Source organism: Polypterus senegalus, chromosome 3 (assembly GCF_016835505.1).
Source record: "Polypterus senegalus isolate Bchr_013 chromosome 3, ASM1683550v1, whole genome shotgun sequence".
In the NCBI taxonomy this organism is placed as follows: Eukaryota; Metazoa; Chordata; class Cladistia; order Polypteriformes; family Polypteridae; genus Polypterus; species Polypterus senegalus.
The window spans coordinates 240,227,584-240,359,829 of record NC_053156.1 but is presented as its reverse complement, the minus strand read 5'-3'; the positions used below and the strand labels follow the sequence as shown (position 1 = coordinate 240,359,829).

Genomic DNA, 132,246 nt, shown 5'->3' with positions numbered 1-132,246 from the left:
GTACCACATGCTACCAGGACAGGCTCCAGTCCCCCATTGATCCTGAGTTGGGTTAAACATTTTTGAGAATATATCAAATACTGATACTTCACAGCTCCAGAGTTCCGGGCTCAAATCTCTGACCACCACACCTATGTGATCTTGTTGGCATTAATTTTTTTGTGAATGTAACTCCAAAGGTCATGCAAAAAGACAATTTCCTCTTGGGGATTAATACAGTGTACCAAATAGCACCCTCCACTCTTTTAGGAAGGCTTTTGAACTGTGTCTATGACAATTTGTGCCCGTTCAGCAAAAATGGCATTTATGGTGTTGGACAAGAAGTCTTGGATTGCAGTCGGTGTTCCAGTTCATCCCAAAGGTGTTCAGTAGGGTTGAGGTCAGGAGTCTGTGTAGGCCACTTGAGTTTCTCCTTACCAAACTTATCAAACCAAGTCTTTATGTATTGGCTTTGGGCACAGGGGAATAGTCATGCAGGAACAGAAAACTGCGAGTGAGCATGTGTATGAGTGTGCCCTGCAGTGGGCTGCCATCCTTGCCAAGGTTGGTGCTTCCAGGATTAGCTCTGGCTACACGACTTAACTTGGATTAGGTGGTAACAGTAAGTATGCGGGTGATGATTTCATTATACAGCAGTAATGCCAATTTGGATAGATATTTGTATTTCAGAATTGCAGATTTACATTGTGTAGCATTTGGTATTTTGATTGTTTGATATAACTTATCCATCCATCCATTGTCTAACCCGCTGAATCCGAATACAGGGTCACGGGGGTCTGCTGGAGCCAATCCCAGCCAACACAGGGCACAAGGCAGGAACCAATCCTGGGCAGGGTGCCAACCCACCGCAGGACACACACAAACACACCCACACACCAAGCACACACTAGGGCCAATTTAGAATCACCAATCCACCTAACCTGCATGTCTTTGGATTGTGGGAGGAAACCGGAGCGCCCAGAGGAAACCCACGCAGACACGGGAGAACATGCAAACTCCACGCAGGGGGGACCTGGGAAGCGAACCCGGGTCTCCTAACTGCGAGGCAGCAGCACTACCACTGCGCCACCGTGCCGCCCTTGATATAACTTAGTTATTCTTTATTATTCTATTTGTTTTCCTTAAATAAATTTAAAATGCTTAGGTTCTCCACAACATAATACTCCTTAAGAGTAGCATTGATAGAATTTCAGTGTTAAAAGATTTCTTTTTGTGATTCTTGTTTGTGTGTGTGTGTAGTTATTGTAGTTTTCTTCAAATATTTCTGTGTTGCTTGAACTTCTATAAAAAATTAAACTTTCCTAAGGTGTGTAGACTTCTTAGCAGCTGTACAAGACCAAGGAGACACCCACGTAACACCTGCCTGCGTCAAATAGATGGTCACTTCCAGAGGGTGGGACTGGACCGCATGACTGCCTAGAGGGTTGCCACCTGGGATCCCAAACTGTTTCATCGTATGGTGGGAGAAGCAATGTGCCGTACCAATGCATGCTGCCCAACCTGACCTATGGGGCAAATGATGTTCTATCTATCTATCTATCTGAAAAATAATATCTACACAAAATCTACACCAGGGGTTCCCAACTCTGGTCCTGGAGGGCCCCAGTGGCTTCAGGTTTTCATTCTAACCCATCTTTTAATTAGTGCAATATTTTTGCTGCTAATTAACTTCTTTTGAATTAATTTTAATTGACTTGTTTTTTAAAATTTGTTCCCCTGAATTTCTTCATTGTTCCTCTGAATTGTTTAATGTATTTCCTTAAATGACACCCAAACAGAAATCAAATGAAAGCGAGTAAGCCAACAGAAGACCAACTAAGTCAGGGCCTCAAACTCCAACCAATTTCACTCCAACCAGTTGCTTAATTAGGCGCTGATTCTTGCTGTATTTTAAACCTGTTCTTTAATTCCATGGCTTGTTGATGCTCTCATTGAAAACATAAATGTCAACAAAACAACTACAGTATGTAAGTAGTACTGAGCACTAGGCAGGGTGGCAGTCTATTTCAGGGCATACTCACACCGGGCCAAATTAAAGTCAACAGGTAACTCAACACTGAAGTCTTTAGGATGAGTGTAGCCCACATGGACACAGAGAAAACATGCCACCCCTAGCCCACATGGTGTCTAGGTTGTAATTTGAACATTGTCTCCTGCTTCAGTGAGCCACATGCACTAATGCCAGACAACAAGTTAAAGCCATTAAGGCAAGCAGACTGACCTAGTATTGTGTGTAGCCATGAGGGTGTTGGTACATCTCAGTAAAGAGCAGAGGCTGTTAAAAATCACAAAAGAAGGGATGCCAATTAAAAATATAGTACACATAGTGTATGTTTCTCTTCAGTAGTGATATGAACATCAAGAGCCTCAGAAACAGACCTAAAAGGAAAGTTTGTGAAAATTGAATTCACAAGTAAATTGCTACCTGTTAGTAAACTCAAGATGGATTACTATAAAAAATTTGTTTCAATTTTATGTGGATTTATTAGTTTTATTAATAACAAATGTTAAAATATTTTACATTAGCTGGAGACAATCCAAATCACACCATGTGTAAGCCCAGAATCCTGTCCTATCTTGGACTTCAACCCTGAAACTGCTCTGGCATTATTTCTTCAAATCCTTGTGTTACAATATACGGGATGAATTCCCAGATCTTTTACTTGTTTGTTTTCTTGTCTTACTATATATCTATACGTATATATAAAATTCTTTTCGCATTTGAAACGGAAATTACATATGACCACGCGAAATGGAAATTACGTATGACCACAAAATTTTTTCATATTATAATACAGGAACTAATCACTTTGTTTGTGGACGCCATTTTTATATTGTCTTTATGAATTGTTATTATTTGTGTGAGAGTTACTTTACTGATATTGAAATGAAGTAAACACAAACATACCGATCTATCCCATAGAAGTGCACACCACGTCACCCTCTCCCAGCCCTCCTTTCTGGACTCCAGCACTTAGCCGTTCGCCACCAGGCGCATTCTGACAGAGAAGTTTTATTTATTCGTCCACGTGACTGTTGCGGAAACTGCCACATTATAATATTTTTTTAAATTGGCAGTACTTGATAGTAGAAGAGATGAGGAAAACAGCTTTGCGTCTTTCTACTTTTCAACTGCGCCGAGCTGTAAACAATGTGAAGACAAGACCGCCTTCGGCAGCGACGGGTCCTGAGAACAAAGTGGACACTCGGAGGCGCGGAATGTCGAGCTGCTCAGCCGGGTCGAGACCTTTCTTCTTGCACTGTTTGTGAAACTTCGAATGTCCCGTCGGCCCCTGGGAGAGTGGAAATCATTGTGAATGAGTGTGATCCGCGCCATCGAAGCAAAACTCTCTTTGTAAATTGCGCTTCACAACTACTTACTGTCCCTTATGGTGAGTTCAGGTCACTAAAACCCTGCAACATTCAAGGTTGCTTTTGTGATAAATTCTTTTAAAAAGATGGAAGGTTTACATCTAAGAAGATGTACCGACCTCTCTTGTTAAGTTTTGGACTTGGAAATTGTTTGGACCTTCTGCCCGTTAAGCATGGAAGGGCAGCGTCCACATTTCTCAGAATAATTTTTCTTTCAGGCACGTAGTGCAAGGTTGTCAGGCAGAAATTTGCAGGATCGCATAGAAAATGTGATTTCTATACCACAGCGGTCGTGTAGCACCTTTCACAAGGGATCTGCTACCGAGAGATGATCCAAATACATTTGAGCTGCTGTTAGTGCTACGTACCTGTTGTGTTATAGCGCCTTTAAAATGTACTTTACCCGAAAGCACTCCAGTACTGCTCAATGTATCTTTACTTCTTACATGTTAATGTTTTACTGTTTAATAATTTATGTACATTTTATTTTTTTCCCTTTTGCTGGTTTGCTGGTCATGTTTTGGTTCATTTTGTATCTCATTATTGTTTGGCTGCTAATTAAGGAACAAGAATCAATTGAGGGGTCTGAGTCTTCAAGAGCAAGTCAATTAAAATTAATTCAAAAGAAATTAATTATTAGCAAAAACAGGTCATTAATTAAGGAAAGGGATAGAATGAAAACCTGCAGCCACTGTGGCCCTCCAGGACTAGAGTTTGAGATCACTATCTTTATGTAAATTACCTTTAATTTGAAGCATTTCTTCAGCTATCAAATAAAACTTTGTTTTTTTTTTACTACAGTTAACATTTCTAAAGTTTACATTCATACTCTGCATGCATGAAACAGAAAGGTGTGTAAACCAAGCAAGTCTAGTTTTATTCATGTAGTCAAGTGCAGCCTTGACAGTATTATTCCTTGTTGGTTTTTGTCCTGGTCTTCTAAAGTAACAAGGGAACTGTATTTTTTTCAAAGGCCATTTATTGTTCAGCCAGAATAATTTGTTGCCTATTGAATGCATAATTTAAAGATACATTTATTATTAATTCCCATCTTAGTTATTCATTGTGCATCTCTTTTGTGTGAATGAATGACCTATTGCTGGGAATGGTGTTTGCTGCAATTTCTTTGTCAATCTTCTTTGTTTGCTCTAACAAGAATCAGACTGCATTTGTTTATCACATAGTTTGGAATTAAAAAATGAATCATTCGTGACTTATTTTTAAGTCATTTCAGAGGGGAGCAGCTGCTATTTTTTAACTTTCAATTTAATTTTACTTTAATACAAAGTATCAAATGAGAAATATGGTATTTTTTTGGTTGTTCCATTCAGTACAAGACAAATAAGAGCACACGTTTAAAAATAATTTAGCAGATATTTACATGTGACCCTGAACTGTATTTAGCAGGTTTGGAAATGTATCGATAGATGCACAAATACAAAACACAAAAATGTATTCATTTGAAAATTGAATAAGAACACTTGACTGGAGCTGGTCTAGTATGACTTCTTTCTGATCTCTGTTTCAACATTATCATGTTTTCATGCATTCCAATTACAATTTTTACATTTTAAGGGACTTGCATTGGATTAAAACACCAAGGCTGTTGGTGCAGTTCCTGCCTGTAGCTGAATTTGTAATCTCAAGCAAGTCAAATAATCTATGTGAAAAAGACTGTATTGATTTAAAGCATCTTGAACTTGCAAATTATCTTAGACAGAGGTGTCATCCAAATTTCAAATAATATATAATTTGGAAGAAACATTGAATATAACTAAAAAAATCTATTCTCACATTTACACTTCTGACAGAGAGAAAGCAGAGTTAAGAGCCGTCAGAAAACAATACTTCCATGCTATTACACATTAATTTATCCATTTTTAGTTTTGATTAATTTACTCATACTTTCCGGAAGACACTTACTTCATTCTATTCTTAGCTAACTTAAAATCTAAAATCCTAGAAAAAAAAAATCAGAAGAAAAAAATTGCTGTTGTTCAAACAAATAAACAAATAAAGATGCAAACTTTCCTTCCTGTGCACATGAATCACAATGCAAAAATGGATTGCTGTTTTGTTGAGAAGATCATCCATTTACCATCATATGCTCTTTCTCTCTTCTTTATTCTTTTATACTTACAGTTTTTTCTTCATGCCATCCTATTCAAGTAGCCTCCTTGTGAAGGTGTTTCAGGTCTCCACAGTGGTGGTCAGGTCAGACACCACTTTCAATGGTCTATGTTAATAGATGTGTCAGATGCTATGGCCACTGTTGGAGACTAAATGTGTAGGGTCAACAACTAAGAAGCCAACTCCTCTGAGATAAAGGTGACTATACTTGGTGAGCTCTATTTAACAATTATGTCTGAACCAATATAAAATATAGATAGATAGATAGATAGATAGATAGATAGATAGATAGATAGATAGATAGATAGATAGATAGATAGATACTTTATTAATCCCAACGGGAAATTCACATAATCCAGCAGCAGTATACTAATACAAAGAAACAATATTAAATTAAATAGTAATAAAAATGAAAAAAATAAAAATAAAATTAATGTTAGCATTTACTCCCCCAAGTGGAATTGAAGAGTCACATAGTGTGGGGGAGGAACGATCTCCTCAGTCTGTCAGTGGAGCAGGACAGTGACAAAAGTCTGTCACTGAAGCTACTCCTCTGTCTGGAGATGACACTGTTCAGTGGATGCAGTGGATTATTCATGATTGACAGGAGTTTGCTTAGTGCCCGTCGCTCTGCCACAGATGTTAAACTGTCCAACTTTACTCCTACAATACAGCCTGCCTTCTTAACAAGTTTGTCCAGGCGTGAGGCGTCTTTCATCTTTATGCTGCCACCCCAGCACACCACTGCGTGGAAGAGGGCACTCGCCACAACCGTCTGGTAGAACATCTGCAGCATCTTACTGCAGATGTTGATGGATGCTAACCTTCTCTGAAAGTATAGTCTGCTCTGACCTTTCTTACATAGAGCATCAGTATTGGCAGTCCAGTCCAATTTGTCATCCAGCTGCACTCCCAGATATTTATAGGTCTGCACCCTCTGCACACAGTCACCTCTGATGATCACAGGGTCCATGAGGGGCCTAGGCCTCCTAAAATCCACCACCAGCTCCTTGGTCTTGCTGGTGTTAAGGTGTTAAGTGGTTTGAGTCGCACCATTTAACAAAGTCTTTGATTAACTTCCTGTACTCCTCCTCCTGCCCACTCCTGATACAGCCCACAATAGCAGTGTCATCAGCGAACTTTTGCACGTGGCAGGACTCCGAGTCATATTGGAAGTCTGATGTATACAGTATAGATTGAACAGGACCGGAGAAAGTACAGTCCCTTGCGGCGCCCCTGTATTGCTGAACACAATGTCAGACCTGCAGTTCCCAAGACACATATATTGTGGTCTGTCTGTAAGATAGTCCACAATCCATGCCACCAGGTGTGAGTCTACTCCCATCTCAGTCAGCTTGTCTCTAAGGAGCAGAGGTTGGATGGTGTTGAAGGCGCTAGAGAAGTCCAAAAACATCATTCTTACAGCACCACTGCCTCTGTCCAGGTGGGAGAGGGATCGGTGTAGCATATAGATGATGGCATCCTCCGCTTCCACCTTCTCCTGGTATGCGAACTGCAGAGTGTCGAGGGCGTGGCGGACCTGTGGCCTCAGGTGGTGAAGCAACAGCCGTATATAGTGCTCCGAATTGACACCCTTACAATGATCAGTATACAATTTCATTTCAATCTGGATCCTAAGTTTTTCCTTAGGCCTCCTGCATTATGCTGGTCTGGCCTACAGGAGCAAAATAATTTCTATATATTTGACTTTTTGAATTTGAGACATAGTAAAACAACATACTAAAACAAAGTCTATAGCAAATGCCACCTACAAAGTGTGACCTGCTGCACTTCACCACCATAATTAGGATGGAGTAAAAGTGAAAAAGAAGGCCAACACCCTCATCATCAATCATCTCTGACTCCTCCCACCCTTTAACAAGAATCCCCGTGATTACACTTAGTAACCAAGAAAACAAATGAAACTGATTAAAGTCTAAACAGCAATAACATAAAATGAATACGAAACGTATAACAATATACTTAGACAATGAACATCCACCAGCTACCCCATAGATCTATACAAATATAGATTACCATGAATCTTGGTACTGTGACAGTTTACATATAATCCACAGAAGGTCCAGAGTAAAAAAAAATCTTTATTTTAAATTTAACAGTAATAGGAAGGAAATGTATACAGGTCAGCAAAGCTGGTGGGTATGTCTGCCATCGACACTATCCCCAAAATATAAAACTGATTCAGTCTCACTGGATTTACTGGGAAGCTTATGAAGCAATACCTCTCCAGCTGCTTACTAAAAATATCAAATTTGATGGCAACCTCTTCCAGTGTGATACACCAGTGATCTACCATCTTTTTGTTGCTTATGAGAAGCTGCCACTCAGTACACCTGCCATTATGTTATATGACTATTATTGAAGTTTACTTTTGTGGTTGTTTCTTTTTCTCTTTATCTCTTTTTGCTTGTGTTTTTCAATTCCATTTAAATGGCCTTTGGTGGTGCCAAAACAAAAGTCCATAGCCACTGCTAACACTGGGAATGATCACTCTCAAGGGCCGTCATTAGGCTCTGACACATTGTTCTGAGTGTTCCAGACACTTTTTCAAATGTCATCAGGATGACAAAACAAAACAATGGCACAGGTAATAAGGTAAAAAAACAAATGAATGCACTATGTAGCTGTGCTACAAGACATCATAACACTGTCCTAGACGTACAAAATAGTACTGGGTTGGATATTGCTGAGTGTTATCTTTAAGAAGGTTACTATTGCTTCTTTTCTACTGTGACATTTTTTGTCTCTTACAACTTAGGGGTCACTTCATACAGCATAGAAGAATTGCAGACGCTTACTCACTGTTAACACCTAGTAAAGTAGCCATCATTGTGTCATTTAATACTGTCACACAAATTAGTGAGGGCATGTGAAAAGACCATTTTCCCTTGGGGATTAATACAGTGCACCAAATAAAAGATAAAATAAAAAATATTTGTGATTGGTTCCTTGCATTTGATGATTTCAGCTAGTATTCTGCATGTAATGCATATGCCATTACATGAGAGTTAATTATCATAAAACAAGATGGTAACCTCACTCTGACTTTTAATTTGTTCATGTCATGACACATTATAAAAATGACCAGAAGACTGAGGTCAGTTTTCGACCCTGACTTAGTTAAGTCTCTGCCTTTCAGTAACTGAATCCATGGCATGCTGTGTACAAGCTATTGGATTTCCTTGGGTGGTGTATTTATTTTTATGTGCTCTCTAATGCAGGTGGCTTTTCAAATAAATTACTTTGCAGTTAACGAATAGTTTTATGTTTCATGGGAGTGCTTTAAAAGTCAAATGAATGGTCAAATACTTGACACGTATTTAATCTTCAACATTTTCTGTGTAGGAAATTTAACTTGTCCATCATTATGAGCCTAACAAAGAAATGTAATTCAAAGATGTACTAGTCATTACTTTAGCCTGACAGACATTTTGCTAATCTCAGAAATAGCTAAGTAAACTGAAAGCATTAAGATACTCTCCATGTTAAAATTAAATGAAATCTAACAATTCTTTCATGACATAATTAAAAAGAAAACAGTCAAATGATTCACTTCTTTTCAATGCGACATATAATATTTGAACCAGTCTGAAATGCAATATCAAAGCTTATTTTAGTTTAATTCATGTTAATTCAGATCAAACACCTATAAATATATATATATATATATATTGTGGAGGACTGCCAACTTCCCATGCCGGTCCGCACCCCCAGGCCGCCAGGAGGAGCTCTCCCGACAGCAGGATCATGCCCCGAGGTCCAGCAGGGTCTTATGGACTTTGTAGTGTTTATACACAGCCCTGCTGGATACCTTGGGGACCACCAGGAGTCACTGTGGGGGGGCTTATGGGCCCTGTGGGGCCGTATGACCCGGGAGTACGCCACGGTCACGTGACGGGAAGAAATGTCGTGCTCCCGGGTTGAATAAAAGGACTGATTGCCCTGACCCGGAAGGAATTAGGAACTATGGATTGATGGGACAGAAACACCTCCGGGTCAGGGGCTATAAAAGGACGGTGCCTCAGTCCAGACACTGAGCTGTGCTGGGTGGGAGAGGAGCAAAGTGTCTGGGCGAGGAGGAGTAGTTTATATTGTTTGTAGTGATTTAAATATATGAGTAGTGTGGGAGGTGCTTGGTGCACTGAAGAAAACAATAAAAGGTCTTGGACTTTTACCTGGTGTCTGGAGTCATACCTGAGGGTTCAGGGGAGCACTAGCGTAGTCGGCAGGATTCTCTGGCCGTCTGTTGGCAGGGGACCTGCATTAAAAATAAATTTTGTGTGGGCAGACAACCCTCGGTGGATTCCCCATCTTTTTACGGAGGTGCAAACACCACCCGCTACTGAGAAAGCTGCAACTGTGAGCGTCAGTCCAATCCGGAGAACGATGGGCAAGAAGACCGGGAAAAAGAAGGTCAGTCCCAGCGGGCTGCAGGGCCTGACGGACGGCGAGAGGACCTGGACCTACCTGACCGGGAGTGAGGAAGACAGAGCGCTAATTCGGGCCGAACAAGCCCGGGTAGCGAAGAACTCGGGACATGGACAGCTGTCGAGCGCTTCGGATCCCCTAGACAGTCCGGCGGTGCCGCTATCCGCTACGAAGGCATCTGGAGGTAAAACGCCCGACGTTTCAAATTGGTTTTTGTCCTGTTTTGCAGACGTCCGGCGGGAGAATCGCAGCGGCGTCTCAGATGACGGCCTCATGCTTCGGCAAAATGGCCGTGGCTCCCAGAAGGCAAGTCGCGACGCAAGACGGCTAGAGACAGCCGCGAACGAGGACAACAGACTGGGCACCCGCGGTGCATGCCGGATAGTGAAGGTAACCCGGAGTCCTCCGACGAGGCCGGTCGTCTCCTTACGGGTCCGTGCCTCCTGGAAGGGAGGGGAAGGCGAGCGAAGCGCCGCCGAAACAAGCTGCAACCGTCAAGGATGGACGGGTTGTGGCTGAAGGGTCTGCAGTCGCGAAGGAAAAGGCAGATCTCAGCCGGCTTGTAGTAGCCAGCCGTCCCCCTGTGGACTTTGTAGTGTTTATACAGAGCCCTGCTGGATACCTTGGGGACCACCAGGAGTCGCTGTGGGGGGGCTTATGGGCCCTGTGAGGCCGTATGACCCAGGAGTACGTCACGATCACGTGACGGGAAGAAATGTCGTGCTTCCGGGTTGAATAAAAGGACTGATTTCCCTGACCCGGAAGGAATTAGGAACTATGGATAGATGGGACAGAAACACCTCCGGGTCAGGGGCTATAAAAAGAGCTGTGCTGGGTGGGAGGGGAGCAAAGTGTCTGGGCGAGGAGGAGTAGTTTATAGTGTTGTTTGTAGTGATTTAAATATATGAGTAGTGTGGGAGGTGCTTGGTGCACTGAAGAAAACAATAAAAGGTCTTGGACTTTTACCTGGTGTCTGGAGTCATACCTGAGGGTTCAAGGGAGCACTAGCGCCCCCTACTGCCACAATATATACAGTATATATATATATATATATATATATATATATGTGTGTGTGTGTGTGTGTGTGTATTGTGGCATACGGCCCTTTCAGTATATGTTCAGGGGGAGCAGCCATGAACTATTCAATATCTTCCCCTGGATGCTGGATGGCAACCCCCCTGGGTTCGAGCGGTGGCTCAGTCTCCCGCAGGGCTCAATGTGAGTTGGAGTTTGGAGCCGACAGGGGGTGCTGCATCTGGGACTCCTGAGTCCTTATGGGCAGTGTTTTCACCGCACATGGAAGTGCAGCCAGAACTCGGCAATCAAGCACCTGGAACACTTCCGGATGAACTATAAAAGGGGCCAGCAGCCACCACTCCGGGAGCCAGAGTCAGGAGGAGGAGGACGAGGTTGTCTTGGGGGAGTGGTGGAGGAAGAGGAGTGTGGTGTGTTTTATTTTGATTTATTTGGTGTTTTGGGACTGTGTTAGGGCTGAGGGACACGGGGAAGACGTGGACCTCAGCTGAAGAAAATAAAATCTTCGGTTGACTTTAACGTGCCTCTATAGCACCTTTTACAATATATATATTATATTTAATTCAGTGTCTGTATGGAGCACATTGTTTTTCTTTCCATAACCATGCTTCAACTGTGCCAACATTATATAAAGTCAAATGACAAATCAGCACTAAGCGGTGGGGCAAAGGGCTTCAATGGTAAGGACAAGACGTATTCCAAACAATACTGTGTTTTGGTGCATCCCACAGACGATGTGATTTAACGAAACAGTGAGAGGTGTAATTCTGATCTTGCTGAAAAAATTTACTTTCAGGTTAAGTAGTCTAATGATCTGTGGTGGGCTGGTGCCCTACCCAGTGTTTGTTTCCTGTCTTGTGCCCCGTGTTTGGATTTTGGGATTGGCTCCAGCATACCTCTGTGACCCTGTAGTTAGGATATAGCAGGTTGGAAAATGGATGGATGGATAGTCTAATTATGATTGTTGTTGATTACCTAACTGCTTATTTAACTGCATTTCCAGTGATGAAGCTCATGTGAGAAGTGTTCTTCTGGAGGATGGAAGGAGTTTGCATGTTTTAAGTAAAACATTGAAACATGCCAGTTATTCTAAGAATTCAAATTGCTCGTCCTGTGTGGTGTCTTTGGGTGTCTTCCATCCTAGTCTCATTATATTTTTTACCTGTTTTAGATTGTGACAAAGGCACAGTGAGCCAGAATTTTACACTTGGAAGGGATTGGGGGGTTACTGAAACTCTAATTCTGTTGTAAGCTTTTATTTTGAAAAGACTGCCAGGGATGAGATGAACACAGGAAGAAGTTTTATGTTGATGGAACCTTATCATCCTGAGGAAGAAAAAAAAACTGGAAAAGAAAGAAGAGAGAGGAGATCCTCCATCTTGGGGAAGATAGGCCCGGAAAGTAGGCTGCTGGGACTAGTCATGAGGATTACAAAGGACTACAAAGTATTACAACGTGGTTGTGGGTTTCTAAGTGGAATGGAGAAGCTTCCAAATAACTAATATTAAACTTACTGGATGTTCCCTGAAAAACAACCAGCATTGGATGGAATTAAGAAGGTCCACAAGGAATGGGTTAGATAGTCCTATTTTGTAATGAAAATGGAGACTATTCCCTTGGTCGGTGGAAAAGCAGAAAATAAGACTCATTTTGCTTGATTTTATTTAAAACTTGTACTTCTGTAACCATAGATATGTATGTTCCAGTGTTTGTAGTTATTGATGCACTCATTCTAGAATTCTAAATATATTTTGGTTGTTTCACACCATAAATTAAAGGGGTATAGTTTTTTTAATTCAACCTTGGTGTGTTAGTAACTCAACTTGGGGATAGTTGATTGCTACATGATCACGTAGCTCTAGCCACTGGTTAAGAACATACTATACACTTGTGACTGTAATGCCTCTTATCCCTACTGTTGATGCCCCTTGGCCCTCTCTTGACGCTAATTGGTCATTTTTTTTTCTTTTTGGCAAGATTACTGCTCGGTCATGGAAACAAAAACGATACGCTACATTGCTAGCCATATTAAAAGCAGTTAATCATTTTACTGATATCTGAAATGCATGACATGAATATGCATTATATTTTAGTGTATTTTACATGTTGGATTGCATTTTGTTTTTGTACAGATAGTCTTCTGCAGTCCTGAAGGCTTCATGTTACAAAGAAGAACATTGAGAAAATTATGCAACTGCTACAAAAGTCAACATAAGAACATGAATAATTTTTCAGAATGGAGGAAGCCATCCTTCTAGTTTGGTTAGCTAATTCCTCGGGTATCACAAAATCTCATCTAGCTGTTTCCTTTATAAGCTATAAGGGCTTTCACTGCTGAACATGACTGTATAGTTTGTTCCTATTTTACCATGATCCTTTGAATAAAGAAGTGTTTCCCACCTTTCCATAAAAAGAAGAAGAAAATCTTTTTCTGTTTGGGTGCCTCTTAGATTTAGCCATTTTGTTTCTGCTGCTTCATTCAATCAAAATGATCTCATCAGTGACCGGTTGCAAAAGTGGGGAGGTATGTGATAGTAAGGGAGTATATATGTCTTTATTAGACATTTTTGTGTGCAAGTAAAAGTTACATTGGTTTATTTTTGACTGGTTAATAGCAATAACACCATACACACCAGATTTGTATATTCTTACATTTTAGCAAGTCTTAATAGACTCATCAATGTCTACAACAAGGAACTGTACAGACATCAAAAAGAAGGCTAATAATATTGCTGGGTTATGTTAAGCATGGTGCACTGCATATGTCAAAAAAGCCACGTTTAAGGCATAAAACCTCAACTAGAATATTGTTTGCTTTTTTGGTCATAATATTACAGAAAATATATAGCAATACAAAACACAATTGCAGGTAGAAGGATTCCTAGACTTCAGAGAGTAATATCACATCATCATGTCAATTCTAGTGTACATCTTACTATTCAAACTTTCCAGTTTGGAGGTAATTCTTCTTTTGGTGATTAATCCAAACCCCTTGCCAGTACCTTTTTGTTGGACCAACAACAAGCTTTTTACCACCACCTGAACTCTATATTCTTAAACAAATGATTTCCTGTATGATGTAGGCACTGTGTCACTTGTGGTCCCTGGCCACTTTCAAGCATTGCATTTCTATTACACAACAGGAGCTGCACCCTTTATGCAAAATATGTGACATGCAAAGAAGAGTGATGTGATGTGAATTGAGATGTGTTCAGGAGTTTACGGGGGACTTTGATGCAGTGCATGGCACAACACATCAGGGAAGCGGCTATAAAGAGCGATGCTAAGTGCGCATTCTGGATTTCATGGGGTACATATTATTTTGGTATTTTGGTACAGTTCATGGAGTGGTGCACTTACTTCACCAATTACTCATCAAACTAGTCCAAACTACTAATAGATTTGTAAGATGGCACCAGTGCTTGTGGTCAACCAATCCCCACAATAGTTCCTGGTTACATACCCTGGAGTAGGAGATAAAAAATGTACTAAGAACTACATAGCAGGGACTACAAAAATGCCCCTTCTCCTGTAGTGGGAATGCTACAAAACCTTCTAAAACTTCCATGGTTTCTGAAAAAAGTTTCTACAGCGGAAAAACACCTAATGAACATTTGCAAGTCAATTCAGAATCACCATCGTCCTTACACACACCTCTTCTAATGCTTTGCCATATATATATATATATATATATATATATATATATATATATATATATATATGTATATACAGTGGTGTGAAAAACTATTTGCCCCTTCCTGATTTCTTATTCTTTTGCATGTTTGTCACACAAAATGTTTCTGATCATCAAACACATTTAACCATTAGTCAAATATAACACAAGTAAACACAAAATGCAGTTTTTAAATGATGGTTTTTATTATTTAGGGAGAAAAAATCCAAACCTACATGGCCCTGTGTGAAAAAGTAATTGCCCCCTTGTTAAAAAATAACCTAACTGTGGTGTATCACACCTGAGTTCAATTTCCGTAGCCACCCCAGGCCTGATTACTGCCACGCCTGTTTCAATCAAGAAATCACTTAATGGTTAAATGTGTTTGATGATCAGAAACATTTTGTGTGACAAACATGCAAAAGAATAAGAAATCAGGAAGGGGGCAAATAGTTTTTCACACCACTGTATATATGTGCAATTCTTGAACTAAAGCAACATTTCAAGAGACATTATTAATGCTACCACTTCTTTCCCAATGTTTGCACATTCCCACTTTTTATTACAAAAGAGTTCTCGAGATCAAACAAAATCCATATTAGACAACAGCTAATTACCCCCAAAAAAGGAGAGAATCATTGTATTTGCTACCTTCAGATCAGAAAGTTTAAACAGATTAATAGCATTTGTGTTTGAAACTAAGATGTATAAACCTCACTATTGGAGAAGTGAAGAAAATTAACCTCAAATAATAGCTACTTTCATATTAGGTGGAACAGAAGGTTTGCACATGAATGTGTGACTTAAAACTTTCCAGGAGCTGTGCAACACTATTGAGACTGAATGCACCAAAAAGGTGTTTCTTGTAAACTGTTGAAACCATGCTTCAAAGAATTCAGGCTGTTTTATAGTCAAAATGGCACCTTACCCAGAACCAAATAGGTGTAGATAATATGGTGGTCATGGAGTGTGCCATGGATGTAATCACTACAGGAACATACAAGTATGTATGTAGCAGTGGTGATAGCAGAAGGTGGACATTCATGTGCAATATGCCGTACCCCAATAATGAATTTTAATGGTAAAGCTACCAGAAATTTCTTATTCCTTTATAGGTAAGATGAAGCTCAGGACATCAGGAACAAATGAGGCCACTAAAGGAAGCTGCACTAGGAAGATGGCTGCAGGGCTTCAAGAGCTCAATTCTCAAACACATATTGTGATTTTCGGCAGAATACATCCAATACATCCATTTCTACAGGCTAATTGAATTTGGAATTGGAAGTTTGACTGGATAAGGGTTCCACTGGTGGAAGGAACTGAGGAGAATAGACTGTAATAAAAGATACATGAGGAGTGTAAGTATTGCTTAGTGATGGTAGAAGAGTAGGAGTGTACCAGTTACCAGAAGGTCCAGTTATTGACGTGTCTGACAAAAAATGGTCCCTATTGTACCACTGAATACACTTTTCATATTTAAAATGTATTCTGTGCTCAGGAAAGAAATGTGAATTAACAAGTGCTCCGGTAGATGACAAGATCCATCCATCCATCCATCCATCCTCTTCTGCTTATCCGAGATCGGGTCACGTGGGCAGCAGCTTGAGCAGAGATACCCATACTTCCCTCTCCCCAGCCACTTCTTCTAGCTCTTCTGGGGGAATCCGAGGCGTTCCCAGGCAAGCTGAGAGATAAAGTCCCTCCAGCGTGTCCTGGGTTTTCCCCAGGGCCTCCTCCCGATTAGATGTGCCCGGAACACCTTACCAGGGAGACGTCCAGGAGGCATCCAGATCAGATGCCTGAGCCACTTCATCTGACTCCTCTCGATTCGAGGAGGAGCGGCTCTACTCTGAGCCCCTCCCGGATGACTGAGCTTCTGAGCTCACCAGTAATCTTTAAGCGAAAGCCCGGACACCCTACGGAGAAAACTCATTTCAGCCGCTTGTATTCGCGATCTCATTCTTTCGGTCACCAGCCATAGCTCATGACCATAGGTGAGGGTTAGGAATGTAGATCAACTGGTAAATTAAGAGCTTTGCCTTGCTGTTCAGCTCCTTTTCCACCACGACAGAACGATGCAGAGCCCGCATCACTGTGGACGCCGCATCGATCTGCCTGTCGATCTCACGCTCCATTGTTCCCTCACTCATGAACAAGACCCCGAGATACTTGAACTCCTCCACTTGGGGCAGGATCTCGCTCCCAACCCTGAGAGGGCACTCCACCCTTTTCCAGCTGAGGACCATGGTCTCGGATTTGGAGGTGCTGATTCCCATTCCAGCCGCTTCACACTCAGCTGCGAACCGATCCAGAAAGAGTTGAAGATCACGGCCTGATGAAGCAAACAGAACAACATGCAAAAAGCAGTGACCCAATTCTGAGTCCATCAAACTGGACCCCCTCAACACCTTGGCTGTGCCTAGGAATTCTGTCCATAAAAGTTATGAACAGAATTGGTGACAAAGGGCAGCCCTGGCGGATTCCAACTCTCACTGGAAACGGGTTCAACTTACTGCCAGCAATTTGGACCAAGCTCTGACACTGATCGTACAGGGACGGAACAGCCCTTATCAGGGTGTTCGGTACCCCATACTCTCGGAGTACCCCCCACAAGATTCCCTGAGGGACACTGTTGAATGCCTTTTCCAAGTCCTCAAAACACAAGACCGGTTGGGCAAACTCCCATGCACCCTCCAGGACCCTGCTAAGGGTGTAGAGTTGGTCCACTGTTCCGCGACCCGGACGAAAACCACACTGTTCCTCCTGAATCCAAGGTTCGACTATCTGACAGACCCTCCTCTCCAGGACCCCCAAATAGACTATTCCAGGGAGGCTGAGGAGTGTGATCCGTCTGTAGTTGGAACACACCCTCCGGTCCCTCTTCTTAAAGAGGGGGGCCACCACCCCGGTCTGCCAATCCAGAGGCACTGTCCCTGATGTCCATGCGATGTTGCAGAGGCGTGTCAATCAAGACAGTCCTACAACATCCAGAGCCTTGAGGAACTCTGGGCGTATCTCATCCACCCCTGGGGTTCCTGCCACCAAGGAGTTTTTTGGCCACCTCAGGGAGCCCACCTCCGAGTCCCCAGGTTCTGCTTCCTCATTGGAAGGCATGTTAGTGGGATTCAGGAGATCTTCAAAGTACTCCCTCCTCCGACCCACAACGTCCCGAGTCGAGGTCAGCAGCGGACCATCCCCACCATATACAGTGTTGACACTGTACTGATTCTCCCTCCTGAGATGCCGGATGGTGGACCAGAATCTCCTCAAAGCCGTCTGAAAGTTGTTCTCCATGGCATTCCCAAACTCCTCCCATGCCCAAGTTTTTGCCTCAGCAACCATCGAAGCGGCATTCTGCTTGGCCTGCTGGTACCTATCAGCTACCTTCAGAGTCCCACAGGATAAAAGGGCCCTATAGGACTCTTTCTTCAGCTAGACAGCATCCCTCACCGCTGGTTTTTACTAACGGGTTCGGGTTATGCCGCCTTGACAGGTACCGACCACCTTACAGCCACAGCTCTGGTCAGCCGCCTCAACAATAGAGGCATGGAACATGGCCCATTCAGACTCAATGTCCCCCACCTCCCTTGGGATATGGTCAAAGTTCTGCCGGAGGTGGGAGTTGAAGCTACTTCTGACAGGGGACTCTGTCAGACATTCCCAGCAGACCCTCACAACACGTTTGGGCCTATGAGGCCTGACCGGCATCCTCCCCCACCATCGAAGCCTACTCACCACCAGGTGGTGATCACTTGACAGCTCCGCCCCTCTCTTCACCCGAGTGTCCAAGACATGTGGCTGCAGGTCTGACAACACGACCACAAAGTCGATCATCGAACTGAGGCCTAGGGTGTCCTGGTGCCAAGTGCACATATGAACACCCCTATGCTTGAACATGGTGTTCGTTATGGACAATCCATGACGAGCACAGAAGTCCAATAACAAAACACCGCTTGGGTTCAGATCGGGGGGGGTATTCCTCCCAATCACACCCTTCCAAGTCTCACTGTCATTGCCCACATGAGCATTGAATTCTCCCAATAGAACGAGGGAGTCTCCAGAAGGTATGCCTTCTACCACCCCCTCCAGGGACTCCAAAAAGGATGGGTACTCCAAACTGCTATTCGATGCATAGCAATAAGTATGCCCACACCCACTCAGCACCTCTCACCGGGGGCAACTCCAGAGTGGTAGAGAGTCTATCCCCTCTCAAGGAGATTGGTTCCAGAGTCCAAGCTGTGCGTTGAGGTGAGCCTGACTATATCTAGCCGGAACCTCTCAGCTTCGCGCACCAGTTCAGGCCCCTTCCCCTTCATAGAAGTGACATTCCACGTCCCAAGAGCCAGCTTCTGTAGCCAAGAATTGGACTGCCAAGGTCCCCGCATTCGGCCACCACCCAACTCACACTGCACCCACCTCTTTGCGTTTCTAAAATCATTCAAACTTGCCTGGTATATAATAATTTTACATCTGTTCTTGAGTTGGTGAGATGTTCATGTGAAGGGAACATGATATTGTGAGTCTACTGTCTACTGTATAAAAAGTCCTCCATCTGTCAGTTTGTGCTTCAAGTATTGCAGGACACTTTTTTAATGCTTCACTTGTTAGATAGTGTTGTTCAAATCTCAGCCCAATTCCTGTGTGGAGCTTATATGTTCTCTCCAAGATTGCATCGGTTAACCCATCAGTACTCAAACTACACAGCTTCCAAAGTCACATTAAGTGGTCACTCTAACTCACATTAATGAGATATGAGGTGCACATGTGTCTGTGTGTGCCCTGAAATGGATTGGCTCCCCATCCAGGATGGTTTTAGCCTTGAATTCAGTGCTGCCTGGATAGGCTACTGACCCCCATAACCATGAACTGGTTTAAAGGAGTTCAATAATAAATACTGTAGATGGATGGTTGGAAAATAACAAAGATCACGAAGATCACACTTAAACATTTCAAATGTTTACCATGACACAGCTGTTCACTGAGCTGTTGAATTTCAAAGTAGAATTCCAGCACTGCAAATGATTTGTAATAGTTAAGATGCAGTGTGCCTTTTTTTCTTTCTTTCTTGAAATCTGTTCTTCAGTCAATAGGACTTAATCCATTAAAATGGAGCTGATGAAAATGTTGATATGTTGATATCTTCCACATGTCATTTTTTACAATAATAAAATACTGTAAAAGTTAATCACCAAAAATAATATATCATTTATATGTATATACACAGTATATATACATACTGTATATATATATATATATATATATGTGTGTGTGTGTGTTTGTGTGTATGTCAGTAAACAATGATGGAATGGTTTTAGTTAGAATCACAACTGCACTACAAATATTAAACCATTTATTTGGCCAAATGCTATGTCCTTACCATAAACAGAATGTTAAAAACTATTAAGCATATTGTATTTAACATATAATATCAACAGCATACCTCAACGGAATTAATGAATAGTAGAGATAAAAATAAAAGCATTATTAATTTATCAGATATTCTGACTGCAGAATGGAATTATTTAGAAGGTGAGGAGCGCAGATATCCCCAGAGCCGCATCCTGCTAATGCCACCGTCTGGTGCCATGGTGATTTTCACATGAGTAACAGCTTCAGTCAGCTGTATTGAGCTTCCTGTGAAAAAGTGCTGATGATGTGGTTTCAGCTGCAAGAAAAAAAGGTCACACAATATGCATGAGGTAATTTGATTATGAGAAACACAGTAGGATCATCTCATATGGTGCATAATGTAAGCAGAGATGGTACAGAGCATCTGTCTCAATATATTTAAAGCAAAAAAAAAAAATGAAATTTTAATTGCTTTTTTCCACAGGAAGCTTATGTGAGAAGTACATTCTCACCTCCGATAACACTACTTTGTGCCAGCAAGTGAGACAGTGTGGCGGCATGTATAAAAGCAAACTGCTGCTAGATTCTGCTTTTCACTGCCTTCGTTGTATCATATCCTCTCTATCACTATCCCCTCTAGGGAATCTGATGATAACAGAAACAAAGTCTTCCATCAGAGAGAGAAATTCTAGCCGATTTATAACTAAATTTGGCTTATTATTTAGTGACTAAGAGCTTCTTTGTAATGCAAAAATAAGCAGACATTATGGGTCATAGACACCAGAGATGACTTCTGAGCATTTGTTTTCTACTATTAAAGGGTGCAAGCAGCATGTGTGAATTCAAACTTTTACTCCTTCAACGTGAAAAGGTAAATATCCGAAATTACACTGCAAGGTGAGAGGGAGTAAGTTTCACATATTCATAATGCTAGCTAGAAAGCTGGAAAAATACTGTTTTTCCATTAATGCAGGTGAGGGAAAAGACAGCGGTCTTTACTGAACAGATGTCTGCATTGACATGTTCTGTGTTTGCAGCACAAGCAGTCTTTTCAAATCATGAATATCCTTCAGGCTACAAGGAAACAAAGTTGTTTACACAGCCTCAAACTAAGAAAGTGAATTTGGCCATCTGGTAGTTTGAAATTTGCTTGATGTTTATGTCATAAAATCCAGGAAATCATAGAAATTATAAATAAGAAATGTATATATTGTATATACTGTACATATAACCTGGTGTGTTGGAGGTTGATTTTAAACAGACCAAATATTTCAGATTAATCAAATCTGGTCCCAACTGAAGTTGAAATATTCCATCTTCTGCCATACACCAGGTCTCAAGCATTCATTTTACTCAACTCTACTGTACCTTTTGTGTTACTAGCAGAGGTTTCCAATCAGTCACATCATCACTTTCCCACTTTCTAGTCATTTCTTCCACTGATGTCATTGAGCAAGCATCAATTTTACAGGAGTCTGGGAAGTTACCTAAAATAGATATTCCTGGTAAGAAAGGATGATTCAGTATGGCATAATGTAGAAAGAGCCATTAGGCACGGGGCATTTAAGGATAAAATAATGAAGTAAAATACAATATTAACATCCTTTTGTCCATGGAATCTAGAATGTAAGAGCTTAAGGTGTTTACAAATGAAAGTGCACTGTTCAGTTGATATAGCTCTTTTTAGGTAGCTCATCTAGATGCTATATACAGGAACCCCATTTGAATTTTGTAACTCAGACAATCTGTTACAGAGACCCACAAATGCAGGGCTTGTCTTCTTAATCTCCTGTACCTAAAATCTACTGAGCCAATATCCTATTATCCATGTCCATCTCTCTCAACATGTAATACAATGATGATATATTGCTCACTGCAGTGTTGGTGTCTCAGTGTAGTAAGAAAATTGAATCAAATCCAGGTCCCCATCGCTGTCTGCAGAATTTTCACATTTCCCTAAGTTTGTATGGACTTTGTTCAAATTCTTTTGGTCTTGTTAAACAGTTTGAAAGAACCTCTTTTATGACACCCAAAGGGTATTCTCCATAGCTTTACCAAATTCTTCTCGAATACATTAAAACATTGGAACAATTTAGAAGAGAACAAGTCATTCAGCCCAACAAAGCTCACCAGTCCTATCCACTTAATATTTCCCAAATAACATCAAGTCTTAAAAGTTCTGCTTGGACAAGTAATGCCTTCTAACCTATGGCTACCTCCTTGGCTTGTTTGTATATCTCAGTCAAATCCAGAATGTGTTCACAATGCATTGATGGCCCCAATCTTCAACTTGACATTTTCTGATATACACCAGCAGGGCCTAGAACCACCACCATGACAAGCCATGACCACCTATTGGCTACATATCATTGAATTTGCCTCTATTACTGTGGTTTTGAATACAGCCAATTCCAATGACCACTCCTAGGATGCCACACTACCAAACACATTCCATGATATCCTTTAGCTGGTTAGATTCTGCCATGTCTGTACAGGAGCAAATCAGTCCATCAGTTAGATCCAACACACTACAAAGCAGTGGTCAATTCATGTTTAGGGTCTCCCTTTACCAGAACTAACAGCCTTAGATCAGATGACACAAATACAAAATTAATCATTAATATTTGGTCTAGTACCAGGCATATTTGAAAATAACATTGGTTTTGAACACAGGAATTTAACAACTCATCACCCAGATTTAGGTCAAGCAGGCCATTCCTCCAGGTTACACTCCAAGTTTGTCTGCTATTTCTTACTTGAGTGTTTAAGGCTTCCATTGGGGCTACAGAAACAGAAGATGATGTTCTTCTTAGCACCAATCACAGAACCTCTAAAGCAGGTTGGATACTGTGAAGAACTGTCAGAAAACTATATGCAAGTTTTCTCTCTGCACCTTTAAATCATACTGAGACAACGTTTCCTTCATGTGTTCAAATTCCAGCTGTTACGCACTTATCCATGGGTCTCAGCTGTCTGGGACCTCTCCTATGGGAAAATTCCAGAATAGGAGACCACCTTAGACTGAGGAGGGGTTATGAGCTAACATGAGTATGGCTACACATTTCCAAGATCTTTCAACTTGCTACATGATCACTGTCCCCTTTCTAGCTAGAGAAGCTATGTTCATCTTCTTATTTTTCATAATATAATAAGGATACCTTATATTTATATAGTTTCATTCTCATCAAAAGAGCCAGTTTACACTCCCAAGATCTAGTATGCCTAAATCAACTCTAACCATACCTGGATAGCTTCACACCTAAGTCCCAGCCTTTGCTGGACTACTTGGGTCACTCAGTTACAAGGTGCAAGATGGCGAGCACCAGGCTTTCTGTACAAAACCATTCAAAGCTCCTTTCAACCTTCTCTTTTCTGTTTTGTTTTGCTCGTAATCAAGGGCAGTACCTTTAAAGTGTGTGGTGTCTATCTGAATCTCAGTTATCACACCAATGTGTCCCAGTTTAAAAACAGCCCATTCACTTCCAGGCACCTGTAATATTCCATTTTCATCAACCTGTAAAACAAAGAAACAAAATCATGTCGTGTATTGTATAAAACATTTATTAAGAGTCAACGGCCTGATTTGATGCTTTCCAACTTTTATCAGAACAAAGCTAAAGGCAAAAGCTCTCCAGATATTGATATTGTAACAGGTCATCTCATTTGTTGAATATTAAACCTCAGTATAATATTGCATTGCTTTATTGCAATTACTGCCAGAGTCTAATCAGATAAATATGTAAATCTTTACTGTGCATAACCGCAGGTTTATTGCATATAAACCTGAAAAAAATATTAATGTGCCTCACTTGCAATGATTCTTCCTCTCTGTACTTTAAAACAGATGGTTTTCCAAACCTCCATCCCACTCCATAATTGAAAGGAGCTGAAGCCTTTCCCAGCAGTGCAGGGCACAAAGTAGATGCAAAACCACTTCATTAAAAGAATCCAGTAACTCCACATTTATTTATTCACATAGAGCTAACGTAGACTTTACCATTAGCATAATCTGCATATGTTTGGATGTGGGAAAAATTCAAGCATAGGACAAAACATCAGGAAAATATGTACAGAAACCATTAGAAAGTCCAATAGCACAACTCAAGGGAGGTTATACTAAAGCTATACAACACATTTGTGAAGCTTTCTCTCCACATTGCATAAAAAGATACAGCAACACTAGAAAAAAGCCAAAGAGAATTGCCTAGGATGCTCTGAGGTCTGTGAAGTATGAGTTATGAGGAAAGAGGAGATGAAACTTCAGCAGATGAAAATTAAATGTTGGCATGACTTAAGTGTATAAAAGTATGAAAACAATAAGTACAGTGGACCCTAGCTGCCACTTTAGAGCTCGTATTTTTCAGCAAGAACACATGGACACATGTATTCGGCTCAAGCATCGCTATGCTCGGAGCAAGGCGCTACTCGAATGAGCACCACATGTGCTCGTGCGCCATGCTCGAGTCTCCGCTCCGCATGTTTCGCAGGTTGGAGACAGCCAGTCAAGGGGCAGGTAAGTACTGCCCTCACTGTAATGCCAGTAGCCATGTCAGGTGCTGGCATTACAGTGATTGGCTGGCCAGAACACGTCATCGGGTGCTATATATGCAGGCACTGTCATATAATGTTTTAGAGCGTCATTTTTCCTGTAATATTGATTTTTTTGGGGGGTTTTGGGTGTGTTTTTGTCAGTCTGTAAAAGTGGCGTACAACTCGGACAAACTGGTTCACAGGAGCGACTTGGGACTCCAAGATGCATCCAGACATCGTCCCCATGCTGTTCCCGGTCCATTTGGGTGGTGTTTCTGTCACTTTCTGACCTTTTCCAATGGACCAGGCACCCTCCCCTCTTCAGAGCAGAGGGTGCCTGGTTGTCTCCCATTGACTTACATTATACTCGGGTGCTCGGTAAAGCACACGAACATCGTGATGTGTTCGGACCGAACACCCGAACACTATAGTGCTCGCTCATCACTAATGGACACAGACAAAAACAAATTTTGCACAAATGTTAGAAAGTTCTTTTTCACACAGTGTGGTAGAGTGTAGGATCCTTAAAACTCAACTCAGTTTTGTTTTGGAGTAATAATGTCTATAGGATTGGCAGGCTTGTTGGGCTAAAAGACAAGTTCTTGTGAAAATTGTTCTAATGTTGTCGTTTAACTTCAGTGCAGAGAGAGCACCAGGCCTGGATTCAAACCTAGAACTCCAGAACTTTCAGACAGCAGCACTAAGTACTGAATGATCATGCTGTACAAGTTCTAAAACTGTATATAAGAAAAAACAAAAAGCAGAATTATACCGAATTATCAAATAAACATACAATATATTATCAGTGTCACAGCTGGGGTGGTACAATATAATGCACAATCTTACTTAGTTCATAATGTGAAAGCTGGAGATAGAGCTAAAGGGGAGTTTTTGACTGAAATTGAAGACTCTTTTGTGCAGAAACTATTCAAATGACGAGTGGACTTTGGTTTGAGGGATCTGTAATGCAGTACATTACTAGTGGTGATTACTTAAAAAGGTGGTTTAAATAAATTGCTTGACCATTTCCTGTATTGTGTATAGGATTACAGTCAATTCTTCAGTTATCCAACAAAGTTGGACAGATGCCATGCCAAGATGGTGTCTTCAATTAACTTTAATGTAACAGAATCATAGGAATTGCAATTATTAGAATTGTGTAAAAAGACACAGGAAACAGAACATACCATACCTTTTGTGATGTATGGAAAAGAATCTACAAACAATGAAATCAATAAGAAATGGAAACACTTTTATAAAGGAACAGGCAAAGAAAACACATTTTCCAGGCAGATAACTTGCTAAAACTGATCACTAAAACCACAAAATGTTCTCCAAAATTCTTAACTCTAAAATACTCAGGGTTTGGTCTTTGTGACCATCAATAACAAGGCCGCATCCATGCCTAAATACAAAACAACTGGGCCTGCAGACAACAAGAAAGCATCCTCAAGAAGCAATCATCAATAGAACAAAATATTAGACATTTTCAAAGACAAAACAAATGTAATAAGACATGGATCACAACAATACTCTTTTATGTTATGTCATTTTGTGTCCATGTACTAGAATTTGTATTTTAACAGCATTTAAACAAAAGGGACAAACAAAAGCTACTTTAGCAAGAGCATTAAAAGAAATAATATATACTTGTGCAGTAAAATGAAACTTGCATAGATGTCTTAACAGAAAATGAGTCTTTAATTGAAATGCTAATTATTAAAAAAACCACAATCTGTTAAGAAAAGGAGCTCAGTTCCCATGTTTCTATTGTATTGTGTAGGCATATTTGTGGTTCCAAACCGTAAAAATAAAACCATTCATTACAGAACTGAATAAATAAAAAGTTATTTTGCATGGAAATATTTGTAAAAATTCTCATTACTGTTAAAACAGAAGGACGATCCAGTCTCCTTGCAGTCTCCCATCCATCCCCCATATTGATGGCTGTTCCTGCTCCTGTAATGATGAAACAAATAGTAGTTGAACATTTTTAATTTGGTCATTATGGATCATTAACATTAATTAGATTCCAGGGTATCACTCTTCATTAATGTGTTATAAAACACAAATAACGTTTGCAATTGTTAATTAAGAATAATTTGAGAAATGTATTGAATCATTTACCTTATTAAAGTCTGCCTTTTTTCAATGCATATAAATTTACCTTCTTAAATAAAATGCACTTTTTTCTTCACCTTACTGTATTCCAGAAATGTGTAAAGTATTACCAGAATACTGGGAATATACATATACCAGTAATGGTGCACTGTGCGATAACGTGCAGTGAATACACTTGACTTGAGCATTCCTAGTTTTCCTACTCTTTCTCTGTATGTTTAGCATTCATTTGCTCAGAAGTTGATGCGCTTGCTGCTTCCTGAGCAGCTCTTTTTTTCTCCACCCTAGCGGCCCGCTTCTTCTCTTCTTTCGTCTGCATCTTTTCACTTTAAAACTGATTAAGTCAGTGTTTGTGTTGCAATTATTTAGTACTGTACGTGTTCTTTAATTTTTTTTACTTAAGCTGCCACTTAAATCATTCTTGAGGCAGATTGAAGACTTAAGATATGAAGAGGAAGGAGAAGTGACGGCGAAGGTGGTAGGGATGAGAACAGCGCCTGTATGCATGCACCGCTCGGTCTCCCTGCTGATCACTGCCGAGAGTTGATTCTACAATAAAATAAAATATCCTGTATTTTTCCAGCTTAATCAGTACCTCTGATTCTCTCTTTCCTGATTTGATCAAGATTTGCTACTCCACACACCCATCTCATCCAGTTTTGCTTCATGCACCTTTTTTACTGCAATCTGATCCATAAAACAATGCTGTTCTGACCACCTTTTTACATAATTTAATCTTACACTTATTTTTTGGTCACATAACATTCCCGATGTAATTTTTTCTGTTTTTATTTACATAAATAATATACATGGGGTACCCACAAATAACCGGAATTGAAAAAAAAAGATTTAATAATCTTTACTTACTGAAACTTTAGTCTCCTTCAAAATAATCTCCATTTGAATGAATACACTTGTCCCAATGGTTTTCCTACTGATGGAAACATTTTTGGAATTGCCGAAGAGGAACATTGTCCATTGCCTGCAGTGATTACACAGTACAAAAACACTTTCCTATGAGTTCTTTTTTCATATTCGAGAAGAAGAAAAAGTCGCAGGGAGCAAAATCAGATGAGTAAGTAAGGTGGCAAGAACACACAAGTCAATTCAGAAATCTATTCAATAGTCCAACGACGATCTTCGTGAATTGCATTATAAACTTTTTCAAGATTTTCATCTTTCCTAATTGTGGAATGTCGGTCAGGTCTTGATTGGTCTTCAAGTGACACATCCCCTTGTTTGAAATGCGAAAACCACTCGTAGACTTGTGTTTTACTTAGAGCTTTAAAAGCAGTTTCGAGCATCACTACAGTTTCAGCAGCTGTTTTCTCTAAGAGAAAACAAAATTTAATGCAGACTCTCTCTTCTTCATGATCACCTATCACAAAAATCGCAGAACACGTTTAATAATCACCAAGAAAAAACAACACGGAATGGCATACGAACAATACAGAGCAACGCCACTTGGCAGAATACTGTAAGTATGCTACACCCAGCGGCAAAATTCACAACTACATCTAGATTGCGTGCCAGGTACCGATTCTGGTCATTTTTGGGTACCCCTCGTATATTCATATACATAAGTTCTAAGCAGATCTTTGAAATCAAAATAGTTCAGTGGCAATATTTAAAGAAATAAACTTTTCTTAAAACATTCAAGTTAACTCAAAAGATTTCTGCATTTGAGGAACTGACTGTTTCCTTTTGACTTAAGGTAACAAAATCATTCATCATAAAGTGTTTTCAGTTCAAAACTAATAAAATGTAAACTACAAAGAAAGAAAGAAATCAAATTTATAATAAAATCACAACCACTCATTTACCTATCATATTACGAGGATGCCCAAAGTGAGCATCGCTGAAGCCAATGCAAACACCTCCATTTACGAGAGCTACCAAATCTACCTTCTGGGTGGGAGACACTTCAGACCAGTCTTTCTGTCCAATACCATACACCTTTAAACGTGCAATTCCACCATCTGGAAAAAAGTAATCAATATGTATTAGCTGACCTACGATTTATGCTAAGTGTTCCGTGCTTTGTTCCTCCATTTAATTTGTAAAGGTTTTCTGAATTTATATTGTAAATTACAATAATTACTTAAGTAAAACAACCAGCCAAGGTGGTAGACTTAGATTTTTTGTCTTGGTTTAATTAGGTTTGTATTATGAAATCCTAATTTGTGTAATTAATTCATTAATTAGTTAATTAATCTCCTGTTTTAATAATCAATATTATTCTGATATTCTTATTGTACACAATCAATATTTTTTCATAGATAATACCAATGTTTATTTCATACTTTTCATTACAAATGTCTAAACTAGACTGAGCCCCTTTCCATTTGTCATGTGCACTTTTCTGTTTAATTCAGTCGATTTCAGAGTTCAGGGGAAAACGCTTTATGAACCCTGCAAAGGACTAGATAAATCAACAGGACTAATGCTTTAACATTGCTCTATTTCATGGCTTCCAATTTGTTCCAGAGTTTGTGTAAATAAGTGCTTCATGGTTTCCCAAATCCACTTCCTCACTTCTCAGGGGGGTATTCCAGAAAGCAGGTTATGTGACATACCCGGGTAAGTTTAAGGGTAAGTTAGTGGATAACCTCAACTTTCGGTTCCAAAAACGGAGGTAACTTTCTGGGTATGTATGTAACCATAGCAGCTTACTCTCTGAAGATAACCTGCCACCGAGCAGGTTATGTTCCAGGGTAAGTTTGTTTCAGAAGGTTACTGAGCATGGCGTGCCCTTTTGATGACGATCCTGTGGACGTGGAAGCACAAATTATCCGAGGTTTTTTCCGCCGGAGAGAGTAATAAGACCGCGTATTGATGTCTTTTCATTTCCAAATGATTTTTTAAAAGAGCGTTATCGGTTTTCAAAAGAATCGTTAATTTACTTGACCCATCTCTTGGCACCGCATATTGCACATGTCACAAACCGCGGGTCTGCGCTTAGCACAGAAAACATTCTGTGCATAGCACTTCGGTTTTTGCCTCAGGGCATTTTTTGTGTGGGCGATGCAGAGCATGTTGGAATGGCAACTGTGTGTAGAGCCGTTCGCACAGTATGTCTGGCACTGAAACACTTCTGACACACGTTTGTACAGTTCCCTGGCCATAAACCTCTGCGTGGCAGGTTTGTCCTTTGTAGTAAAATTCATGACGCATATTTAATATGTAGTCATACTATTTATATCTATAGATGTATTCATCCTGCACACACACTTGATACTTCCCTATATGACTTTCTATTTCAGGGTTTCCAAATGTAATTGGGTGCATTGGCGGCACCCACATTCCTATTAAAGCTCCTTCAATGAATGAGGGAGACTATGTTAATAGGAAATCTCTTCATAGTATCAATGTGCAGGTAAGAACTGGATTTTGTGTTCAATAAAGTTCAATAAAGTCAGCCTGCATAAAAACATTAAGCATGTTGAAGAAGCCTTTAAGTGACAGAGATAGTAATTTATTAAGTCATATAATGAAAACAAATCATAGTGGTAAACTTACATTTCACCATGCTACTTGTGGTGCATGGTGTGTGTGACGAAGTGCCCCCTGGAATGCCAGCAACCACTGTTCGCCCTTTATTAAGGGACAGAGCCAGCTCCTCAGATGGGGTGAGGGGAGGTGGTGGTGGGCCCCCGCCAGTTAGACGGGCTTCAGCTTGCTTTCTATTAGCTACATGACAGACAGAATATACTAAATCGTGTTTAATCAATAGTTCAGTGATCGTGTAATCAACTATTACCTTTTTGCAGTATGTTTTTATGTTTCATTTTGACTTGGCTCAAAGTTATTCTGCATCCAGACGGATTACACCTTATTAAATAAGAAACCATATATTCCTAGTCAATACACATTGTTATTTTAACCTAAAGAAATGAATGGCAGGAAAAGTGAATGCATTCAAAGTGATTTAACAGTGAAAAGGGTGCGGAAGGGGTGTTTCATTATTTTACAGTATAATAAAAGGGAGGCGATGTCAATTTTGCAATTTAATACACTCACGCATTTACTCTGTCCGTTATTTTTTGCCAAGCCAACTCTCTTTCTTTAGCCGATGCAGCCGTATTACTTTTTTTCATTATGATAGGCTTGAATTCTTCAAACGCCTGCATTAACACCTCCAACTCCACCTCTGTGAAATATGCCGCTCGCTTTTTTTCTCCTTGATCTTCCGTTTTGACTCGTGAAATCGGCGATCCATTGAAAACGTCTTTATGTATGCACGGTGCACGCGCATTAACTCTGGGTAACCAGTAGGAGGTTGATTGAACTTACTCTTCTCAGGTGTTTTGGAACCGACATACTCATGGTATGCGGGTTTGGGGTAAATCAACCCAGAGGTTATGATTTACCAAATGGTAAGTTAACCAAGCTTTCTGGAATACCCCCCAGGTAACTCCTATATTTGTCAGTTTCATCGAGCTTTTCTGTTGTTACCTCTAAAATTACATGGTAAATCTTTGATATCAGTCTATTGTTAATGCTCATTTAAAAACTTCACATACTCTTACTCTTGAAATTCTTAATATCTTGCAAATTTTGGTCTGTTTACTCCAATCTTTCCCATGAACCATTTTTCCAACTTCAATGTCTTTCTTAAGAGGCACCTCCTGTTTTCTAATTGAGTGGTAATTTCATGCCTGTTTGGCATCTCTTATCTCTAAAACTTGTACTTTGTTTACTTGTTTTCTTACATGCATTTCATTCTTCCACCAATAAGTTATCAATTCAAGCATTTATTTCAAGTCACATATTTTTCTTCTTCTAACACTTTTCCCACTTTCACGTGGAGTCACTATACTGGACCAGGATCCTCCATCTCCTTTACATAGCATTTGCTACTGTTTTTTAGACAGACCAATGTTTAGTAGGCACCTTCTATTTCTTAATAAATGTTTAAGATCTTTATTCAATTTATATTCTGGTATGCTAAACATGCATCTCTTGGATATATTGATTTCATTTATTTTTTGATGTATGAATGAGGTACTGGAGCTCTTAAATGGCTACCACACATAAGGGTTAAGGCAGAATATCACAATATAATAGGTTCCTTGTATATTATAAAAGTACATTAAAAAAAAAATTCATACATACAAAAGAAACTTTCACATATAAATATTTATCATCCTCTGAATCAATATGGTGTTTTATAACATGAAAGGAAGTATTACAAAGGTGACCTGACATTATATCCTGTTCTTTTAATTGAAACTATTGCTGAAGAAAATTAGAATTTGTCATTGCAGATCAATAAACTTTGTACACAATATAAAATCTTTTTAAATGACCATGAATAAGGAACTTTATAGTTCTTTGCTAGTTACTCTTTGGGTATGTAAAGACCTTTTACGGCGAGGGGACTCAACTACGGTCCTGGAGGTCCACAGTGGCTGCAGGTTTTCAAACCAAGTTTCATAATTACAAGCCAAGCCTCAAAGATAATGAAAGTTGGTAATTAATTATATGATTTGTTAGTGCTTTTATTCTTCAAATACAAAAATTGTATGTTTTTTGTTTTCCGGGAATATTATCCATATATTTTGTTCCTTTCCTTTTCTCTCTTTTATTTCAAAACATTTTATTGACACAGATATTTCATGATGGATGTACACAGGTTTAAATGAAAACATGATAGCTGAATAGCTGGTAGTTCCTTTGTCATTTGTACCTCATTACTAACTTTGGATGGTTAAGAAAACAGGAAACAATTAATATATTAATTCAGCAGCATACAACTATGGTGGACAATTAAGGGTTCTGAATTGAAATAAGCAAGTTAACTAAACCTAAGTGCCCAAAAATATTTCTTTATTGGTAAATAAATGGGTCCTAATTAAGAAACTGGTTAAAGTGAAATCTTTCAGATACTGTGGACCTTCGTGAGTGTAACTGAGTACCCCTGTTTTTGGATATAGCTCGACGTGCATGTGAACCCTCAGAGCCTGTACACCAGTGGTCTCAAACTCCAGTCTTGGAGGGCCACAGTGGCTGCAGGTTTTCATTCTAATCTTTTTCTTAATTAGTGACCTGTTTCTACTGCTAATTAACTTTTTTTGAATTAATTTTAATTGACTTGTTTTTTCAGATTTGTTCCCCTGAATTTCTTCATCATTCCTCTGAATTGCTTCATTTCTTTCCTTAAATGGCACCCAAACAGAAATGAAACGTGAAGTGAGTGAGCCAACAGAAGACCAACTGAGTCAGGGTCTCAAACTCCAACCAATTTCACTCCAACCAGTTGCTTGATTAGGAGCTGATTCTTGTTATTAATTAAACCCGTTCTTTAATTCCATAGCTTGTTGCTGCCCTCATTGTGAAATGGCATACATTTCCAAAACTATTGATTTTCTCTTTTCTGAGAGAGCTATTAAAATGTTTTGTGGACCTGAGCAGATCAGCATTCCTGAGACCTTCACCTTTCTTTATTTTCAGATATTGTATGATGGACACAGTTTGCTGGTCGTGTTTTGGCTCATTTTGTATCTCATTATTGTTTGACTGCTAATTAAGGAAAAAGAAACAATTGAGGGGTCTGAGTCTTCAAGAACAAGTCAATTAAAATTAATTCAAAAGAAATTAATTAGCAGCAAAAACAGTTCACTAATTAAGAAAAGGGTTAGAATGAAAACCTGTAGCCACTGCGGCCCTCCAGGACTGGAGTTTGAGACAGTGACGATTTCAATAAAAGATTCAAGTGAATTAAAAAACTGTATAACGTACTTATAACTTTACAGAAAGCCCTGCAAATGTATAAAATCTGGCCTTGTCTTTTATGTACATCTTAAATTAGCATAATTTAATTCAAATATAAGCATATTGTTCTGGTACTGTAGCAAATATTATATATGCAATGTTTGTCTATTATTTATTGGCTGAAACTAAACTATTTCTCAACAAACAACAGTTTCTTCATATACATAAAAATTTTAATATTAACACTAAGAGTACTACTTTAATAAAAGTGTTATAAACACTGTAATAAAACAGGTATTTATGATTTTTTTCTTAGATAAAATTAAAAACATAAATGGAGTGTTGTCAAAAAGTATTTTCTCCTTTCATGATTGCCCTTACTATTGCAACTTTTTCACATTGATTGTCTTCAGATCTTCAACAAAAGTCTAATGTTTGATAAATAATAGTGTTTTCAATAAAAGTGGAGAGCAGGAAGGGAGCAAATACTTTCACTGCATGGCATTATACAAATAACCTTAAACAGACACACATATGAAGATTAGATTAATAATAAAAGACTGCCTCTTATTGCTTTGTTGTATTTTTTGTCTGCTGTCTTATCACGATTACCATCATTTATAAGCCAGTCATTCAGTTTTCTTATGTGTCAAATCGCAGGCAAACGTCATGTCACATTCGAAGACTTTTAGAGCAATTCTCTGTTAATTGTCCTCATCTACATAATCTTGCAGAGTTGAAGGATGTTGTCAGCAGGCTCATATGAAGGTCAGTCGTGTACCCAGCAACTCACTCCAGTCAGTCCACAAGCAGGTTTGGTTTTGTCTTTAGTGCTGGGGACAGGCTCTGTGTGCATGAGTGCTGACAAGCAATGAATGCACATCCGGACAACAAATGAAAAAGACAAGTGTTTTGGATCTCACAAATAAAAGTCTGATGTCTCATGTTTAATGTGTTTTTAAAGTTAAACTCTCTGTGTGAAATGTGTCAAATAAAATAAAGTCAGATAAAGTCAAAAGAAAAATCGTACTACTAGGAAACAAATCCCCCTTTGGATGTCATGCAGCTGGTCACATTCTGCACTATTACTTTTAAGTCATTTTAAGTATATTTGCTTGAAATAAAAACTGATTCATAGTATAACTTTAATGACAAAGGTTAAAAATGCCATAGTCCCATTTTGTTTTAGCATATGCCATGCACTTACCAGGGTAAATGTTAAGTCTAATGTGGGTCCATCTCTGTGTACAGCTCACAGGAAAGTAATTATGACATGTGTCAGTATATCCTGGTTTAACTTTTGAAAATGATACTAACTCAACCCAGGATTCAGAGCACATCTGTGAGTAAAGGAATACATAAAAAGAGATTATGCAATGCCTGAATGTATTCTTTGTTATTGACTGATTATTTAAACGTTCAAGTATACTACGTTACACAGTACAGAAGTTCTGACGTTTGTACTGCAAGATCCTGAATGTAAGACCCTACTTCACTTCAGTATTATATACAGTAACAGGAATGCAATAGGCCCACTGAAGATCATCCTCTTCCAGAACTCAAATATATTCTATGACCTTGTGACTCACAGCCTTTTTGGGGCCAAAAACAATTGTAGACCAGAAGTGGTAGTCACTGTCAGGTTAATCCATTATAATGGTGTAGTAGAATGTCCTGTAGTAACTGTTCCATACTTCATTAGTAAGTCCAAATCTAAATTTATCCAAAATATGGTTCAAATATACATGCAGGAAGGAGAGAAAGTATCTATCTATCTATCTATCTATCTATCTATCTATCTATCTATCTATCTATCTAACTAAATAAATAAATAAGTTAAATGAGTATTATTACCCATCTTATCTTTGCTGTCTGAGTGGCAGGCTTTTGTTCTTTAACCCTAACCTTCCTCCTATTCCCCTTTACTATGTGTTGCCTTCCAAAATATCTAATAACAAGGTTTCTACTCTTTCTCTCAGTTGTCTTTTTAGTCTCTTCAATGGTGTCTGGTTACTGTAGCTCCCAAATATGTTACTCACAGGCTACTTCAGAAGTGCACTAAGCTTTATAGTCTATTTTTTAAATTGTGAAATGCCCCTTGTGTCACTCTTCAGAAATAGATTATTTTGTGTCTTTAAGACTCATAATAATGAGGTGGTCTCCTTGGCGTTGTTGGTAAACACTAAGAGGGATTCTGAGAGAAAAAGACCAGGGGCTTCATGTATAAATTGTGCGCACGCACAAAAATGTTGCATAAGCCTGTTTCCACACTCAAATCGCGATGTATAAAAATTAAACTTGCCGTAAAGCCACGCACATTTTCACGCTAGCTAAAACCCTGGTGTACACAAGTTCTCCGCTCACTTTTGTAAACAGGAGGCACCCAGCGTCAAAGCAGTGCTACTGTTCCAGTGTGGTTTCCCTTTCTTTTTTAGATCCACATCCCTGATGCAGCTTTATAAATACACTGAAATTAACCGTATATTGTTTACTAGTTTAATGCATCTGATTGTAATTAACTTGTAACAATATAATGGTCCACAGAATGGTCAAACTATTCTAAATACCATAGCTGCTTTAGTGTTGTTACTCTCACTGCACCTTCTTCTTCTTCTTTCAGCTGCTCCTGTTAGGGGTTGCCTCAGCGGATCATCTTTTTCCATATTACTCTCACTGCACCACTCGGAATATTTATATCACTGTATCTGAGTGGTGAATCACAGTTCTACAGCAGCTGATTGGAAAGAGAATTATCGGTATATAGCATCTAGCACACGCTGCCTCAGCCATGCTGTCTATTGAACTGCTCTCATATAGCAAACGCTTCAAAGCCTCTCCTGTATGGACCTCGCGGTTCAGAAACAGTTTCATCTATAAACGCACTCAATCAGTCCATCAAGTGCTCCTTGTAGAACCGTTTGTACTTATTAGTACAATCACCTCACTGTAAACTTGCAATACAGTTATAATATTGCACAACCTGAGCCACTGTATAAAGCGCGTATTTACATATGATGACGATATCATTTTTAAGATGAAATGCAGCAAAATATGTTTATTATATTATACAGATAAAACTTTAACTTCATTTAAATAATCTATATTGTTAATAATTAAACATGTGAGGACACTGTGTCGCAGCACTAGCAAGGAGCTGGTGCTCCATTCACGGATTGTTCCTGCCTCGCACTGTATTCTTGCTGGGGCTGGAGCGACACTGGAAGGATAGAATAATTAAACAATGTTCCTTAAAAGTTTTGAAGAATCGTTATTCTAAGCTTACAGGTGGCTTAACGTCTATTACAGAGCTGATTGTGTGGCGATTGGGTATTTGGAGAAAGAAAGTAAGTACAGGAATTGGGGGTTAGTATGTTTGAAAGAGACAGTAGTGTTGCAATAAATTATTTCATTGAATGTCGCGCACAGCGCAGCAAGCATCTTGTGTGAGTCATGAACAATCACTGCGCCACCGTGTTCCTATGTTTAATAACATGCTTTAACTCCTATCATCATGAAAATGATATCAAGTATACATCTCAGTATTTTACTTATTCAGAGAACTGTAATATCATGAATGTAATGGATTCTGTGTCCTGTCGGAGGAACAGAAAGCCCGTTTAAGAAGCACGTAGTGATTCACACACATTGAGCACACATTTGATCTTTAAGATCAAATACAAAACAAAGCATTTAATGTGCTACTTTAGTTACGATGGGATTTGAGAAACTAGTAAATTAAACGATTTTAAGATGAAGTTTATGATGTTCTACTTTAATGACAAAATAAACTACGTGATTAAAGTTGAAATTTCAAGATTAACGTTGAGATTTTGTGCTTTTTTCCTACTGTGTGCCTATTTTTTTTTTCTCTGTACCCTAATAAGCTTTCATATGACACTCAGACGGTGGGCTATAATTCGCCTTTTCACAGCGACTTTGATATCTGACAACTTCTTTTTTATTTCGGGCACTGTGTGACTTTGTGAACTTGAGCTTTCGAGTTTCTCCGACACTCTATATTACTCGATCAACTTCCTTTTCTTGTTTATACCACTGTTTAAACCAACAAATAGTACGTTTTTCCTTGCCTCCGCTTGGTATTCTCTGAAATTCTTCTATTTTCCCCCGTGCTTTTGTCATTGCCTTTTCACAGAACGCTGAGCTTAAGGGCTATTTATATTGATTTGCATATTCAAAGAGGCGTAATTCTGGGAGGCGTTTGGGGAGTGGCAGCACACGCATGCACGTGAGTTACTTTTCACGCTGACTGGGATTTATGGAGCGGAAGAACGTGGAAGTTGGTGAACGCACAGATTTATGCATCTGGATTTTTTTGTGCGTATGGACATATCCGCTTTTGTCCTTACGCCATGTTTTAGTGTGAGTTCTATGCACAGCATTATGCATGAGGCCCCAGGAAATGAACTAGGAATGAAAGGTGAAGCCAAATAGGACAAAGAATTTCAATAATGCCAAAAAAGACCAAAATATTGAGCATCAAAACAGAAATATTTCATAATGTTTTAGTATTTTTGTAAATTTTTCTCTCTGCCTCTTGTGAATACATTTTTTCCAGACTCTTAAAATATTTTCTGAGTTTTTTTACAACAGTGATTCACTTTGTAATACTGATTGTCGTCTAACTATTAGACATTAGCTAGTGAAACTTTTTGCGACACCAATTTTTTGTGTCTGCTGCTATTTTGGTGCACCATTACTATGATGCGATGTTCCATTGACAGGGAGTGTGTCCCAGAAATCACACAGGGTGACGTCTTAGATGTGATGGTACTTAAGATGGTATCCCTCAGAAATCACTGACCAAGTTGGTGGGTACTAAAACAAAGCAAGTGTTGCTTTGATTTAGTCCTTAAGAACAACTTGTGCCTGTGTTCTTCTGACTTTGTTTCTTGTTTCACATTAGGTTTAGTTGCATGATAATTAGTTTTTCTGGTACTGTCCCCTGCTTGGGTTTTGGTCTTTTTTCCCTTTGCAGTATACACTTTTCACCTTGTTACATAACAACATAGTGATTCAGAGATCAAAATGGAAGTCAAGCAAAAATTAAGAAGTAGAGGCCCATAGCAAAACAATTGAAGATTTCTCTCTAGCTGATTTTAGAAATTTTTGAAAATTTAGAATACTGACTCTGAGGCATGTACCTCTGAGGCATGTACATCTTAAATAGAGTCACATGTTGCAATGCTGGTTGTCCTGCAGTTGATGAATGGATGTAGAAACTGTAAACAATATGGTGACACTACATATATTGTATGGTACCAATATATGTAACAACAAAACAGCTCAAAAGCAAGGGTGATGACGGTAAAAAAACCTAAAATGCCACCACAATGACATCATCGTCATAATAAAAGAATTAGTATTTTTTTAGTATTAAAAGAGTCCCATGATTCACTTACAGTATATTATCTTAGTTCTACTGCTTACTCTTAGTTGTTAATAAATATATTTTCATGTATAAAATGGTGTACTATAAAGGATTAACCTTCAGTCTTGGGTAAAGTAACTCCACTTTACACACAAAATTCACTGGAAAGAAACATTGACTAGAATGAAGCAGTGACAGATAATAGAAGATTGAACAGTAATTATATAAAAAGGCACAGGGGAAGCTGCAATGTCCTGTGATAAGCCGAACCCCATTCAATATGTGGCCTGGGTCTGCTCCAATTATTACTTGCATAGTCTTTTATTTTCTCATGGCCCTCATTAGATTGAAGTTGATACAGAAAATTCAGACTTAGGTGATTGACATTTTAATTTTCAAGGAAAAGGACGGCAATGAGTCACAACTACAGTGTCAACTAATAAAGCGCACTGGATGTGTACATTAAGCAATACTGCAAGCTTGTCATTTTTCTGTTGCTCTGAAATGTAATAGTACCTTTGAATTGTTTCACCTAACAATCAGATTTCACATAATCCTCTCATAGGTGTATCTTTGCCATTTTCATTCATTGAGTAGCTGGTGTTGCTACCTAAGTGAAATGTAATTTAGTTCAGTTCAATTTATTCTTAAAAAATGCATTATAACATATAAGCCCCCTACTGTATTGCACTAATTATAAAAATAGTACAGTTAAAACACAAAAAGACATAAATCTAAAACATAAACATTATTGGGAAAACAGCAATGAGAAAACACAATGCAACATATTCAGATTTATGTATTGTTATACACACAAACCTATGGAGTGTCTCACAGGCATTATTTTGGGGAAACACCGGATAAGAGAGAGGTTTCTGTTTCCCCTAGAATGGAGGAGAAGGCGCTGGAAGATGAGTTACATCACTTCTGGGTCTGACACTGCTAGCCCTGTCTCATCCGGTCACTATGCTACTTAAATCTACACCTTACCAGAAATCCTTGTTCAGTTGTGGACCTGGACCTGCTCTTGAAGAGGATGAAGCTCTACCTCTAAATGGCAAATTTTCAGCTCAGGGAAGCCAGGAATAATAACAGAGGATGTTGTTTCTTTAATTCTTTATTTTCATTTTCTATTTTCAACCTGACATTATCAGGGTGTCCTTTGGAGCCCCAAACCTTTATGTCATGTTTTTGCATTTCTATACTATATAAAATATATACTCTGGAAGAAATCCACATCAGCCATTCTGTTCTATGAATCACAGTGCAGACCAAGAGGTCCAACATTAATGTAATATATTAAGTAATATAGTATATTTTATGTATTTTCATAAGACTCAGATGAATATACCTCTTTACTCAAAATTTTCAAATGCTGATGTACTCATCCACAAATTGTGATATATTCTGTAATTTACATTATATCACCATAATGATCTTCAAAGAGCTTAAATGCTGTCTTTCCTAACTATCTATCTATCTATCTATCTATCTATCTATCTATCTATCTATCTATCTATCTACTCACTTTGCTCCTCCACCTCATGGTGTAAGGGCTGGGGGGATAGGAGAATCCCAAAGAAAAGGCAGAGGACCTCTTGATGCATCAGAGTATATTCTCCTTGTTGTTAGGAGAGGAGCAAAAGCCAGAAACAGAAGAAGAGATTCCAGGATGAACTTTGGAAGACCAAGTGACTGCCCAGTCACTTCCAGTCACGTGGCTTGGAGAATGTTTTTAAAATTGATGGTCAAAAGCCCACATATCATTTCAGTCCCTACAAAGACATGCAAATGAACTTATTCTATTTGATGGACTCCAGCCCAACTAAAGAACTGATAGACCATTTTTTGTATACCTAGTATAGAGCTAGAGAGCACTGCAGAGGCCTTGAAAAGATACTTATAAAATGAAAAACTGTGATATTTGTTTTAACAAGTCTTTTCTATTTATTCTAAACCATAGAATGACTGTGGCACGAGTTCCTTGACTGGCCATCTAAGTGTCCCCTATACACACACACATATGATTTTATTGAAAGACTATATTACTATGTATCACAGCACTCTGCATTTCATAAAGGGAAATAATGAATTCAATTTAATGGCCTGGCTGTATAGGCCTACAGTTTATCATGGCTTCCTTATTCTATAGAGTGTTCTAATGCATTTATTCCACTATCTACTTTTATTCCTTTCAATGTGTACTATGGTATGTCAGTAGCTTGAACAAATGCATTTGAACTTCTCATTTGAGATAAAATCAGAGGTTCATTGGCATAAACTTATACTAACCCCACGCAGAAGAGTGTCTATCCTGGCACTATCAGTATGAATTGTTACCTATGCTCATTGCCACTATGATGTCATATTTTGAATTATAATGCTTGAGATGTTTTGTAATAGTGCTATTTGAAACTGTGCATATTAGAAATATTGCAATGTAATAAAAGGGATTGGATCAGTAACTAAACAGCCTCCTTGAAAAGGACATGTTTTTTTTAGTATTTCCTTTATACCGACAAATATTTCATTACAAAAATAAGAAAATACATGTAAAATTAAGTAATGTCAGGGTATTGAATTGTGGCGTGTGAAGCTTGCTTAGATTCTTACTGAAAAGCAAGTGCACATGAAAGTAAATTATGTGAAGGTGGTAAATTGAAAGGTCTCTGGTACCTTTTTGATGCACTGGTATTCTTCCTCTGACGCTGCAGTTCCCATTTTATCTCCTCTCAGATGCAGTTCTTTGATTACATCTAGGGGACATGAAATGGGTCACAGACAATGTGAACATAACACTGTGTTTCAAATCATGTCTTATTTAGTTTTGATATTCCTGTTGTGACTTGAATATATGTTCAAGTGGTGTTGCTTATAAAGCTGCTCTGTCTTACTTACCCTGCTGCAGGCACACAGCCTGAATAGAGATATGAGGAGCATAGTTTCCTGTAAAAAATGAAGTGTCAACATCAAAGCCATGTATGACTCCTGGCACTCCCAGCTTTATTATGCACCAGTCGTGACCTGTGTGACACAGACCAAGAAACTGAAATCAGCCCCATTGTTCAGAATTATAGCATTAGGTAAATAATGTGACTTCCCTTTGCATGTAAGACATGATGGATAATCATTATTCTAATAAAGCACACATCCTGTAATAAGTCCAGGAAGCCATGCACTAATCACAAAAATAGTTAATGTAAAATGACATTAAGCAAAATTTTGAGACATCAACAAGAGTTGAATGACACTTTATGTCAGTAGTGCATCTATTTGTCATTTACAGCTTAGAAACACATCCTTAACCAAGGCATTTGTTCTTAGTACAACTTGCAAAGCATCGATAAAGTGGTTATTTATCTCTTTACGCAATGCAGGTTAGGAAGTGCTGATTTAGCACTATTAAAAACATATCAATACAAGAAATGTATTTGGACTTAATAAATATTAAGGATTCACAGGCTTCATACTGCAGTATAGACTGATGAGAGACATATTACGTCCCACTTCTGCCACTTCTGACCATTCTAAAATAAAAGTTATTTTAGTGCATGGCATACAGGTATTCATGGATTACCTGAACAATGTTTAGCATCTTTTATTGGTCCATTTATCCTTATTAAAAATACTTAAAACTTTACAGATTTTCATTTGAATTACTTTATAATATGGCAGTTATGGATCACTTGTGCACTTTTCCACAGTATTCATCCATCCATCCATTTTCCAACCCGCTGAATACGAACACAGGGTCACGGGGGTCTGCTGGAGCCAATCCCAGCCAACACAGGGCACAAGGCAGGAACTAATCCCGGGCAGGGTGAAAACCCACCGCAGCAGTATTCATTTGGAAGTAAAGATTTTAATGGAGTTTTTAATTTATATATAGAAATAAGACTATGATGGTGAAAGACTAAGTTCGGAGCTTGAATAATGCAAATGCCTTATCAAAACATTTATCTTTCAATCTCACATGCAAAATAAAAACCTAGTAACTGATATTTTTTTCAAAATTGAGTTTTTTAGTTTTGGGAGTTACTAGGTCTTTCCTGATGTTATAAGATAGTGGTGATAGCCAAATATGTCTTCATTCCGGTCATAGCATGATGGAGGAAGCTAGTATGTACACAGTATTTTACATACTGCAAGACAAAAACCTAGCAACTCCACTGACCAATGAGGAAAGACCACCTACCAATGAAAATGTCATATCATGATCACATGATTAAAATGCTGTAACTGCATGATTTAAATGGCAGGTGTTGTTGATTCATGAAAAAAAAATAATGTCGTGTACATGAAGCTCAGGAAAAATGAAATCTAGAGATCATCAATTATAAAGGCAACATCATTTTCTAAATTTGCCAAAAACCTGAAAGATGTGACACACTAGGTTTTTCCATAGTTTTTGAGAAATGTCAAAATCCTTTCCAACTTCATTAAAAGCAGTTTACCAAACTTATCTCATCTTTCACCCATATCTATCGCTGCAGTAATACTAGTTACTATGGATGAAGAATTAGGCAGCATCTCTAGACTGTATCTAGAAAAAAACAAGTAACGTACCCCTTAATCATCTTAAGGAATGATGGAAAAGGGATCTTTCATTTAAAGTGTCAAAAAGGAATTGAACTCAGCCATTTCCAAAACAGACCGTAGTTCAATATATTCAACACTCCATATTTTAACTAACAATCATTAATCAATCACATATGTTGTCTACAATTCTATAAAATGTAGCCAAGGTGAGACACAACTTTTTACTGAAGCCATCAAGGCATGACTAGACATCACTAAGAAACATGTCTTACACTTAAACTAATTTGGGTAAAGATTTTTTGTATACTTCTTTAGAAGCCATGGGTTTAAAACCACTTTTAACACCTTAATAGCAATATTTTGAGTAATACCAGATGGGATAAGCATGTGCTAAAGAAATAAGTTGTAATGTCAAATACAACACTACTTGTACACAGAATTACATTACTCAACTTGAATAATCCCAATCCACTTTCCGAAAACAATATTCTATATTATCTCAAATTGGGAAAAAAAGCTCATTCTATTCAGAATTTTTTAAGAACTTAGCAAGAGCATATTAATATAATTTTAATGAAACCATGCCAGGCCAGTGCTGAATCTTTTTTATATTTTATGTACTATTTTATCATATACAAAAAAGCTATTTGAGGCAAGGGCCTCTCTACTCATAAAGCTCTCTTTCTCAGGTAGGGTTTGAGAGCTGAGTTTCTTATAGTTCTTATTGTACTTGTTATTTTATTTTCCTTAGCTTGATTGTGTTGTGTTTTGTTATTATATACTGTTATATACAAAAAAAGAAGTGACTTGTCTATAGCTATTAAGAATGAAATTAAGACTGTGTAAAATATTAATAAAAAATGTGATGCCAAGTGGGTAACGTGTAAGCTGTCTGTAACTAGAGTTACAAAGACAAATACTAATACTAAGTCTAATATTTATTTATTAAAAATGAACCACACACATTGCAGAAAGAAAGAAATAGCAACTCCACTGGTGTTTTACAAGTCTTATTAAGACCAGATAAAGCCTTTATTAAGACGTTATCACATAGCATTAAGTAACTAAAAAATGCACCGTAAGCTAAAGTGTTACTAAAACCTTTAACAGACAAACAATTTAACAGTAGACTGTGTCAAATAACATTGATAAAATGAAATACAATGAACTAGCAGAGCAGGGCCTTTGCATTAATCTAAAATCATTGATCTGTATTGGTTTCTGTTCATATTATGTAACCCCTCATGAAACATCTTTAATATGTGATGTGGCAGACAGCCAGGGACCTTGCCCCACCGGGACGCCTGGATCAGGGAAGGACCAGGGGAGGATGCAGTATCTTCCCTGGACGCAAGAGGGCAGCCCCTATGATTTTCATCAAGGACCACGGATACGGAGCTTGGAAGCTCAACCCTGTGGATGGTTTCTGAGCCCAGGAGGACAGCAGTTCCACCACATCAGGATGTGCTGCCACTCCAGGAACTGTGTACGCCAGAAGACCATCATCAAGCACCTGGAGCATATCCAGGGCATGATAAAATGGGCCGCCTCACTCCCTTCGAGGAGCCGGAGTCGGGAGGAGGAAAACAGAGCGTGCAAGGGAGGAGTGGCTGAGAAAAGGAAAAAGGACTGAGTAATTGTGTGAGTTGGCGGAACCACTGCAAATAATAGTGTAAATAAACAGCATGTGTTTTGGACCCTGGTGTCGCGTCTGTCTGTGGCCGGGCTAGCTGTTACAGTGGTTATAAAACTAGAAAGCATTCTCAAGTTTAGTTTGAGCATGTCTCCCTTCAGATAGTCTGTTGGAAGGCTGTTTCACTCTCAACTTTTAAAATAGGCTTACACCATGCAACCTTTAACTTGTATTCACCCATTTATTTACAGTATAGTTTAATGCTGTTGACTCACTGTTCCTTCCCAACCAAGTCTATGTGGAGTTTATTACACCAGCTTTCTTTTCACATTTCAAAGATTTTTGTGTTAGTGTTGAAGGCGTGATGGTTTCACATGTGACTGACAGGACTGAGCAAAAGAAATGACCGGCAGAGTTCGCAGAAGACACCAGAGAGCACACATACAGTATCTGTCTGCTTCATCTGTAGATGCAGGATCTGTGGAAGATCTGCACAACAACCCTGCTTAATCCGCGTACCTGCCCACTGTGGACCACTTCCATTTCCCAAACGTTGGAATAGACAGCTGCATCAGCTGGGTATAATGGGGGATAACGACGGACTGCAGCTGATTTACAACTGTACTGTGCTTTTGACAGTCTTGTTTCAACATACCAGTTCTATTAACTCGGGTATTGTTAGCTTGGGACCCCTTCTGTTGTTAAATTTCTTTTTTATAGTTTTCTTAATTGGTGACTTCATATTTGTCCCAATTGTAGAGAATGAGGGAATGTGAAGTAGGGAGCTTTAAAATGTACTAATACCCTGTCCAAGGTTCGTTCCTGCTTGCACCTAATGCTCTAACAATAGGCTCCAGCTGTTCTCTGTGGCCTTTCTTAACGAAATTAATTGTAAATTATATTATTTAATATATTAATTAGATTATTTGATACACAGAACCCTTTTGCCTGCTGTATTTCCCAAAATGGCTTCCTTCCCAGTTTATCTTTACTGCTAGATCTTTTCTTTAAGATATTAAAAGAATTTTTATTTATACAGTGCTTAGTGGATTTTTTGGAAATTACTTTAATTCATTACTCACTGCACAAGATAAAGCAAATAAAATTAAGATTGTTGTAATTCATTGGTTAATGCACCAGACATGATAAATGCCAGATTAACATTGTTTCAAACTTCACTTCCCTTTCTTTGCAATTTTAAAGACTTTTCACAGAAAATAATGAACATAAAGCATAAACAGAGAGGAATCCTCTTTTTTTATAGCTCCAGCTTTTTCCATTCAATGCGGCCTTCAGCACCAGTTACAGGATCTCCGACAGGTCATTTACTGCAATTGATGTCTCAATATTCTCCTAAAACTTGTTTTTCACACTCAAGCAGAGAAAGTTTTTACAAAAAAAGAGAAAGAAGTTCTGGGCAAAGTCAGCGTCCTTGGTTTGTTTCTTGCACCCAATCGTTGTCTACATGGAGTTTGCACATTCTCTCACCAAATCTGCATGACTTTTTCTCCAGATATTCTGGTTAACCCTACAGATCTGCATATAAAGTTATTTGGCAAGAGTAATTTGTAAATGTGTGTGTCTGCGTGTGAGCAGGTCCTGTGATAGACTGGTGCCTTGTCCAGGGCTGTTTAGGCTCTGGCACATGTGACAATATATGGGATTAACTGGGATTGAGTTGAGTCGGAACACATGCTTCATAATTAGATGGAAAGTCAATGATATATGAAGAGGAGTGCTTACAATATGTTTACTTTTTGTAGTCTCAGAAGACCGTCCATGCCTGATTTTTGAAAACAGAATGAAGAGATCTCTCTTTTAAACTCATTGTAATTGTCATTATAGTTTAATGAAATGGGGAACACATTGGTCTTTCATGTTTTTTTGGAATTAATAGACTAGTATGCTTGGACAGATTTGTTATTCAGCACTTGGACATTTGTATTTAGGGCACTCCATTAGGTGGCACTCTATCTGTGCCTCACACTCGAACTGGCACTCCTCTGTTTGCTGCGTGTTCGAGAAACAGTTTTATTAATCATTTTTCTACATAAAAAAGTCCAAGACTGGACTGCTGAAATCCACTTGTTTTAGTTGACTATATTTGACTGTTACACGTAAGTATTATTCACTCAGTACTAGACATAAGTAAACAAAGAGAATTTTTCACCAACCTGGAATCCTTTTTCTTCGGGTCTCCCATCCATCCATCCATTTACCAAATTCTGTGAAAGCATGTGTTTTAAACTCCACTGGTTCCCTCTATTTAAAAAAAGAAGTGAGTTGAAGAAGACAGCACAGTGGTGTTGTGATTAACCATTGTGGAACATAACCTGAACACAGACAGACAGACCACACAAGTGCAAACACACACAGGTTTTATTTCTTTTCTTTTCCAGCACACAGTGCACAGATCACCTAAAAATTGCTCAGTCCCTTCTTTCTCTCTCTTTCCTCTCTTCTTCTCTCTTCTCTGCCGCCTCTACTCCTTTCCTCACAAGCTTTGTCCTCCACCTCCCGACTCCTACTCTCAGAATGGAGTGAGGCGGCCTCTTTTATACTGCACCCAGAAGTGCTCCAGGTGCTTTCAGATTGGGTTCCAGCAGCACTCCCGGTTGTGGCAAAAGAGCTGCATGGGCACCCGGAAGAACTTCAGGAGCCCCCGGACCTTCTTCTGCAAGCACTTCCGAGTGCAGCAGAAGTGCTGTCATCCAGAGGTCCACAAACATCCCGGCGCCCCCTGACGATGACCACGGGCCGCATCAGGGCTGAGCTTCCATGCTCCAAGCCTGTAGTCACAACGTAATCCAGGGGGTGCCCTCTCATGTTCCGGGGGAGGTATTGTCCCCAATATGCCATCTCCCCCAGTCCTTCTGTCATAGAAGCATCCTGGTTGTCTGCCACACCATATTTAATTATATTTCAGACATTCTGCTTGATTTTATTGTCCATAGTTGGATGTTTGGGGACCCAGAAGTTAGTTGTTTTACCTCACAGCTTTAGAAGACAGGGTTTGAGTTCCAGCTATGTGAAATTTGTGTGCTGTTTCTAAGTTATCGGTTACCTCGAATGGTTTTCCATCCATCCATTATCTAACCCACTATATCCTAACACAGGGTCACGGGGTTCTGCTGGAGCCAATCCCAGCCACCACTCATATCCTATACACACTAAAACCTAACATTTGGGACGTGGAAGCAAGCTGGAGTGAACAGAGAACACAGACAAATTATGCAAATTCATCACTGATAATGAATGGTCTAGAATTTTATACCAAATCTTGAGAGCTTTGAGAGCAAATGCACTAACCACTGTGCTATTCTTTTATTTCAATACGACTGTATTTCTTACAAAGGTGTCTGTTAAATTTAATATTAAAGTAACTATGAAGACATTTTGATAAACTGTTTACAAAAACTGTAAACAATAGTTTATCTGATGTTCCTTTGGTTCAGATGTGAAGAGACATTTTGACACAACCAGTAACACTGCAGGCCAACCCAACTGGAAAGATACCATTTGGACCCATCAAACACAAATAGATAGACAGTGTCACTCACGCGTGTGAGAGAGCTTAAAGATTTTGGTGATGTTAATTACCCACCAGACAAGTGCTTAGCATTGTAAGCTAACACCTCCTCTTCTTCTGTCTCTGCAGAAAGGAAGATTGAAAGCCACTCCACAACTGATATCACTTTTGTGTCCGTCCACTCTTGACCCTCCTCTTTCTGACTTTTGACCTCATAACCCAGAAATCAGCCATCTTGAATTCAGTTCTGTGATGAACTTGTGTCTGCATAGACATACCTGCAATTACTGAGTGTATTTTTCCTGCTCTAAACCTTCCAATTTTATAGGGTCACCAAGGTGGTGGCCCAACTCTTTATCGTTGTTTGTGTCCTGTTTTACAAAAGATAGGATGAACTGAATCTACAGTACTTTATTTACAGGCATTCAAAGAATTCTTTCATATTATACTATGTAATTTAGACATTTGTTCCAGTCAGATTCTATTCCAATTAGTTCATGACATGGGAATGGGAAATAAGTACTGTACTGATGTCACAGAACCTGTTTTAATGAATTTATATCCTGAGAACATATGGATGCTGTAGGGTTAGACATTACAGAAATAGTTTACAGCTTGAGAAGGGAAAGAGTGAACAGGTATTTAAAAGTTCAAACACTTTGATCAGAGTTATTTGTCATCAGGACAAGATAGTCAATCAAATGTGTGCAATGTCACATGTCCCCAAACCCTACATGTGCATTTTAACATAAATATAGCTTGCCAAATGATCAAACTAAGAGAAGAAAAAACACAGACAGAAGGACGAGATAACAAGTGATGCCAGAGATCAAGGGACATGAGACTTCTGATTTGGACATTAGAAAATGTAACCAATGAGTAATACTGATTGCTAAATCACAAAGCCGCCCAACACAACATCTTCCCCTTGACACTTCTTATTTTCAGTAAGTTTCCTAAGACTGTTTGTACAGGTATCTGTTTTATTCTCTATTTTCTTCGATTTCGTATTGTTATACAATAATGAATACCACACTGCTTTTATATTTTCTATACTTTGCCTTTTATCTAGAGCAGCGTTTCCCAAACTATGTCCTGGGGCACCCCATGGCTGCAGGTTTTTGTTCCAACCAGATTCCTAATCAGTGACAACACCTGATAACACTGAGCTCGTTTAATTAGCTGTTTTTTTTCTTTTATTCGACATTCAGAAAAGCACAGCAGCATGATTTTTGCATTAATTAGACATTTATAAATATTTCTGCTTTTGCTATTGATTTAAATGCTTAACTCTCTTTTGTTGATTTCATTATATTTTGCCCTTTCTCTGTGCAGTTTTCCCCTTCATTGTATTTTATTAATGACAATTTAAAACAAGCAGATCAGACACCCAAGCAAACAACACTGAATAATCAAAGGCAGCAACTACTTTAGAGTCAGACCCACTAATTAGTAAATAATGGATTAATTAAACAATTAGAACACCTTGAAAACTAGGATGAAAATCAAGATGAAAATACTGTTAAAATGAAAAAATACATTATTCCTATATAACTGCTTGGTACATTTTAATATATTTTTTTTTTTTAGCCAACTTAGTTTTCTAATTTCTACATTGTTCCCTAAACACAGAACTTGGTATTGGGAAATATCAGTTCACTTAATTAGCCCAGGAGCTCAATTAAAAAAAGAAGCTGGTTGGAACAAAAACCTGCAGCCACAGGGGTCCTCAGGACAGAGTTTGGGAAACACTGGACTAGAGTGATTGAAATAATTAAATTGTACTAAAAGTGAATTAAATTGCTACACTCTTATTCACAGGATTTCTCAAGGTTATTGAAGTTGCTCTGCAATAATTACAACCACAGTGAAAGCAAGACATACCGATGGTTAGTAAGTGGGACCTAGCATTTCTGTATGTCGTGATGACACCCACATATTTGTTTAAGCTATTGATAGTGAATCCCTACATAGAGAATCTTGTGCAGAATATTGTGGAGTGACTGGAAATTAGCATCACTCAAGTCTTCGTTCTGGATAGGATCGCTATGTGTATGTGTGAGTATTTTTGTGAGTGTTAGTCTTCAAGGATTCCTGGTGTCACAAACTTCATGATAATGTACTTACAGATTCCACATCATTTGAGCTAAGTGTTGTGAAAATACTGAAGTCACCATGTTATCAATTATTAGAAGATCCAACACTGAACTCTATCACTTCATTAAAATAATATGAAAGAAAGAACTCTTCTACAGCAAAAAAAACAGAATAAAGTTTTTTCCATTTCTGTTTAGGTAGAAATTTGCACATGCTTTCAGGAAAAACATTGAAAAAAAAAATATATATATATACTGCTCAAAAGATTTAAAGGAACACTTTTTAATCAGAGTATAGCATAAAGTCAATGAAACTTATGGGATATTAATCTGGTCAGTTAAGTAGCAGATGGGGTTGTTAATCAGTTTCAGCTGCTGTGGTGTTAATGAAATTAACAACAGATGCACTAGAGGGGCAACAATGAGATGACCCCCAAAACAGGAATGGTTTAACAGGTGGAGGCCACTGACATTTTTCCCTCCTCATCTTTTCTGACTGTTTCTTCACTAGTTTTGCATTTGGCTACAGTCAGTGTCACTACTGGTAGCATGAGGCGATACCTGGACCCTACAGAGGTTGCACAGGTAGTCCAACTTCTCCAGGATGGCACATCAATACGTGTCATTGCCAGAAGGTTTGCTGTGTCTCCCTGCACAGTCTCAAGGGCATGGAGGAGATTCTAGGAGACAAGCAGTTACTCTAGGAGAGCTGGAGAGGGCCATAGAAGGTCCATAACCCATCAGCAGGACCAGTATCTGCTCCTTTGGGCAAGGAGGAACAGGATGAGCACTGCCAGAGCCCTACAAAATGACCTCCAGCAGGCCACTGGTGTGAATGTCTCTGACCAAACAACCAGAAAGACTTCATGAGGGTGACCCAAGGGCCCCATGTCCTCTAATGGGCCCTGAGCTCACTGCCCAGCAGCATGCAGCTCGATTGGCATTCGCCATAGAATACCAGAATTGGCAGATGCACCACTGGTGCCCTGTGCTTTTTACAGATGAGAGCAGGTTCACCCTGAGCACGTGACAGAAGTGAAAGGGTCTGGAGAAGCCATGGAGAACATTATGCTGCCTGTAACATCATTCAGCATGAGCAGTTTGGTGGTGGGTTAATGATTGTCTGGGGAGGCATATCCATGGAGGGTCACACAGACCGCTACAGGCTTGACAAAGGCACCTTGGCTGCCATTAGGTATCAGGATGAAATCCTTGGACCCATTGTCAGACCCTATGCTGGTACAGTGGCTCCTGGTGCACGACAATTCCTGGCCTCATGTGGTGAGAGTATGCAGGCAGTTCCTGGAGGATGAAGGAATTGATACCATTGACTGGCCACCACACTTTCCTGACCTAAATCCAATAGAACACCTCTGGGACATTATGTTTTGGTCCATTCAATGCCACCAGGTTGCACCTCAAACTGTCCAGGAGCTCAGTGATGCCCTGGTCCAGATCTGGGAGGAGATCCCCCACAACACCATCTGTCATCTCATTAGAAGCATGCACTGATGTTGTCAGGCATGTATACAAGAACACAGGGGCCATACAAAGTGCTGCATACAATTTTGAGTTGCTGCAATTAAATTTTGGCAAAATGGACTAGCCTGCCACATAATTTTTTCACTCTGATTTTTGGGGAGTCTTTGAATTCAGGGCTCTGTAGGTTGATCATTTTCATTTCCATCAAACGATGTGGCATCCTTTCGTTCCTAACACATTACCCAGTCTATATCAGTATAGATATCCAGGAGGATTTCTTTTTCCCATTGAGATCTGATGTGTTTTCAAAGTGTTCCTTTAAATTTTTTGAGCAGTTTATATATACAGTATATATATATATTAGGGGGCTTTGCCCTCTGATCGCTACTCTCGCCAACCCCCATTTTAGTTTTTCCAGATACACACTTTAAAGATTTTTTTTTCTTTGAATTGTTGCTATTTCATTAGTTTCACTTTTATTTCAGAACTTCTGTAAAAACAATATTTGGAATCTTTCGAGTCCCAATGTGTTGAATCTTTTAAATGAGGTCAGTGAGACATGTGTTTAATGACTTTGTACCATAATTCAAGATAGGTTTCTCTGTTTGGAATTTCAGCACAGACAAAGCGATCATAAGCAGTTAATCCTTTTTTTTGCAAAGTAACCAATAAATGCATGTGAGGTAAACTCCGTTTTTCAAAATTCTCTTGACTTAAACTTCAAAGCCTTAAAATATTTACATACTTCTGGCATATCACCTATGTCCATATATTCGATCTCTATTCGCCTCTTCGTTATTTCTCAGAGTAATAATTTCTTTCTTTGTGCTAATGCAATGTTTACTTTCTTTGTTTTGACTGTCGTTTTTTTCTGCATTCATATTCTGTATCTTGCTCTGCATGTGTTTCGCACCTACATTTTTTTTGAGTCGTTGGAATTCCAGTTTTCATTTCTGTAACCTGTTCTGCACGTGTTTGGCCCCCTTGTTTTTTAACCTCTTTATGATGTTTTACTTTGTTTTCTACTCTATCTTTTATTTCTAACCTTGCTTTATCCTGTTTTTGTTTCAATGACACCTGGTCCTGGGTGATTTTTTTCCCTTTTTCGAGTAATAATTTCTGTTTGTTTGCGCTACTGCGATCTTTACTTTCTTTTTTTATACTTTCTAATTTTCTTACTTTCATATTCTTTAAATTTCTCCACAAGTGTATCACGCCAGCATTTTTTTTTTGAGCCTTTCGAATTCCACTGCTTTCATAATCTATAACCTGCTCTGCATGTGTATAGCACCAACGTCCGGATTGGACGTGCTTTTTTTCAATTCCATTTGTTCCGTGCTGATAATTACTTTCCTTATTTTCTGAATTTGCACCTAGATTATTCTTTTTCTTTTTTGTCTCTCCAATGCTTTTGAGTCTCATTTTGCCACGTTGCTTTCTCCTTCGCTTAGTCATCTACGTTTCATTTATAACATATCGTCCTTATACGCTTTATATACGCTGAGAGCCCTGGATATGTGTGTGCTCAAAGCCAAAACATGACTGAGTGTGTTGCTGGCTGCCCTTGCTCTTATTTATTTGTCAGTAGGGCGTGTCTTGCAAGAATCTCATGCTCTACTTTTTTTTTGATAATATATATATATATATACTAGCAAAATACCCGCGCTTCGCAGCGGCGAAGTACTGCATTAAAATTTTTATTAAGAAGAAAATTAAACCTTTTTGAACTGAGGGAAAATATGCCAATAATTATTTGTTAAGGATCTCTTTGTATACCATGTTATCAGTTCGGCCCTCTGGCTGTAACATGACCAAGCTGTGCGCTGAGCTTACTCTTGAGCATGCAAATTACAGTTGGCCATGTGAACAGTAATCTTGTCTCAAATCTCACAGCTTCGATTGCTGCTGTCATAATCGGTTTGAGTTTCATGGTTTGTTTCAATTACGATAGTATTTGCAGGATTTGTTGTGTTGAAGTGACATTCGGCATCTGTCAAGCGTTGTAAGCACACAACCGGTTTCATCGATAAAATCACATCCAGCTTTTGAGAGTTTAAACATTCATAAACATCAAAGTGTCCACTACTGAAATTGTCACCTGTGAATCTAAGATGTTTAAGAGGCATTGGCGGTTGTCGAAAGGTTTAAAATATTTGGCCATTTCGGTACACTTGAAAGCGACAACCGAACAATTCAGCGGCAGCCATCAACTCACATGCAGAACCATAGGTGAAGGGCTTAAGCATTTCACTCTTATAGTGTTCCTGTGTAGTATAATTATCTCCTGTACCGTCATCAGTCCACACCTTGAACCTGTCCCAGTCATTCAATACATAAGACACAATGTTCCTCCGGATATCAAGAGGGAGCCTGATATGGCCGTGCAATATGTAACAAAGAGAATGGAAAAGGTAGGTGGTATCTCTGGGCATGGAAACCACTCGGTAAGTGACAGTTCTTTGATCGATGGTGATCAATGGCGGTACGGTTGGAACGATAAAGGAAATGGGTACATGAACAATGTAAAGTAAGTCTAAAATACCTATACAATAACTATAATTGTAATAAACAAACAATAAAACAGCGGAGAAGCCGTGGATTAAACAAAAAGGCTGTAGTTATCAGTAGGGAGACGTGAATCCCGTGCCAAAGCAAGGAAGGGAATGTAGAGACCGGAGCGACGGACGGTCTTATATAGGCAGGCAGCCAACAACATGGGAGGCGTTGGGATGGGGGACCCAACGCCACCTCACACAGTGACCGAGCTGCAGGCTATGGATGTATATATGTACATAAGTAGGGTTCAATTAGCGTTGGGAACCCGCGTACCAAATTTCTTGAAGATGGGCCCATAGGTAACAAAGACTGTTGAAAAGTTCGATATGGCGGCCGACAGTGGCATCATACCACCGAAATAAGTATGTACATTGGTTTCAGTTAGTGCAGGGAAGCCGCCTACCAAATTTCAAGAAGATCGGGCCATAAATAAGAAAGTTCAACATGGCGGACGTTGTTGACCGTTATGACCATTACGCGTAGAATTTTGAAATTAAACCTGCTTAACTTTTGTAAGTAAGCTGTAAGGAATGAGCCTGCCAAATTTCAGCCTTCTACCTACACGGGAAGTTGGAGAATTAGTGACGTTGGAAAGTTCAATATGGTGGCCGACAGTGGTGTCATCCCAAAGAAATAAATACGTACATCGGTTTCCGTTAAAAGTTCAATATTGCGGCCGACAGTGGCATCATACCACCGAAATAAGTACCAAATTTCAGCCTTCTACCTACACAGGAAGTTGGAGAATTAATGACGTGGGAAAGTTCAGTATGGCGGCTGATAGTGGTGTCATACCACCGAAATAAGTATGTACATTGGTTTCGGTTAGCGCAGGGAAGCCGCCTACCAAATTTCGTGAAGATGGGGCCATGAATAAGAAAGTTCAATATGGCGGATGTTGTTGACCGTTATGACCATTACACGTAGAATTTCGAAATGAAACATGTTTAACTTTTGTAAGTAAGCTGTAAGGAATGGGCCTGCCAAATTTCAGCCTTCTACCTACACGGGAAGTTGTAGAATTAGTGACGTTTGGAAAATTCAATATGGCGGCCGACAGTGGCGTCATACCACCGAAATAAGTATGTACATCGGTTTTGGTTAGCGCAGGGAAGCCACCTACCAAATTTCGTGAAGATGGGGTCAGCCTTCTACCTACATGGGAAGTTGGAAAATTGGTGACGTTGAAAAGTTCAATATGGCGGCTGACAGTGGCGTCATACCATAGAAATAAGTAAGTACATCGGAAATTTCGTGAAGATGGGGCCATAAATAAAAAAAGTTCAACATGGCGGACATTGTAAGCCTGCCAAATTTCAGCTTTCTACCTACATGGGAAGTTATGATCATTACGTCAGTCAGAATTTCCCTTTAAATGAAACCTGCTTAACTTTTGTAAGTAAGCTATAAGGAATAAGCCTGCCAAATTTCAGCTTTCTACCTACATGGGAAGTTGGAGAATTAGTGATGAGTCAGTGAGTCAGTCAGTCAGTCAGTCAGGGCTTTGCCCTTTATTAGTATAGATATATATATCTGCCTCTCGATCAAAAGAACACAAAATATTCCTCCTCAAAGGGGCATGGTGGCTTGGGAGCGCCAACTGGAGCAGAGGATGTCTGGGGGAAGAGAGACAAAGCAGTAAGACACTAGGACAGCCACGGTGCAGTGTTTTAAATGTTCTAGGCCCTGTGAGAGATACAAATCACACAGCACGGCAACAAGCAGCAGGCTAGCAGCTGATCCCGCAAAGAGGAGATGAAAAGCTGTGTTTGTTTCCCATTGTATTACTGTTTAAGAGGGTTTTTCAGAGGAACGGCCTTGTCCCCTTGGGGCCGCGTTCACAATATATATAATTCTTTGTTAGTTGTGGGAATTACAACTCAAAGACACATGATATCCTATATGGTGTTCCACAAGGCTCTATCTTGGGTCCGCTGCTCTTCTCAATCTACATTCTTCCGTTAGGTCAGATTATTTTGGGGCATAACATGAGTTACCACAGCTATGCTGATGACACACAGCTGTATTTATCAGTAGCACCTGATGACCCCGATTCTCTTGATTCACTAACACAATGTCTTACTTGTATTTCTGAATGGATGAATAGTAACTTTCTCAAGCTAAATAAAGAGAAAACAGAAATCTTAGTGATTGGCAATAATGGAGACAATGAGATTATTAGAAATTAACTTGATGTATTAGGATTAAAAGTAAAGACGGAGGTAAAAAGCTTAGGAGTAACTGTTGACTGTAATCTGAATTTCAAATCACATATTAATCAGATCACTAGGACAGCATTTTTTCACTTAAGAAACACAGCAAAAGTTAGACCTCTTATATCACTGAAAGATGCTGAGAAATTAGTTCATGCGTTTGTTTTTAGTCGACTAGATTACTGTAACACAAACCTCTCAGGAATACCCAAAAAAAGACATAAATCGTTTGCAACTAGTGCAGAATGCAGCTGCTAGAATCCTAACCAGGAAAAGAAAATCCAATCACATTTCTCCAGTTTTAATGTCACTACACTGGTTACCTGTGTCATTCAGGATTGACTTTAAAATTCTGCTTATGGTTTATAAAGCCTTAAATAATCTCGCCCCATCTTATATGGAATGTCTGACACCCTATATTCCAAATTGTAACCTCAGATTCTCAAATGAGTGTCTCCTTAGAATTCCAAGAGCAAAAGTTAAAAGAAGTGGTCAAGCGGCCTTCTGCTGTTATGCACCTAAAATTTGGAATAGCCTGCCAATATGAATTTGCCATGCTAATACAGTGGAGCACTTTAAAAAACTGCTGAAAACACATTACTTTAACATGGCCTTCTCATAACTTCACTGTAATTTAATCCTGATACTCTGTATATCCAATTCATTATAATAACTATTCATGGTGGCTCTAAAATCTGTACTAACGCCTACTCTCTCTTCTGTTTCTTTTCCAGTGTCCTACTCAAAGCACCGTGATGTTCCAACAGTGATGGATTAAAAGCCAGAAGTCTGCATGCCCATCATCATCATCATTTATGTTATGTAGAATGCCCAGAGGGGACTGGGCAATCTCGTGGCCTGGAAACCCTGCAGATTTAATTTTTTTCTCCAGCCGTCTGTAGTTTTTTTTTTGTTTTTTCTGTCCTCCCTGGCCATCGGACCTTACTCTTATTCTATGTTAATTAATGTTGTCTTATTTTAATTTCTTATTTTGTCTATTATTTTTCTTCATTATGTAAAGCACTTTGAGCTACTTTTTTGTATGAAAATGTGCTATATAAATAAATGTTGTTGTTGTTTTATATATATATATATATCACACACGTGCGCATGGGAGGCAGCTAAAAGGCTTGAGTGAACACAGTTCGGAGGCATGCCGGGATGTGGCAGAGTGCACTGACTCTTTTTCTCTCTTGCCTGTAGACCATTCCTGGGGGATTCCACCTGGCTCTCTTGACGTCACTTCTGGGACCGAGCCAATGGAGGTAGACCTTACCAGCTCCGGCCCCTCTGATGTCACGTCCGGGTGTGATCCAATGATCGAAGACCACGTGCCCGATCCTTATGACCTCACTTCCTGTCTTCCCCTTTAAAAGCCTGCCCCTTTTCCCTTTTCCCTGAGTCTTGTCTTGGACTCGTTGTATGCACTTCAGTGCTGTATCTTTATAAAAAGAACGACTTTGCAGCCGGGATAGGAGGTTATACGGGTGGCTGCCCCATACCTTTATCTTGAGTATGTTTCATCTTTGTGACATTGGCGTAGTCGGCAGGATAGAGAAGTCCTGGAAGAGAAGGGGACAGGACCTGCAACCCAACCAGGTGGGAGCATACCGAGGCCAAGTTTTCAGGCGGGGAGGGTGTCCCGTGTTTCAGAGTGGCCCGGTACAGGCTCTGCCCCCCCGTACAACCCAGAGTTTGTGCCGGCGTCCCCGGGGCCGCGGGCGCAAAAACAGCTTTTGAATGAGGTGGAATGCAGGTGGAGGGGGAGGAGGGGTTGGTGTGCTCTGATAAACCCGCTGGTGGTCCCACACACAGGAGCGGTGGTCGTTAACGGATTCAAAACGTCTGCTCTGTTGGACACCGGCAGCAACATTTCCATTGTTGCCCGCCGATTTGTGGTACCGCGACAGTGGTTGAAATATAAGGCCGGTATAACCTGTGTCCACGGTGAGTCAACCCAATCATCGACCGAAAGAGTGGGTTTATCATGTGAACTTGCTGAAACCGTGGAAGGACAGGGACCCAAATCCCTCTTCTGGCCAGCCCCGCTCACTCTTCGCTCACACACACAGCCTTAACTTTGGCACGAACATAAGTCCCAGACAACGGCAACGGAGAGAGCGGCACCCTTGACTGATTTAACAAAGAAGAGGGCCCCGAACTTTGTGGTATGGACTGAGAAGACAGGCGCTGCATTTGGTGACTTAAAGCAGGTCCTTACGTCCACACCTGTTTTGATGGCACCTAACTTTTCTTTGCCTTTCATCCTCCAGACGAACGCTTTGGACACAGGCCTGAGCGCTGTGCTGAGCCAAAGTTTCGATGGTGTGGAACACCCCATCACGTTCCTGAGCCGGAAACTGTTGGACCGGGAGACCAGGTATGCAGCGGTGGAAAGGGAGGCTTTGGTGATTAAATGGGCGATTACTCAGCTGAGGTACTACCTGTTGGGCCGGGAATTCATCCTTGTCACGGACCATGCACCTCTACAGTGGATGGCCCTGCACAAGGAGTTGAATCCGTGGGTCACCCGGTGGTTTCTTGACCTACCGCCATTTAAGTTTTTGCTCGTTAATCGCCGGGGCGCTCTCCATGCCAACGCTGATGCTCTTTCTCGGGTTCGGAGGCATGCCGGGATGTGGCAGAGTGCACTGACTCTTTTTCTCTCTTGCCTGTAGACCATTCCCGGGGGATTCCACCTGGCTCTCTTGACGTCACTTCCGGGACCGAGCCAATGGAGGTAGACCTTACCAGCTCCGGCCCCTCTGATGTGATCTAATGACTGAAGACCACGTGCCCGATCCTTATGACCTCACTTCCTGTCTTCCCCTTTAAAAGCCTGCCCCTTTTCCCTTTTCCCTCAGTCTTGTCTTGGACTCGTTGTATGCACTTCAGTTTATAAAAAGAACGACTTTGCAGCCGGGATAGGAGATTATACAGGTGGCTGCCCCAAACCTTTATCTTGAGTATGTCTCATCTTTGTGACAATATATATGTATATATATTTCTAACATTATTTAATTAGATAGAAATAAAAGCTGATGTTGAGGACAGACATTAGTGAGATTAGGCAGACTCATGCAGAAAATTGCAAATGAGCATCTTACACCATCACACATTTAGGGCATTGTTTATTTAAATGTAAGGAAGTCCTTAAATACTACAGTGAGATTTGTACCTTACATTTCTGAAGCTAAGGGCTGCATGGTGGCACCTCACAGGTCCAGCATCCTGGGGTTTAATCCTGCATTTACTCGTTATGTACGTTTAATTCTGTGAGAGTTTTCCTGTGTGTACTCCTCTTTTCTTTTCACATTCAAAACACTAGCAGGTTAGGTTAAATGGTGACTGTAAATTAGCCCTGTTTGAATGTGGGTATGCACGTGAATGGACCCTGTGATTAACTGGTGCTCTAAGATGGCCCCAAGACCTCATGACCCTGAATTGGTTTTAGTGGGCTCAAGAATGTTCTGTTCTTTTCTGTTATGTTATGTTATATGTTCAGAAATACTGCCTTGGTGAATATAATGTATGTAAGTAGTTTATCCAGTAGAGTTAAAGGAACATTCCTTTTGCCGTAAAAGCAGCAAGTGTATGACTTCATTTCAGAGGCACTGAGAGAGCACGGCCTTCCAGGACTTCTCCTTCAATATAAGTAAGCCTCCAACTACATCTCAGATGGGCTAGGTAAGCATATCCTTACATACTGTACTTTGAAAACCAAAGAGCATCTGAGCATATAAATGACACAAATATTACTGAACAAAACTGAAGAACTTTCTTACCTGCTTATCTGATGGCCTCCTGCTGGAGAAGGAACAGCAAGTCTTTTCAGGATCCCTTCAATGAACAGTCAGTGCAGCACACATGAAGAGCCATTCAGCTGAGTACATCATATTTTTATTTAAACAGACTCATTTAAGCCCTGCATATTATTGCTTCTGCAGCGAAGAATCTCATCCCTGCCTTCCCCTACTCCAGTTACAGTTTATGCAAACATTTTCTTTGCTTAACAAATAAATACTGCATTTCCAATGGGAAAAGTACACCAAAGTAAAATAATTCAGAGTCATTAAAGCAGAACATCTTTTCATGTTTTAAACACAAGCAGAGGGTTGAGAAATAATGTATAGTATCTTCAAAATGGTCAGTAAGCCTAAAAATAAATTTTAAAATGTACAACTGGAAACTGGGAATAGAACATTTTTTGGGCACTAAGGTTGAATCCAATTCTTAGGTACAGATGCCCTGGAGGCATTGAACAAGAGCTAAATCAAGAGGAGAAGGGAAATCAAACACACACAAATTCTGTACAACTTTTTCCTTGTTAAATAAAAATAATATTCTCCCAGACTCCCCAAAGGCAGTATTTTTTTTTTTTGTGGCATGTGTTGTTGTTGTTGTTTGCTCACTCATTTACAGCAACATGTCACAGTCCACTGCAGTGCACACTCAGCTAATTTTCACTCTCTTGCTCTGGTTAAACAACAGGGCATTAAATTACTGCAGATAATTGTAACGTTTAATTTTTTTATTTACACATCATTTTGAAATAAGGGCAGCACGGTGGCGCAGTGGTAGCGCTGCTGCCTCGCAGTTAGGAGACCCGGGTTCGCTTCCCGGGTCCTCCCTGTGTGGAGTTTGCATGTTCTCCCCGTGTCTGCGTGGGTTTCCTCCGGGCGCTCCGGTTTCCTCCCACAGTCCAAAGACATGCAGGTTAGGTGGATTGGCGATTCTAAATTGGCCCTAGTGTGTGCTTGGTGTGTTTGTGTGTGTCCTGTGGTGGGTTGGCACCCTGCCCAGGATTGGTTCCTGCCTTGTGCCCTGTGTTGGCTGGGATTGGCTCCAGTGGACCCCCGTGACCCTGTGTTCGGATTCAGCGGGTTAGAAGATGGATGGATGGATTTTGAAATAATTGACATTTTGAAGGGTTTTATTTGAAAAAGACTGGTATTCCCACTAAGGCTAGTGGACAGTAAACATATTTTTGTTTGATTTGCAGTATCTGTGCTAACTTCTGTAGTCAGTCTGACAAAAGTGTATTATTTCATGTTAGTTTTAGGACCCTATCCTCACTTTTCAGCTAATAAAAGGAAATGGAGACTTGATTCCAGAGCTTTTCAATTGCAAGCAATAATTCTTGCATTGCTATTTGTACCTTAATTCCTTCAACGGTAAGCCGTTGCTATTTGCACACATATGCACAGGGAGGGCGGCATGGTGGCGCAGCTGCCTCGCAGTTAGGAGACCTGGGTTTGCTTCCCGGGTCCTCCCTGTGTGGAGTTTGCATGTTCTCCCTGTGTCTGTGTGGGTTTCCTCCCAAAGACATGCAGGTTAGGTGCATTGGCGATTCTAAATTGTCCCTAGTGAGTGTGTGTGTGTCCTGCAGTGGGTTGGCGCCCTGCCCGGAATTGTTTCCTGCGTTGCGCGCTGGGATTGGCTCCAGAAGACCCCTATGACCCTATGTTTGTATTCAATGGGTTGGAAAATGGATGCACAGGGATAATGCAGAAACAAATACTGCGCTGCTAATTGTTTTTATTGACACTTTTTATATTTCAATTTTGGATGTTACTGTTATCTCAGAAATGTTTCATGCTACGTATAATGCGTTTTTTTTTTTTTTTGGTTGCTTTTTTTCACTTATACATTCATGGATATGTAATTTTTATACGTAGAAATTTCCAACACACTCTGAATACATTCCTAAGCTTAAGTAATACGTTATTGCACCTAGTCTCATGTCTAATACCCCATAACTCCATATTGCACCAGAATTGGGTTTTGCATAAAACAAAAAAGATTCAAAAAAAGCAATGTGACTGATTAAAAATGTTGCTTGCTCCAACAAAAATTCCACTACAGTTTTGTGACTTGGATGAGAACACAAGGTGAAAGCATGCAGTGATAGAAAAGCCACTATGGCTATGTCAAAGGAATTTCCATAATCATGGGCTCAGCTAAACAAAACAAAACCATCTTCTCTCTTTAGTGTCTTGTGAAAAGAAAAATGTTACAGCGTCTCTAGTATAAAACTAAATCTTCTGTGGTGGAAGTTTGCAGTACATTATAAGTGCTAGGTAGGACTATCTGGTATCCCATCCAGGATGGATCTGGGGACCTTATCCGGATGGGCAGACAAAACAAAGGAGCAGTGAAGAAAGGCTGCTGTTTTGGAATATATTTATCCCCCATACACTATGTGGCAGCATCCCAGGACCTCAGTAATTATGTTGACACCTGCAGGGCATGATGGGAGTTGTAGTGCCATAAGTCAGCTGGGTCCTTTGGGTGTCATCAGGAGGTACAGTAGGGATTCACGATTTTCAGGACTTTTGCTTGACACGGAATTGCTCCCATTGGGTTATGCCCCGCCACTGGAAGTACAGCTGACTTAAAATGAATTTGTCCAGCCTCCTATAGTGGAGTCAGAGTCTTGAAGAAGGAAGGCAACACCTACTGGAGGGATGTGGATGGAGAGAGAAGGAAGAAATAAAGAGGTGTTTATAATTATGCTTCTACAACATTTGAAGAAACATTTGTGAGGCATTTTTATAATACAAACCTCACTTTTGATCACGTCACTGTATTTGCGTTGGTTGTGTCTATGGATTGGGGCTCAGTGGCACCCCCTATCTGTCACAACATGAATAATTGTCATTCTCAAACTGTTTGGGTAATGTAACACAGAAATACATCTTGGAAAGATAAAGAAGATTGTATTAAAGACTTGCTGGTTATCCATTTTCATACCTGCTTTGTATAGTTATATGGTCACAGGGTGCAGAAGAACATGCAGACAGAAGTGGTACAAGACAGGATTCATCCCTAAATGTGGCACCAGCCCACATGCATGTTGTCACCAGAAAGAATTCGCTTCATGTTCACATGAATAGGGTAGCCAATACCTTGAGGCCTCTGAGTCATAATAGAGGTTCCTTTCCCATTTGTGCTAATGGGAACCTCCATCCTTACTCAGCTGAGCAAGCAAGCTTCTAATTTCTAGACTATAACTACAGCATGTAATTTTAGGCAGTGGCAGACTCTCTTTCACCCTTGCTGCCACTCGCTACAGACACCATACCCATATGCATTTAAAATGAACCCTTTTATACTGAATAGTTAACTGACACTGCAAACCTTTACATATTGGAGAAAAAAAAGCAGAGTATGTGGAAGAAAAGCCACACAGACAAAGGTAGAACATGCCAGCTTTACACAAAGTGTGACAGGGCTGAACTCTGCCTCCTGAAGATGTGGGGTAATAACGCAAAACTTTTTGCTGTTTGTTCTTCAGCATGGCTAGAAGGAGGTGATGGAACTGGAAGATTTTGAAATATTTGGTCAAAAGTTCACATTTCTATGATTCTGAAATTCAATAATTATGCTTAATGTATAATGTGAGTTTGTGACTTAATGAAATGAAATAGGTTTATTTTAGTTCGGGAAATATATAAATAAAAAAATAAAATAAATAAAAATACAAAAAATAGTTTGTATAGCTATTTTATTATGATTTTAATCAAGTAGCCGTATGTAGCACCTTGGACTGTATGAATAATGTTACATAATGGCTGAACTCATCATTACTCTATTATGCCTGCCAGTCTGAACCAGATGTATCACACAGAGAATTTTCAAAGGAGCTTGTTAAAATGTACAAATTCAATCACATGATTGTGGAAATATAAACTTTCAGACAAAATATTGAAAGCATTGTGGACACATAACGACTAATCAACATAGATTAACATAATGAAAGATTTGTCTCAATTAAAGGCCTAGGAAGTGGTGCACTGAAAGTCTAATAACAAGAATTTTGGGATTTCAATTTGGATGTCCACAGCTGGCACATCTTGGCATTAATCAAATTTCTTTTTACAGCATTATAGCCAGATAATACATTGGGCCCAGCAGATTGCATTCTTGACTTGGTTCACGTCCATCTGTCTGGAGTTTTGCATTATCCTACTGTCTGTGGGTTTTCTCAGGGTACTCAGATTTTTATCTCTCATCTGAAAGACATGCATTTGAAGTGAATTGGTGACTAATTTGGCCTCATTTGAGTTACTGTGGATGCAAACATGTGTGTTTTCTTCAGTGTTCTAGTACCTGTCGTGGAAAAAACTTTTCTTTATTTTCAAAGCAAACAGGTTATGGAGTCCAGATGTGAATGCAGAACATTTCTTTATATGCACAAATGAAACAAGTCTATGAAGTGAGCAATCAATTAAACAATTCATTAGCCTTTATACTTTTTTCCTGATTACCAATTTGCTTATCTAATACATCATGTTATCTGACTCTTACAAGCAGAACTGTATCACTTTCTCCAATCAACTAAACCCAACGGAAATTTTTGACTCTTGTTGACTCTCTCATTATTCGGAGCACCGCTTTGTTAAGAAGGGTGTTTTGCAGATTGCCCTATGGATCTTAGCACTACTTCATAGGAGCAGTGTATGGGCTTTCACATCAGTCTATCCTCGCTTTCTGGAGGGGTGTTCATTACTCATTTACCTCATTCTAACCTTAGAAAATTACACTGGTAGCTTCTCTAAGACGAGGCAGAGACCTTATGCTCTTAAATATTAAGTTACATTTAGTTAACCCCAGGCAGCACATTTTTGGGAGTGGCATTATTGGCCAAAAAGCTCAGTACAATTCATGTATAAGCAGCAGGGTTCAGAAAAATATCACTCATGAATGAAAAAAGTTAAATTCTCTAATTTGTAATGACAAATGCTTCAAAAATAATTTTCAGACTGTCCTGTTTTGACGGCATCAGACACAGCAGTTGAAATTTATGAGGCAATAACAAAAATAAACATAAACATTACACTGATAATAATTTCTATGAAGATAAACAACTAATTTAAAATGTATAATTTAGTTTCGTTATCAATCTGAATGCGTTCTTGCTCTGTGGAGGAAAACATGCCCACCTATCACTTGTACACTACACTGGTTCTGGTTTTCACAGTGTAATTATATTAAACTAATAATTAGAACACGGCTTATCAGTAGGTCTATACTATATTCTTATCTAGTTGATGTTTATAAATAATTATATGTGAAAAATTATTGCTGTTTCTCTATATAAAAGTAAATCTATGCAAAGGTTATCTTAATTTTTCTCTATACGTTATTTAAATCTTTCTGTTTAAATAGATTAACATATTCAGATATGTTGGAGGGCGGCACATTAAAGAACTGCCCCATCCCGAGCACCACAAACTCTAGTTTCATTTCAACTTCATTGTGCACTATTTGGCAAATAAAACACTTAACACAAAATGTGACACACTGAAAGGATGATATCCTTGAACAGGGAAAAATCTACAATGTAAGAACCTAATATTGCAGGCTGGAAAGCCATAAAATTAAATAAGGTCTCAGACTGGCAAGGATTGGTTTCTAATTAAGCAATTGGATTGGAGTGAAGACCTGCAGCCACTGTGGCCCTCTGGGATTGACGTTGCCTGCCCCTTCTTTAGCTAATAGCTAAGATGTCTCATAGAGATAATTCTTTACAGTTGTCAGGTTTTATGCTTCAAATACAGTATATGTAACAGATTCCCACAACTGTTTGCATAAAGAACTGATTCCTGGCTTCAGTCTTTAAAACACTTTTCCTTACTTTCCACAGTTTGTCATTTGCTATTTAGTCAGAAGAACTCTACTTAATCAACTTTATTGATGCCTCTTCTTCTTTTCTTTCTTCTTCTTTCGGCTGCTCCCATTAGGGGTCGCCACAGCGGATCATCTTCGGTCATATCTTTCTATCCTCTTTATCTTGTTCCATTACACCCATCACCTGCATGTCCTCTCTCACCACTTACATAAATCTTCTCTTAGGCCTTCCTCTTTTCCTCTTCTCTGGCAGCTCTATCCTTAGAATCCTTCTCCCAATATACCCAGCATCTCTCCTCTGCACATGTCCAAACCAGCGTAATCTCGCCTCTCTGACTTTGTCTCCCAACCGTCCAACTTGAGTGGACCCTCTAATGGACTTTTTTCTAATCCTATCCATACTTGTCACACCCAATGCAAATCATAGCATCTTTAACTCTGCTACCTCCAGCTCAGTCTCCTGCTTTATGGTCAGTGCCACCGTCTCCAACCCATATAACATAGCTGATCTCACTACCGTCCTGTAGACCTTCCCTTTCACTCTGGCTGATACCCATCTGTCACAAATTACTCCTGACACTCTTCTCCACCCATTCCACTCTGCCTGCACTCTCTTTTTCACCTCACTTCCACAATCCCCATTACTCTGTACTGTTGATCCCAAGTATTTAAACTCATCCACCTTCGCCAACTCTACTCCTTGCATCCTCACCATTCCACTGACCTCCCTCTCATTTACACACATGTATTCTGTCTTGTTCCTACTGATCTTCATTCCTCTCCTCTTTAGAGCATATCTCCACCTCTCCATGGTCTCCTCAACCTGCTCCCTACTATCACTACAGATCACAATGTCATCAGCAAACATCATAGTCCACGGGGACTCTTGTCTAATCCCTTCTGTCAACCTGCCCATCACCATTGCAAATAAGAAAGGGCGCAGAGCCGATCCCAGATGTAATCCCACCTCCAATTTGAATGCATCCGTCACTTCTACCGCAGACCTCACCACTGTCACACTTCCCTCAAACATATCCTGTACAACTCTTACATACTTCTCTGCCACTCCTGACTTCCTCATACAATACCACAACTCTTCTCGAGGCACACTGTCATATGCTTTCTCCAGGTCCACAAAGAGGCAATGCAACTCCTTCTAGCCTTCCCTATGCTTCTCCATCAACACCCTCAGAGCAAACATCACATCTGTGGTGCTCTTTCTTGGCATGAAACCATACTGCTGCTCACTAATCTTTACCTCACTTCTTAACCTAGCTTTTGCTACTCTTTCCCATAACTTCATTCTGTGGCTCATCAATTTTATCCCCCTGTAGTTACTACAGTCCTGCACATCCCCCTTATTCTTAAATATCGGCACCAGTACATTTTTTCTCCACTCCTCTGGCATCTTCCCACTTTCCAAGATTCCATTAAACGATTTAGTTAAAAACTTCACTGCCATCTCTCCTAAACACCTCCATGCTTCCATAGGTTTGTCATTTGGACCAACGGCTTTTCCATTCTTCATCCTTTTCATCAACAACAACAACATTTATTTATATAGCACATTTTCATACAAACAGTAGCTCAAAGTGCTTTACAAAATAAAGAATAGAAAAATAAAAGACACAATAAGAAAACAAAATAAATCAACATTAATTAATTAAGTAATTAATCAACATTAATTGTAAGTAAAGACAGCAGAAACTAACTAAGCTTAAGAAATTCTTATCTCCCCTTGGCTTTTCTGATCCCACTTTGCCAGAAGCTGCTGATGAGAGCACAGTCACAAATTTCATACGTCAGGGCTGTCTGGAACTTTGGAAACACCTAAGGAGATTATTTTCATTTGATATTTTCACTAGGAGCCCCCCCCCAGCCCCCCCCACCCCTCGCTCGCTTCGCTCACCAGCCACTTCACGTCTCTGCCACTCTCGCTGTGAAGAGGGGAGCTGAACGCACCCCAAGGAGACGCAGTTGCTCCTCCCAAACCCCCTGTTAAACGTGATACAATGGGAAGCAAATACAGTTTTTTTAACCTCCTCTTTGCTCAATCAGCTGCTGCTGCTGCCGTGCCGTGTGAGCTGCATCTTGTGCGGTGCGTCAAACATTTAAATGCCTGTACAGCAGCATTCCTACTCTTTGTCCGTTATTTACAACCCCGGGAGTGGTTAAATGTTTTGGCACAAAGTTCTTGATATTTTTTAGTTTATAATTTAAAAATGGAATAAGAATCTGAAAATCTAACAACATCACATTAAAGTTCGATAAATTCTGAAAAGAATGATACCAAACATATATATGTAGGTTTTAAAATAAGCCCGATTTAAAGCGTGACAAAAAAGTCACATAAAAATGTCACATAAAATCATTGCACTTTCAGGCTTAGGATTATATATAAGACTAGCAAAATACCAGCGCCTCGCAGCAGAGAAGCAGTGTGCCAAAGAAATAATGAAAAAGAAAAGGAAACACCCTTTAGCCCCCTCATAGCTGTCCTTACTTCCTCCTTTCTAATCTGTTGCACTTCCTGATTCACTACCTCCACATCATCCAACCTCTTCTCTCGCTCGATCTCTTCATTCATCAGCCTCTCAAAGTACTCTTTCCATCTGCTCAACACACTCTCCTCGCTTGTATGTTTCCATCTTTATCCTTTATCACCCTAACCTGCAGGAGATCTTTCCCAGCTTGGTCCCTCTGTCTAGCCAATTGGTACAGGTCCTTTTCTCTCTCCTTAGTGTCCAACCTCTCATACAACTCATCATACGCCTTTTCTTTAGCCTTTGCCACCTCTCTCTTCACCTTGCGCCTTATCTCCTTGTACTCTTGTCTACTTTCTGCATCTCTCTGACTATCCCACTTTTTCTTTGCCATCCGCTTCCTCTGTATACTCTCCTGTATTTCCTCATTACACCACCAGGTTTCCTTTTCCTCCTTCCTCTGTCCAGATGTCACGCCAAGCACCCTTCTTGCTGTCACCCTTACTACATCTACTGTAGTTTCCCAACTGTCTAGTAATTCTTCACTACCATCCAGTACCTATCTCACTTTCTCCCTAAACTCAACCTTGCAGTCTTACTTTTTCAACTTCCGCCATTTGATCCTTGGCTCTGCCCTCACTCTCTTCCTCTTCTTGGTCTCCAATGTCATCCTACAGATATGCTGCTTAACTACATTTTCCCCTGGCACCACTTTGCAGTCTTCATTTTTAATCTCCTTCAGATTGACTCTTCTGCATAGGATGTAATCGACCTGTGTGCATCTTCCTCCAACTCTTTTACATAACCCTATGTTCCTCCCTATTCTTAAAATACGTATTCACCACATCCATGTCCATTCTTTTGGCAAAATCCACCATCCTCTGACCTTCTTCATTCCTCTCCTTGACACCATTCCTACCCATCACCTCCTCATCTCCTCTCTTCCCTACACCAACATGCCCATTGAAATCCGCTCCAATCACCACTTTCTGTCCCTTGGGTACACTGTTCATCACTTCATCCAACTCACTCCAAAAATCTTGTTTGTCATGCATTGCACACCCGACTTGCAAGGCGTATGCATTACTAACAACATTCATCACAACACCTCCAATTTCCAGCTTCATAATCATTACTCTGTCTGACACTCTTTTCACCTCTAAAACACTCTTGACATACTGTTCCTTCAGAATAACTCCTACCCCATTTGTCCTCCCATCCACACCATGACAGAATAATTTGAATCTACCTCTGATCCTCTTGGCCTTACTCCACTTCCATTTAGTCTCTTGCACGCACAATATATCAACCTTCCTTCTCTCCATCATATCAGCTAACTCTCTCCCCTTACCGATCATACTGCCAACATTCAAAGTTCCTACCCTCAGTTCCACTCTCTTTACCTTCCTCCTCTTCTACTGCCTCTGGACACGTCTCCCTACCTCCTTTTTATTCTTCTTCTTCAGCCAACAGTAACCCAATTTCTGCCAGTACCCTGTTGGCTAACAGCACTGGTGGCAGCCGTTGTTAACCCAGGGCTCGACCAATCCGGTATGGAAATCTGTCCGCATATTGATTTTGCAAAATTTTACACCGGATGCCCTTCCTGATGTAACCCTCCCCATTTATCCGGGCTTGGGACTGGCATGAAGAAACACACTGGTTTGTGCATCCCCTGTGGCTGGGTTGTTCTTGAGGATATTAAAGACCTAGTTGTGTCGCCACACAGCCTTCTGTGCTTGAGATTAAAGATGATTAGTTATCTTAACCCATCAGAGTAGGACATTCCCTTTAGTTGCTAGTGCTGCTAGTCTTCTTAGTAGCCTGGTGACCAGAACTCTCACTAATGCCTCACTAATACACTCCCTTGATACAATAGGTTGTATAAATAAACTCTTTAAAAAAAACCCACACACTTAACCATGTTCCAATAACAAAATCTGCCAGATACAAGAGTGGTATGTAAGAGAGGGGTATATACAGTAAATAAACCATGTCATACCTAACAATGCTTTAAATTCAAATGTGTTACTTAAACTCAAAAGTTCTGAGGAAAGGAATCTACTCAGATAAACATACTTGCTTTCACATATCTGGTACAAGTGTCATAAATAAGTGTCACCTGTCCAGTTCCCTGCCACCTTTGTATCCAGAGAGTGCAGACACGAGCATATAGCAATCCTGTATGCTAACAGCAGAAAAAATGTGTTCATGATGAAATCAATTTCACAGACAAAAAGCTCATATTTGCAAAGGTATATTTTGTTAAAGTTGAAATATCATGACTGGGCTAAGTGATTTTTCAGGGTCTCATTAAGAGTAAGGAAAGGATGAGGATGTGAACAACCAGGCTCAAAGCTAGCTTTATCATTATTCAAAAATGAACCTTCATGTATTAGTACAGTGTATCTGACCAGAGTTGTAATTCACAACATTCAATTGAGAATTTTCTTGCTTCCAAAGCACTAAGGCATTTCTACTTCCAACGTGCCTCTAAATGTAAAACATATATAGAAGCCAAAATGCCTTTCATGATGGATTGATACAAGTGATGTATTAAGTGCACTTTACTCTTGTAGTGGCCGGTTCATTTTTTTTTAATGGATAAATATGTAATGCAGGTCACACCAGTGAAGTGTTTCTCTGTGTTATTTACTTGATGGATCGGGTCATGATTCAGCAGCTTGTTTTGGCGATAAGAGTGTAATGTATAGCTTTATTATGAGGATTTATTATATGAAAAAAACAGCCTTTTATTAAGTCGGTACATTAAAGCAGGCTCCTAAAATGGACTTTCCTGTGATTTTCTCCATTGTACTTTAACTCTGTTCTTTGATACCCAAAAGCAGTAAAGAAGAAGAACCACTGTGAATACACTGAGGCAGTGAGTGAACTTAATGCATGGTTAGTAATGCACAGTTAGCAATTACCTTGAGCTAAATATCACATGATTAGGAAAATTTAAATGAAGTTACAAAGCAGCATTAAGTGATGGGGGAAGTTGCTGCTGGTGAGTCTGTTCACTATTCAAGTGGATTTTCCACATTCTTCTCATGTCCATATTGTGCGTCCTCTAGGCTTTCTTTCTATGTCCTGATGTACCATAGGTGAACAGATACATTGGCCCAGTGTGTGGGATGTGTGTTCAGTAAATGACTTGCACTCATCTAGAATTGGTGCCTGCTTTACACCTTGTGTTGCATGATGTAGGGAGAAATCAATCCGGAATGAGTAAAGCTGTCATTAAATAAATGCTTTGTCCATAAGCTACCTGCAACAGAAATTATTGAAGTTTTTGTGGTAAGATGAGATCGAGTTTTGTGGAGAGTTTATAGTTTATAGAGAGTTTTTAAAGATTATAAATAGTGGCTCGGGCTCCAGGTGGGTGTAGGTACATGTGGTAGTATGGACAACCGGCTCTGGTGGATCGATGGGGGAATTAAATTCATGTGCAGATATGCACAGTTTGGCCGGTTTCTTCACTAGCGCTTTGTGCCCACTGAAGTATAAAAAAGCCTTTGTGGGACTAACAGAGGGAGATTGAAAAAGAGAAAAGATCAAGTAGGACATCCTAAGAAAGATCAAGGGAGAGTTCCCAGAAAGGGAATCAGAAAAATTGGTCCGGATGTTAATTAGAAAGTAAGAGGCAGGATTGTGGCATGGGTGGTGCAATAATGTGGAGACAAGCACTTGGGAAGTGTAGTAGAGAGGAATGAGCGGATGTCACTTACAGAACAGGGTCACTCCTGGTGAGTGTTCAAGGAGCAGGAGTAATCAGCAGCTCTAACTGGGCTACCACTGAAGGCCGAGGGATGGAGGCTGGAGAAAGTAGCTATGCTAGTGGGGTACCCTGCTGAAGTCTGCGGGATTATGGTGGTAAAACAGCCAGGTTTTGAGGGATGACTTTACTGAGGAGATCAAAAAAGAGTAACCAGAGGGGATGCCAGTTTTAGAAAGAAGCACTGAATGTCATAATGGTTTTAATGAACAGACCCAGGTAGCGACTTCAACTTTATTTTTGACTTTGGATTATTTATTGTTGTTTAAACTCCTCGAAAGGACACTGTTTTTATTGGGTATTATTTATTTACTACTCTGTACTTTTGATTTGTTAAACATTGTTTGAATAATAAAAGCACTGAGCACTTTTGATGCACCTACTCTTGCTGTTATGTGTCCTCAGTGTCCAGTTTATCTCAAGTTATGACTATTTAAAGAGGGAGTATCTCAAGTTATACATGAATATGTGTAACTTTCATTAATTATTCTAATCAACACAAAATGTTAAGTTTAGTTAATTTAAAAAAATCCCCACCACATTGTTAGCTATACTGGGGTCACATTTACTTTCTTTCAGGAATCCATAGAGTTTGTCTATTTCCTTTCAGCAGTGAGTGCAGCAGGAGAATCATGATAAATTAATGAATTTGATATTTGGGATCTGCACTGAGTAAAGGACAGAGTGTACTGTACAGCCCTTTATGATTTCAAATTTGCAATGCTTCAGGCGCTGTTTTTATATCAGGGCTGCATTTTTTTTTGATTAAACAATTTATTTTTTCTCCCTGGTTTTAAAAAAAGGTTTACTTTCTGCGGTTATTCAAATAAATCTAAACCTTATAAGAAGCCAGTAAATCATCCAATGTGTGATACTAAAGTGCCATCTAGTGGATTTTCTGGAGATCAGACAGACAATTCAAGGTAACAAGGCTCTCCAGTACGATAAGACTCATAGTCTCATTTAATACAAAGCAAGCAAATCACCCAGCAGTTTAAACATTTAAAGATTCAATTTCTGAAATTGGCTAGCTAGGTAGCCCTAAAAGCATGACACTTTGCACAGTATGATTATGTATCTTATATTACAGCATACTGTTCACTTATGAATTATAAACTAACTTGACCAGGAAATTAAACATTGCACACTGCTGGATTTTGATGTACTGTATCTTTTTTAATTTAATGTTAAATATTGTAAGCAACTCACAATGATCAAAATTTGTGTTAAAAGACACTGTTGTTAAGTTTCTTGACTTATTTTTCTTTTTACATTCACTACATTTGGATAAAACTTTAAGAATTCACATTTCAGCCTCACGAATCTTGCCATAGTATGAAGCTGTTCATGGCTAAGTTTGGAGTTAATTCTCTGCCTCCAGCTCCAGCTCTAGTTCTGTGACCCTCACCAAGTCACTTAACCTGACTTTGCTCCATCTGTAAAAAATGTAAAGTATTGTCTTGCATCACTGTACTTGTAAAGTGTCTTAGAATTACATTTTTTAAGGAAAAACACTCCATAAAATAACAATTGTTGATCTGAATTTTGCATGTTGGCCCTTTTATGGTGTGTTTATTCAACTCAGCTTATAAAACACATAGCTCCAAGGGCTTGGATTCAAATCTATTCGATCTCTCTCATCTTAGAAAATTAGGGAGCTCTGCCCCCTGCTCACTTCGCTCTCCAACCCTACACACTAGCCACTTCACGGCTCTGCCACTTGCATATTTGGAAGCGGATTGTTACATATGCATAATAGAACTAACTATTTTAAATTACAGAGAGTAATTAACCATAGTAAAAAATACTAAAATGTAATAAATTGAAAGAAAATTATGTTTCATGATGCGTTAGAGGTATTCATTGTGTTATACATTTTCTTTTTGGCTTTGTAATTAATACGCAAATACTTTTTAAACTAACACTTTTACTGTAAAACTTCAGTAAAACCAATATTTGGAATTAATGTTTAATCAGTATCACATTGAATTTTGATTCCGTGTTTGGACTTACATCGTGACAACGCAACATATAACTGCCGGTGAATGATTATTGTTTCTTTCTCACTAATAAATAAACCGACTTTTTTGAATGTGTCCCTGTGATATGTTAATTGTCATAGCAAAAGCTATTCTAACGGGAAACTGTAAAAATTATAATACGAATGGCATATCAAGATCTCCTTTGTTGTCTAATGTTATCAACGGAAGATGTATTACATTACTTTTGTTGTCGCCTGTTAAAATTTTACATGTCAGAATTGTTCGAACAATTTCGAATACAACTAATCTTGTCCTATTGCATAGTCCATCACATTGCATAGATACATTACACCATAACGTTTTGATACATCCTTATTTCAACAGTAATTCAGCTGGTGGAAGACCAGATAGTGTTAACAGTTGTAGATATTCTATGGGTTAATGTAAGTTGATGTTTTCATCTTCCACACCATGACCACCAACTGTTTCAGCATAATCTATTGATACGCATTTAACCAATTTGCAGTGTAACCAATCAACAATTTTCACGTTAATTTGTTTAAGTTTATCGTTTCTCGGTACTAGGATTGCCCGTGTATTCATTTCTTCTGTTGATAACCCTATGGGATGAAATTCTTCAATAAGATTTGAACATAATAAGTCTTCTTTTATTGGGAACTTAAAGTGAGGAAAACGTAAAAATTTATAACTGCAGAGAGCGCAGAAACTGTCTGAGAAAAGCATTCAAAGGAATGAGAGGTGAGAGGACCGTGGGTATGAGCCGTTAAAAAAAAATCTCTTAGGCCATAAAAAAAAATCTCTTGGCCATAGTCTTGTGTCGCAAAACTTGAAAAAATCTTTTGGCAACAGTCTCATCTCATCTCAAGATTTTCTTTTATAATAAAGACATTAAACAATTGACAAGTTGCCCCAGGAGGTAGCACTGTTGCCTCACAGCTCCAGAGCCTGGTTATATTTAGAATTTTCATTCTTTGCATACTAATATTTTTCCACATCATATATACCTGCATGTTAGTTTACTGTAAATGTGAATTTCCTACAGTGTGAAAGAGTGAACATTTACATCTCATCCAGGGCCAATCAATCAATCAACATTTATTTATATAGCACATATTCATACAAAAAATGTAGCTCAAAGTGCTTTACAAAATGAATAGAAAAATAGAAGACACAATAAGGGCCAGGGGTATAGCTAATGGTGGGTACCCACCCTAAGAGGGCATCTACCTATGCAATGAACAATCCATAAAAATTAACTTTAAGATTATTTTGTCATTAATTTACCCTTCTGACATATACAAATATCCACCCCAAGATGACACCCTAGTAATGCCACTCTCCAGGGCTTGTCCCTGCCAATATGCAAGTATAAGCCCTGGCTCCCAGCAGTCACACACTGGCAAATAAAAAGTTTCAGAAGACAAAAGGATGGACAGACAGATTTATAGTTCTCTATTAATAAGTGCGCAACTATTGGTTTACTGAAATCAGTTAGGCGTGAAATGGCTCCATCATTCTATAAGTAACAGAGCTGCTGTGAACCGAGTTGAAAAATGAATTCCTGTACCTCACATGAATCAATCAACATTTATGTTATATAGCACCAGTAGTAACTATATATCTCCTCATAAGGTTCTTTATAAAACAGAAAAACAGAATAGCATACATTGCAGATTAAGAATGCGTTAATGAAATTCATATGCAGAATAATTCTAATAAAAACAGTAATCATGGGAACTTTCTGTAAGGTTTGCAAATATCCTGATATTAAACTTGAACATAAAATTAAGTTTTTAGTAGCAATATGGTCAGAGTGCAAACCACAATGGCAGATTAATACACACTACAACTTTGTGACCCCAGGCAGTTCACCTTACCTGCCAGTGAAACAAATGCATGACAGATTTGTGAGTTATTAGTTGCTGTAGATAAAAATGTACTGTAAAACAAATTAAAGTGCATTGAGTTGATTGACATGGTAGATGGAGCAAATGAGTCAGCAGTGAGTCTCATTCAAGTCTACATTAAAAGAATATCTGACATAAAATGTAAAATATAACATGAATATTACGATCAATGGGGCATCACAGACTGGCCCTAATAGAAAGGTCCACAGTGGAAGTTTTTAGAATATCAAAAAGTCAGACATGAGAAGATTTTGAGTGTCTAACAGGCTTGATTTATTTTTGGTAAGCAGCAACAACACAAATTTTGTCTACCCAGAGCGACTGGGCGGTCTCTTGGTCTGGAATCCCTGCAGATTTGATTTTTTTTCTCCAGCCGTCTGGAGTTTTTTTTTTTTTTGTTTTTTCTGTCCACCCTGGCCATCGGACCTTACTTATTCTATGTTAATTAATGTTGACTTATTTTTATATTTTATTGTGTCTTCTATTTTTCTATTCTTCATTTTGTAAAGCACTTTGAGCTACATTTTTTTGTATAAAAATGTGCTATATAAATAAATGTTGTTGTTGTTGTTAAGATCGTTAAGCACTCTGGTGTGGTGATTAGTGCTGCTTGCCCCAGGAATTGCTGTTTTAATTAAATCCCAGGGCAGAGTTTGAATATTCTTCCTATGTACACATGGGTTTTTCCTTTGGGGCTCCAGTTTTTCTATGATATCCCATAATATTGTGTGTTAGGCTAATTGGGATTCTAAATTCACCTTTTTATGTGCCCATGGATTTGTGAAAGAGTGTGCCAATCCAGAATTGGTTCTAATGCTACGTAATCATGCGTAAGGCACTAAGACTCTAACACAATAATAATTCATTTCTGTTGGATGGAAATTATAGTATAGGAGCTCAGAAGATACGTCTTAATCAGACAAGAAGTCAGTAATGTGGATGTTACACTTAGTCCAAAATAGCACTCTTCAATTAGCATTTTGGACTTAATCCAATCTTTGCATGCAGAAAGACCATTCCAAAAATATCAGTAGTTCTTTCATAAAGTAACAAATACCTTATATGAGATATTTCTTCTTTAAAATGGTGATATAAGGGCACACTCTGTACAAGCGGAAAAAAAAAATTCGGATGCTGTCAATGCAGTCAGGATGAGTGCTCTGCATGCTCAAACTCCGCTCGAAGAGTCATTACAAAATGTTCATGGTAGTCTAGTGAATAAACTGATTCTACTTGTTGTTATAGCAATGCTTCTCAGAATCAATGCTATACAAAAATAAACTAAATATACACAACATCCAATAAATTATTACACATACACTCACAACCTTCAAATTATCCAGGTACTGTACTTGTAAACTTGCTGGGTATTTGATATATAGCTAAGCCCGGTGCTGGGATTACACTGTGGTCAAAGAATTTTGAAGTAATCAGCGCCTTAAACTATCCATGGATAGATGGTATGGTACAAGTGGATATTTCCTTTCCTACATACAGCCATTGGTCACAAAGATTTTTCAAGTAAATTAAACTACAGACCTCAAGATTAATCAGCTCTATAAACAGTGGGACAGGTTTAAAATTCAAAAATATGGATAAACATTCTAATACTCAAGGAAAACATTTCTTGGCTATATAATCCATCCTGAGCCTAAAGGATGGTTAAGACCTTTTTGGAAAGTTTTGATCATTTGAATCTTTTAAAGGATTCTGAAGATCATCTTTCTCTTGTAGAATCCCAGGATACACTTCTCTGCACTTATTGCACTCCAGTTTGCACTCCAGTGCCCCATCACCTCCAGTTTAACAGCTCCAAATAGGGTGGGTGGTCTGTTAGGCCACTCTCTCAACATTTTCATTATCAAAACCAAAGTAGTTTCCTGTATCTTCGTTCTATGAATAGGTTCTGCGATTGTGTGTCCCAACGCTGGATTTGTTAAATACCTTAACATTGTACGTGTTTGTTTATTGAAATGTATTTCTCTTAAATATTACTAGAAAGTTTTAAAGTTTAAAGAAAAAAATATATATTACAATACCTTCAGAAGGTTAGATGCTGGGGCAAAAAAGTCATCTGTTGAAAAAATAACCTGAAAGAATAAGCACATGCAATCAGAATATATAAATAGTATTGTAGGATTCTGTAGCAAAGATCCCATTATATAAACCAGAACATAATAGCAGAAATAACCTTGAACACCTATCTGCTGACAAGAGAACAAATGAAACATCTAACTGTACCTGTGTTAATCAATTGCAGTAAAAACAAAACTTGGATACAAACATCTTTATAAAAATCTATCTTACATGGTTTTTTTAAAGTTTGTCATTAATTTTTCTTCACTGCTTTTAAAAATATTATTTGAAATTCTGGGCGTCTATTCATCTTTACAGTCCACACCTTAAGTATCAATTTTCTTGACAATCTGTTTTTTTTTTTTTCATTTTTTGAGCACCATCTCACTGCCTAGTACTTTACAGCATTAGCCTGTTTTAAGGTGGCAAAACTAACATTAAATGTATATATTTTATGTTTGTCCTTTTTCTTTTACCTTTGTTCGCAGACTTCATACATGTGTTAAGGGATATCTGTGGGGTACAAAAAGCAGCACCAGCCACTTTATTAAGTACACCTTGCTAGTACTAGGTTGGACCACCTTTTGCCTTCACAAGTGCCATAATTCTTCATGGCAAAGGTTCAACAAGGTTCTGGAAACATTCCTTGGGAATTTTGGTCCATATTGACATGATAGCATTACGCAGTTGTTACAGATTCGTCAGTAGCACATCCATGATGTGAGTCTCACATTCCACCACATCCTAAAGGTGCTCTATTGCACTGTGGAGGCCATTTGAGTACAGTGAACTCATTATCATGTTCAAGAAACCAGTTTGAGATGTTTTGAGCTGTGTGACATGGCGCATTATCCTGCTGGTTGGTAGCCATCAAAAGATGGGTATACTGCAGTCATGGTCAGCAAAAATATTCAGGTAGGCTGTAGCATTTAAATGATACTCAATTGGTATTAAGGGGCCCAAAGTGTGCCAATATCCCCTACACCATTACACCACCACCAACCTGAACTCTTAGTACAAGGCAGGAAGGATACATGCTTTCATGATGTTGATGTCAAATTATGACCCTACCATCCACATTTTGCAGCAGAAATCAAGACTAATCATTGTTTTTCCAGTCTTCTGTTGTCCAGTTTTGGTGAGCCCGTGCAAATAGTAATCTCAGTCGCTTGTTCTTAAGTGACAGGAGTGGCACCCGCTGTGGTCTCCTGCTGCTGTAGCCCAACTATTTCAAGGTTCAACATGCTGTCCATTCAGAGATGCTCTTCTGCATACCTCGGTTGTAACAAGTGATTATTTCAATTACTGTTGCATTTCTAGCCCCTCAAACCAGTCTGGCCTTTCTCATCTGACCTCTTGTATCAACAAGGCATTTTCACACAAACAATTGCCAGTCACTGGGTATTTTCCCTTTTTCGGACCATTCTTTGTAAATCCCAGAGATGGTTGTGTATGAAAATCATAGTATCTTAGCAATTTTTGGCATCAAGTCCATCTGTCATCAACAACCATATCACTTTCAAAGTCACTTAAATCAACTTTCTTCCCCATTCTGATGCTCAGTTTGAACTTCAGCAGGTTGTCTTGACAATGTCTACGTGCCTAAATGCATTGAGTGGCTGCCATGCGATTGGTTGATTAGATATTTGCATTAACAAGCAGTTTAACAGGTATACCTAATAAAGTGGCCAGTGAGTGTATATTAACACTTTAAAAGAAGGATTTAATCAATTCTTTGTTTTTGATAACAGTACAAATTATATAGTGACCTTCATATCATTATGTATTTCAAGGTCCGGACTTGACCTACAAGCACAAAACTATAAATCTGCATTAAAAGTCAGCCATCCTCAAAATCAGAAACATACAGCATATATTAAAAAAGTTACTGCTTCTGCTCAAACCAATTCTAAGAAAAACTAGAGCCCATCACAGCAACTTTGAGCATAAAGCAGGAGCCCACCCTGGACAAGGCATCAGTCTATCAAAGAAAAACAAACAGGTATCATCCACCTTTAATAACCTCACTTAATCCAGTACTGGACTGCAGGGGCTGGAGCCTCTTCCATCAGCTTCAGGTACAAGATTGGAGCCAAATCTGAACAGGCTGTCAGTCCACTATTGGACACCACATATAGAGTGTTTAAATAGGAAATCAGATAATCCAATCTGCAATATTTTTGAGACGTGTGTCATCCATGTTAACTCAGTGATTTTCATTTTGCCCTTTCAAATTAAATTTATTTTGGCAGCTAAAGATACATGGCAAGAGCTCACTGTGAGTGTGATGCCAATACAGTATGAAATGTGAAATATAATTATATAATTAAGCAAATCTAAAATAATTTAACACATAGAGTACTGTGCAATATTGGCAGATATTTATGTAATAGCATATGCAAAATTCAAATGTCATATTACTGCTAATAAAAGCTTGCCATCTAATGTTGGCACCTCATTTCTCCTCACATGGAAATTATAAAATTAGAACAATCATGGCAAGCCCAGTTCAACAAGCTTGTCCGTCCTGTTTACCTAGAATTTCTAAAATACCATCAAGTAGTGATTTGAAGGTCACCAAAGTCCTTTTCTGCAACACACCTACTTGGTAATTCACTTTTTGCCCTTAACAAGATTCCAACAGTGTCCCTGTTTTCTTGCTGAAGAATTTATTTTAAACAGCTAGAATCCACAGCACTAATTCTCGTCATAATTTTAAACACTGTGATCTTCTCATCTCTCAATTCCTTCTTAATAATTTAATTAAACTGAAAACATTAAATTCCTTCAATCTCTCCTCATAACTCTTATCTTGCATTCCATAAATTAGCCTATAGTCGCTCTCCTCTGGACTTTCTCAAGCGCTGCTATGTCTTTGTTGGAGACTAAAATTGTCCACAGTATTCCAGGTTAGGCTACACTAGTGCTTTATATAACTTAAACATAACATTCCTTGACTTGTACTCCACACGTTGTGATATATAAGCTGTAATCCTTTTAGACTTCTTAATCGCTTCTGATTGGATGTACAGTAGATAGTAATGAGTCCACTCTGACTCCTAGCTCCTTCTCATAAAGCGTTCTTTCAGACCTCCCATTATGTATTCAAACCAAACATGTCTACTTCCTATGTGTTATACTTAACATTTATTTACATTCAATTGCATTTGCTCCAAATCTCCCTAAGCCTGCGTGCTGTCCAGGTCCCTCTGTAACAATTTAGCTGATTCTAGATTACTGCCCTTTCACCTCGTTTGATATCATCTGCAAATATAGCCAGCTTAATGATTAGATTCTTGTTCAGATCACTTATGTATATAAAAAGAGCAGTTGCTCCAGCATTCATACCAGAGGGACACCACTTTTAAAATCAAATACCACTTAAAATTTTCCTAATAATGTAAAATTTAAATAATATTAAAAGTAAACATGGAGAAATATTGTTTAATAATAATATATTCATATGCAGAGTGAAAATTATTCTACCCTTGCTCTCCTCTTCAGGCAAGATGTACAACTTGCCTGAAGAAGGGGCCTGAGTTGCCTCGGAAGCTTGCATATTGTAATCTTTTTAGTTCGCCAATAAAAGGTGTCATTTTGCTTGACTTCTCACTACATTCATAATGGCTAACACGGTACAACACCCTAGTACTACCCTTGCTCCGAAATCTTCTTAAAACAGTAAAAGGCAAGCCGCCGCTGAAGATGTGAAGCTTGCACCAAATAACTGAGATATCCATTAACTGTAGTGCGACACATCAGCTGAAGAGTGACAGTGGCGCCAAATGTAACAGAGAACGTCTTCATTTATTATTCAGCTACTGTTTCCAGCTAAACTAAGCATTTTCCATCTCATGATGTGTAAATATAATTATCTCTATTTACCTTCGCTCCATTTGTCTCACATGCCAGGTTGTTTAACTGTGAAAAGGAGCAGTGATGTGCAGCGGTTTCAGCAGTCTGCCGAACGGCCATGCTAACAGTATATATTCCACAGTTAAGATGACTGTTGATCCCTGCCAGGGTTCAGTGTTCCAGGGCTGGCTGGAAGTCGGTCGCTGGTGTGTAATGATTAACCAACTTTTGCTGAATGATAAGTGAGAAAAAAAACATTGATGCTGACTGAATTAAATATACCGGTACTCCATTAAATAAATGATGTACAGTCAGTCAAACTTTTAATTTTTACAAAGATAATGCAAGAAATCATGAACCAGTCAGTAATAGATATTATAAAAGAGGAAAAAGTGCAATAAAATGCTATAATGTGAGACATTTTGGAAAATGTTTAATAAAACATGATTTTGAGTTAGACAAGAATAAAAATAGTGGCAGCTAGATGTCTGCGTAAAGCCTGTGTTGAAAGAATTGGAGAACACATACCTGGCACTTAAGGTTGAATATGACCTTGGGGGAATGAGGAGTCCAATCCCCACATTGAATAGTGGGGGAGAGGCTTCCCACATCTAATTGATTCATTTAAGGGGCACCGGTTCAGAAAGGTGGTCTATATCAAACCAAAGTGCTACATGATAGAGGGCCATAAGAAATGTTCCTTAGATAGGGTCTCATGGATAGTGATGTGGATCTGTTCGTTTGTAAAGTAGATCTGGAGGGTGTCTAACAACCTAAAGTTGTCTGACCTTGATTCGGGAGTAGGGGGGTAACTCATTCTGTTAAAGTTGGCCGTCCAGTGGAGCTGGTTCTGGTTATGAATATCTTGCAAGTTGGTGTCCTGGAGGAAATGACTTGGAGATGGCAAGTACAAAAGTAGGCAAGCAGAACAATTAGTCTTTGAACAGGTGGAGGGCTAAACACTAAAGGAAACAAACAAAGCCAATCATCAAAGATCAGGACACAAAACCAGAAAATAGTCAGAAAATATGTTACAAAAAGTCCTAACTCAGTCTCAAAATCAAACTTAACCCTCATTCTAACTAGAACAAAGTTCATCTCCATCCTGCTTAAGTTGCTCAGCGGCATTCTCTGTCAGCACCATGCCTGAACCAGCAACCAGAACCAGGTTACAAAGACATACTTAGAGCTCCAGATGCTGCAGAGCATTCTCCTTTCCCCTATGAATGGTACAGCTCATGGGCTGTAGGAGGCACACTTCCATGTTTGTAATCAGGTTGACAGGTTGAATGCCTTCCCAGTCCCCCTCTCCTATGCTTGCTACTTGGATTCCTGAAATTGCTCTCAGCCATCTTAAACAAAACATACGCATTTATTTGTCTCTTTTTTTCCCATGGAAAATGCCTTCCCCAGTTTCCCACCTGTACAACACAGCACACCAAACACGGTCCAGCACAAAATCCTTTTCTTCTTCTTTCTTTCTCTGTCCGCCTTCCGGCAAGCTTCATCCTCTTCCAACGACTCTGTCTCCCAGAGTAATGGTGGCTATCTCCTTTTATAGGACACCCGGAAGAGCTCCTTCTTCCGGCAGCATTTCCGAGTGTGGAGGAAGTGCTGCCAAACAGGGCTCAGCAGTTCCTGCATGGCTGCTCCAAGCTTCAGTTCCCAAGAAACCCTGTGGGAGTTCAAGGCACCACTGCAACCCAGGGGCCCTGCCACATATAGCGCTCAAGAGAAGGTATTTACCTTAATAAGTTTTCTCCCCCAGTCCTGAAACTGTCGAGGCATCCCAGCAGGGTTAGGACCCTGGCCATCCGCCACAACAGATTAGTTGCGACGACACAATATGTTACATGACCTTAATAACACATAACTGGCCACCAGCACAACACCAGTAAACCATGCAAGGATCTACAAAAATGGCATCAGCTATACCAAAGTCAAACAACCAAATAATATCATCAGAATAAAAGTGAAAATTATAAACAACCACAAAAGCTAGTTTAGTCATTTCAGAACTCAATTGAACTGACAATCAAGATATCAAGAGACTCATCACAGTTCTGCAGAATAACAGCTTCAATGGTAGTTATCATTGCCTTTGTAAAGGTACTGGAACTGACATCGTCTCAGGTGATAGAGAACCTCCTGGAGGCATCACTGATGCAGCCACTCAAGAGTTTTAGGGTCAGTAGCACAAATGTTCTTCTAAACTGTTAGTCTTGGTTTTATCTTGAGGTCACAGCTCTCAAAAGCCCAAATGGCAATGTTTCCTGAAAATAATGCAGTCTGTGTAGTTTTGAACAAAGATGACTACAAAAAAACAACTTTATACCATCATCTATATAAAAGATGTGGAGTACCAGTGTCTGCATTGTTGTATCTCCCAAGGCTCCTGTTTTCCAGCCATATCCCAAAGGTGCACCTCTTAGCATGCATCTAAATTAAGCTAATGGGAATAAGTATGGGTGTGTACGTTCATGACCCAGAACTTGAATAATGTCATTTTAATTACGGATGGATAGATGGATGGAGATTTGTTTTCCGTATTGGACTGACTCCCCTTTCAGGACTGGTTCTTGCTTTATACCCAGTGCTTCTGGGATAGGCTCTGGCTTTCCACAGGTTTGACTGTAGATTGACTATCTCCTTAAATAATAAGCACTTGAGTAGACAGGGGAAAAAAAACTTGAATTCAGGATGAAGAATGAAGAAGGGCTTGTTTATGCTGAAGGTAAAGGAACCAATTAGCCTTCTTATTCTAGACAATAATTTGCCATCATAGAAGAACTGATTAGATAAGATACTAAGGCAATCCAGCTGTGAACACTTCAAATAAAACAGAGCTCTTTATTGTTTTTTTTTTTTGGGAAAGCACAGGCCAGCTACTGGAATTCTACAACTCGTATTCCCAATAATGTAACCTGAAAGCCATCAGAATCCAACAAGAATATGGAAAAACACCACAATATCAGTTGAAGGGTCAGCGAGAAGGTGCTATCTGGTGTCAGAACCAATACTATGAGGGATGCAGGCCCAAGACAGATTACTTCTCTAGGGAACATTAAAGTATTATAGGCAGATAAAGTACATGAGGCAGATTATTCGTCTCAAGCACTTGTAAAAGTGCATAACCCTACAACTAGGATATGACTTATAGGTCAGTATTGGCTTTTACTAAGAATTATTGCACTTTAGATCATCTATTTCCATAGGTTCTGTGTAGCTCTAATTTCCCACATTGCATGCTTTGCTTTTACTAAATGCAGTAAGTTTGTGACTTGTGTTCAAGGCTCTTTGTTTACAGATCTGTTATGATTGTCTATAAAGCTCTGACCAACCATCACAAGCAATGCAATCTATATAACACATTAGCATTTCACTGATTCATTCAGATTATCTTTTCAAATGTCTGCTTTATAAAAGCTGCCTTGAAATTAATTGGAGAATTCTTGTAACAGTGAATGCACACAATTATCATATATTAACTGTGGGTTCATTTACAAGAAGGAAAACAACTACACTCATTAAATAATGTGTTCATCAAAGGAACCAACTTCTGATTAAGAAAACGGTTGAAAAGAAAAGTTGCAGCTGGCCAATTTGCCTCTTGTCTGGGAAAAGTGATCACTGGTGGGAAGGATCACCATAAGCTGAAGAGCAAATTAGCAAGGTGTGACTGTGGCAGAAAATCAGTTGCCATCTGCAGACAATGAGAACTTTTAAGGTTTATCTGCCCATTAATGCAAAAGGCCTGATTCTCTAAACACGCAACAATGAGACTGTAACTCTATATAGAGTACATATAGCATGTAGATATTACCAAAAGGTGAAGATGTTGTCCAGCCAAATATTAAAATTGGCAAGACACTTTAACTATACGATTATTGTTGGTGTCAGGTATGGAGGTTCCAGCATCTTAGAAACAGCTGAGTTTACAGAGAATGTCAGTGTAAAGAAAAAACACCACTCACTGGACAAAGACATGTTGAATTGAGAAATTTGGAGGAGATTCGTTCAAGCTAACAGAAAGCACACACATAAAAGGAACAGTGGTGTTCAGAATCTGCATATTGCCTCTTACCTTGTACCAGGATGATGACAACAGCAGGAGTCCACACTCAGTTCCAGGCCTATCAGCTAAGAACCAGAAGATGAGACTGCTTTGGACAACTGAATATTTGAAAAATGACATCTGGTTCTAATGAATCTCAATTTCTGACATGAAATACAGATGGTATTTAAGATTAAGAGTAAACAATATGAAATCATGGATTCATCCAGCCTTGTGTGAACGTTAGAGGCTGGTGGTGGTAGAGTTATTGTGTGGGGAATGTCTTCCTGGCACACATTAAGTCTTTTAATACCAGCTGAGCATTATCTGAATGCTAGAGCATTACCAATGAAATGTTGCTGACCATGTGCATCTCTTTTCAAACCAATATTTCCAAGAGGATCAATCTCAAGCTCGTTCCACAAACATAAAAGTTTACTGCGATGGCCTACTAAGTCCAAAGATCTTGTTGAATTGGAACATCTTTGGAATGAGGTGGAATGGTAGGTTTACAGCAAAAATGTAAGGCTGAAAAATCTTCTAGAATGACATGATGCTTTTGAGTCTGAATGTCTCGAAATCCATTACAAATTTTTTCAGTAGCTCTTTTGAATCTCTGTCATGAAGAATTCAGGTTGGTTTGAAGTCAAAAGGGTCTCCTATGAGATATCCACTGAGTATATTTAGTTAAACTAATCTGCTTAATTACATTTTGGGGTGCAGAGCTGAAACTCATCCTGGTAGCACTGAGTTCAAAACAGGGACCAACAATGGACATTGTGCAAGTGCATCACAGAGCCCATTTGGCACTTACTGTATATACTCGCAAATAAGTTTTCCCGTGAATAAGACGGGACTTAATTTTACTGTATATTTTTGGGTATTTTTTAATGTCGGTCGTATAAGTCGAATGCGCAAAACTCACACTATTGGTCCAAGAGATTATGATATGCTAACGCCCACCTGAGAGCGTAAGAGCACACTGCCTTTTTATCTCTATTTATTGTGCCCACGTAACCACACAGTAATACCCAAACTGTTCCGAAGCAACATTTGCACTGATTTGTGTTTTTTGTATCTCACACCCTCATACACCTTTATCGAAAGAGCATCCCGTATCTATGATGGAGCATTCGATCAGAAGAAAATATGAAGCTGGTTTTAAATGAAAAGTCATTGAAGTAGCGAAAGAAATTGGTAACTGCACTGCTGTAACAAAATTCGCTGTGTCTGAGAAACTGATGCAAGATTGGAGGAGGCAAGAAGATGTACAAAAAAAAGTATGTGTTGCATTTCTGAACGGGCGTATAAATCGGGGTCTGATTTTATGATCGATTTTTCGGGTTACAAGACCCAACTTTTACGTGAGTATATGTGGTACTTTTGTGGACCTCCAGGGGGCACACCACCGCCCAAGCCTAACACAGACAGACATGTGACACAAGTTCAGGGCACATGTTTTTATTTTTTTTTTCTTCTCCCTGTAGGAAATGCCTTAGCCCGTTTCCCATGTGTACAACACAGTCACAAGCACAGCACAAAACACGCTCCTCTTCTCTGTCCGCCTCCACTCCTCCTGGCAAGCTTTGTCCTCTTCCACCCAACTCTGACTCCTGGAGTAGTGGCTGCTGGCTCCTTTTATATGGCACCTGGAAGGGCTCCATGTGCTCACTGACCCACTTTCAGCAGCACTTTTGGTTGTGGGAGAAGAGTTGCAAATGAGGGCTCAGCAGCAGCTGCAACACCCCATGTTGGTGCCCACGGATCCCAACAGGGCTGTATTCAACTCCAACTCCTATGGAGCCCTGCAGGAGGCTGAGGCACCGCTGCAACCCGGGGGACTGCCACCTAGTGCTCCGGGGGAGGTAATGCTTTGGATGTGATCCCTCCCCCAGTTTTTCCAGCATGGAGGCATTCCAGCCGGGCAACAGCCCCAGCCATACGCCTCATTTTCTTAAATGTATTACTTATTGCTGACCTTACTTTTAGGTTGTTAGTGGAATGCCGGTACACAACATACAGTATAAGAAGTGACTAAACTAGTGGAAAAATGTGTTTTTTAAAAAACAGAGGAGTCAGTGATGATCATTTTAGTAGTTTCCCCAGATTGCTTCACAGGCTACAAAACTTAAACCATTAAAGTAACAATGTGGCAGAGAGGGAAATTAAATTACATTACTTCCAGCTACTGCAATCATTCCTGAATTGCCTGTGATCTAAATATAATTAAATTTTCTCCTCAACCTTATTTACAAATTAAATGATGAACAAGAAAATTAATGTATCATACAGCACTGCAGGGTGATTGCATGTCATAAAAAGATGAAGTATTTGGCACTTATCATGATTATCTGTTTCATCAGACACTGAAACTAGAGCTAGAGAATTAGTGTGAAGTTCTGAAGTATATAAGTATATTACTTAACATAACATGACATGATGCACTCAAGCCCACTTAATCCAATTCAGGGTCACTGAGCCTTTAGATTATCTCAGCATCATCGGAGGCAAGGCAAGAACTGACCCAAAGTGGGGTTGTTACTGATGTATGTTGTGCTTCAGAATATTTTTTACTTGGAAAGGAATATTCTTATCATACAACACAAATTTAATGAAAGAGACAAATTAGATCTTAATGTTGTTGCATTTGAATGTAATATTATATTTTGAAAGAAGCAAACAGCAAATCCCTTTTATTCATGTTCACATGAATTACCAAGATCTGCAAAGTTACATTTTTAAAAGATTACCTTTCAGCAGTCAAACCATTCGATGTCTCGAGGACACTCATAGATGATGTAAGCTGTCAGTATGCCATGTTGTTAAAAATAAAAATGATTCAACATATTAGACAAAAGTAACTTGTGTGATTGGGTCTGGATGTGGCTAAATTATTGGGTACTAAATTTCTCATCCCAGTATCCCAAAGATATGTGAGTTTGTGTGTTAAACCTAAAGCTACTAAATAGTCTTTGCCTCCACATAACAATTAATTATACAGGGTGAGTGTAAGAGAAAAGAATTTGAAACAGACACCCACCCCCACTGGAATTCCCCGATTTAAGCAACAAGACACAGGCAGGAGAAAGCGTCAATCATTATTCTTTATCTAAATCTCACAAGAGGCAAAAACTTGTCATGTTAGTGTTTTTGCAAAGAAAAAAGTGTCCTCTGTGCTATATTGATACAATCCATCGATTAGGTCACTACTAAAAAAAGATATTCACTACATTATCAGAAAACCTTTAACATGATTGATTATACCTAGTTGTTAATGGGACATGACAAAGTTGATACCTTAAATGACCACAATTTGATTGATAGTCCTGTTAGCATAGGATGTACGTGACATTTTAAATGTATTATTTTAATTCTTATTTTAGGAGACGTGTGAGTTCTTTCCAGATGTATCGGTTTTTTTTTAAAGAAAGAGGAAGAAGATCTCGTTTTTTTATGTTTCAGCTGGGTTCAAAACTGGAAACAGTACAATAGAAGAATGGTTAAGCTATTAATATAACATTTTCTCTTAAGGGGTTATATAAAACTAGGGGGTTCGCCCCCTGCTCACTTCGCTCACCAGCAATGCCTGCGCTACACACCAGCCACTTCACATCTCTGCTGCTCACATTGCTGAAGGAGATTCTGTCGCTCCTTTTAAACAGTGATACAATGGGAAACAAATACAGGCTTTTTTTTACCTCCTCTTTGCTCGATTGGCTTCTGGCTTGCTGCTGCAGCCATGCTGAGAGATCTGCATCTCGCATGACATTTTGAGCATTTAAAAGCCTGTACAGCAGCTGTCCTACTCTTTGTCTTTTATTTTCGGCCCCGGGCATGGTTAAATCTCTTGGCACAAAGTCTCGTCTCGCGGGATGTGAGTTCTTGATATTTTTTAGTTTATAATTTAAAAACAGAATAAGAATCTGAAATCTAACAACGTTACAATAAAATCTGATAAATTTTGAAAAGACTTATATCAAACATATATATGTAGGTTTTAAAATAAGCCGATTTAAAGTGTGACAAAAAACGTGACATAAAAAGTCACATAAAATCATTGCACTTTTAGGCTTAGGATTTTATATATATAGTGTAGATAAAAAGAAATACATTTATCATAGTGAATAATAAAATAACAGCATCAGCTTTTAAGCATAAGCTCAGAAGAATATGAGACTCAGACACATGCTAGGTGCACATTGGACCAGGATTCAAATTCATCTCTTATATGAGCCAAAAAGAAGTACCACATTTCAAAAATGTATTCTACAAACACGCTACAAGATAAAATATATTTCATTATGACACAAGAAAAATGATGTGTTCAAGGTGGTGGCCATCATTAGTGATACACTCTTTGGGACGATTTCTGAAAACTCGCATGACTCGTTTGGCCATTTTGTGGTGAATAGCATTCTTGATTGCTTCAAGGTTTTCAGGTTAGTATGTGTATACCTTCGACTTTAGATAGCCCCACAAGAAGAAATTGCTTGGAGCGAGATAGGTGAATGTGAAGGCCACATGACATTGCTGCACAGGGAGATCAGCTTCCCCAGAAACAAAACTTGCATGGATCTCCATGCCGTATGAGCTGTTGCTCCATCCTGTTGAAACTGGGCATCCACCACATCCATTTTTTCCACTTGGGACCACAAAAAGTTCTCTAGCATTTCAATGTAACGTTCTGAAGTTACAGTGACCGTTGCTCCACTCTCCTCAAAAAATAGCGGCTTACAATGCCAAATTCTGCAATGGCACACCAAACTGTAACATGCTCGTTGTGCAGGGATCTCTGAAGAAGTTCACGAGGGATGGTTTCAGCCCAATAGCAAAAATATTACTTATTTACACAACCATTCAAATGGAAATGTGCCTCATCGCTGCACATTATGATGGCATCTCGATGAACAGTTTGCAGAATGTTTGTGCACAACTCTCTATGGCTCTCTCAGTCTCTCTCAGTGAGTTCCTACACCACTATCATATTGTATGAATGGAAAGTACGGTCCTCATGCAAAACTCTCCTGAAAGACATGTTGGAAATGCCTAAGGCAGAATCATGTTTGTGCGTTGAACATCTAGAAGACTACAAAATTGATGCCCTTACAGCTTGGATGTTTTCAGGCGGGCCTGGAGATTTTCTGTTCAATGTCGCACCCATCTGTCTAAATTTAGCCACCCACTGCAGAATTGTTTTCCAATTTGGGACGTCACCATTAGGGGGAATGCTGAAGTGCGTTCGGAAGGATGGATTTGTTGTTTTTGAAGAATGCTTCAACAGTGAAAGCAAGGTGTGCTCCGGACCAAGGCATGTTGCCAACTGAAAACTACAAGGCATCGCCTATCAAAGGACCCCCACCCCAACCCATTTGGCTGCCTCTACCTCATGCAATGACCTGGAGAAATGTGGTACTTCATTTTGGCTCACCCTGTATAAGTAGTTAATGGAAATAAATTGAAGGACTGACATGGATATTACTGTTGACATAACAGACATGACATAATTTCCAGTAAAATCTGTGCACATCACATAGTAAACATTTCTAAAATATGTATCTTTATTCTACATTTAAAAAAAAGAATAATTTCAATTACATAGTGTGATACGTTAGTGTGGGGTGCTGTCCACAGCAGTACAGATACATGCACAAAGAACAGAATACCCTTTGTAATGATGCTGTCACACTACTACCAGAACATTACATTTTGGTTCCATCATAGACACACAATTATTGTAGATTGCTTTTAGTAAAATGTATTTAGAAGTAATGACCATTTAAGCCTGATCCATTTAAAATACTCAATATCATATCATGAACATATTGAGACTTCTGCATGGGTTCTAGCAGGGTAGCATGATGGGTAAATAACTTTAAAGAAAAGAACACAGACACTGCCAACCATCCCATAATGGCTGCCTGTAAACTGTGCTAACAAGAGCAAACAAACAAAAATGACAAACACATCAGAGAATTGACTTGTGACGATCAGAGTTATGTTGTCATCACAAGAGATTTGGTCACCATGAATTGTTGAAGCTACATGTAACTGAATACGGGTAGCGTCTAATTATAATACTGCACATTTCAATATTGTCTGACACTTCTTTGAAATTTCAACATGATACAGCCTTTATACATTTGGGCTTAGGTTCAATACTTTTTGAAAAAAATGGCCGTTCTTCCATATTGGATATGTATATGTGCTCTGTCTATTTACAATGTAAAGGAATCTTGGGTTCCATTACCGGTCTCTGAGATCGCTTAAAAACTGGGCTTTCCAATGATACCTGGTATGTTGTTTGCTTGATATTAACATATATTTGCGTAATTTAATGCATAATCGGTTGTGTTTTGAAAAACTTGGTCACTGTACTCTGTCAAAATCTTCAAGTGTTCAAAATAAAAAATGGTTTAAAATCACAAATAAAACTTCATTTATCTTCCATCACAGTTCAATTGATAAAGTTATTATTAAAAGTAAATATGACAAATGTGCATTTTAAAGGGTAGAAATATAAGAAAATATAATTTTAAACAAGTTATAAAGAAATAAAAGCAAATTTGCTGCTTTCACAATATATCAGAGACATGGAGGAAATGTTTTGTACAGGCAGTTTATGATGCTTTCATATTCTGTTGGAGATATGAGCTACTTTTTGGAAAATTTCACATAGATGCCCTTCCAAGTGGTATCAATAAGAAGGAGAATTCTTTTGACATTACCCTGACCTCACAGCACCCATATATAAAACGGCACATGAACACCCACTAAGAAGTTAGCCATCTTATTTGTGGTGGATCCTGCTATTGTTGCAGTTCTTGTCTTGAGTAAGGTGAGACACAAAAGGACAAAAAATAAAATAAAAAACATAGACCAGTAATTTTGCTTTTCTAACCAGTTAGATTGTTTTAGATGAAGACAAGAAATGTTTTCTGTAGGAGCCAAATTTCAAAATAATCCCAAGGGGTTGGTTCATTGCATCTGCAGGTTTAGAGCTTACAATCTATGCAGCTAATGTATACTTGAATAACTGCAATGCATTAACCTGTCACCTTTGCTAAAGTATATTACAACCAATATATAAAATGTTACAACATAATCACAGCATTTATAACCCCTTAAGTGCTGACTTTTAGTTTAAACTGTAGTAACACATTGATGTTAAAATACGGATATGTACATACATTTAAGAGAATCTACAAATGAAACACATTTTATACATTGCTATGGTGGTAGGATGTCTCGAGTTGATTTTTTGCAGTACCAGCACAATATATTAGGTTACATAGTTTGATACTAAAAGGAAAGTTTTACAATTTTTATATGTAAAATTTCCACATGATAATCTGTGTATCCAGTAACCTTTTATACTGTGTCCCATATTACAAAATGACACACAAACTGGGATATGCACTAACCACCAGAAAGGCTGACTATACATCACCAGTTACACTGTGTCTTTGTCAAACTCACACACAAAATACATTGTAATATCACAAGATACATCATTCCAGCCACCGGAATCTACCATTTCTGCACAATCCTCTTCATCGTAGGAATTGTTAGGCTCACTGCTACGCCATTTGTTGAAGGTCGTCATGGGCGATTTATCCACATAAGCAAAATGGCCCTCTCTGTCCATATCATTGATGCCAATGAACACTCTGGTGAGACCTGCTTGGCTGATGTAAGACGCAATAATCCCGTTGGAAGCTTCATCCTTGGGCATGGACAGGTGTCCTCCTCTCCCTTGACAGTAGGCCTCAGCATCAATGTAACGTTTCTCTTCTTTGACCAGCATGTAGATTTTACTGTCCGTTTCTCTCACACCAGCGACAACTGCGGGGGAGGGCAGTGCTGGAAAGTGAGCACTTATATTTCTATAATGAAACTTAATGCATGTGCAGAACAGTTAAGTAAATCATTATTTTTAGACAGCTATAGGCTGACTCATGTAATAATTAAATGTAAAGTCATTGTGTCTTTGGTCAGAGGAAATAAAAAAAGCAATCCGAATAAACCAAGCACAAAGCATGCAAAACCTATTCAACTGCAGTTCAGGTTAGTCTGTGCAAAGATGGCAACAACAGCTGTCATTTTTTGTTTCTCCTTGTGCATGTCCAGTGGTTTAATTTTTCACGAGCCATTTCTCTACAGCTTAGTTAGGACTGGCAACCTAAAATGCTAATAGTAGGCCCGGGAAAGTTAGTTTTTGTGATTAATGTGGCCTGTTTAACGAGTGAAAAAATACTGTCACATCCGGGGCTGGCAATAAGGTATCGTTAGGCACTGTTTTGGTCATGGAGGTATTTTCATGTCATTTTTTTTTTTTTTACATTAGGAAACGATAATGCAAAAACGTTCAGTGTGAACCTAAAGAATTATATACACATCCAGTACCATATTTATATACTACGGTTAAAAATTTAGAGAATTAAAATTTTATTTAAACGTTTCAAATTACATGTTTCACAATGCCACATGTCAGTATGTGGTACTGGTGTTCATTTCCTTGATTTATACATACCGACATACGTGCAGGGGAGTGGGAAGGAGGGAGGTTTATTGTAGTCCTGACGCAATACTAAAGAAAAATTGCAAAGGTAAAAATTATGCTCTCACTTGTTTTTTCATGTGATGTTTCTGTGAGAAGATCAAATTAATGTCATATCACGTATGTGTGAAATACATTATCTTCGAGTGGTACTAAAAACAAAATAACTCTCTAGTACCTGTTGTCAAGCACGCACACTTCGGAAGCAGTCAACAAACCTGTGGGTGAGTAAAAGATCGCGAGATGAAGGACTACCGAAGAGTGCTAACCTCTCTCTCTCTCTTTCTCTTCCTGCAGAAACAAAAACGAGAAGTAAACATCCAAAAAGGCCAACTTCTCCTTCCGTTTCTCCCAGATGACATCGCTTTCAAGTCGAAGCCATGATGTCACTTCCCCTTCTTAATTTCCTGTAGCCATCTTTAGTTCTGTATAAATACCCCTATGTTTGCATTGTTATTTGGTCAAATGTTTTGGTTGTTCCTTGGTTTGAGACGACTTTATTTTGACCTGTCCACTGGACATTATACGGGGCGGTTCCCCAAAACTTTGTGCGACTGGCTGTCGTATTTATTTACTCTACACTGTGTATTCAACTTGTTGATCTGCCAGGTAGCTTACAGTGCTTATTGTGCTAATATATTTACAAAATTCTACGAAACAGAAGGGTAATGATTATCCCTACCCATCATTCCAGTTTATAGTATCTTTGCTAATTTATGCAAAGATTTAAGGTTTAGGTAGAACAGTTTTTTCCAAACGTTATTCTGTGGTGGCAAAGTTTTTGTCAACCAAAATATCCAAGGTGCACCACTATTCTACCAACCACAAAATTATTAAATCTATGCACTTGCTAAACTGACTGAAGGGACAGGACTATCAGAGACACCAGCAAAAAATAAAAAGCTTGGAGGCTGCCATTCACAGACATGGTACTTATTGAGCTTTGGACGCATTTTCCATGCCGCATCGTCCCTTTGCCTGCATATGACACACCTGGGTAGCTCTCATTGCACACCAGTTGAAAAACACTTGTGTAGAGTATAATTATCAAGTCTTTGAAGGTGATGAACAATTGAGGATGGCATTTGCGAAGTTTTAACACAAGTTTTAATGTTTGCCCATTTAAGAGAAGCTTATTTCAATTAAGGCAGCCTTTAGCAGTGCATTCAAAGTCTACAGTCATTTTGATCGTTTCATTTTACTTTGGCACGTCTGTGTCTCATATTCCATACCAATTTGAGAACGAATACATTGGCTTCATGTTCTTATTGTCTTCTTTTTAACTTTTAACTCAAATTCAGGTTGTACTCAAGTAGTATTTTGTTAAAAGGCCAGGGTTCAGGCCACTTTTCGAGTTTAAACTATGCCTTTAAAGACTCCTTTGTGTGGATTCTATATTAAGTTTGTGATTCAGTGTGTATACTTCATGATTTATGTATTTACTTTGTGACTGCATGTTTTAATATTAGATTAATCATGACTACTTCCATGCAATTATGTGATTAATCAATTATATTTTTAATTGATTCCCAGCCTAGTTGATAGTAATCAAAAGACAAACAGACACTAAACACTCTTCTTTGCTGGTAACCTTTCAAATCCATTCTAAAAGTTTGATTTCCCTTCCCTTTCTTAATTTCTTTTGGCCTCTTGATGCTGTAGCGTGAGCTGCTCATCCATACACCTAAGATTTGCATTTTCTTTTACCAGTAAGAATAATCTACATATCAAACTGTGCTCTCTGCCATCTTTGGAGTTACCTTTAGGTGGTATAGGATTACGGGTGATGAAGTATCATATTTTCAGGGGAGATGGACTCATAATGATTTACGAAAAGGAGCAGGACACTAATTGGGTCCATCTTTCTTAGTTAGGCCACTCAATAAATTTAAAACATTTATTATGCAGCATGCATTGTTTTCATCTATTTCTAAAGCACACAGAGCTACATTTCTTATATGCCTATGAAAGTGTGATGCCATGCAAAATGGATTATTTCAATACACTGTGTTTAAAAAAGAAGATGGAGAAGAAAAATATGGGGTTATCACAGAAACTGTTTTCATGTACATTATGCATTCCACCTCTACATACATATTCAAAATTAAACAAATTTTGAAATATACATAAAATAATTAATATGCCACCACATTTAAACCAAATTGTTTCCATATTCAGAGATTTAATGTGTGTGTTTTGCTCCTTCTGAATCATTCTGGGTCTGATAAAATTTAATAAGAAAAGAAAAGTGGAAAAATTGAACTCATCCTTTAGATTGGCAAAACCAAAATTATTCTGAGCAAATGGATCTGTATTTTTCATTGCTGCCAAAACACATTGTCTGATTTACTAAAATCTCCACAAACCATCTGTCTGACTGTTGCTCCAGGATGCTAAAGGGAAGAATTTTCTGTCAGTTACTGGAGTGTCTCAGTGTGCTACCTAACTTGATCATGCAGTTTCTCATCTCCAGCTTTGTCAAAACTAACATAGAGTAAATAATAGTGTACAAGTCCATTTGATGAAATGTTTATATATATATATAATGTTTAGACTTTCAAGAATCCATCCATCCATTATCCAACCCGGTGAATCCAAACACAGGGTCATGAGGGTCTGCTGAAGCCAATCCCAGGAACTAATCCCAGGTAGGGTGCCAACCCACCGCAGGGCACACACACACCAAGCACACACTAGGGACAATTTAGAATCGCCAGTGCACCTAACCTGCATGTCTTTGGACTGTGGGAGGAAACTGGAGCACCCGGAGGAAACCCACGCAGGCACGGGAAGAACATTCAAACTCCACGCAGGGAGGACCCAGGAAGCGAACCCGGGTCTCCTAACTGCGAGGCAGCAGCACTACCACTGCACCACCGTGCCGCATCTTTCAAGAATCAAACGCAATATATAGCAAAAATTACGTGGAGGTGGGGGGCGGGGAGCTAAGTCAGTGTGATTGGGGGGGCGGAGAGTATTGGTTGTAAAGTTTTATTTATTATGAACATGATGTTTTTAAGTTTGCATATGCTGGGTTTATGTCCAAGTGTCTGGTGATGACCAAGATTCAGCCAGCTCTCTGGCACTTTTAGTACTGGCCTTAAACCTTACTTGTACATTGTCCTAGTTAAATGTATGTCCTGTTGATTTAATATGCGTATAGACCAGTGATCGTGAGTCCTTTCTTCTGACGGCGTTGCAATGTTCCTGTATACGTGTTGCATTTCTTTTTGATGTTTGTCCTATGTATACCGCTGGGCAAGAACTGCATTGAATGCTATAAACTGCATTTCATGTTTCTGCTGTTGATTTCTTGTTTTAGTATTAGATAGATAGATAGATAGATAGATAGATAGATAGATAGATAGATAGATAGATAGATAGATAGATAGATAGATAGATAGATAGATAGATAGATAGATAGATTAAAGAGGACCGTGTGCAGATTGTTCGTGGGTTTGAGTGCTATTCTGACGCCTGACTTGGCCAGGATGCGCGCTGCACCTTCAGATACCTTGTGGTGATAAGGGAGTGAGTGCAGGTGGGGTGGGGGTTCTGGTTCAAGTCGATTGTTTGCTGAGTTTTTGGGAGTCTTCTGTGTAAGCATCGATTAATTAATGTTTTTGAGTATCAGTTTGAAGCGAAAAGATGGAAGAGATAGCGTCTTTCGTTCGTTTTTGTCTCCTTCGTATAACAATGGGTGTGAACTCTTCTGAATCGAGTTTTAACTCAGCTCCGTTTATGAGATACGGGGTGGTTGCTGGCGAAGTGTAATATCTTGTCTGCATAACATTCTTTACGGTAAACACTAGTGGTCAGGGTGGCGTCATTATTTCTTTCAATGTAGATGTCCAGGAAGCTGTTGTGTCTGTTCATTTTTTTTTTTCCATGGTGAATTGGATTGCAGGGAATATTGTGTTCATGTGGTTATAATTGCAGGCTTCTTTGAATGTTCAAAACAAATTGTTATTTAGTCCCAGTTACTTATTTGAATTCAGCCTTTTTAACTGCAGTAGTACTGTTGTAGTTATTGGGATGGTTTCATCTTGTTCACAGTTTTAGAAAGACATTAATTTTGGGAGCATTTGCTATTTCTTTTCTGTAAAATTTATTTCTCCCTTACTGTTCTCAATGTGATTCACTTCCTGTTTTCTTGCAGCCAAAATAATTAAAACCCCCTTCATAGTGATCTACATCTCCTATAAAAAGCATTCACCCCATTGGAAGTGTTCACATTTTATTATTGTTCAGCATTGACTCACTGTAGATTTAATTTGGCTTTTTTTGACACTGAAAAATTGTATGTAGTGTCCAAGTGAAAACAGGCCTCTGCAAAGTGGTCTAAATTTATTACAAATATAAAACACAAAATAATTGATTCTGTAAGTCTCCACTCCTTCAAGTCAGTATTTAGCGAATGCAACTTTGGCAGCAGCCATGGATGGCATCCTTGAGCCAGTGTGCACAGGTCTCCTTCAGCTTCGCATATCTGGACGTTGCCATTTTTCCTCATTTTTCTCTTTGAAACTGCACAAGCTCTGTCAGCTTGCATGGAGATTGCAAGTAAATGGTCAATTGGAATGAGATCTGGGTGACTTGGCCACTCCAGGGTGTTATCAGTGTTATTATTAAGCTATTTCTGTGTAGCTTTTGGTTTAATGCTTGGGGTTGTTGTTTTGCTGGAAAACAAATCTTCTCCCAAGGTGCACATTTCTTGTAGACTGCATTAGGTTTCCCTCCATTATTTGTGTATATGTTTTCCTGCATTCATTTTATCCTCTACCCTTACAAGCCTTCCAGGACCTGCTACAGAGAAGTATCTCCACAGCTTGATGCTGCCACCACCATGCCTCACACTGTGGATGGTGTCTTTTTGATAATATCCCATGTTTATGCCAAACGTGGCATTTAGACTGATGGACAAAAACCTCAGTGTTAGTCTCATCTGAACATTTGTCTTCCTCTAGTTGACTTCAGAGTAGCCAAGATGCATTTGTTTCTTTTTTGCCACTTTCCCATAAATCTTTTTTACTTTTTACTTCTTTGCCACTTTCCCATAAATCTGTTGCTGTCTGCACAGTCTCTCTAATCTCAGTCGCTGTAGCTTGTAACTCCTGCAGAGCAATCACAGGTCTCTTGCTGGCCTCCCTCACTACTCTTCTTCTTGACACTCAGTTTTTGAGGACAGCCCGCTCTACAGCAGTGCTGTGCTCTTTCCACTTCTTAATGATTAATTTAAATGAACTCCAAGGGATATTCAGTGACTTGAATGTTTTCTTGACTCCATTCACCTGACTTGTGCTTTTCAATCACCTTATCACTGAATTGCATGAAATGTCTTTTTGATTTCATTGTTTATGTAAGGCCACCATAGTGAATCATTACCAGCTCGACTTTCCAGATAAGATGTATTTATAATGAAATCAGCCGAAGCCCCTTGAGCACCAACACTTGATCTCCATTGAACAAATTACGGGACTTGTAAAAGCAGCTGACTGAACCAGTGAGCATTTAGGTGTGTCATGTTATCCACTGTGATACAATGTTGTATAACAATAAAATAAGAAAACTTCCAATGGTTTGATAACGTTTCATATGCTCTGTGTACTGTAGATAATAATAACAATAATAATAATAATAATGCCAATATCCAACTTTACAAAAATGTCAAGAAAGCAGGTTTAGATGTGACTGTTATAGTATTGTAAAAGCTTTAGCTATTTTTAAAGAAACTGAGAAAAAACAAATAGTTTACATTTTTATTTTTATGTACTGACTTTTTTGTTATTTTGGCAGACTTTATTCTTTTATTTCACACATTAATTTCTGATAAATTTATGCTCTTGATTTGCACTATTAATTTAATTTTGTATTGCTGTTTTTTTCTTTATTCTTTTTTTTTTTACTTCTTTATTTTAAACAATGATTTTTATTTATTTGTATTTTGCTACTGTGCATGTATAAACTTTAATAGATTTATTTATTTTTAAGACAGACAATTTTTAACCTGCTAATGATTTTATTTTTGCTTTTTTTCTTGCTAGTTAGTAATTCCACGTTTGTATTTTATATTTCTATTAATATTACTGTAACATATCTTACATGAAGATTTAGAACTTTTCTATCATGAAATCTATTTCCCGACACCCCCAATTTCATACATTAAACAGTCATCAACCAAAACAAACCAAAGCAATGTGTTGTAGACACAAACTACATCTTGAGAAGCACTGGCTTGTAATTCAAGACACCTACGAGAACTGGCCTTTGAGAACAGCAGTACAACACGGCCACATTACCACTTGTCAAGCAAGCAACAGGGTGCAGTGTGAATGCTATGTAAATTCTGGGGTCCCATCCTCATAAATACAGAGTAATTTCTGGCCAAAAATATCTGTCGATACCTTTAGGTAAAAGAAGACTTGCAATACGGTATCCAAATTTATACAAAGCAGAGCAGATTGTGCTGCTACAATACACTTTAAAAGAAATAAAGGATCCTCATGGGTTTGTATGGTGATGTTGCTAGTAGTTGCAGTTTTTAAGTAAGCATACATTGTGTGTGTGTGTGTGTGTGTGTGTGTGTGCGCATGAAGAAAAGCATTCTAGGACTATTAACAGACAATTTATTTTGTGGATACCCTTTGCACTCTAAACCCCTCTGTGTTCTGTCATCCTTGCCTGATTTCAGCATACAGAATTCATTTTGAGTTTGTATACTATTAAAAATGAATCTAAAACCACTGCCAATGTATTTAATGGTTGTCTTAAAACAAGTATTACTATTACCTAACTTTATCACTAACCTGCTATTCTATCTAAATTGTATTTGAAATTTTCTTTTGTTTTTTTCCTTTAGGCACATTACTATTAGCGGATTAGTAAGGAGGAAGTAAGTGACAGCTATGAAGAGGATCAAGAACGGGTAGGCCGTTGGTCCAGATGACATGCCTGTGGAAGCATGGAGGTGTTTAGGAGAGATGGCAGTGGAGTTTTTAACCAGATTGTTTAATGGAATCTTGGAAAGTGAGAGGATGCCTGAGGAGTGGAGAAGAAGTGTACTGGTGCCGATATTTAAGAATAAGGGGGATATACAGGGGGATAAAGTTGATGAGTCACAGCATGAAGTTATGGGAAAGAGTAGTGGAAGCTAGGTTAAGAAGTGAGGTAATGATTAGTGAGCAGCAGTATGGTTTCATGGCAGGAAAGAGCACCACAGATGCTATGTTTTCTCTGAGGGTGTTGATGGATAAGTATGGAGGAAGCCAGAAGGAGTTGCATTGCGTCTTTGTGGACCTGGAGAAAGCATTTGACAGGGTGCATCGAGAGGAGCTGTGGTATTGTATGAGGATGTCAGGAGTGGCACAGAAGTATGTAAGAGTTGTACAGGATATGTACGAGAAAAGTGTGAGGTCTGCGGTAGGAGTGACGGATGCATTCATGGTGGAAGTGGGATTACATCAGGGATCAGCTCTGAGCCCTTTCTTATTTGCAATGTTGATGGACAGGTTGACAGTTCAGATTAGACAGGAGTTCCTGTGGACTACGATGTTTGCTGTTGACAATGTGATCTATAGCAAGAGTAGGGAGCAGGTTGAGGAGACCCTGGAGAGGTAGAGATATGCACTAGAGAGGAGAGGAAAGAAGGTCAGTAGGAAGAAAACAGAATACATGTGTGTAAATAAGAGGGAGGTCAGTGGAATGGTGAGGATGCAAGGAGTAGAGTTGGCGAAGGTGGATGAGTTTAAATACTTGGGATCAACAGTACAGAGTAATGGGGATTGTGGAAGAGGTGAAAAAGAGAGTGCAGGCAGGGTGGAATGGGTGGAGAAGAGTGTCAGGAGTAATTTGTGACAGAATGAAAGGGAAGGTCCACAGAGCTGGAGGTGGCAGAATTAAAGATATTAAGATTTGCATTATGTGTGACGAGGATGGACAAGATTAGAAACAAGTACATTAGAGGGTCAACTCAGGTTGGATGGTTTGGAGACAAAGTCAGGGAGGTGAGATTGGATTGGTTTGGACATGTGCAGAGGGGAGATGCTGGGCATATTGGGAAAAAGATGTTAAAGATAGAGCTGCCAGGTAAGAGGAAAAGACGAAGGCCCAAGAGAAGGTTTATGGATGTGGTGAGAAAAGACATGCAGGTGATGGGTGTGACAGAGCAAAATATAAAGGACAGGAAGATAAGGAACAAAATGATCCGCTGTGACAAACCATAACGGGAGAAGCCGAAAGAAGAAGAAGATTAACGAAAAATTATGACTCTCTAATTTTGTTAAAAAAAATGTACTGGTGTTAACACATAAAAACTTACCATTTTTTATGAATTTTAATTCACTTGTTAAATGTGCAACTAGGATGTCCATTTCTCCAATCATCTCCCTCAGAGAACCACATTCACATGGTATACCTTCATATATTAGAGAAAACAAGAACTGAATTAATACACCTGATACAGTATACATTATTCCAATTCTAACTGATTATTTTGAAAAGTCTTAAAAACCTTGAGAATATTGGCAAGGAAAATGACACCTTATGAAGTGACATCACTGTATTACAACAAAAAGCCACAGAATGGCCAGAAATATAGATAATAATCCCTAAACGGGTTTACAGAAATGCAGGTGTACAGTAACTGCAGTGTGGTTTACAATTAAAAATATCATGTCATGTCATTTACTAACCCACTTAACCCAGACCAGGGTCACAGGGGGTGCCAGAGCCTATCCCAGCTAGCATGGGGCACAAGGCAGAAAAAAACCCTGGACAGGAAGCCAGTCCATCACAGGACAAACACATACAGCCACACGAGGGCTAGTTTAGTGTCACCAGTTTAATTAACCTGCATGTGTTTGGACTGTGAGAGGAGACCAGAGCACATGGAGGAAACCGAAGTAGACACGAGGAGAAAATGAAAAGTATATACAGGAACAACCCGGATTGTGAATCCTGGTCTCCTTACTGCAAGGCATCAACACTACCACTGAGCCACCATGCCACCCAGGTTAACAATGGTGAAATGAATATTTACCACCAAGTCATTTAAATGAAATATTTTTTGATTAAGTACCTGGCTCGCCATCAGGTCCTCGAGGTCCTGGGTCACCTTGATCCCCCTTTTCACCTAATGAGATTAAATAAAAATACATTTTGACAATTCTTTTCTATAGGGCTACTTTCAAAGCCACATGAGCACACAAAAATTCTATCACTTCTTTGAGACTTAAATAGCATTGTTTGTCATCAGACTTTCCTGACCTAAATATCAATGTGTGGCATTGTCAGTGACCAGAAGCTGGCTATCATCATTACTTCATCATTTTCATTCTTCTTTTCCTGACCAGGGTCAAGATAGCAACAAGCTAAGTTAGGTTGACCACATCTTCCCATCCCCAACAACTTCCCCTTAGAGGATACCCAGGTGATATGAGTACGGTTTGAAAATCGAATCGCTCAAGCACACACTGGGTCTGCCACTGGTGTCCTCCTAGTAGGTTGTGTCTGATACACTTCCTGAATGTGGTGTCAAGGACACAAGCTAAATAAATGCCCCAAACAATTCAAATGACACTCAGGAGAAGCAGCAGTCCAGTCCTAATGCAAGGTCATCCTATATTGACAAAGGTACCCACCCTGTTATGGAGAGTGAGTCCAGCAACACTGGACAGGAACATAACCCTGGCCCTTGTGTCTGTGCTCTCATTCATTACTAATCAGAGCTCATAAGCATGGACAAAAATAGTAATGAGGATATAGGCTGAGTGGTAACTTGAAAGCTTTGTCCCAGAATTTTATTCCCACATCACCACCACACTCTGGTACAATGTCTGCAAAACAATCGCCATTGCACCAGCTCATCGGACAATCTCATGATCATCTTTTAACCACATCACACCCAGTACTGAACCATTCCAGTGTTCACGGTAAATTGCTGTCTGATGAAGCTAAAAGAACATTATTATCTGCAAACAGTTAAACTGTAATCCTTTACTTCTTAAATTGGATATCCTGCAAACTGTGCATGTCCCTGAAAATCAGGAACAATAAAGGAGAAACTATGAACCCTTAATGAAGATCTTGAATGGCACTGACTTAATACTATGTTTTCAAACACAACTCTGAATGTAAAATTGCAACAGAGAACAGCAGTCAGGTGGAGAACTTTGCTTCTTGCTGCAGAAAGAATTGTCTGCACTTTAACATCAGCAAAACCATGGAACTGTTTATCGACTTTCACTGCACAAAAGAGCCTCTACGCCTGGTTACTATTCAAGGAGTGGATGTAGTGGTGGTCCACTCCTTCAGCTACTTGAGGGTCCACATCATTGACAGGCTGGACTGGTCTGCAAACACAGAGGAGCTATATAAGAAAGGGCAGAGCAGGAGACCATTTAATGTGGGAGTTGACATTCTTCACATCTTCTCTGTGATGGCCAGTGCAATTATTTACACTGTATATACTGGGCTGGTAATGTCATATTAGGAGAGGCCCACCGAATCAACAAACAAATTAAAAGAGTCCGTGGAGGTAGCAGCAAAGGGATGAATTAAAACAATGCTGCACATCCTCTGTCTGACACACTAGCAGTGAGTACTTTCACCCAATGAACAATTTAACAGAAGTGTTTCAAGAAACGCTACTGGGGCTCCTTTATACCAACAGCAATAGGCTAGCATACTACCTCACTGTGACGGGGAAGCCAAGTCAGAAATTTTCTTTCTTTTTAGTTTTCTTCCTTTTTAATCATTCTAGTGTGTGGTTAGACAATTCCTATCTATCTATCTATCTATCTATCTATCTATCTATCTATCTATCTATCAGGTCAATAACATCTAACAGGAGCCCCAGTCAACCAAGTGTTTTGAAGGCCAAAAGAAGCCTACTGTATGTTAAGGTCTTGTTACATACAGTAAATGTAAATGAGTAATAGATGCATTTTTGCAGTACCTAAACTAAAGTGTTACTCAGATAATTATCAGTTTCCATTGCCCTTATCATGATTGCCTGACAGACTGGCATTCCCTTCACAGTAATAAACTGATTTACTAGTTCTGGGGACCTAAAGAAGAACCGTTATTTTTCCAATCTATAAATAAAAGTGCTTCGACTTACCTTTCAGTCCAACTGGGCCAATTTTGCCATGGCGTCCCATTATACCTTTCTGCCCCTTTGTTCCCATATTCCCTGTCAAAAGTAATGTAAATTAGTCAGGCTTGTTAAAAAATAGCAAAAACAGTTGGCCTACTTCAGGACAGTGACATGCATTGATGAGTCTTACTGGTGATACCAGGTCATTCATGTTCTGGACCCCTCATGACGCTGTCTATATTTTTTGTCCGTTGCCACTTACTGTATGTATTAATGAATTATTTTCAGGTGTACTGAGCCATTGAAAATGGCCACTTATGTTATTCTATGTGGGTTAAGAAAATGAGGTGAACAGTAGACTACATTACTTATAAATTCTAAGTATTGCAACCATGTCAGGATTTGTAGAGTATTGTCATTCTTATGTATATCTTGAACCTTGCTTCATCTTCATCAATGGCCATATTTTGTGCCTGTGGGGATGCCTCAAATCCTGCATGTTCACTTCCACTCCAAGCGATCTCATCCTCTGTACGAGTTACACCTCTTTCCATATTTCAAGTAGGGTGCACTTGCTGTACAAAGGTCAGTTAATTGTACATAATTCTACATGTTCACTGCTAAGTTAACTCGATTTGGTATCACCTCAGTATCAGTAACGCTAACATTCTTTAGAAGAACCTTTTGTAACTGTCATGGCTGTCTGCAATTAACAAATGTTTTCCATTCATGGCAATATTTTACAGGCAGGAATGGCAACAGTGGTGCCTCCCCAATGCACATGACATGGCTGGCTTTGTTTTCTATATGTAGATGATTTTCAAATGAATTCTACAAATGATTGAACTGCATGTTAATAATAAAATCACCCAATTATTTTTATTTTTAATCATCTCTCCATCTGTCACAACAGATGCTGTTTAAAATAGAAACAGCTGTTTGCAGCAAATCAAGATGGGTTAAGTGATACCAGCTGTTCACTGTAATGGTAAATAAGTAAACTGCTACCAATTTCACCAGGAGGTCCTGCTCTGCCAGGTCGCCCAGGTGTGCCTTTCTCCCCTTTTTCACCAGCATCACCTGCAAAACAAAATTAAATAAACGAAGTTGTGATTATACCATACTAAACCATAAGAGTGCTACAAGTTTAAATGTACTTGTTCTTCAACACTGTAATCACATTACAAAGCAGGATAAAATTAAGGTTAAAATTAAATCAAAATGATTCTGTTAAGACTCATATATGGCACAGTGGTGCAGTTCTTACTGCCCCAAACTGCATCCAGGGTTCAAATCCCTCAATTGATTTGCATGTCCTCACCATGTCTATGTGGATTTTCCTCTGGGTAAAGATAATGTGCTTTAGGCCGATCACTGATTCTAAACCGGCAAAGTGTATGCATTGCTGGGTGATGTGATGAATTGGCACACCAACCAGTTGGCGTCACATTCCTGCTCTGGTCTGTCATTACCCTGAATTGGATCTCTGTATTCTTGTCATATATTGTTCAGGTGAGGTCTCTAACAGAAAAATGATTGGCCACTGAAAACAAGTTGTGGCTTTCTATTTGTAGCGCTAATCTTTTTGAAAACTGAAATTACGCCAAGGAAAGAGTCAGGTCGGCTCTAGCATTTTAGCTACCCTAGGTAAAGCTGTAAATGGTCCCTCCAAACCCGATAGGTTATATATGAATATATATACAGTATATATATATATATATATATATATATACAGTATATATATATATATATATATATATATATATATATATATATATATATATATATATATACAACTTTGTATATATATACTGTATATGGTGGTCCAGATCTAATTATGCAGTTATGAAAAGGCAAACACATTGCACCCACTGATCGATTGACAACTGTCTCCCCGCCATTTTGCAATGCAGGGCAGGTGCTGCCATTTATCGGCAACAAAAATAATTTTTTGTGAATTTTCTATGTAATAAACTTAAGTTATACTGTAGCATAATGAAAATTGCATAATTAGATCTAGACCACCATATACAGTATATATATATATATACAACGTTGTATATATATATAGTGACAAAGGCCGCTATAGCAATGCTTAACCCAACACAGACAGACACAGGAGGCACACTGATAAAACAAATATCTGTTTTATTTTTATTTTTCTTCGCCTCTGCACAACACCTTCCCTGTTTCCCACAGGCACAACACAGTCCCAACAAGCACTAAGCACACACACACAATACTTTTTCTTCTCTTATTCTCCTCCACCTCTCTCCAGCAAGCTTTGTCTCTCTCCTCCCGACTCTGGCTCCCCAGGTAGTGGCTGCTGGCTCCTTTTCTTAGGCACCTGGAAGTGATCCAGGTGTTTGACGACTCATTTCCGGCAGCACTTCCAGATGTGGCGGAAGAACTTCCCATAAGGGCTTAGCAACTCCTGCTGCAGCACCTCCTGGTGGCGCCTGCAGATCCCAACAGGGCTGCACCAAACTCCAACTCCCATGAAGCCCTGTGGGAGTCCGAGACACTGCTGCAGCCCAGGGGTGTTGCCATCTAGCATCCCGGGAGGGTAACGTTCTGGCCACACTTGCTCCCCCAGTTCTCCTAGCGTGGAGGTGTTCTGGCTGGGCAAGGGCTCTGGCTGCATGCTACAAAATATATATATATATATATATATATATATATATATATATATATATATATATATATATATGCTTCAAAGAGAGATGAGAGCTGGAAGTCACCCTTTACATTATATCAAATAGCAAAGGTGATGATACCCCCTTGGTGTTTTGTTTGAGCCCGAATGTTTGTAAGTCATGGTCTGTAATGTTTTTAAAAAATTGCCATCTCCCAACCAGATTTTGCCACCCTAGGTAGCAAACTGTTAAAGTCGGCTCTAGTAAAAGGGTGGTGTTGGTATTTTTTATAACAATTATGAGTTTCATCTTTTCAGACCCTTTTAAGTTTACTGATGGATCTGGATTAGTCCAGTGTGATTGAACATGTCCCTGAAGCACAATCATCTATTTTCTGAGTTTTCATTTCATTCAAAAATGTCATTGTATGTTTCAGTAAATGAGTGTTCCTTTTTCCTAACTTAACAAGTCGGACAGACCTATGAACAATTTGTGAAAGAGAACTAAATGTCTAGACATGGGCTTTACAGTCCAGCACCTTTTCCATTAATTCCATATAAATTAATTGAAACAAGTGGAACAAAATCTCATGTCTTTAGAATGCAATACATATTTTAAATTACTTGAACACTGCCTACAAAGCTACAAATGAATATGGAAAAATTTCCAATAAAAATATAAAAGTTACCTCAACCAAAGGAAATACAGTATGTTATGGATTACTCTTAACCTTGTTATTCTCTGCTGGTCTCTGCATGTTATACTTCCACGTTTGTTTGCCATTAGACTCTACCCCAGCAGCATGTGGTGTAAGGTAGCTGCCCTGACTAGAAGGGAGGCCAGCCCAGTGAACAGCTTACTCACACTCACACTCACACACATACCGGTACATACACTCATTCACAAAGGGACAATTTAGGTTTGCTGAGCAAAGTAAGATTAACAGTTTTTGAAATAAAATAAAAAAACATTCTAAAGATATGTATATGTCAAGTAAGCATGCAAAAGCCACATAGACTGTGCTTAAGATTGGGAATCAAGCGGAGATTCCTCGAGCTGTGGGGCCAAATGACTACGCGCCACACCACTGAGCTGCTCTCATATTTTCTTTTTAATTATAATGTCAATTTTTCTGTTATTCTAACACAGTCAAAATTACTTTTTTCTTAATTCCTTATAGCAGTGACACTCCTTGAAACAGGAACCCCAATGAAATGTTCATCTAGTGTTATGCTGAGATATTAAAGATATGAAGATAATTTAGTCTAAGATTGCTTTGCAGTACCTTTAAGTCCAGGAACTAGGATCTGAACTGAGCAGGGCTCCTCCGTTAAATGTTGAGAATGGCCAGGTCTCAGCAACGACAGGAAGATAAGGACAGTAACGGTGATGACCATATCTTGTTGCATAATGACAGTGTTATCCCTGAGTAATACAAATATATATATTCCTTTAATAAATATATTATACAAATCAACAAAGCTTTACCATAATAAAACTAAAAATATACACTTTAAAAACAGTGGCAGCTGGTTTATAGAGGTTTCTGGGGCAACACCCAAACTAATATAAAAATATAACTTAATAAAATAATCTACTATGTAATAAAACACTAAGGTCTGTGTGTCTAGTCCCTCTGAACAGTCTGGCTGGCCAGTCTGGCTTTGGTGAAGCGACTAAAGAGGACATGCAAGTGTGAGACGCACAAGAAGTAAAATATGAGGAATGCTGAGAGAAGCGTCTTCAAAGACGAAATAATAAAAATGGACAGAAAGCAAAAAAGGTGTCTTGAAAATAATGACAGAGTCTGAGAAGTAGGCTTTATGGTAACATGCTTGAGAGAAGGAGCAACAGTGAAGAGACGTTCACACAGAGGAAAGCTGCTGAAAGTAAATGTAGGGTAAGAGATGGCAAATTAAAAAAAAATTCTATTACCTATCTTTGACAGGTACCACAGCTAGTATAAAATAAATAAAAGTGCCACACGATTGTGAATAAATGTACTACACTGCTCAAAAAAATTAAGGGGACACTTAATCATCACAGACTAACACCAAGGCAATTAAGCTTCAGAGATATCAATCTATCCAGTTAGGATGCATAAGCAATTGTGAATCAACTTCACCTGCTTTGGTGCAAATGAAAATTACAAGAGGTGCACTGGAGAGGCAACAGCAAGACAGTCTCCAAAAAAAGAGAGTGGCTTTGCATTGGTGGCCACAGAGTCCCAGACAATTGCTCTCTCCTTATCATTTCTGATTGATTCTTCTCTAGTTTTGCATTTGGCTAGTGTCTTTGTCACTTCTGGTAGCATGAGGCGGTACATGTAGCCAATTCAGATTGCACAGCTAGTCTAGCTCCTTCATGATGGTACCTTCATAAGTGACGTGGCAAGAAGGTTTGCTGTGTATATCTACGTGTTTCCGTTATATAGACCACATTATTTTGGTTACCTATTACTACTATAGTCTTTTGTTTACTGTTGTTCAATCATAAAGAGATCCTCACTTATTCCGACCCATCAATGGGAAACACTGAATTCACAAAGCATCGAGGGAGAGGCCGTACAAGCTACAAATTAATTTTGGTCTGATTCTATCCATAGTCTCATAGTAGGTATACTGTGTTTACACATAATAGAATTTAAAGGTAGGCGGCATCATGCCCATGTAATTTAGAGCCTGCTTTTTGTTTTACTGCCAGGTTTGACAAATGTGTTGTGAGATTTTAAACAACAACATTTATTTATACAGCACATTTTCATACAAATAATGTAGCTCAAAGTACTTAACATGATGAAGAAAGAGAAAAAGACAAAGTAAGAATTAAAATAAGACAAAAATCATTGACATAGAATAAAAGTAAGGTCCAACGGCCAGGGAGGACAGAAAAAACGAAAAAAACTCCAGACGGCTGTTGAAAAAATAGAATTTGCAGGGGATCCATTATGATAATGTATTGAATATACAGAGTATCAGGATTAAATGAAGGTGAAGTTATGAGAAAGCCATGTTAAAGTAATGTGTTTTCAGCAGTGTTTTAAAGTGCTCCACTGTATTAGCCTGGCGAATTCTAGATTTTAGGTGCATAGCAGCAGAAGGCCACCTCACCACTTCTTTTAAGTTAAGCTCTTGGAATTGTAAGGAGACACTCATTTGAGGTTACGATTTGGAATATAGGGTGTCAGACATTCCGATATATAAGATGGAGCGAGATTGTTTAAGACTTTATAAACCATAAGCAGAATTTTAAAGTCAATTATGAAAGACACAGGTAATCAGTGTAGTGACACCAAAACTGGGGTGATGTGTTTGGATTTTCTTTTCTTAGTTAGGATTCTAGCAGCTGCATTCTGCACTCGTTGCAAACGATTTATGTCTTTTTTGGGTAGTCCTGAGAGGAGTGCGTTACAGTAATCTAGTCGACTGAAAACAAAAGTATGAACTAATTTCTCAGCAACTTTCAATGATATAAGAAGTTTATCCATCCATTCATTATCCAACCTGCTATATCCTAACCACAGGGTCACGGGGGTCTGCTGGAGCCAATCCCAGCCAACACAGGGCGCAAGGCAGGAAACAAACCTCGGGCAGGGCACCAGCCCACCGCAGTATAAGAGGTCTAACTTTTGCTATATTTCTTAAGTGAAAAAATGCTGTCCTAGTGATCTGATTAATATGTGATTTAAAATTCAGGTCACAGTAAACAGTTACCCCTAAAATCTTTACCTCCGTCTTGACTTTTAATCCTAATGCATCAAGTTTATTTCTAATAACAATATTATATCCATTATTGCCAATCACTAAAATTTCTGTTTTCTCTTTATTTAGCTTGAGAAAATTACTATTCATCCATTCAGAAATACAAGTAAGACATTGTGTTAGTGAATCAAGAGAATCGGGGTCATCAGGTGCTATTGATAAGTACAGCTGTGTGTCATCAGCATAGCTGTGGTAGCTCACGTTTTGCCCTGAGATAATCTGACTAACGGAAGCATGTAGATCGAGAAGATGGAGCCTTGTGGAACACCATATTGGATATCATGTGTCTTCGAGTTGTAATTACCACAACTAACAAAGAATTTTCTCCCAGCCAGGTAGGATTCAAACCAATTTAAGACACTGCCAGAAAGGCCCACCCATTGACTAAGGCGATTTCTAAGAATATTATGATCAATGGTGTCAAATGCATCACTCAGATCTAAGAGGATGAGAACAGATAAATGGCCTCTGTCTGCATTCACCCGCAAGTCATTTACTACTTTAACAAGTGCAGTTTCTGTGCTGTGATTTGTTCTAAAACCCGACTGAAATTTATCAAGATTAGCAGGTTTATTGAGTTGGTCATTTAACTGCATAATGACTGCCTTCTCTAGAATTTTACTTAAGAAGGGCAGGTTAGAGATGGGTCTAAAATTTTCAAAAGCAGAGGGGTCAAGATTATTCTTCTTGAGTAGGGGTTTAACTACAGCAGCCTTAAGACAGTCTGGGAAGACCCCCGTATCTAATGACGAATTTACTATGTCAGAATATTATCAATTAGCACACCTGATACTTCTTTAAAAAAACTTGTTGGTATTGGGTCAAGGACGCAGGTGGAGGGTCACAGTTGAGAAATTATTTTATATAAATCAGGTAAATCTATCCTGGTGAAAGAGTTTAATTTGTTTATAATGGAGTACTGGGGCTTAAGAGGATACACAGTCTTGGGGAGATATACTATATTATTTCTAATATCATTACTTTTTTGATTAAAAAAAAACAGCAATAGCCTCACAAGTTACACTGGAAGTATTTTGGAGGCATTCCTTTGAGTTACCTCGGTTTAGCAGACAACCAGTCGTAGAGAATAAGACTCTAGGATTACTAGCATTGTTATTTATAATTCTAGAGAAATAACAGCGCCTCTCAATACGGACTGTGCTTTTTTTTATTCTGTTATTTTAACCTTCAATATCTCATAGTGGATAGTTAGTAAGCAATATAGTTAAGTTTTGAGTTAAGGAAGACATCATTTTTCAAGGTAAGGTAGTGTCACGCGCATGTGCATTGGGGACAGCTGTGTACTAACGGCTTTTCTCGTCCTCCTCTGCAGAACAGATTGATGGCTTTAACATCGATGACGTCACCTCCAGTGTTCGTCTACTTGGACCTGCCTCTTCCAACCGGAAGTTATTAAAAACAAAAACACCACCATCTTTGTCAGTCAATAATTAGACTTCTGAAAAAACATTTTCAGCTTAAACCTGTTTGAACGTTTTTTTGCCTTCATCATATGGGGTTTACCTGTGGGCGCCAAAGCATTACATGCCTCTATCTGTCTCTCTGTCTTACAGTAGGTATACTCAGTAATCATGGTGCTGAGGAGTGGCAATGTGTTCAATGTTGAGTAGCAGAAGCAAGTAAGAATTTCAGTATACCTTGTACACGTGACATTAGTGACCCTATAATGAGCCTATAATATTCATTTTTCAAGTCCTTAAAATAAATGAAAAATTATGTCTTTTGATATAGAATGGGTTTGTCTAATCTTTGCCTCCTTCCTCTCTATTGTCATGCATGTATTTCTTTTACTTTTGCTGGTATAATTTCTTCTTCTTGATTTGTTCAATACTTTCCTATTTCCTTTTATTGGGTTACTCCTTCCTGGAAGAAAACTCCATAGTACATTAATCAGAAGAGTCAAGATAATTAAAAAAAATATCATCCATCCATCCATTTCATTATGGTAATCAAATGGACTGCTGCTGCTCTTTATTTGTCTCCTTCTTTGAATTAAGCAGTTTTCCCTAAGAGTCACTACCACTTTTTTAAAAGTTATATTAAGACTGAAAATAAACAATTAGCAAAACACAAAAGTGGAACAAAATTGCAAACTGTTATGAAAAGTTTAATTTGTGAAAATGTACCCATCAGTAAGCAACCACTTTAAATGAAACTGTGTTAAAATAAAAAAAATTAAAGAAGTTAATAATTTCCTTACAAAATCTTAATAAACAATATAGTGGTTAAAAAAATGAAATAAAATGAAGAAACCAGCCTCTGAAGATGGAAGCGATGTAAGCAAAAATAACGACTCAATGGATGAATGATCAACAAAAAACTTACATAATTACCATTTTGTCACAAACTGGTCTCTGTGGTCACACACAAACGTGTCTATATAAAGACAATCAAGAGTTATACTGTATCTTTTTATGCACGAAAAACAGAAAATGTAGGATCTTCCATTTTAAAGAGAGAATTGCCAGTTTTTATAATTTCTGATGAGAAGGGATCAGCAGGCCAAACACTGCTGATCATTTGTCCAGGAAACTGACAAAAGACAGAGATCTGGAATACGTAAGGAATGCTTAGAATGTGGATTTACAGCTGTGGAGACGTACTGAACAAAGTGATCTTCTAGTGGCACTGCTGTGTGCAAGAAACTGAAACCCATATTGCGTCATTGATGTGAGGTACATGGCAAGCTGAATGGTTTGAAATCACTTTTCAAATCAAGCGCTAACTGCTGTAACATGTGTAACATTAACAACACCATTTATAATCAACTAGTACTTTTCATTCCCATTTATTCAATGATGCCAGAAAATGGATGGAGAAATGGATATATAAGCTCAGCAATCAAGGGATTGAATCTTTTGTACTACAGGGAATGGTTCATATTAAACATGCATATCCTTAATAATAATCTGTCATGCTGAATTACATAAAACGTTATATTTGCAGTATGTCAAGTACACTAAAAACATGCCTTGTTGGCTCACAGTGTTACTAAAATATGCATTTTTGACAAAACAAAAGAGAATGATTGCAACCTGATGTGAAAACTGAAAACAGGAGATACACAAAAATTCCCATAAGCTGCATATTGGACTTGTAAACCAATAGCATGATAAGGTCTTGAGTAAGCCAGAAGAAGGTGTTCTGTGATTGGCCCCCAAAACTATCCAATCATAAGCGATGATTCTCCTCGTGATGCATCTGTAGATAAATGTTCTAGTCTAGAGAATACGTTTGAAATATAGACACAACCACCACAATATTGATAGATAGATAGATAGATAGATAGATAGATAGATAGATAGATAGATAGATAGATAGATAGATAGATAGATAGATAGATAGATCTACTGCCTCATAGGCAACGCACAGCAGAGAGTTGGCATTGTAAACACTTGGTTGCCCCTTATTTCAGAAGACAGAGCAAGGAGACTATGAAACACCTGGAGCACTTCCAGGTGCTCTATAAAAGGGGTCACCTCACTCCATTCAGGGAGCCCGAATCAGGAGGTGAAGGGCAAACCTGGTGGGAGGTGGAGTGGAGGTGGACAAGAGACAGAACAGGGGGAAAAGAAGAAGAAGAAAGACACTATGTATTGGAGCTTATTGTACTGTGTTGTATAAGGTGGAAAACAAGGGTAAAATGTTTCCCACGCTTAATAAAGGTGTATTTTGTGCTGGACTAGGCTCAGTGTCTGTTGTATCTTGGGTTTGGGGAGCTGTATGCCCCCTGGTGTCCACAATATATATATTATATATATCACACACCCGTGACCCTGTAGTTAGGATATAGTGGGTTGGATAATGGATGGATATTATTTATATATTATAAGGCCTTGTCATTTGTCAGTCCTCCTATCATCAAGCATCAGTATTAATTCATGTCAATTCTCATATGTCACTTCTCACTAGTCACTCATCATTTGTCACTTTTCATGTTTCATTCATCACCTTTTACTTATAGCATCCTTTAAATGTACACCATAATGCCTGAACACACTTAATGTAATTGCTAGGTTATAAGGAACTATATTGCATGTTGTATATAATCATATATATATGTTGAACACTTAGTATACTTTTATTTATTGATAGATAGATAGATAGATAGATAGATAGATAGATAGATAGATAGATAGATAGATAGATAGATAGATAGATCTAGAAATGTATCTATTTATTTTCTCACATTTTACATTTTATATATTCATAATGTTATATATTCATAAGGTATCTGCAGAGGTTTGCAACACTAGGAGCCTGGCACTTACTGTATATACTGTAGTAATTCATTTGTGTTTGTCAATCCAGATATCTTACTTCAGTAGTGGGATCAGCCCGGATGCTCCTTTTACATGCAACATTAAAAATGATAAACTTGCACATGTTTAATTTTTGTGAAGTAAAATTGTAGAATGCAGAAATTAATTTGGGAGGATCAATAATGGCTTACAATACCAAGGTTTTGCAATATAAAAGCTATTAAAAATAAATGGGACTGTTCATAAATACAAATCAGTTCGCTGACAAAACAATGGGGTCTCTCACCAACTGAAAATACTGAAGGGAGCTTGGAAAGAATCCATGTGCCGATTCTCACTAGCTAAAAGCCATTGCTAATGAAGAGTCAACTCAGTTACAGATAAGCCACAGTTTCCTTGCATGACAGTAATGCATATGTGACTTGACATCTTCCTACAAACATTTTGCTCTCAAATTATAAAAAAAAAGCTTGTATGATATTGGACAAAGCCTGAAGGAAAATAAAGCAAATTTTTAAAAATGGTGCATTTGTGGACCTTGAAATACTGTATCAGATAAAGTCTGTTTGAAAACGGATGTATGCATGCACCATATGCACACTGCACACATTTTCTGAGTTATCTTCATACGTAAAACTGAAAAATGCTACTGTAATGAAATGGTCAATGAGTCATTATTAATCCCAAGACAAATACAAAAAACAATTTAGCAACTATTTTTATATCTAGGAAGCGTCTATTAAGGTTGTTTTAATTTAAAACATGAAACGTATTCTTCATAACAAAGCTGAGCCCCATTTTTCAGCTATTATTAAAAGTATGAGATCACATACCTTGAAAGCGATGAAGGGTCTGGATCAGCCAAAGTGCATCCTCTGCCTTTTGCAATCCTGTGCAAATGAACCTCATCTCTGTGTTACACTGCCTGACAGTATGGAGTTTGGAGGGTGATGTACTGTAGTTTCCTTTTTAAACAGATACAACACCAACTGTGGAGGCCTGCATGAAATCTTATCTGTAAACAATGCTCAAATGAGTAATGGCAGCTGGCCCTCTTATGGAGATAATTCTGTGGGAATGTTAAGATTATTTGCAACAGAACCATCATTAATTAGCTCCTGCTTTCCCCTAAAACATTGAAACTTTTCTTGGAATATATATATACTTTCCTATAAAGTTGAGATATCTAGGCATCAATTAAATGAATATCAAATCATAAGTGAAAAGTCTGATTGACTTTTAAGATGCCTGAATTAGCCTACTGTTTTTATCATTGATTTCAATCATCAAAAACAGAGAAGACCAAGTGAGATTAAGAAAACAAAACACTTCAGACATTAATTAGTTACAGAAAGTAAACCTTCCATCCATTTGACCTCATGGGATGCTCAGCCTATCAGAACACAGATGTGTTCAATAGATTTCCCATCCCTAGATTAGCTGGAATGCCCTTTAATGGACAAACAGCAGTGTAATAATTATCATGTTACATTTACAGAGTCTTAGTCTTTTTCACTTTCCTGATATTAAAGTCACAGTTCTATATAGATCAGAGCTAAGATTTATAGTAATTTTGTTCAGAGAGGACCTGCTTACATATACATAACAGAGCCTATTCACAACTTAACATGTATGACTTTCAAACAAAGCATGGGAGATGTGCAAAATCCACAGAACCTGGCATGTGAACACCGACTTCTAGAAATGTGAGTAGGCACTGCTAATCACTCTTGTAATCTGACATTTCTACCACATTCCCTGGCCTGAAGTAGTGCACCTTAACTGTGGACTGTAAATTGTCTCCAGTGTGAGGGAGTGTGCTCTGTGATGGGCTGGTGTCAGAGCAGAGTTTGACTACTGCTTTATGTTAAAAGAAAAGGCTCCTGTAATCCATCATTCTACTATAGACGAAACATTTTCAGATATTAGGTAGGCTGGTGGAAAATATAACAAGGTCTGTTAGCCAGTAATGTTATTAGACAAGGTGCATTTTTACTGCAATTTTTACCCATACATACCATTATATATCCTTACTAGGCATGAGACGTTACACTTAATCCACACACAATAGGTAATGAAATACACTCTTCATAATACTTTTGTTAATTTGTTTTATGTGTTTTTTGTTCATTTTTATTTCTTTTTTTTAATTTTTTTTGTACTTTGCCCTTCTGGGCCACCATACTATACTCTCATGATAAACTGCATCCTCATAACAAAAGACAAACTAATAATTTTTGAAAAAAAAAGAGATTAGCTTGGCTCTTTCACTCATCCTGCACACTTCTCTACCTTGGCACTTTCAAACTCTGTCTTATCACACGTTGCAAACATAAGACCCATTTAACAGACATTTTACATATGACTGGCACTACTAACATTCCAGAAATTAACAACATTTTACAAAATTACATAATTATTATATGCACAATAGAATTGAAGTGAAAATCAGGAATACGAATGGCAACATCAAGCACTGGCATGTAGGTTCAAAATGCACTGTGGTGAGACTGTGTGAAATACATTAATAGAAATCTGTAAATTTTTTAACAAAAAATATATTAGTTTTTTAAAGGTAGTATATGCATAAGGAACCAAATGTGTATATAATTGTTAAGAATTATAATAACCTCTCCTTTTATTGTATTATCTAATCTCTATATATAAACTCCTAAGCCTAAAAGTGAAACAATATTGTGCAACAATTTTATGTCGAGATTTTTATGTCCCATTTATTGTCACGCTTTAAATTGGGCTTATTGTAAAACTTACATATATATGTTTGGTATCACTCTTTTCAGAATTTATCGAACTTTAATGTGATGTTCTTAAATTTTCAGATTCTTATTCTGTTTTTAAATTATAAACTAAAAAATATCAAGAATTCATGTCCCACGAGACAAGACTTTGTGCCAACAGATTTAACCATACCTGGGGCCAGAAATAAAAGACAAAAAGTAGAAGACTCTCCAATATTAGCTTCTTTACACCGGCTGCCTGTCAGTTTTCAAATTGATTTTAAAATCTTGTTGCTAGTTTTTAAATCTTTAAATGGCCTTGCTCCTGCCTATTTATCTGAACTGTGTGTTTTACACCAGCCATCTAGAGTGCTTATATCTTCTGGTCAGTTGTCTCCTGTTGTCCCTCGTACTAATGTAAAACTAAGGGGGACAGGGCTTTTGCAGCTGCTGCTCCTCGCCTGTGGAACTCTTTACCTCATCACATAAAGGAGTCGTCTACAATTGAACTGTTCAAAACAAGATTAAAGACTCATTTCTATTCACTTGCATTCCGTGACCTTCAGTAATACTGATGGTTTCCTCATTGTGATTATTATTTATTTTATTTATGTTCATTTATTTTATTTCTATTTATGTTATTCATGTTAACTGTATGTTTTTCTTTTATTCTATTATTGTAAAGCACTTTGGCCACAGCATTCCTATGTTGTTTTAAATGTGCTATATAAATAAAGTTGACATTGACAAGACAAAGACAGCTGCTGTACAGGCTTTTAAATGTTCGAAGCACCGCGCAAGATGTACATCAAGCAGCAGCGGCGGCAACATCGGCAGCAGCAGCTGATCAAGCAAAGATGAGGTAAAAAAACTGTATTTGTTTCCCATTGTATCACTGTTTAAGAGGGGGTTTCGGAGGAGCGACCACATCACTTCACAACATGAGCGGCAGAGATGCGAAGTGGCCTGCGTGTAGTGCAGACAAAGGGGGATGGCGAGTGAAGTGAGCAGGGGGTAAGCCCCCTGGTTATTTCATAATGTTACAAAGTACTCTTGTATGAAAATGCCGTCCTGATTAAACTGCCGCCTGAGGCATTCTGCTCGTCGCCTCACCTCATCAGTTGGCCCTGGCACAGTCCATTAACCCTTTTTCAGTTCATGGTTGAGAATATTTTATACAGTAACTTTACCTTCGTCTCCCGTTTCTGAGGATTTATTTATTTAACATATTCTGGCTGTTTCCTGTATAACACTGAATTGGCCTTACTATCGTTGTGTAGGGATACCCCAGACTGGTGTCTAGTCAATGGCTGGTCTGTATTTTGAGCCAGGATAAGCTCTAGCTCACTGTGGTCATAATTAGGAAAGCACAATTTTAACAATGTATTTTCTGGACTTGCTTTACCCATTACAGAGTCACAGAGAGTGTGAGGCAATGCCAAAAAACGTTCAGATACAAAGCTAAACTAACTCTAAATACAAAGATAGTGAGGGTTGAATATGTAACATATGGAAATAATCTGTAACTGAAAGACAAAGGACAAACAGGGATGTCTCATTTACTTTTAAAAGGTACCTAGGGAGTATTCAAAGATATTATTAAAATGAAGTTTGAATTACAAATCGCATTCCAAACTGGCATCTTCGGTAGAGCTGGCCATAATAGTCAAATTAAAAATAAAAAGTATCTGATTTCCTAAGACTGCATTAACATTCCATCTTTGTATTGTCCTTACCAGCAGAACAAAATCTCTGCTCGGGTCATAGCCTGTTGCATTTCTCAACAGATGCAGTTTACATTTACATCAGAACGCTTCCTTTAATTCATCCATACTAAACTCACCACGTGTTTCCGTTCCCACACACCCCAGGGATTACTGTCTATGCTAAACAGCTATAATTTGCTCCTTTCCAAAACAATAGGATGCCATCTAATGAGAAAAAGAACATCTTCCCATACTCTATAACTCTTAAATTCTTCCTATAAGGTCTACTTTCTATTTTCAGATCTCTCCTTATATATTCACATCAATCTTTTTTACTTCCTAGGTGTAATACTTTACATTTACTTGCATTAAATTTCATCTGTCACAAATCTGCCCAAGCCTGTATCCTGTCCAAGTCCTTCTGTAATGATTCAATAGATTCAAAATTATCTGCCAATCTGCCAAACTTGGTATCATCTGCAAACTAACCTTGTTATTTATATTCCTATCCAAAAACTTGTACTTTTTTATAAATTATAAACCGTATTGGCCCTAGCACCGACCCCAGCGAAACACCACTCTTAACATCAGCCAATTCTGATGAGGTTCCTCGCACCATCACCCTCTACTTCCTGTGTCTGAGCCAAATTTGCATTCATCTACAAAAACACCCTGAACTCCCACTTCTTTTAATTTGATGCCCAACCTCTCATGTGGCACCTTATCAAACGCTTTTTGAAAGTCAAGATAAATAATATCATATACTCCACTTTGATCATACCTTTTTGTTGCTTCCTCATAGAAGTCCAGCATGTTAGTAAAACACGACCTCCCTGTTCTGAACCCATACTGACTATTCAGGAAAACTCCTGTTCTTGCCAGGTGTTGCTCAATCTTATCCTTAATAATTCCTTCAATTAAACTATGTGTGATGCACGTTAAGCTTACTGGCCTGTAGTTGTTTGGATCTGCACGATAAATATGTTTTCATATAAAGGGATATTTACCATTCTCCAGTCCTTCAGAATTTTTGACTTCCTAAAAATATGTGACAAAGGTTCATATATGTTTTCGTCAACCTCCTTAAGAACTCGAGGGTCAGTATTATCTGGTCATCTTATTTGATTTCAGCCTATTTAATCTAAGCAGTACTTCTCCCTCTACAATTTCCAAATTCACATTTACTTATTTGGCTGACACCTTTATCCAAGATGTCTTACAACATTTATGATACAATTGGTTACATTTCTTTTGGTTTTTCAAATGGAGCACAGACAGGTTAAGTGACTTGCTCGAAGTCACACAGTGTTAGCAGCAGGATTTAAACCCACAAGCTCAGTGTCTGAAGTCCAAAGCCTTAACCACTACACCATACAGTACATCCACATTAGTCCTTTTAACTGTAGGGAGGTTATCTACTTCCTCAAATGTGAAGCCATAAGAAAAACTTGAGTTTAGAGCATCTGCTATTTCACTGTCTGTATCTTTTAATTCCCCTTTACTATTCTTGATGCACTTCACCTCTCCTTACCTGTCCTCTTACTACTAAAATACTGAAAGAATCTCTTTCTGCAGTCTTTCACCTCAACTGCCATATTTTTCTGTAACTACCACTTAGCCTCTCAAATATCCTTCTCAATGGTTGCTCTCATGTTCTCATATGCCACAAGATTCACATTGGAGTTATTAGTCTTAAATGTATTGTATTATATTATGGTCACTTGACCCTAGTGGTTCAATCATCTCTACACCTTCAAATCTATCCTGATTATTGCAAAATCCTAAATCCAGACAGGCTTCAGCCCTCGATGATGCTTTAACATACTGTATTAAAAAAAAAGTCATTGATTCCTTCTGAAAACTCCTGCACTTGAGCTCTTCTGTTTACCAGGTTATACCAGTTAATATTCAGGTAGTTAAAATCCCTCATGATTATAACATTCCCCTGTAAACTTGCCTTTTTAATATTACTAAAAAGAAGTGTGTTGAAATTACTGCATGCATCGGGTGGTCAACTCTTCTAAAATAAGGCCTCTTTCCCTAATGCTTTTCAGGCAAAGCCACTTGTCCTCACTAAGCTGGGGCTCATCATCCAACTGAAGAGGACTTGCGTTTAAATTCTATTTAACATAAACAGCAACCCACCTCCTTTTCTATTATCCTTCCTAAAAAATGTGTATCCCTCTATGTAACACTCATCCCCATCTTTGTTATTTAGCCGGGTTTCTGTTATGGTCATAATATCACATTTGTTTGCTACATACAACTCCAACTCGCTTGTTTTATTTTTGATACTTCTAACATAAAGACAAGCTATTTTTAATGTGTTACTACTTTTACTTTTGCATTTAAACAGTGGGTTAGAATTTACATTACTATGAATTTTTATTTTTACACTGTTGTTTGTTTCTTCATGTACAAGGCAGAACCTGGCTATGTATATATACAGTTAGGTCCATAAATATTTGGACAGAGACAACTTTTTTCTAATTTTGGTTCTGTACATTACCATAATAAATTTTAAATGAAACAATTCAGATGCAGTTGAAGTGCAGACTTTCAGCATTAATTCGGTGGGTTGAACAAAAAGATTGCATAAAAATGTGAGGAAACTAAAGTATTTTTTTAACACAATCCCTTTATTTCAGGGGTTCAAAAGTAATTGGACAAATTAAATAATTGGAAATAAAATGTTCATTTTTAATACTTGGTTGAAAACCCTTTGCTGGCAATGACAGCCTAAAGTCTGGAACTCATGGACATCACCAGATGCTGGGTTTCCTCCTTTTTAATGCTCTGCCAGGCCTTTACTGCAGTGGCTTTCAGTTGCTGTTTGTTTGTGGGCCTTTCTGTCCGAAGTTTAGTCTTCAGCAAGTGAAATGCATGCTCAATTGGGTTAAGATCAGGTGACTGACTTGGCCATTCAAGAATTTTCCACTTCTTTGCTTTAATAAACTCCTGGGTTGCTTTGGCTATATGATTTGGGTCATTGTCCATCTGTATCATGAAACACCGGCCAATCAATTTGACTACATTAGCTAGATTTGAGCAGACAGTATGTCTCCGAACACCTCAGAATTCATTCGGCTGCTTCTGTCCTGTGTCACATCATCAATAAACACTAGTGTCCCACTGCACACTGGCAGCCATGCACGCCCAAGCCATCACACTGCCTCCACTGTGTTTTACAGATGATGTGGTATGCTTTGGATAATGAGCTGTTCCATGCCTTCTTCATACTTTTTCTTGCCATCATTCTGGTAGAGGTTGATCTTGGTTTCATCTGTCCAAAGAATGTTTTTCCAGAACTGTGCTGGCTTTTTTAGATGTTCTTTAGCAAAGTCCAATCTAGCCTTTCTATTCTTGAGGCTTTTGAGTGGCTTGCACCTTGCAGTGCACCCTCTGTATTTACTTTCATGTAGTTTTCTCTTTATGGTAGACTTGGATATCTATACACGTACCCCGTGGAGAGTGTTGTTCACTTGGTTGGCTGTTGTGAAGGGGTTCCTCTTCACCACGGAAATTATTCTGCGATCATCCACCACTGTTGTCTTCCGTGGATGTCCAGGTCTTTTGCGTTGCTGAGTTCACCAGTGCTTGCTTTCTTTCTCAGGATGTACCAAACTGTAGATTTTGCCACTCGTAATATTGTAGCAATTTCTTGGATGGTTTTTTCTGTTTTCGCAGCTTAAGGATGGCTTCTTTCACCTGCATGGAGAGCTCCTTTGACCGCATGTTGTCTGTTCACAGCAAAATCTTCCACATGCAAGCACCACACCTCAAATCAACTCCAGGCCTTTTATCTGCTTAATTGATGACATAACGATGGACTTGAACACACCTGCCCATTAAGTAGCCTTTGAGTCAATTGTCCAATTACTTTTGAGCCCCTGAAATAAAGGGATTGTGTTAAAAATGCTTTAGTTGCCTCACATTTTTATGCAATCTTTTTGTTCAACCCACTGAATTAAAGCTGAAAGTCTGCACTTCAATTGCATCTGAGTTGTTTCATTTAAAATTCCTTGTCGTAATGTACAGAACCAAAATTAGAAAAAAGTTGTCTCTGTCCAAATATTTATGGACCTAACTATATATATATATATATACAACCACTGGCTAAAAGCACTTTTTTTAATGAGTTTTAAGCACAGGGAAAAAAATGAACATTTGAAAAAATCTGTAATTTAATAAACCACCAAGAAAAATAACATTGCAACAATGCACGCTATGAACAAATCGCTGGAAACAGAAGTGAAAACAAAATCAAGCCCAGTGCATTTTTTTAACTGCCTTCCTACCTTAATGCGTCCAGCTCTCTCTCGCACTGCCTGTGTGTCTGCATCTCGTGCTGCCTCTGTGTGTGTGTGTGTGTGTGTCACGCTCTCTCGCGCTGCCTGTGTGTCTGCATCTCACGCTGCCTCTGTGTGTGTGTGGCGCTCTCTCGTGCTGCCTGTGTGTGTGCGTATCTCTTTTGCGCTGCCTGTGTGTGTGTGCATGTACTGCCTGTGTGTGTGCGTCTGTCTCTCTCACGCTGCCTGTGTGTGTGTGTGTGTGTGTGTCACGCTCTCTCGCTCTCTCTCACTCACTGCACAGGAAATGCACAGGGAGAGACTGAACATGTACAAACCGAAAGGGAAACTGGCTTGTTCGTATACCGAGTGTGTGGTCGTGAACTGAGGCAAAAGTTTGGCGAACGTTTTGGTCGTAAACCGAGTTGTACGTGTACCGAGACGATTGTGAACCGAGGTTCCACTGTACACAGTATCTTATATATAAACGTCTACCCATGGAAGTGTATGTGTTTGACCGGCCCGGAAGTGAGAGGTGGAGTCGGGGTAAGGGCTCCACCTCCGAGGATACGCAAGCAAGGCCAGCACATCGGCAAAGTGAAACCGCCAAAGAAAGAGTCACTTGCTTAGTGGCTAATACAGGCGTGAGGCAAGCACATCGGCAAACGGTATTCCTTTTACTTTTCCTCCCACCACTAATACACAAGCGAGGCGAGTATGCAGGCAAAACGAAACCTTAGAAGAAACTTTCAATTATCTGACATCTCAACATTTCTTTTTTTCTGACAATTGCAATAGTTTCTAGGATCCTGTGCTGGCTTACACAGCTAGTATTTATATAAAACATTGAATTTCTCTGCCTATTCAATCATCATATAAATAACATTACATTTGCTTCTACAAAACATTTCAGTTGTTTCCCATATAGTCCAACCTTAAATATAAGGTAATAAAGCTTTAGATTTTCTCTGTATAAATCTACTCTCTATATATAAAACCCTAAAGTGCAACGATTTTGTGCAACGATTTTATGTGACTTTTTATGTCGCGTTTTTTGTTACACTTTAAATCCACTTGTTTTAAAACCTGCACATATATGTTTGATATCATTCTTTTCAGAATTTATCAAAATTGAATGTGATGTCGAGTAAACTTTCTTTCACAGGAACAAACTATTAAAAAAAAACACAATCTATTCATAACATCGATGTTTGTATTTAGGTGATTTAGTTATCTGAAGGTCGAGTTACGATGGCCCAATCCATACCACTTTAGTTTTCACGTGATTTTTCCTGTTATTTAAATGAGTAATTTTTTACAAAAAGGTTTTTTTATCTATAAGAATTTCAGTCAAAATGAATGGATCGTTTATTTAGTTTCTTATAAATACTCATCGAGCATAGTGGACCTCAGTTTAACAGGAATACTCCAATCGGTAAGAGAGTAAATATTTTATTCTCATTTCATGATTTTTACTCCGTTAAATAATAATTTTTCTTTTACATATTTATAGAATTTCATGATTTTGACTCCAATAAATAATAATTTTTATTTTGTACATTTACAGATTTTACTAATATTCGGGCCACAACTGGGGATTGGGCACTGAAGCAGCTGGGTTTGGGTGCCAAAGGTGCCAGGGGGGCTTGCCCCCCTAGTATTTACATAAAAAATAAAATCTTTGTGCCTTTTAACCGTAATATCTCCAGATCTCAATGTCTTATCAATGTGACTATTACATCAAAAGAATTAGAAATTATTGTGCAACTAAACAGAACCAATTTCAGGTATTTACTGTGACACAATAATGACCGCCAGTCACACAATAATGACCAACCAGTACTGTTAGCCAACAGGGTGCTGGTGAAAATTGGGCTACTGTTGGCCGAAGAAGAAGGAGAAAAGAGGAGGGAGACGCGTCTAGAGGCAGGAGGAGAGGAGGAGTAAAGAGAGTGGAACTGAGGGTAGGAACTTTGAATGTTGGCAGTATGACTGGTAAGGGGAGAGTTAGCAGATATGATGGAGAGAAGGAAGGTTGATATATTGTGCATGCAAGAGACTAAATGGAAGGGGAGTAAGAAAGTGATATTTGGAGTGGATTTCAATGGGCATGTTGGTGAAGGGAACAGAGGAGACGAGGAGGTGATGGGTAGGTATGGTGTCAAGGAGAGGAATGAAGAAAGTCAGAGGATAGTGGATTTTACCAAAAGGATGGACCTGGCTGTGGTGAATACGTATTTTAAGAAGAGGCAGGAACATAGGGTTACGTATAAGAGTGGAGGAAGATGCACACAGGTAGATTACATCCTATGCAGAAGAGTTGATCTGAAGGAGATTGAAGACTGCAAAGTGGTGGCAGGGGAAAGTGTAATTAAGCAGCATAGGATGGTGGTCTGTATGATGTTGGAGATCAAGAAGAGGAAGAGAGTGAGGGCAGAGCCAAGGATCAAATGGTGGAAGTTAAAAAAGGAAGACTACAAGGTTGAGTTTAGGGAGGAGGGGAGACAGGCACTGGGTGGTAGTGAAGAGTTACCAAACAGCTGGGAAACTACAGCAGATGTAGTAAGGGTGACAGAAAGAAGGGTGCTTGGTGTGACATCTGGAAAGAGAAAGGAGGAAAAGGAAACCTGGTGGTGGAATGAGGAACTACTGGAGAGTATACAGAGGAAGAGGATGGCAAAGAAGAAGTGGGATAGTCAGAGAGATGCAGAAAGTAGACAAGAGTACAAGGAGATAAGGCATAAAGTGAAGAAAGAGGTGGGGCGAAGGCTAAAGAAAAGGCTTATGATGTGTTGTATGACAGGTTGGACAATAAGAAGGGAGAAAGGGACATGTACCGATTGGGGTGACAGAGGGACCGAGCTGGGAAAATGTGCAGCAGGTTAGGGTGATAAAGGATAATGATGGAAACATACTCACAAGCGAGGAGAGTGTGTTGAGCAGATGGAAAGAGTACTTTGAGAGGCTGATGAATGAAGAGAGCAAGAGAGAGAAGAGGTTGGATGATGTGGAGATAATGAATCAGGAAGTGCAACGGATTAGCAAGGAGGAAGTAAGGACAGCTATGAAGAGGATGAAAAATGGAAAGGCTGTTGGTCTAGATGACATACCTATGGAAGCATGGAGGAGTTTAGGAGAGATGGAAGGGGAGTTTTTAACCAGATTGTTTAATGGAATCTTGGAAACTGAGAGGATGCCTGAGGAGTGGAGAAGAAGTGTACTGGTGCTGATATTTAAGAATAAGGGGGATGTGAAGAACTGTAGTAACTACAGGGGAATAAAATTGATGAGCCACAGCTTGAAATTATGGGAAAGAGTAGTGGAAGCTAGGTTAAGAAGTGGGGTGATGATTAGTGAGCAGCAGTATGAATGAGTTTAAATACTTGGGATCAACAGTACCGAGTAATGAGGATTGTGGAAGAGAGGGTCAGCTCAAGTTGGATGATTGGGAGACAAAGTCAGAGAGGTGAGATTGCGTTGGTTTGGACATGTGCAGAGGATTCTGAGTATATTGGGAGAAGGATACTTAGGATAGAGCTGCCAGGGAAGAGGAAAAGAGGAAGGCCTAAACAAAGGTTTATGGATGTGGTGAGAGAGGACATGCAGGTGATGGTGTGACGATGCGGGTTTGCTCCATGCTCCCATCTCACTTCTGGGAGCACCTAACCCAACACCGTCAATAGTTATAACCAAGATGAGCTGACAAATGAGGACAATTCTCACATTAAGCCAGGGGATATTTCCTAAAAGTGCCAAAGTGCTTTTATTAAAACCAACAAAAAGTGCAGTGCATCAGTTTCAATAAATAATCCATAAAAACATGTCCAGTGAGGATAAAAACAATAAATTAATCCTTTAAAATTCGAGGTTAAAAATGCAGTCTCTCTCATCTCGGTCTTAGCCCACCTCTGTCTTTTATTCTCCCCGGCTCACCCATTACTCCCACAGCTGGCAGAGACCCAACAGCCATGAGCTCCTTTCTGCCAACCTCCTTTTTGGTTTTCGTTAAGGACATCACTGCTACACCATCTGAGGTCGCCTCTCCTCCCTTCATCCTTCACGGTCACACAGTCGCTCCTCAGATTCCTTGGGAGGACACCTCCCTTGCTCACCCCACTCCAATAGAACATTCAGTGGGGCGAACTAGCCCCTACAGCACCACAACCTAATGCTCCTTTGCGGGGCTCGTGCTGTCTCCTCCATATGTGGCCAGATCGTAGCTTCTAAGACTGCCTTTCACTTTCTTTAACCTCTTTTTTTTCCTCTGTCTTTTTCCCCGATTGATCAATCTATCTATTTATCCTCCCCTTTCCTGGTGTCGACCCATATATACATACACCCGCACGCCTCCATAGGCGCAGCGCCTTAATTACATGCCACAGGAAGCCAATGAAGCAATCGGGAACGATTGCACCCACATGTGCAGGTGCGACTCGCTCCAACTACCTCATTAATTCCCCGCAGTCGTGCAATTGCACCCACGGAGAATGACACGGATATATACGTATTTAAAACCTGGCCCTTTTTTTTGAAGCCGCGGACCAACTATAGCACATATGGGTGTAACAGAACAAGATGCAGGGGACAGAAAGATATGGAAGATAATGATCCGCTGTGGCAACCCCTAACGGGAGCAGCCGAAAGAAGAAGACGACTTTGACCGCAATAATTATTGACAAGTTTAAAATATTTTGGCATGTTGAAAAAGAACAAGATTTTGACATTTGCTGCTTAACAACTGTAATGGCTGACCGTGTCAAAAATTTGTTCCCTTTTTTCTTTATGACAAACATAAAATGTCATATTCAGCTTTTGTCATAAGCAAGCAAGTGACTCCTTTGTGATGAGGTCTGTGCTTGAGCTGGAGCAACAGAAGTCTTTTGAGATACCAGGAGTGAAGGGGGGACAGACACTTTGTGGGGATCCAGCAATCACACTGCTCAGGGAGAAGAAAGTGGTGTGTGCTGCTCGACCCTCATTTGTCTCTCAGGGATCATTCTGTAACATTTTAACATCATTACTGGACAACTGAGATAACTATTATTACTGTTTTATGAATCATTTGTTTACTGTAAAATCAATTCCATTTCTCTTACTGATAAACTTAATTTCACAGTTCAAGCAAGGGCTTAATAAGCTCAGAAACACTAGCTGCTAAATAATACTAAAAATGTACACCTCTTTCTGCCTGATGATGAGGTCTTTTATTCTACACATGAATGGTTCATTTTATCATTTTTCCAGGTAAGGCCAAGTAGAATAGCTAGTTTAAAAATATTTTTTCATATTATGTGATTCTGTTTTTGGCTGTGTTTTGTCTTTGTATTTATGTAATTTGATTTTGAAGTGATATGATGGTTAAGTGTTTTATGCTATCTGTCTTACTATCTCTATTTGTTGAGCCTAATTAGGCATTACAGTATTTTACAATTGGTCACACACACATTACTCTCCACAGTGTTCATCTTTTCCAAACTCTATCTGCACCAAACCAAGGATCACTATTCATTCCTTCTCTACAAAATGTAGTCAATGATCAAAACTTCCAAAATACCTACTCTTCTCATTCAAATTCTACCACATAGCAAAACACTGTATGTCCACACCACCTTGTGCAAATATCAGCACACTGTTTTCAAAACTGTGACATTTAGTTTGAAAACTTAGGATACACCATTTCTACAAAACAATACCACCAAAGTAAAATGTGAAAATCCAAAACAAAAGACCAACCGCAGTTGATATCAATTTTAGCCTTTGACCATCCTAGCTAGGTATGTTGTTTTAGCTTTCATTGCCATCTTTACAAAAGTGAAAATTGTTCCGCTGATCTTATTCACAAACCGGAATTCTGCCAGAGAAAGACAAGAGGGAGACACAGAAAGAAAGAGAAGAAGAGAAGAGCTGGTTCATGGATTTTTGCTGCCCCAAGTGGAGACTGGAGGTTTAGAGCAAGCGCTGCCACAATAACCACATGACAGACCACCTCAGGAACCCAGATTAGGACCCGAGTGCAGCCATGGAGCGAGTGACACCTCAGCACCTCTAGTGAAGTTGTAAATGGTGCCCCGCCACCCTGCTTTGCTTTGAGAGGAATTATTACTGTCAGAGCTGTACATTGAGACAGGACTGGGGACAGCGAAGTATTTCGGACCTCAAATTTACAATTTAAAAATGTTCAGTTACAGCAATATCGGTTTGCAAGACCGTCTCAGAAAAATACACTCTTGAAGGGTGCCATTTCAGAAAATAAGAAGGAATCGGGATGTATTAGCCATCTTTACTTATTGCTTTTAACTTTTCTCTAAAAAAAATTAAGAAAGAAACAGTATGGTGTAGTTTGTATAGTTATCTATTTAAACCACCAGCCTAAATTGGGCCTTTTGATGATGGTGATATTCTACATATAATTTATTCATTTTTTTAACTAAGACATTACTATAATATATGTTGTTTAAATTATTAAAATAAATTGTCTGTAGTACTAGGGTGTTGTACCATGTCAGCCATTATGAATATAGAGAAAAGCCAAGCAAAATGACACTTTTTATTGGCTAACTAAAAAGATTACAATATGCAAGC

The 132,246-nt window shown here is 38.9% G+C and overlaps 2 protein-coding genes across 6 annotated transcripts; both read right to left on the bottom strand.

The window, feature by feature from the left end:
- Nucleotides 1-19,997: 19,997 nt before the first annotated feature.
- allc (allantoicase) lies at nucleotides 19,998-82,696 on the bottom strand. Of its 3 annotated transcripts, XM_039748847.1 has the most exons (11): nucleotides 82,576-82,696; nucleotides 78,654-78,704; nucleotides 47,109-47,196; nucleotides 41,661-41,786; nucleotides 41,439-41,518; nucleotides 34,581-34,713; nucleotides 28,483-28,638; nucleotides 26,424-26,497; nucleotides 23,414-23,522; nucleotides 21,377-21,495; nucleotides 19,998-20,324 (listed from the first exon to the last, which is right to left on the bottom strand). In XM_039748847.1, the coding sequence occupies exons 1-11, from the start codon at nucleotides 82,663-82,665 to the stop codon at nucleotides 20,178-20,180; spliced, it is 1,173 nt and encodes a 390-aa protein (XP_039604781.1). In that variant the 5' UTR covers nucleotides 82,666-82,696; the 3' UTR covers nucleotides 19,998-20,177. The 3 variants fall into 3 exon arrangements, with proteins under 3 accessions (XP_039604781.1, XP_039604783.1, XP_039604782.1); XM_039748849.1 differs by lacking the exons at nucleotides 78,654-78,704; nucleotides 82,576-82,696 and adding an exon at nucleotides 60,596-61,415; XM_039748848.1 differs by lacking the exons at nucleotides 78,654-78,704; nucleotides 82,576-82,696 and adding an exon at nucleotides 48,539-49,578.
- A 9,439-nt stretch (nucleotides 82,697-92,135) lies between these two features.
- On the bottom strand, nucleotides 92,136-117,871 carry colec11 (collectin sub-family member 11). 3 transcript variants are annotated; one of them, XM_039748844.1, is made up of 7 exons: nucleotides 117,765-117,871; nucleotides 110,173-110,312; nucleotides 107,260-107,331; nucleotides 106,276-106,347; nucleotides 104,233-104,286; nucleotides 103,474-103,569; nucleotides 92,136-94,459 (listed from the first exon to the last, which is right to left on the bottom strand). In XM_039748844.1, the coding sequence occupies exons 2-7, from the start codon at nucleotides 110,294-110,296 to the stop codon at nucleotides 94,050-94,052; spliced, it is 828 nt and encodes a 275-aa protein (XP_039604778.1). In that variant the 5' UTR covers nucleotides 110,297-110,312; nucleotides 117,765-117,871; the 3' UTR covers nucleotides 92,136-94,049. The 3 variants fall into 3 exon arrangements, with proteins under 3 accessions (XP_039604778.1, XP_039604780.1, XP_039604779.1); XM_039748846.1 differs by having other exon boundaries at nucleotides 92,136-94,441; XM_039748845.1 differs by having other exon boundaries at nucleotides 107,269-107,331.
- Between the last annotated feature and the right edge of the window lie 14,375 nt (nucleotides 117,872-132,246).

Excerpts from the sequence above, each read along its gene's own strand:
- allc (XM_039748847.1), bottom strand. The coding sequence starts at position 82,665 with ATGGCCGTTCGGCAGACTGCTGAAACCGCTGCACATCACTGCTCCTTT. Across the intron at positions 47,197-78,653 it reads CAGCATCTAACCTTCTGAAG|AGGGAACCAGTGGAGTTTAA; the intron begins GTATTGTAATAT and ends TTTTTTAAATAG. Across the intron at positions 20,325-21,376 it reads CTCTGCTAGTAACACAAAAG|CTGAAACCACATCATCAGCA; the intron begins GTACAGTAGAGT and ends TTTTTCTTGCAG.
- colec11 (XM_039748844.1), bottom strand. The coding sequence starts at position 110,296 with ATGCAACAAGATATGGTCATCACCGTTACTGTCCTTATCTTCCTGTCG. Across the intron at positions 107,332-110,172 it reads CCTAGTTCCTGGACTTAAAG|GTGATGCTGGTGAAAAAGGG; the intron begins GTACTGCAAAGC and ends TTTGTTTTGCAG. Across the intron at positions 106,348-107,259 it reads AGGACCTCCTGGTGAAATTG|GGAATATGGGAACAAAGGGG; the intron begins GTAGCAGTTTAC and ends TACTTTTGACAG.